Here is a 144,179-nt window from a genome sequence, read left to right as displayed (position 1 = left end):
TCTTTCCTCTAAGGTCTTTGCCCTTTATCCATCCCTTATATATGAGCATTGATGATTTGGCCTCTTCTCTCCACACTCCTTTTCTTAAGGGTCATATATATATTTGTGGCTTTAACTATGACCTTCAGGTATGTAATTCCCAAGTCTGTTTCCCTAGTCCTAATTTTTCTCCTAAACTTCAGCTTATTTCCAGATCCCTACTAGGACCACAAACTCGACTTGTCTAAAACTTAGCATCTGCTCCCACTAAACCAGTTTCCCTGTCTTAGTATTTTATTACTGGTCTATTAATGGTATCATCTTTCCCCCAGTCCCTCATGCTGGAAACATGAGGGCTAGTTTGGACTCTCCCCTTTCCTCAAGCCCTAAATTCAATCATTTCACAAATCCAGCTGATTCATTGCAAATTTTCCTGCATGTGTTCCTTTCCATTCCCACTGCCATCACCCTAGGCCAGGCCCTTTATTAATTTGAACAAGACAGTCTCAGGAGCTTCCTGAGGCCCAGTGATTAGGACCTGGCCTTGTCACTGCTGTGGTTCAGGTCACTGCTATGGCTCAGGTTTGATCCCTGGCCTGGTAACTTCCACACACTCAAAGTACGGACAGAAGAAAAAAAAAATCTCTGGAGTTCCTGTTATGGCTCAGTGGTAACAAACCCAACTAGTATCCATGAGGACAAGGGTTCGATCCCTGGCCTTACTCAGTGGGTTAAGTATCCAGAGTTGCTGTGAGCTGTGGTGTAGGTCGAAGACGGGGCTCGGATCCCACATTGCTGTAGCTGTGGTGTAGGCTGGCAGCAGCTGCAGCTCCAATTCAACCCCCAGCCTGGGAACTTTTACGTGCTACAGGTGCTGCCCTAAAAAGCAAAAAAAAAAAAAAAAAAAAAAAACAAGCAAAAAATTCTGTCTCATTGCTGATCCTCTGCTCTACTCTCTACTTTTTTGTTATCTCCACCTTAATCTTCCAATCCACTTTGGTGGCATTTCCTCTGTTCACAGTCTTACTGCTCGTCTTCTTGATCATTTATCAGGTTCCTCTCCAAGCAACACAATCTAATTTTCCAGTATCACCTTCCACTACTCCCAGTCATTCACTTCAACAGTCCTGGGTGCTGCAGCAAACAGGGGGAGCACACAGCACAAGGAGGTGCAGGGAATGCTCTGCCTTTGAAAGAAGCAAAAAACAGATACATGAACAAATACTTAATGGCAATATAACAAATGCTGTAAGAGACATATAAGCTTTCTTGTAATTCAAGATTGTTTTAGGAAATAAAATTTTATCAGTCAGTTCTCAGATAACCACTGGAAACTGACATGTCTAATTTAAACAGGAGGAATGCTATCCTCTGCAAGGTAGCTCACAGGGTCTCAGGAGGGCAGGTGATCCAGGTTGAGGTTAGGCAGTCAGAGCCCCTATATCCAAAACCATGACTCTGAGATGGACCAGTGGGGTCACCATTGCTGTCATGGTGTTCTAGTCACTGCAGCTAGAAACTAACACAGCAGGTACTGGGACTTTTGCCAGGTTGCCCCTTGATACTGCTGCCACAAATGCCATCACCTGCCACTAGAATGGATTCTCCTATCCCTGATTCTTTGCATTGCTAGTTTCTGAACATTCAGGGGTAGGTTCATCAGACTGGCCAAGCCTATGTCATGGGCCTTCTCCCTAGCTGCAAGAGAGGTTGGGAAATAATACACCTAGAATCTTCAGGTTCTATATGGGGAGCTGGGCTTTGTCTTCAAAGCTTGTAAGACTGGGATTCCCCAAACTTAGTGGAGTCTGGAAGTTGAACAGACAAAAAAAGCAAATTACAGAGAAAGAACGTAAAAGGGGAATTGTTTCCATAAAAATTTTATGTAAAATCTAGATTTAACCTCAGCCCTACTATCCAGCACTTTTTGTCTTCTGACACTGCTCCCCAACACACTAAATAGCACTTTTTTTTTTTTTTTTTTTTTTTTTTTTTTTTTTTTTGCCTTTTTAGGGCCGCACATGCAGCATATGGAGGGTCCTAGGCTAGGGGTTGAATCAGAGCTGTAGCTACTGGCTTATGCCACAGCCACAGCAGCACCAGATCCAAGCCATGCCTGTGAACTTCACCACAGCTCATGGTAAGGTGATCCTTAACCCACTGATCGAGGCCAGGGATTGAACCTGTGTCCTCATGGATGCTAGTCAGATTCGTTTCTGCTGAGCCAGGAGGGGAACTCCTAAATAGCACTTAAAATAGACTACGTAAAACCCAGAAATGACTGTATATAATCATTCTTACCTTTAAAAGGTTGACTGTGATCTTTGTGGAAGAAGCAACATGCTAAATCATTGTATCAATAGTAATAGTAATAAAAGAGTATTTCTCAGAACAGAGCACAATGGAAGTGATCTTCTATATCCATGTTTCAGCTTTTCATCTATATTCAGGAGGTCAGATGCAAGGAAAGCTTGTTCAAGACCTGAAAATCCTGCCAACCCCTTTTTTTTAAAAAGGATTAAGAAGTTGGCTCTTTTCTACTATAGATCTCAATGTCAAAAATCACACAGTAGGAGTTCCCTAGTGACAATCCAGCACTATTACTCCTATGGCTTGGGTCGCAGCTGTGGCATGGGTTTAATCCCTGGGCCTGGAACGTCCACGTGCCTCAGGGGGCTTGGTCAAAAAAATAAAATAAAATAAAAATCACACAGGAGTTCCTGTCGTGGTGCAGCGGAAACGAATTTTACTATGAGATTGAGGGTTCAATCCCTGGCTTTGCTTAGTGGGTTAAAGATCCGGTTTTGGTGTAGGTCACAGACGAGGCTCTGATATGATGTTGCTGTGGCTGTGTTGTAGGCTGGCAGCTGTAGCTCTGACTCAACTCCTAGCCTGGGAAGTTCCATGTGCTATCGGTGCTGCCAAAAAAAAAAAAAAAGAAAAAAAAAAAATCACGCAGTAACACAATTTTGTCTTCTTGCAGCCGAAGCTGTTGTATGATACACCAGGAGTGAAATTATGAAACTGAAATATAGAAATGACTGACACTAAGAATAAAGTAACATATACAAGTAAACACATAGTATGGACCTCCTATGTGTCAAGATGTTATGGGAACACTTAATACATGCATAAGACTATGAAAGAACAGAAGTCTTCACCAAGGTGGTTTTAGTCAAGCCCTATAAAGGGGCAGACTGCCATGGATTAAAGATGGCCATAAATTCTTTACCACTCCTTCACTGCTTCTTAAATCCTTCATAACTTGCTTAACTGAATAACACATAGCATTAGTGACATTCTAGAACTTCGGAGAATAGGTCATAAAGCTTGCAGCAGCTGTCTGAGAATCTAGAACAATCTCCAGGAGCCCTGGGCTTCCTTCTATGTAAGTTGGTGAACTTGGAGACCACCATGCTGGAGAGGCCACATGTGTGCACTCTGGCGGGAGTCCCAGCTGAGGCCAGCCTTCAGTCGGTCATCCTTGTCCAAGTGCCCAACTTATGGATGACTGTTTTAGATTCTCTAGACCAGCCCATCTTCTCCTTGAATACCACCAAATGATTTTTATCAATATCAACAGGAGAGTCATTCTTGCAAGCTCAGTTTTCCTCCAACTCCTGACCCACAAAATTGTGAGACATAGTAAAATGTCTGCTATTTTAAGTCACTAAGTTTTCAGATGGTCTATCAGGAAGTAATATATAACCAGATTAGAGTTCCTATTGTGGCTCAGTGGGTTAAGAACATGACATAGGGTCTGTGAGGATGCGGGTTCAGTTCCTGGCCTCGCTCAGTGGGCTAAGGATCCAGTGTTGCCCCAAGCTGTGGTGTATGTCACAGATGTGGCTGGGATCTGGCATTGCTGTGGCTGTATTGCTACAGCTCCAGTTCGACCCCCAACCTGGGAACTTTCGTATGCTTCACATGTGGCTGTAAAAAGGAAAAAAAAAAAAAAAGAAAATGAATAGTCACTAATAAACTCGTAACAAATTTTACAAGAAGACTGTAATTTTATTTTCAGATTTTTAGAAATTTTTTCAAAAAATAAAATGACAAGAACAGATACAAAAGTTGAAATCATTCCTTGAACTATGAACTCTTAGCAGAGATGGGGACTTTTGAAGTATCTGAATCCCCCCCTTCTGAAAGCAAGAATCACTCCTAAAATGTCCCTCACTCCTTAAATCTTTCCCGAATTTGATGTACTTCATCTCATAAAAGTAGCACAAACCATTTTTAATCATTTAGAACAAAAGAAAGTATAAAATATGGGAGGCGGGCCTTTCAAGTTATATGCTTTTAGTGAAAGGTCGCATCCCTGAAGCAGCTTTGCAGTCTTTGCAATCTGCAAAGCACAGTACTGGCTTCAAAGAAATATAACAACTCTGTACTTGGATTATTTAAGTATGAAGAGCTGCTGTCATCTTTGTCTATAAAAATCAGCAAGTGCTATTTGTTCAAGTGCATTCATTTAACTGTACTTCATGTAGTTTTATACTTGGGATGAGTCTAAAACAAAACAAAACGATCATGGAGATATTAATAAGAAAAAATAGTAATTAGTGAGACATGTGAAAATCAATCCTGGATGACAAATTTTCTAACTACATAAATAAATTTACTGAAAATTTCCACTATTGGAAGATCCTGATTACAATAATGAAATACATAAAATGGGAACGGTAAGTAAACGTGACGATCTGGTTCCTTTTTGAAGGTTTACTGGTCCAGCTGCCAGCCATAGGAACTTCTCAACGAAGTGTGACCAGTTCTTCTGAAGAGGTAGGATGAATGGCAACAGTGTTATCAAAGTCAGATTTTGTTGCTCCCATTTTTACTGCGACTGCAAAACCCTGCAGCATTTCATCACACCCAATTCCTTGCATATGGATCCCAACCACCTGCCAAAGGAAAAAGAAAAATTCTTTAAGTAAAAATTTTTACTTCGCAGGAAGGAGTTCCCACGGTGGTGTAGCAGGTTAAGGATCTGCCGTTGTTACTGTGGCAGCTTGAGTCTGATCTCTGGCCTGGGGCAGTGGTTTGAGGATCTGGCATTACTGCAACTGTGGCTTAGATTCAATCCCTGGCCTGGGAACTTCCACGTGCTGTGGGTGCAGGCAAAAAATAAATAAATAAAATAAAAACAGTAAGGAAAAAAAACCCAAAAAACAAACATATTCCAAGGAGTTCCCATTGTGGCTCAGGGTACCAAACCCAACTAGTACCCATGAGGATGTGGGTTCAATCCCTGGCCCTGTTCAGTGTGTTAAGGATCTGGCATTGCCATGAGCTGTGGTGTAAGTAGCAGACTTGGCTCGGCTCTGGCGTTGCTGTGACTGTGGCGTAGGCAGGCAACTGCAGCCCTGATTAGACCCCTAGCCTGGAGCTTCCATGTGCCACAGGTGCGGCTCTAAAAAAGCAAAGCAAACAAACAAAACCTATTCCAAACCAAAATCACAATGAGATACCACTCTGTATCCACTTGGATGGCACAATAAAAAAAGGCAGTAACAAGTGTTGGTGAAAGTGTGGAGGAACTAGAACATATGTTGTTAAAGGGAACATAAGATAGTGCAGCAACTTTATTTATTTGCTTTTTAGGGCCGCATCCACAGCATATGGAAGTTCCCAGTCTAGGGGTCAAATCCGAGCTGCAACTGCCAGCCTACACCACAGCCACAGCAATGCGGGATCCAAGCCATGTCTGGAACCTACACCACAGCTCACAGCAACACTGGATCTCCGACCCATTGAAGGAGGCCAGGGATCAAACCCGTGTTCTCATGGATACTAGTTGGATTTGTTTCTGCTGCACCACAACGGGAACCCCCCAGGTGCAGCCACTTTAGAAAGTAACTTTGCGGTCCTCAAAAAGTTAAACCAAAAATAGATAATTATTTCAGAACATTTTATTAAATAAACCTCCTCTTCCTTGCTGATTGGTTATATTAAATCTAAATGTATCATACATTAAATTCTTTTGTGTGTGTGTGTGTTTTGTCTTTTTAGGGCCATGCCTGCAGCACATGGAGGTTCCCAGGCTAGGAGGTCTAATTGGAGCTGTTGCTGCTGGCCTACGCCAGAGCCACAGCAATGCCAGATCTGAGGTGCATCCAAGACCTACTCCTCAGTTCATGGCAATACCAGATCCTTAACCCACTCAACAAGGCCAGGGATCGAACCTACAACCTCACGGCTCCTAGTGGAATTCATTTCCGCTGTGCCACGACAGGAACTCCATTATCGTACATTAAATTCTTAAATATTCCTGAGTTGCCTATCTATTTCGGCCTATTAGGTCCATGACAATCTTTCCCTTTTAAAAGCAGTTGGAATCTTCTTTCTACGTGAAGTACTATGAAGAGCCCCAATGTACAGAGACAGATAAAAGTGAGACTGTGCCAGTTGCATCAAAGAAAGCTTAACTACTTGGTCTCTTCCCTTCCCACTTTACCGAAATATCCCCATCCCTGCCAACTTTGAAGACACTCTTAAGCTTGATGGATTTTTCCCATACCTTTTCCTCTTTGTTGGCACACACCATTTTCATCACACATTTTGTTTTCCTTTTGGTAACAGCATGATACATTGGAGTAAAGGTGGTGGAATAAATCTTCACATTTTCTTTTCCATATTTACAAATGGCCTCATCTATAATGCACAGGGGGAAAAAGCATCTATCAAAAACTTAAACAATTCCACTGAGCTGTTAGAGAGCTGACCAGAAATACATAACCTGAGTCAAATCATGAGGAAACATTAAGCAAAAGCACAGTGAGCGGCATTCTACAACACAAATGTCAATGTCATGAAAGACAAAAGACAGGCTGAGGAATTCTGTCTCTTGACTAAAGGAGACCAAAGAAGTATGAAAACTAAATATAATGTGATATCCTGAAATAAATCCTGGAGTTAGAGGGGAGGAATGTTAATAATGAAATTATTTTAGATAACTGGCAAAATTTGAATGAGGTCTAAAGTTTAGATAATATTGTATCAACTTAAGTAGTCTCATTTGAAAATCATATCATGCTTCACTAAGGGGATGTCCTTATTCTTAGGAAATTGATACTGAAGGGTGTGTATGTATAAAGAGAAAATGACAAAGCAAAAATGTTATCAGTAGACAGAAGTCCTCTGTAGTATTTTTGCAACTCTTCTTTAAATTTGAAATTAGTTTAAATAAGGAATTACCATCTCAAAGTATTAGCAGTTGGGGAGGAAACTGGAGCTGTGATAAGAGGCTACTAACTAAAAAGAAATATAACTCAGGGGGCTGAGATAAATTTAGTCAGCTGACAAACATCTAGTTTAAAATTAGCAGAGGAGGGGAGTTCCTGCTGTGGCTCAGTGGTTAACGAATCCGACTAGGAACCATGAGGTTGCGGGTTCGATCCCTGGCCTTGCTCAGTGGATTAAAGATCTGGTATTGCTGTGAGCTGTGGTGTAGGTTGCAGATGCGGCTCAGATCCCACGTTACTGTGGCCCTGGTGTAGGCCAGTGGCTACAGTTTGATTCAACCCCTAGTCCGGAAACCTCCATGTGCCTCGGGTACGGCCCTAGAAAAAGACCAAAAAAAAAAAAAAAGAAAAAAAATTAGCAGAGGAGGGAAAGAAACCATAAACGACCTTCGTTTTTAAACACCTACCTTCTGTGAGTCCCACTGTCCCAATAGGGGGGTGACTAAATACCACTGTGGGGATGTTGTCATAGTCTAATTTGGAATCTTCTTTGCACTCAAAAAGTCTATGGGCAAGTTTCCGGCCAGCAGCAATCGCAACTACAAAGATATTTTAAAATCAGCGTTTAGCTTAGTGTTCATCATAACACAGCAGAATTGTTTGACTAACCATTTACCCATCCAACTTAACATACATGTTCTGACAATTTTCTGTCCAGGCTCATTACAATAACTTCAATATAATGAAGACCTATCAATGACTTAGTTAATAATACAAAACTACTGGCTTAGGCGACTTCTGTATATTTTATAACGACCACCCCCCCAAAAGACACATTTACAAGTTCCCAACCATCGTGCAGTTACTTCTTAATGAAGATACTAGCTTTTTGGTACAATGTTTATGGAGTAAACAATATTAGTTTTGAGCATCTTCAGTTCTACTTTTTTTTTTTTTTTTTTGGTATTTTAGGGCCCACACTCTCAGCATATGGAGGTTCACAGGCCAGGGGCTGAATCGGAGCCGTAGCTGCCAGCCTACATCTCAGCCACAGCAACATCAGCTCCGAGCCATATCTGCGATCTACACCACAGCTCACAGCAATACTGGATCCTTAACCCACTGAGAGAGGCCAGGGATCAAACCTGAGTCCTCATGGATACTAGTCAGCTTCTCTTCTGCTCAACCACAACAGGAACTTCCAGTTCTACTTTATAACCACAGCCATTTCACAGAAATATTTTAAAAATTATTTTTCTTGGTAATGTCTTAAAGACTTTATCCTCCTTAGCCTGTTTTTATTCCTAACAGTCTTTTAAGAAAAATGCCTGAGTTCAGCAAATACATGAGTTATTTTGTTGACTTCAAAGGGACAAAGTTTTTTTTCCAACATAAGCTATCAGTAGGCATAAGAAATTTTCCTTAGATGACAAACTTTTCTTCAATTATGTTATGTTTTGTTGTTGTCCGTTTTTTGTCTTTTTTAGAGCTGCATCCAAAGACCTGTGGAATTTCCCAGACTAGGAGTTGAATCCGAGCTACAGCTGCCAGCCTACACCACAGCCACAGCAACATGGGATCTGAGCTGTGTCTGCAACCTACACTACAGCTCACAGTAATGTCAGATCCTTAACCCACTGAGTGGGACCAGGGATCAAACTCACATCCTCATGGTTACTAGTTGGGTTCGTTTCTGCTGAGCCACAACGGGAACTCCAATTATGTTATGTTTTTGAAACTTTGCTTGTTATTTTGCTTTTGTTGAGAGGGCTCCCTAAAGGAACTAAAAGGCTTTGGGTGTATGACTTGATTGGGAGAGTGAGTTTCCATTCTGAGCAAGACCCAGGGCCATTTTGGAAAGGCTGGTAAGGCCCCAGCGAGATACAGAGTAAAAGCAGATAGAGGGGTGTCACTAACAGAAGAGAGACAAAGAGTTTGAAGATGATGCCAGTTAACAAAGGAAGGAGGCGGAAGTATGGGATTCAGAGGTTGGGATTCAATCTGGATTGCATCAGGACTAAACAGGCTTATAAGAATGCCATTCTAGGGAGTTCCCATGGTGCAGCAGAAATAAATCTGACTAGGAACCATGAGGTTGAGGGTTCCATCCCTGGCCTTACTCAGTGGGTTAAGGATCTGGCATTGCTGTGGCTGTGGTGTAGGCTGGCAGCTATAGCTCTGATTAGACCCGTAGCCTGGGAACCTCCACATGCTGCAGGTATGACCCTAAAAAGCAAAAAAAAAAAAAAAAAAAAGAATGCCGTTATAAAAAACTTCTTCCAAAGCCACTTCTCTCCACTGTCACCAACATAACAGGGATTCAAATTTAGAGCATTTTTCAGAGGGAGACCATATCATCTATATAAAAATCCCAGAAGGGAGTTCCCGCTGTGGCTCAGCAGGTCAAGAATCCAGCATAGTTTCTGTGAGGATGCGAGTTCCATCATGGGCTTCATGCAGTGGGTTAAGGATCCAGCACTGCCATAAGCTGTGCTGTAGGTTGCAGATGCCACTCAGATCTGGAGTTACTGTGGCTGTGTCATAGGCCTCCACTGAAGTTCCACTGTGACCCCTGGTGCAGGAACTTCCATATGCTGCAGGTGTAGCCATTTAAAGAAAAAAAAAAAAAAATTCAGGAGTTCCCTGGTGGCTCAGCAGATTAAGGATATGGTTGTCCCTGCTGCGTGTCAGGTTTGATCCCTGGCCCAGGAACTTCCCCATGCCATGGGTACAGCCAAAGGGAAAAAAAGAATCCAGGCTTCACTAAGCATTTTAAAAATCCTTTAAAGGAAAATGAATACAATTCAATGCATTTTCAAAGCAAAAATGATGATTATTTAGAAAATGTCAGGTACCCAACTAACATGTATTTCAACCCATTTTTATCACTTTGATAACATAAAGACACTCATCCTTTTTTTTTTTTCTTTGTCTTTTGTTTTTTTAGGGCCACACCTGCAGCATATGGAGGTTCCCAGGCTAGGGGTCTAATCCGAGCTGTAGCTGCTGGCCTATGCCACAGCCACAGCCACAGCAACAGCAGATCCAGGCTGAGTCTGTGACCTACACTACAGCTCACGGCAACGCCGGATCCCCAACCCACTAGGCAAGGCTAGGGATCGAACCTGCAACCTCATGGTTCCTAGTCGCATTCGTTTCCACTGTGTCATAGGAACTCCAAGACACACATCCTTTTAACTTTGCTTAAGCTGATTTGACTGTTAGGAGCTGACCGGTTTTATGGTTTTACACAACACAAAGAGCCTCCCTTCTCCTCCCTAAAGAAGAAACCTTAGGAGTTCCGTTGTGGCTCAGCGGAAACAAATCTGTCCAGGAACCATGAGGTTGCGGGTTCCATCCCTGGCCTCACTCAGTGGGTTAAAGATCCGGCATTGCCATGAGCTGTGGTGTAGGTCGCAGATGCGGCTCAGATCCTGTGTTGCTGTGGCTGTGGCATAGGTCAGCAGCTGTAGCTCCGATTAGACCCCTAGCCTGGGAACCTCCATATGCCTCGGTACGGCCCTAGAAAAGACAAAAAAAAAAAAAGAAGAAGAAGAAACCTTACCTGGAGTAAGAAGCGCTCTTCCACACACGTCCCCAACTGCGTAAATGCCTTTTACATTAGTATTCTGGAATTCATCTACTATGATATGACCTTTGTCATCAGTTTGAATCCCCTAAAATTGTGAAAGGGCATCATATAAGTACTTGGCAAAAATGGCAAAATTTCTACAAATAAGGGCAGCACAAGCGTTTGGATCTACCTCACTTCAGGTACCTCTTCAGCCTCAATCTCCAAGAAACCACAAGACTCAATCACAAAATGAAAAACATCTTAGCAAACTGGCAAGTTTCAAGTCTTTTGCTTAATTTACAAGGTAAGTATTTAATCCAATTTTGAGAAGTTTTAACAGGATTTGAGTTTGCATTGTATGATTCAGCTGGTCAGGTAAGCCTGAAAAGGAATCACTTAACTATTAGACATGGTACTTGCCATCCCTGTGGAGTCCATATAAGACAGTGATTTTCAATTTTTCCCTTGGAAGCACTTCTCCTGAAGCATACAAACTCGCACATTAGAGGGGCGCAGCCAGAAGCAGTTATCAGAAGCAGATTTCTTTGAGGTTTACAGTTTTATCTTTAAAAATCCAAGGAACCCATTCATGGGCATATATCTAGACAAAACTTTCATTCAAAATGACAGATGCACCTCTATGTTCATGGCAGCACTATTCACAATAGCCAAGACATGGAAACAACCTAAATGTTCATCGACAGATAACTGGATTAAGAAGACAGAAGATGTGGTACATGCACACAATGGAATATTACTCAGCCATAAAAAAGAAAAAATAATGCCATTTGCAGCAACATGGATGGAACCAGAACTTCTCATACTAAGTGAAGTCAAAGAGGAAGACAAATACCATATGATATCACTTATATGTGGAATCTAATACACGGCACAAATGAACCTATTTACAGAAAAGAAACTTACGGACATGGAGAACAGATTTGTTGTTGCCAAGGGGAAAGGGTGGGAGTTTGGGGTTAGTAGATGCAAACTATTGTATCTGGAGTGGATAAGCAATGAGATCCTGCTGTACAGCACAGGGAACTATATGCAATCACTTGTGATGGAATATGATGGAAGATAATATGAGAAAAAGAATGTTTATTGTATCTATATAAGACGGATGCTAGGTGAACCTACTATGGCAATCACTGCACAATATATATCAATCAAACCATCATGCTGTACACCTTAAACTCACACAGTGATGTATGTCAATTATTTCTCAATAAAACTGGGAGGGGTGGGGGGAGAAGAAATATCTTAGGCAGACTAGGGGTCAGCTTACCAGTTGGCTTAAATTCAGGCCCCTGGAGTTTGGGTCCCGCCCAATGGCCCAGAGCAAGCAGTCAACACCTGAAATGGTGCTAAAGGTGGGTTTCCTACCAGGAACTGAAGTAACCATGCAGAGTTCCAGGCCGGAAGAAGTTTTTTTGACTTCCTTGACCTGTTATCAAATAAAATTTGTTATTTGGGGTATGGGCATGGAAAGAGAGCAAATAAAGAGGAAACTAAAATTCTTAACAATAAAAAAAATAAAAAAATCTCCACTGAATCCCATATGAGTCCTACACACTAGCACCTTTACTTCTGCCCAAAGGCCATCAACACTAGAACTCCTTGGAGCCAAGGCGGTACCCTAGGTGGCCCCGAATCAGCCAGCCACGTCAACTCATGTTAAGAACCTAAAGCTTCAGCTTAAAAAACAAAGAGAATATTTTACAGTGTCCTTTTTAAAAACTGATAAAATTTTAAATCACAATTTAAGCACGGTGATTTGTAACTGGGGTACGGAGAAGAGATAGGCTGTAGCAGCATCAAGTGAGGGGTTTTTTTTGTTTTTGTCTTTTGTCTTTTTAGGGCTGCACCTGCAGTACATGGAGGTTCCCAGGCTAGGGCTCGAATCGGAGCTATTGCTGCCAGCCTACACAAGAGCCGCATCGATGCGGGATCCAAGCCGCATCTGCAACCTATACCACAGCTCATGGCAACGCCAGATCCTTAACCCACTGAGCTAGGCCAGGGATCCCAGGGATCAAACCTGCAACCTCATGGTTCATAGTAGGATTCGTTTCCACTGCGCCACAACAGGAACTCAAGTGAGTTTTTTAAACTACATGATCCTTGCTTCTTCCTGAACATTATTAATCAGGGTGGGGATGGGGCTGAGATCAGTGCAGGAGAGTGAAGTTACCCATAGTTTACTAAAGATTCTCAGGTGATTCTGATATTGACCTCCACCATCAGTCCAGCTCTTTGGCATTCACAAAGCAGGTTGACACTTCTTTCACTTATGATATAGCCTATGTAGGAAAGACAAAGCTCTGGGGGGAAAAAAAATCTTTTTTTTTTTTTTGGTCTTTTTAGGGTCACATCTGTGGCATACGGAAGTTCCCAGGCTAGGGGCTGAATTGGAGCTACAGCTGCCAGCCTATACCACAGCCATAGCAATGCCATATCTGAGCTGCATCTGCGATCTACACCACGGTCACAGCAATGCCAGATCCTTAACCCACTGAGGAAGGCAAGAGATAGAACCTACATCATCATGGATACTAGTTGGGTTCTTAACCCACTAAGCCACAATGGGAACGCCAAAAAAAATCATTTTTGTAAGACTAATGCTCCAGGAAGAATCTGACATGTAGGTGATTCTTTGAGAATAAAAAGAATACAAAGTAAAGTGCTTTGTCATTCTTTCCATCTACAAAACCTGAAATGGTATAATTTCAGTATAGATTCCGTAATAATATTTCCTGAAAATAAATATAAACCTGAAAAAATAGGATGTTCAATGAGGCCTTTGTGCACAAAAGTTACAGTGTTAGTTTTAATTAAACTAAATTCAGCTAACAGATTTCTAATCTTTTATATCTTGACAACATTCAACCATTAATGTGAAACACAGCTTCTTTGAATAAAGAAAAGAATTGATATACTCGAGAAAGGAAATAAATAAGTTGACCAGGGGAGATGTAAGGTCTGTGTTTGTTAAACTAGTGGGGTTCACGACAGATGGATGACCGTGGGCGGTAAGCTCGCCTGGGCTGGCTCTTACCTGTGAGTACTTCAGCACCTCTATGCCAGCATTCTCCAGCTCTTCAGTACAGTTGGAGCTGATGATTGAATCAAAACTCCTAAGCACCTGTATACAAGCAGCCGAGGGAAAGAATAAGAATTAATTAAATACATGCTATAGGAGTTCCCACTGTGGCGCAGCAGAAACGAATCCGACTAGGAACCATGAGGTTGTGGTTTGATCACTGGCCCTGGTCAGTGGCTTAAGGATCTGGCATTGCCGTGAGCTGTGGTGTAGGTTGCAGACTCGGCTTGGATCCCAAATTGCCATGGCTGTGGTGTCCAGTTAGACCCCTTGACTGGGAACCTTCATATGCCACAAGTGCGGTCCTAAAAAGCAAAACAAATAAATGTTACAAACCTGGGAGGGAAATTTCAGTATCAGGCCCCTCTCTGACCTCCTTCTTTATTCATGGCCTCTCTTTAAGTGGAGGGTTTTTTGGGTTTCTTTTTTTGGCTTTTTGTATTTTTAGGGCCGCACCCACAGCATATGGAGGTTTCCAGGCAAGGGCTCGAGTTGGAGCTACAGCTGCTGGCCTACGCCGGAGCCACAGCAACGCCAGATCCGAGCCGAGTCTGTGACCTTCACCACAAGTAATGGCAACACAGGATCCTTAACCCACTAAGCGAGGCAGGGATGGAACTCACAACCTCATGGTTCCTAGCCAGATTCGTTTCTGCCGTGCTACAATGGGAACTCCTGTGAGTGGAGTTTTAAATCTATTTTATTACTACACTGCCACACTATACCCAACATCACCAACTTCTGTTCTCAAGTTAAATCCCCAGGCAACCAAGGCCTTGACTATCTCTGCCATGCTCCTCTCCTCTAAAGCTCTTCTCTTTTCCATAAGTCAAGGGACCAGATATTCTTTCCCCTTTTAATATTTCAGGGCCAGCTTTCCTGCTGATATGATTTAAGGGAAGATGCTCTAAGAAAACAAACAAACAAAAAAACCTCTTTATCTAGGCTGAAAAGTCAACAGCCTGGCATTGGAGATTTTTTCTTTCTTTTTTGCTTTTTAAGGCCGCACCTGTGGCATATGGAAGTTCCCAGGCTAGGGGTCAAATTGGAGCTACAGCTGCCAGCCTACGTCACAGCCACAGCAATGTCAGATCCGAGCCACATCTGTGACCTACAACACAACTCACAGCAACACCGGATCCTTAATTCACTGAGCAAGGCCAGGAATTGAACCCACATCCTCATGGCTCCTAGTTGGGTTCACTGACTGCCGAGCCATGAAGGGACTCTGAGATTTCTCTCTTTTGTTCCTTCTTTCTTTCCTTCTTTTTTTTTTTTTTTTTTGTCTTTTTGCTATTTCTTGGGCCGCTCCCGCGGCATATGGAGGTTCCCAGGTTAGGGGTCCAATCGGAGCCGTAGCCACCAGCCTACGCCAGAGCCACAGCAATGCAGGATCTGAGCCGCATCTGCAGCCTACACCACAGCTCATGGCAACGCCAGATCGTTAACCCACTGAGCAAGGGCAGGGACCGAACCTGCAACCTCATGGTTCCTAGTCAGATTTGTTAACTACTGCGCCACGACGGGAACTCCCTTTCTTTCTTTTTTGCTACGTTTTGCCATACCCATAGCAAATAAAAGTTCCTGGAATAGGGATCAAACCCACACCACAGCAGTGACAATGCTACATCCTTAACCCACTGAGCCACCAGGGAATTCCCCCTTCTTCTTCTACTTTTTTTTTTTAATACTAGTCTTACTATTTAAGATTTCAGGAGTTCCCGTCATGGCGCAGTTGTTAACGAATCCGACTAGGAACCATGAGGTTGCGGGTTCGGTCCCTGCCCTTGCTCAGTGGGTTAACGATCCAGCGTTGCCGTGAGCTGTGGTGTAGGTCGCAGATGCGGCTGGGATCCCGCGTTGCTGTGGCTCTAGCGTAGGCCGGTGGCTACAGCTCCGATTAGACCCCTAGCCTGGGAACCTCCATGTGCCGTGGAAGTGGCCCAAGAGATAGCAACGATAGCAACAACAACAACAACAACAAAAAGAGACAAAAAAAAAAAAAAAGATTTCAAACTACATACTTTCGGGTTCTATTGGGTATATATGGGATCCATTCTAATTATGGTTCCTGATAAGGCTGAAAACACTATGTATTTTTTTTTTCCTGGAATGATAGATGTTCTAAAGACTGTCTGTCTATCCATCTACTTATCTTTAAATCCTCCTAATGGTCTTATGGGGTAGAGAGTGTTATCCCCATTTTTTTTTTTTTTTTTTTTCAGATGAGGAAGCTGAGACTCAAAGAAGTAGAGTGACTTTTAGAAAGTTCTAGAGCCCAGGACTCAAACTGACATTGGTCCAATTCATCTAATCAGGTTCTCTCCAGGACACTGTGAACTTCTTCCCACCTCCTGATCGTAGACACCACCAAAAGGCACCACTGGGGCCATTAAGAAGTGACCAGTGAGAGTCTACCAGGGCAGACAACTATAGACTCCAGAAGGCAGAGAGGACACAAGAGGACAAGGTGGAGAAAGCCATTCTCCTCCCACACCTCTCAGATCAGTTTATACTCGTCACTAAATGGGAAACAAAGAGCTATGTCCTCTTCCTACTCTCAGAACCAAGGCTCATTAGTGCCCCTTCCATACATATGGGGGTACTGTATTTTTTCTTCCTTGAGTTTAGGAGGCCAAGTTGAGGTGGGAAGTTCAGGGCAATTGATGGGTTAAGGTTAAAAGTCATTTATAACAAGAACAATAATAAAAAAGTCAGTTACATTTTTTGGGACATTTCTGCTATAAAAATATTCTTATATTTCACCTTTTTCACAGCAATCATTCATTTAGTCCATGTCAGAATACTATATTGTAAATTAGCCGCTATGCAGTGAGTGTCTGTTTTGTGGGATTTACCCTAAAGGGTACCAAGAGGATATAAATACACCTAGTGACACTTTTCTCTTTCCAGTGGGGAAGAAAGACAAGTAACTTCTGAAAGCTGAATGGAGAGCAACACTATAAATGTGCTTATTCATTTACTCCAAATATTTATGAAGCTCTACTCTGTGGAAGACCAAAAATATTAGCATAGGGAGTTCCCACCATGGCACAGTGGATTAAGAATCCAACTGCAGCAGCTCAGGTCACTTGGAGATGCAGGTTCAATCCCTGGCCTGGGAGAGTGGGTTAAAGGATGCGGTGTTGCCACAGATGCAGTGTAGTTTGCACCTGCAGGTGGGATTCAATTCTTGGCCCAGGAATTTCTATATGCTGTGCATGCAGCCATTTAAAAAAAATTAGTATAAAGAGCATATTGATAATTAACTTGAAGGATGTGCCAATAAAATGGTTTGGAAGGGACAGAAATTACAAAGAGAGCAGAGAAAATCTCAAGCAAAATTCAACATTTGCAATGGATCTTGGTAACTTGGGAAGAAAAAGCAACTTAGGTAGAGGAAATCTGCACAAATACACAGATATGGGACCAAGTCACAGAAGGGGAACAGCAAACAGGTAAGTCTGAATGGAAAAATTCTGAAGAAAAGAAATGGAGGAGTTCCTGATGTGGCCCACTGGGTTAAGGATCCTACTTGCGGTGGCCTCAGTGGTCATGGAGGCGCACATTCAATCACTGACCCTGTGCAGTGGGTTAAGTATTCAGCATTGCTGCGGCTGTAGCATAGGTTGCAGCTGCAGTTTGTATTTGATCCATGGTCTGTAGCTTCCATATGCCATAGGTGCAACAAAAAAATGTAGGTGATAAAGCTAGGGATGGTTAAATTCCTTCTGAAAGACAGGGACCATGTCTGACAAGATTGCTTTATGAGATCGCTTTATGAAGCCCTCATAAACCTCACAAATCACAAGAGTAGACGAAGAGGCCAGAAAATATATTTGTGGAGGACCTGGTGGTGATGACAGAGGGGATGATGACTATGGTGATGTGGTATGACAAGGGTGATGGAGCAGGAAGACGATACCTAGTAAAAAGGCAGATTGTTAAGAGTTCCCGTCGTGGCGCAGTGGTTAACGAATCTGACTAGGAAACATGAGGCTGCAGGTTCGATCCCTGGCCCCACTCAGTGGGTTAAGGATCTGGCATTACCGTGAGCTGTGGTGTAGGTTGCAGATGTGGCTCTGGCCCTAGCCTGGGAACCTCCATATGCCACAGAAGTGGCCCTAGAAAAGACAAAAAGACCAAAACAAAAAACAAACAAACAAAAGGCAGATTGTTAGAAAAGGAATAAAAACCACACATTTTTCCTATTCCATGTTATTGACAAAAGTTAACCCTAATTCTACTTAAGGAATACAGGGTCAAAGATAGTATTAGGTATAAGGGACATGATGGAATTTATAACAGATTTAAGAGTCAGCTTAACTAAAGAAAGAAATGAATCTAATGAGTGATCAGGCCTCTTTCAAACAGAAAACCCAATTAAAGACAAGTAAAACTGGTAAGAAATAATCTAAGATATATAATAAACCTGTAAAACTTAGTGTCACAAGGTAAAATTAATGGATAGCATTAATTTAAATAGGACTCTAAGATTTAAAAAGCATTTGGGGAGTAGCAGTTCTGGCTCAGTGGGTTAAGAAACTGACTAGTATCCATGAGGATGCAGGTTCAATCCCTGGCCTCACTCAGTAGGTTAAAGGTCCAGTGTTGCCACAAGCTATGGTGGAGACTGCAGATGCAGCTAGGATCCAATATGGCTGTGGCTGTTGCACAGGCTGGCAGCTGTAGCTCCAACCTGACCCCTAGCCTGGGAACTCCCACATGCCGTCAGTACAGCTATTTTTTTAAAAAACAAAAAACAATGGAGTTACATCAGGACAGGGAGAAGATGGTGAATGAGCCTGATGCACTGGAGTTTGGGGAGGGCAGGAAGCCCAGATACATGTGGTTCTCTGCAACCAAGCATTTTCCAAATGCAGGAATTATCCACTCTATTGAGAAACTGATGTGGTTTACTTATTTGTTAGATTCAGTAGATTAAGAAGATGTGGTACATATATACAATGGAATACTACTCAGCCATAAAAAGAGCAAAATAGCATGTGCAACAACATGGATGCAACTAAAGATTATCATTCTAAAGTGAAGTAAGGCAAAAAGACAAAATAAAATAAAATTAAGTGAAGTAAGTCAGAAAGAGAAAGACTGATACCTTATGTGTTGAATCTGAAACATGGCACAAATAAACCTATCTACAGAACAGAAAGAGACTTACAAAACACGGGAAACAGACTTGTGGTTGCCAAGCGGGAGTGGGAAGGAGAAGGATGGACTGGGGGTTTGGAGTTAATAGATGCAAACTATTACATTTAGAATGGATAGACAATGAGATTCTACTGTATAGCACAGGGAACTATATCCAACTCCTGGGTCAAACCATAATGAAAAGGAATATTAAAAAGAAGAATGTATATATGTATATAACTAAGTCACTTTGCTATTCAGCAGAAATTAGCAAGCACAACACTGTAAATGAAATATAGTTTAATTAAAAAAATATATATATACATACATTTCTTTTTATATGGAGGTTCTCAGGCTAGGGGTCCAATCGGAGCTGTAGCTGCCGGCTGTGCCAGAGCCACAGCAACAAGGATCCAAGCCGCTTCTGTGACCTATACCACAGCTCACAGCAACGCCAGATCCTTAACCCACTGAGAGAGGCCAGGGATTGAACCCATGTCCTCATGGTTGCTAGTTGGGTTTGTTAACCACTAAGCCACAATGGGAACTCCTACATATATTTTTATATATGTGTTAGATTCAGACTACCTATCCCTCTGCTTTTCTCCTGCCATCCAATTTGATGGACATATTCTAGCAATGCAGAATAACACTAATGTATGAAAAACATTCTTTTTTTTTTGGTCTTTTTGCTATTTCTTGGGCCGCTCCCGTGGCATATGGAGTTCCCAGGCTAGGGGTCCAATTGGAGCTGTAGCCTCCGGCCTACGCCAGAGCCACAGCAACTCGGGATCTGAGCCGAGTCTGCAACTTACACCACAGCTCACGGCAACGCTGGATAGTTAACCCACTGAGCAAGGGCAGGGACCGAACCTGCAACCTCATGGTTCCTAGTCGGATTCGTTAAGCACTGCGCCACGATGGGAACTCCTGAAAAACATTCTTTAGGACATAAATCTCCTGAGGGTTAATTACAGAACAGGTTTCAAAGCTGAAGAGAAAGTTCTCTGGAGTACACACTGACCAGGATTATCAGTTTCCCCCTTCTCTCTCCATTTGCTCAAATAATCAAGAATTCAAGTCATAGCTTATGAGTGGTCAGGCATCTGATAAATGTCCCTAGTAATGCCTAGTCCCAAAGGCATTAATGACTTGCCCAAGTCATACACTTGTTGGGGACAGCCAGATTCACAGGGACCAGATTCTTAGGCCAACACTCTTATTACTGCCCCATACCCTATCTCTGAAAGTCCCAATCCTGTGCCACAACCTAGGGGTGCTCAGTCACAATTAATCAATGAAAAATATAAAGCAATACTTCATCAACTAATAGGAAACATGGAGGCTAAGGTGTTTTTGGGGTTTTTTTTTTTTTTTTTTTTTCTTTTTAGGGCCATACCTGTGGCATGTGGAAGTTCCCTGGCTAGGGGTCAAATCCGAGCTATAGCTGCTGGCCTATGCCACAGCCACAACAATGCCAGATCAGAGCCGCCTCTGTGACCTATACCACAGCTCACGGCAATGCCAGATCCTTAACCCACTGAGCAAGGCCAGGGATCGAACCTGTGTCCTCATGGATACTAGTCAGATTCATTTCAGATTCATGACAGGAACTCCTCATCTTTAACTCTTACATATGTCTTATTAAGACATCTGATACAGGGAGTACCCGTCGTAGCTCAGTGGTAACAAATCCAACTAGCATCCATAAGGATAAGGGTTCCATCCCCAGCCTCGCTCAGTGGGTTAAGGATCCAGCATTGCCATGAGTTGTGGTGTAGGTCACAGACACAGCTCAGATCCCACATTGCTATGGCTGTGGTGTAGGCCAGTAGGTGCAGCTCCAATTGGACCCCTAACCTGCGGACTTCCATATGCCACAAGCTCAGCCCTAAAAAACAAACAAAAAAAAGATATCTGATACTATCTACCACTTCATGATGGAAATGCCAACCAGTCTGATCAAATGAAAATCATTTTTATCCACTAGCAGCTAACTCAGACAGCTTCTCTGCAGCTCCAGGTGGAACAGACCAACCAACGCCACATGCCCTGCACCCTGGTATTTAATGACAACGTAAGAGAAAATTCTCCCTGTGGATTTTTCAAAAGATTAATATCAAGGAAAGGGAAGGGAAAAGGACAGAATTTACCTTATCATGTCGTATCATCAGTGACGTCTTAGAGCCCAGGGCAGAAAGGATTCCAGCTATCTCCACAGCAATGTAACCGGCCCCAACAATGACACTGCGGCTACATGAGAGCAGAGGGTTACAACTGTTAAATACACTTACTTTAGAATAATTTTAGACTTACAGAAAAGTTACAAAGATAGTACTGATAGTACACCCATGACCAGTTTTTCCTGAGGTTAATGTCTTATGAACCAGGGCACCGTGGTCCAAACTAAGAAACTGACATTGGTACATGACTGCTGCCTAAGCTCCCAACTTTACTCAGATTTCACCTGCTTTCCATTCATCCCCTTTTGCTGTGCCAAGATCCAGTCCAGAATAACCTAGCAATTTTAAACAGAAATAATATCTTTTTGTAGAAGGGAAATATATAAGTTAGCTGTTTTAAAAAGTCTTTGGTTTCATTTCTTCAGAAGGGAAATAAAAAGCCTTTGAAACCAGGGATAATTCTTTTGTTTTGGCTGCCCTAAGGCATATAGAGGTCCTGGACCAGGGATTAGATCCAAGCCGCAGTTGAGACCTAAACTGCAACTGTGGCAACGCTGGATCCTTAACCCACTGTGCTGGGCCAGGGATTGAACCCGAGTCCCAGCATTTCCAAGATGCCACCAATCCCACTGCACCACACTGTGAACTCAAGGGAGATTTTTTTTTTTTGCTTTTTAGGGCCACACCTGTAGCATATAGAAGTTCCCAGGTTAGGGGTCGAATCGGAGCTACAGCTGCTGGCCTAAACCACAGCCTCATCAATGCTGGATCTGAGCTAAGTCTGTGACCTACACCACAGCTTGTGGCAACACCAGATCCCTAATCCACTGAGAAAGGACAGGCATCAAACCAACCCACTGAGCCACAGTAGGAACTTCCTAGAATAAAGCTTCATTGAGGGCGAGTCTAGATTGAATTCTATCATTTAAACATGATGATTCATGACCACATTTCTGGATATTATCTCACACGTCTCGAATCCTTCACCCCTAAAAAAAACAGATCATGAAGAAAGAAAGGCTGTCTCTAACAAGCTGCCATGGCTTCCAGACAACAAATCTAAAAAGGCTGTTTGCAGAAGTTCCCTCGTGGTGCAATGGTTTAAGTGGCATCATCACTGCAGTGGCCTGAGTCTCTGCTGTGGCACAGATTCAATCCCTGGCCTGGGGACTTCCACGTGCTGCAGGCACAGCTAAAAAAAAAACAAAAAACAAAAAAACAAAACCAGTTTGCTTTTCTCAGAGTCATAAGATTACCTGGTCTGAATATTACAAGACATTTTCACAGCAGCCACAGAAATGCAAAGACACCCTCCTGTCCCTGATTAACTGTCTGCAGGGCCAGGTGAATTAAGGTAAAGGTAGGAGCAGGGATTATTAGTCACCCTTCCGTAAAGCCTTTATGTAAAAGCACCGGATTAAGACCTCACAGTGGATTGGCAGTGCCTGCTGAGGGAGCAGCGAAATTGAGCAAGGATGACTCTACAGTGAGCTAAACTCCCAAGGAAATAAAGGCCAGTCTCCAGTAAACAGCCCCTCCCCCACTTCCCAGGTGCCATCTCTTATGAGTGAAGGGAAGGGCCCTCTAATCCAGGAAGCCTGCAATTGGCAGCTTCTTTAAATTAGAGACAATCCTCATCATCCCTTTTCCTCTGTGTGTATCTAAATCCAGGGCAGAAGTTTAGTGTTATTTGAACACACACCTACAAAAGACAATTTCAGACATTCCTGTCGGGGTGCAGCAGAAACGAATTCAACTAGGAACCATGAGGTTGCGGGTTCGATCCCTGGCCTCGCTCAGTGGGTTAAGAATCTGGTGTTGCTCTGCGATGTGGTGTAGGTCGCAGACACGGCTCGGATCTGGCATGGCTGTGGCTGTGGCGTAGGCCGGCAGCTACAGCTCTGATCAGACCCTTAGCCTGGGAACCTCCACATGCTGCAAGTGCAGCCATAAAAAGACCAAAAAAAGAGACAAAACAAACAAAAAACAACAAAGGGCAATTTCAGAAAACCTATTTCTGTAAAACTGACACAGTGTTCATTTATTCAGTTGCCTCTGCACTAGGTGCTTGGAAAACCAAAATCCCAGTTGCTTCAGACACATTATCAGTGGATGCTCTAGCAAGCTGTGGAAATAAGGTAATTATAGGTCTCTAGTGTTTATTCTCAAAACTACCCAGCATTTGACTCTGTTTCTAAAAATTTTACAATGGCCTTTGACCACAAGCATGAAAGATCTGAGTCATGTACTGCGGGCTACTCGTGGCTGAGAGACCTAAGGTCATCAAAAGAGAAGAGGTGAGAAAACATAATTCAAGAAATGCCTATATTTAGTGGGAAGGAGAGGTGGAAGAAATGTTTGCATGGGGCAAACATGAGGGTAAGGAAGGAAAGCAGCTTACCTGGGCAATTCTTCCAGCTGAAAAAACCCATCACTGGTAATTCCTAGGCTGGCACCTACGTAGGAAAATGCAACATAGGTCACACAGATGGAGCTTTCTCTTGTAATCACATTTTAGGCACAAACCAAACACTTTCTTAGCTTTTCGTGTGTGTGTGTGTGTGTGTGTGTGTGTGTGTTTAGGGCCGCACATGTAGCACATGGAAGTTCCCAGGCTAGGGATCGAATCACAGCTGTGGCTCCTGGCCTGCACCGAAGCTCATGGCAATGCCGGATCCTTAACCCACTGAGAGAGGCCAGGGATCGAACCCAAATCCTCATGGATACTATTTGGATTTGATATCACTGAGCCACAACAGGAACTCTCTCAGCTCTCATTTCTGACAAGTTTTAGAAAAGTCTCCACTTGGGAAGCTGACAATCAAATCTTCCCTGAGTCAATATTTTTATTTCCTCCCTAGAAATAAGAGCAGTGACAACTAAATAACAGTTAAATTTCTCTGAGTAACTAAGATCTCAGCTCTCATAGTGAGACTCCTTGCTGGCTCTGCTTCACGCTCCCACCCTCAAAAGGAGGTGGGAACCTCTGCCCTCACCATTGATTCTCTTTGCTATTTTCCTTCAAAGGTTTCATCCAACTCTCCCTTCATCATGGGAGGCTTCCAAACACACAGTTCCAGTTCTGACCTCCCCAGGTTCTAGTTTCATATTTCTAACTGTCCTGCTACACAATCCTACTCTGCTTCAAACTCAGGATATTTAGAGTTGAACCTTAATGTATTTTTTTGGCTCACAGCATATGGAAGTTCCCCCGGCCAGGGACCAAACCGTTGCCACAGCAGCAACCCGAGCCACTGCAGGGACAATTTCAAATCCTTAACCCGCTGTGCCACCAGAGAACTCTGAATTGAACCTTTTCTCCCAAACCACATCCCTCTCTCAGGTTTACCGCTTCAGCTGAAAAGACTACCTTCTACCAAGAATTCTAAGTCTTTGAGTTGTCAGTCCATGGTTCCTTCTATCAACAACCCCATCTCATCAGTTACAAAAACCATTGCATTTCATCAAACTGAACGCACCGTTACGGACACATCCTGACTTCAGAAATGTTGAATATCTTTTTAAAAAAGGTGTCTTGGAATCAGTGAAATACAGTAACTGACTCTCCCTTCTGTGTCTCTTATGTCTGTTCTCTTCTCCTAGCACCCAGCACATAGCAATGGCTCAGTTCCTGTCTGTAGAGCTGAACTGAGTTTTTCCAACACATTTCAGATGCTTACACTGCACTTAAGAACTTATCATCATCTCCTATACATTCTACTGTAACAACTTCCTTTTTTTTCTTTCTTTTTTTCTTTTTTTAGGGCCACAAAATGGAAGTTGCAAGGCTAGGGGTCAAATCTAAGTTGCAGCTACACACCTACACCATAGCCACAGCAACGCCAGATCTGAGCCACATCTTCCACCTCTGCCACACCTTCTGGCAACACCAGATCCTTAACCCACTGAGTGAGGCCAGGGATAGAACCTGAATCCTTATGGATACTATGGATTTCTAACACACTGAGCCACAATGGAACTCCTGCAACAACTTTCTAACTGGACTTTCTCCTCTGTAAGTCACTGTCAGATGTCTCTCAGCAGTTTACAGGTGTTCTCTTACAGGAGTTCCTGTGGTGGCGCAGCAAAAACAAATCCGACTAGGAACCATGACGCTGTAGGTTCCATCCCTGGCCTTGCTCAGTGGATTAAGGATCTGGCATTGCCGTGAACTGTGGTGTGGGTCACAGACATGGCTCAGATCCAGCGTTGCTGTGGCTATGGTGTAGGCCAGCAGCTACAGCTCTGATTGGACCCCTAGCCTGGGAACCTCCATACACCCCGGACGCAGCCCTAAAAAGACAAAAATATAAATAAATACATAAATAAATAAAAGCTGGTGAAATTTTAAGGCTCTTCTCTTCTAGAAAGAAAAAAATTCATAAATAAATACACATATTTTTCCGTATAAATTCAGGTTTGTCGTGGATTTAAGAAACCAATCCATCGAGAAAATAAAAGATATATAAAATGTGATTGCCATCCACAAAGATCTTAAAAGCCAGTTGAGGAAAAAGATATGGACAATATTTCCTGCCTGAGAACAAGGTGGTAGATTGTGATTCATCCCCACATATGCAATACAAAGGCAGACATGACTGTTTCAGACTCATTACTGCTTTATGATCAGCCACAGAAACACCAGATCCAAGCTGCGTCTGTGTCTACACCCCAGCTCATGGCAACACCAGATCCTTAACCCACTGAGTGGGGCTGGGGATCAAACCTGTGTCCCCACGGATACTAGTTGGGTTTGTTACCGCTGAGCCACGACGAGAACTCTGCTTTAATGTTCTAATTCTTTATATGAGAGAAAATTATGCATATAAAGAAGGTTTAATTAGCTGATGAAGTTATATCTACAAGATGTCTCTGATTTATTATTTTTAAAAGTACTTTATTTTTCATTTTATTTTATTTACTTTATGATGGCACCCTCAGCATAAGACTGAATCCGACCCACAGCTGTGGCAATGCCAGATCCTTTAACCCACTGCATCTGGCCAGGGATTGAATCTGTGCCTCTGTAGTGATCTGAGCTGCTGCAGTCAGATTCTTATACCACTGTGCTATGCTGGGAACTCCAAGAAGTGTCTCCTTTAAACAAACAGTAAATAGATGCCTCACATATCTTATACATAATGACCCACCTGATGAAGTGACACTGGAAGTAATCTCCACTGTGCTGAGAAGGGAATGGTGTGGCTTCTGCTCATTCTTTTTTTTTTTTTTTTTTTTGTCTTTTCTAAGGCCACACTTGCGGCATATGGAGGTTCCCAGGCTAGGGGTCTAATCGGAGCTGTAGCCACCGGCCTACACCAGAGCCACAGCAACACGGGATCCGAGCCACGTCTGCGACCTACACCACAGCTCACAGCAACACTGGATCCTTAACCCATTGAGCAAGGCCAGGGATCAAACCCGCAACCTCATGGTTCCTAGTCAGATTCGTTAACCACTGAGCCATGACGGGAACTCCTTTATTCTTTATTCTTATTTTTTGTCTTTGCTGATTTTCTCCTTGTGTCACCTGCAGTTATGTCTGCACCTGGAACTGGACAATATACTTTCCTCTGCCCCATCAGCAGGCACTGCTTAAGCAAAATACCTTTAGGTCTGCAGAGACCTTCAACTAAGTGTCCAAGACAAAGAACTGGTAGAGGGCAAATCCCCTGGCAAGGCTTGTAAAGCTGGAAACAATGGTGGATTCCTTCTGTTCCTAACAAGGGTCTGCCTTTGCAAGACTCACCAGGGATCTGGCTCTCCGGGGGGACCGAGGGTACGCCGCCTGTGGCAATCAGGATGTGAGGAGCTGTGTACTTCTTCCCGTTGACCTCTACTGTAGGCTGGGGGTCGCTCGTGAATGCTGCATGGCCGTGGATGATTTCTATGTGGGACTGGAGGAGGGAGCATGGCAACGTTAGCTTGTTTTTTGTTTTTAATTAATAATTTAAATTTTGGGAGTTCCCATCATGGCTCAGTGGAAACAAATCTGACTAGCCTCCATGAGGACACAGGTTCAATCCCTGGCCTCGATTAGTGGGTTAAGGATTTGGAATTGCCATGAGCTGTGGTGTAGGTCACAGACATGGCTTAGATCCAGTGTTGCTGGGGCTATGGTGTAGGCCAGCAGCGGCAGCTCCAATACGACCCCTAGCCTGGGAACCTCCATGTGCTATGGGTGCAGCCCTAAAAAGACAAAAAATTAAAAATTTAAATTTTTATTCATTTATTTTTTTGCTTGCAGTTCTGGGAGAGGAAGTTAGGGGCATACCAAAGAAGAGGAGGGAAGAGTTAGAATCAGGATCAGGAGGAAATCCCCTTAAAATGGGAAAATTTACAAAATAATCAAATTGTCTTTTTTCTTTTTTTTGTCTTTTTAGGGCCACACCAGCAGCATATGGAGGTTTCCAGGCTAGGGGTCAAATCGGTGCTGCAGCCACTGGCCTATGCCACAGCCACAGAAATGCAGGATCCGAGCCACGTCTGCAACCTACACCACAGCTCACGGCAAAGCCAGATCCTTAACCCACTAAGTGAGGCCAGGGAACGAACCTGCAACCTCATGGTCCCTAGTTGGATTCATTAACCACTGAGCCACAACGGGAACTCCCAAATTAAGTCTTTTAAGATGAAATCCATGTTGTTCATATCAATAGTGAGTATGGCATGGTATAACTGTTACATTTTTGGAAATTAACCTCTTTGTATAATTAATATCCATATATTTCAGTAAATATAACAGTTAAATAATATTAGATTTCAAAATGTCTTCTGTTTTCTTTCCATATTAGAGTTTTTTTTTATTTTTATTGTTTTGCTTTTTTTTAGGGCCATACCTGAGGCATATGGAGGTTCCCAGGAGAGTGGTCAAATCAGAGCTTCAGCTGCCTGCCTATGCCCCAGCCCCAGCAGATCCGAGCCGCATCTGTGACCTACACCACAGCTCACGGCAAGGCTAGATCCATAACCCACTGAGTGAGACCAGGGATCGAAACCATAACCTCATGGTTCCTAGTTGGATTCATTTCCACTGTGCCACAATGAGAACTCCAGATGAGAGATGATTTTAAATGCTTGGGTGTAAATCGTTAATTTTTTTTTTCTTTTTTGGAGTTCCTGGGCCAGGGATCAGGTCCAAGACCCAGTTTCAGCTTATGACACAGCTACAGCAGTGCTAAATCCTTAACCCACTCTGCTGGGCCAGGGACTGAACCTGTGTTCCAGTGCTGCAGAGACGCTGCCTATCCTTTGAGTCAGAGCCAGACGTCCAAATTTTTATTGTAGTTGATTAATGTGTTAATTTCTGTACAGCTAAGTGATTCAGTTATATATATGCAAGAGCTATGCAATAGGCTTTTGCTGTTTATCCCCTCCATGTGTAATAGCTTACATCTGCTAACTCCAACCTCCCACTCCATCCCTCTCCCAACACCCTCCCCCTAAACATAAGCCTGTTCTTGGGTTTTTTTTTTTTTGCCTTTTTAGAGCTGCACCCAAAGCACATGGAAGTTGCCAGGCTAGGGGTGGAATCAGAACTGTAGCTGCCAGCCTATGCCACAGCCACAGCCACAGCAAGGCCGGATCTTTAACCCACTGAGCAAGGCCAGGGATTGAACCTGTGTCCTCATGGATACCAGTCAGGTTTGTTACTGCTGAGCCAGGATGGGAACTCCAACATAAGCCTGATCTTAAGATCAAAAACAAAACAAAGGAGCTCCCGTCGTGGTGCAGCAGAAATGAATCCAATTAGAAACTATAAGATTGTGGGTTCGATCCCTGGCCTCACTCAGTGGGTTAAGGATCCGGCGTTGCCATGAGCTGTGGTGTAGATCACAGACGCAGTTCAGATCCCGAGTTGCTGTGGCTGCAATGTAGGCTGGAAGCTGTAGCTCCATTTAGACCCCTAGCCTGAAAATGTCCATATGCCTCCAGTGTGGCCCTAAAAAGCAAAACAAACAAACAAAATAAAACTTGCTGTGACTTCTCAGATCTTTCCATGTCTCTATCGAGGACTATGATTTTTGGTTTGCTGATGCCAGGACAACTTTCTGAGGTTCCAGTCTCTGCAGAACTTGTGATTGTTAACTGATACTTAGGTAAGGAGGTTGTCCTTTGATGCTGGAAGCGTAGAGTAAGAAGAAATAAAGGTGCTCTTTGGGGCCCAAACCCAGAGGTTAAAGAGATATAGATGCAAGTCACTCTCACAAGGAAGAAGATTCCATCTTTATCCCCATGAGTTGAAGGAGAAAGCCTCCCTCATTTAAAAGGAAACACACTGAAGAATGATGTATCTGGCAGAAAGAAGTCTGAGAAAAACAAAAGGATGAAGATGTCGGGAGTGGAGGCAAAAGAGAAAAACTCTGACCAAGGGAAGAAAATGCAATGCTTCTGTTTTCTTAACCAAAAGGGGAAGAATACTAGAAAATTACCTACTATGAAGTTCTCAGCTAGAGGTGTGAGAACTCAGATGTGATCTGCTCTTACTGGCAGCCTCTGTGCCTGGGCTTCAGTGTCAGGATCGCTGGAAAGCTCCTGTCAGCTACCAGACCTGCACCAGCACACAAATGCAGGTGTCTCAAAGACTGTGGAACCCTGTAGGCACCATTACAGAATGGAATGTTTTAACATTTTGGGACACGCCTGGTTCTGAATTGAGCCATTTCTTCCTTTTTAATCAGCCCTCCAGGCCTGTTCTGCAGATGCCCTGATTAATCATGTTGACTTGAGATTGATGCCAAGGAGTTCCCTGGTGGCCTAGGGGTTAAGGATCTGGTGTTGCAACTGCTGTGGCTCAGGTCACTGCTGTGGCATGGGTTCGATCCCTGGCCAGGGAATGTTTGCATGCCATGAGCACGGCCAAAAAAAAAAAAAAAAAATCCATGCCAAAAGCCATGAGGCTTCTGAAAAACCTTTTTCAGGAGGTAATGATTTCCTACGGGTTTCCAGATAAAAAAGGAAATGAGTCAAGTGGCAATAACATAGGTAATCATCTGGGGAAAGAACTGATGAAATTTTTATTTTCATTTCCTAGGATTTTGACAGAAAGTTTCCTATTCTGAATTTCTGGATCAAGTATAAGTGACTCTTCCCATAAGGTCAGAGTAAATTCTACAATACACCAAGGTTTGTCAGTATTTTTTTTTAAAAATGCTATTTCCTTAGTAATTTTCCTATCTCTTTGGCAAAAAGTATTTTAAGCCAGCGCTACTAAAAAAATTTTTTTGACTTAGGTGTTTTAGCACAGCAAATGGCATCTCGTGTTCATGCCTAGCAGCTTTAAAATCTTTTTTTTTTTTTTTCTTTTTATGGCCATACCTACTGCATATGCAAGTTCCCAGGCTAGGGGCCAAATGGGAGCTATAGCTACTAGCCTATGCCACAGCCACAGCAATTCAGGATTCAGGCCATATCTGCGACTACACCACAGCTTGTGGCAAAACCAGATCCTTAACCCACTGAGCGAAGCCAGGGATTGAACCCGCATCCTCACAGGGACTATGTCCAGTTCTTAACCTGCTGAGCCACAACAGGAACCCCAGCTTTAAAATCTCTTGAACTCAGTACATAGGGGTCCTAAGAACCCAAAATATTTTCCCTTTGAATTGGAGGTTAAAATAAAAAAATAAAATAAACCTAATGAATGACAGAAATCAATATAAAAATACATGAGGTTCAGAGTTCTTTGTGATGCAGCAAGTTAAAGATCCAGCGTTGTCACTGCAGCAGCTTGGGTTGCTGCTGTGGTGTGGTTTTGATCCCTGGCCCAGGAAGTTCTGTATGTCCATATACATATTAGCCATCTGCAGAAGTAACTTACCCTAAAAAGTGTTTTTTGTTTTTGTTTTGCTTTTTAGGGCCGAATGTGCAGCATATGGAAGTTCCCAGGCTAGGGGTTGAATCAGAGCTGCAGCTGCTGACCTATTCCACAGCCACAGCAATGCCTGATACTTAACCCACTGATCAAGGCCAGGGATCAAACCCTCATCCTCATGGATCCTAGCTGGGTTCATTAACCACTTAGCCAGGAAGGGAACTCCTAAAAAGTGGTTTTAAACATGCTGCTAATGAGATTATAGTATCCCCAATATCACCCCAAATATACAGATCTAACATAACCTAGGCTATGCTGAAATCTTAGAAACAACCACGTGAGACCACAATGACAAATGAAGAGTCAGGGGAGGCAAGCTGGCAAGAAAAGGGATAGTCGGATGGCACACAATTTGTCAGTGTCCCCAGCACAGTCCCGTTGGAAGGGGAAAAAGTCTCAGATAGCAAAGAACAACATGTTTGCTAAAGGCAAACACACCTTTGCCCAATTTTCTTAATCAAACTTTATCCACAAAAACAGCCTTCTGAACCATGACATGGTGTCCTGAGCAATCTAGCCAAGCATCAGATGAGCAATGGTAGGTTTCCAGCCAGATTATGGTCTGGTTTAAATCCATCAACTGACACATTGTGATTTCTGGAACTAAGTGGAGGACCATACAGGTGCAGGCTGGCATCAGGTGAGACCTGGTACACCGACTTTGGCACATAGTGCCCACTCTCTGTGGAACTAGAAACTAGATTGGCCTATGGAATTAAATTTGGGCTCTGCCACATCAATATCAAAACCACTAATCACAAAAGAAGTAAAAGAAACAAGAAAGAAATAAAGGCTGTGTTTCAGTCCACCAGACTTGGCTCTCCAGCAGAGAACAGCTCCTTCTCCAAATTCGAAACCCTGCACACTCACCTTGGTCAGATTATTTTGATAGATGGTGTTCAGTCGGCTCACGTAGGCATCGCGCTTTTCCTTTATAACCCTGCAAGGAAACCAGAGTCACGGCTGAGGGCCAGGGGTCTCCTCTTTCAGATGTAACTAGGGCCTCTGTCCCTGAACATCATTCAGTGGAGAATCAGACTGTCACTGAGAGCCCCAGGAGTGAATGTCTGTAAAGCAGGCACCCCTTCCCCTGGGTTCGTCTGCTTTCCCGTATGTAGAAAATCCTTATTCTATTGCATGGAGAATGTTCAGTTGGCATGTACGGGACATAACTTTCTTTCTGCAGAGAACACAAGGAGAGGTGTTTTGCCACAGTGCCAAGTATGTGATGGACACTTATTAGCTGCTGAATAAATGAATAAACTTGCTGAGTTTTTTTTTTTTAATTTGATGGCTTCAGAAAGTTTATGGCAATTCCTTAAAAAGTTCAAACATAGGCTGGAGCTCCCTAGTGGCTCAGTGCATTAAGAATCTGATGTTGTCTGCTGTAGAGAAGGTTTGATCCCTGGCCCAGGAACCTTCCCATGCTATGGGCACAGACAAAAAAGAAAAAGTTAAGGGATCCCCATTGTGGTGCAGTGGTGACAAACCCAACTAGTATCCATGAAGATCCCTGGCCTCGCTCAGTGGGTTAAGTATTTAATGCTGCCATGAGTCACGGTGTAGGTCACAGATGAGACTCGGATTCAGTGTTGCTGTGGTGTATGCCGACACTGCAGCTCCAATTCGACCCCTAGCCTGGGAACTTCCACAGGCCACAGGTGCTGCCCTAAAAAGCAAAAAAAAAAAAAAAAAAAGTTAAATATAGGAGATTAAAAGGTACAAACTATTATACATAAAACAGATAAGCTGCAAGGACATATTGTGCAGCACAGGGAATATAGCCAATGTTTTATAATGGCTATAAATGAAGTACAACCTTTAAAGAGTATGAATCACTAGGCTGTACATCTGAAACATATAATATTGTACATCAACTATTCCTCATTAAAAAAATTAAAGGTAGGAGTTCCCATTGTGGTGCAGTGAAATGAATCCAACTAGAAACCATGAGGTTGTGGGTTTGATCCCTGGCCTCGTTCAGTGGATTAAGGATCCGGTGTTGCCGTGAGCTGTGGTGTAGGTTGCAGACGTGGCTCGGATCCTGCATTGTGGCTGTGGCTTACGCCAGAGGCTACAGCTCCAATTAGACCCCTAGCCTGGGAACCTCCATATGCCGTGGGTACAGCCCTGAAAAGACAAAAAAAAAAAAAAAATTAAAGTTATAAAAGCTTCCAAAAAAGGGTTAAACATAAATTGCCAGAGTTTCCACTGTGGCACAATGAGATTGGGTCTTGGAAGTGCTGGGACACAGGTTCCACCCCCGGCCCGGCACAGTGGGTTAAGGATCCAGCATTGCCACAGCTGTGGCTTAGGTCTTGACTGTGACTCAGATCTGATCCCTTGCCTGAGAACTCTATATGCTGTGGATTGGCCAAAAAAAGAAAAAAATAATCAAAACATAAACTGCCATATGAACCAGCAATTCCACTTCTAGGTATAGATTCAAAAGAATTGTAAATAGCACTTTAGACCAATATTCATAACATCATTATTCACAACAGACAAAAGATGCAAAAAACCCAGAGGTCCACTGAAGGATGAACAAATGAAATGTGATATATAAATATTAGGAAATACTACTCCACCTTAAAAAGGAATGAAATTCTGACTTATGTCACAGCATGGATGAATTCTGAAAATGTTATACAAAGTTAAATAAGCCAGGCATAAAAGAACAAATGTTGTATAAAGTAGCTAGAATAGGAAAATTCAGAGACAGAAAGTCAAATAGAGATATTAGGAGTTGAGGGAGGAAAGACTTTAACAGGTACATCAATTCTGTTCAGGAAGGTGGAAAAATTCTGGAAATGGACACAGTGATGGTTGCACAATGCTATGAATATTCTTAATGCCATTGAATTGGCAGCTTCAAAATATACAGATGCAGCTCAGATCTGGCATTGCTGCAGTTGTGGCGTAGGCTGGCAGTTGTAGCCCAATTCAACCACTAGCCTGGGAACTTTTATATACCACAGGTGCAGCCCGGGAAAAAAAAAAAAAAGGCTAAAATGGACCTTTTTGGTGGGTGTGTGTGCATTTTTTTTTTCTGTGATCTACACCATAGCTCACAGCAATGCCAGATCCTTTAACCTACTCAGCAAGGCCAGGGATCGAACCCCCATTGTCATGGATACTAGTTGGGCTTGTTACCACTGAGCCACAATGGGCACCTGCATATGTGCGTGTGTATTTTGTTTTTGTTTTTGTTTTTTGTCTTTTTGCCTTCTCTTGAGCCGCTCCCACGGCATATGGAGATTCCCAGGCTAGGGGTCGAATTGGAGCTGTAGCCGCCGGCCGACACCAGAGCCACAACAACATGGGATCCGAGCTGCGTCTGTGACCTGCACCACAGCTCATGGCAACGCCGGATCCTTAACCCCCTGAGCAAGGCCAGGGACCGAACCCACAACCTCATGGTTCCTAGTCGGATTCATTAACTACTGAGCCACGACGGGAACTCCTGCGTGTGTATTTTAAAACTACTTTATTGAGGTATGATTAATACACAAAAAGATATACAGGAGTTCCCAATGTGTCTAGAGAGTTAAAGATCAGCATTGCCACAGCTGCGATACGGTTCACAGCTATTACTCAGATTCAATACCTGGCCCAGGAACTTCCATACGCCTCAGGTGTGGCCAAAAAAGAAAAAAAAAAAAGGTGTACATATTTAATGTATACAATCTAATGAGTTTAGAGGTAAGTATACACCTGTGAAACCATCACTAAAATCAGTGCCATAAACATCCATTACCTCCAAAAGTTTATGTTGTATATATTTTACCATTAATAATACATCCTCTAAAAGTTTACAGTTCATTTCATTAAGAAAACTATTTACATGGTAAATAGAACCCTCTCAAGATTAACACTTACCGCCAATTGAATTTACTCTCACAACTCTGAAAGCCATAGTCAACATGATCATGCATAAACTCAGAGTGGACAGCTGTGTTCCACATCACCTATTAAAAAAAAAAAAAGTACCCCAAAAAGTAGTGCATGAGTCCCATGAGAAAATAATTTTTTTTCTACAAAATGGTAAGTATACAATAGCAGATAAAAACACTGACCTTTAAATTACAAACAAAACTTTTTTTTTTTTTTTTTTTGGCTTTTTAGGGCTGTAGCCACAGCATGTGGAGGTTCCCAGGCCAGGGGTTGAATCAGAGCAGTAGCTGCTGGCCACAGCCACAGCAACACAGGATCCGAGCCATGGCAATGCCGGATCCTTAACCCAGTGAGCAAGGCCAGGGATCAAACCTGCATCCTCATGGATACTAGTCAGATTCGTTAACCGCTGAGCCACAACAGGAACTCCAAAAACTAAACATTTTAGAAGAGAAAATTCAGAAATATGATCAAATAGATTTTATGGTGAGGCTTCTGAAATGTTGGAGGAAATTATTTCTACTTTTGAATTCCCTAGTTTACAAGCTCCATAAAAGCAGAGTATCATATGCCTCACAGTTCTTCCATTAAAATGTAGTATTGCTTCAGATTCCTTTAAATCTTGCCTTTTGTGCTTAGTTCAGGGAAAAGGAATTACATTTGTAACTTTAGCTATTTATTTTTCCTGTTTGGGTTGCCTGCAGCATACGGAGTTCCCAGGCCAGGGATCAGATCCAAGCTGTAGTTGTGACCTACATCTCCTCTATGGCAATACTGGATCTTAACCCACTGTGCCATGGATGAACATGCATCCTGGTGCTGCAGAGATGCCATTGATCCTATTGCGCCACAGCAGGAAGTCCTGCATCTGCAACTTTAAAGTGATTTAGAAAGAAGCTATTAGATCAAGTTGAGGACTGGAAACTTTAAGAGAATGGATTACTTGCGTTCCTGTTTGCTTCAGCAGTAATGAACCCAACTAGTATCCATGAGGATGCAGGTTCAATCTCTGGCCTTGACCAGTGGGTTAAGACCTGGCGTTGCTATGGCTGTGGCGTAGGCTAGCAGCTGCAGCTCCAACTCGACCCCTAGCCTGGGAACTTCGAAATGCCATGGATGCCGCCTTAAAAAGAAAAAAAAAAGAATAGATTCCTCTTATTGTATTCAGTAACTACAAACAAGTCCCTCTAAAGATACATGTAATCAGATATCTGAGAACTTTTTTTTTTCTTTTTAGGCCTGCACCCACAGCATATGGAGGTTCCCAGGCTAGGGGTCCAGTCAGCTGCTGGCCTATACCACAGCTCATGGCAACGCCAAATCCTTAACACACTGAACAAGATCAGGGATCGAATCCGCCATCTCATGGTTCCTAGTCGGATTCATTTCCACTGCACCACAATGGGAACTCCTGTAATCAGATATCTGGAACTCAAAGGCTGGATGCATCTCCTGTGGAATGTAATCTACACTGTGTAAAGGCTTTTTATGCCAACAGATCATCATGATAACTGAAACTGGCATCCAGAACTCTAGATGACAGACAAATTACTATTTTTTTTCTCAGATGTGCCCAAGACTCCTTTTTTTTTTTTTCTTTTTTCATTTTGACCACGCCCAAGGCATGTAGAAATTCCCAAGCCAGAAATTCCCTTGCCACAGCACTGATAATGCTGGATCCTTAACCGCTCCCAGAGCAGGAACTCCTGAGACTCCATTTCTGACAAGCTTTTGATTCCTTCTTTGCACTTTTCACCCTTTATGCCTAAGGATGACTAAACTGATGACTGATTCTGCTGGATTCTTTTTTTCTTTTTGTCAAGGTAACTTTCTTATAGAATTAGCCTTTTTTTATCTGCTAGATTCTTTATTTTAAATAACACAAATGAAAGATTTATCAATAGCACAAATAAATTATGTTATTTAAGAAACAACTTGGAGTTCCCATGATGGTGCAGCAGTAACGAACCCAACCAGTATCCACGAGGATTCGGGTTCAATCCCTGGCCTTGCTCAGTGGGTTAAGGATCTAGCTTTGCCGTGAACTGTGGTGTAAGTTACAGATGCAGCTCAGAGCCCATCTTGCTGTGGTGTAGGCTGGCAGCTACAGCTACAATTTGACCCCTAGCCTGGGAACTTCCATATGCCAAGGGGGCAGCCCTAAAAAGAGAAACACTATACCTCATATCATCCTGAGGTACCCTACTTATTTACTTCCAATTCGTATGGTGTACGATGCTATGGCATCAAACATCCCCTGGGGAGGGTGTCTCTATGTGAACTGCATTAGGCTTTAGGCTCAGACCTAATAAGCGTGGCATCAGACTCAGCCATCTAGTTCCTTCCCTACGGCTGCTCCACTCTACCCCTGTTGAGAGGGCTCCACTCTAGGCTTCGGGATTGTTCTACAAAACAAGAGGCAAGGAGTTCTCTTGTGGCTCAACGGGTTAAGGATCTGGTACTGTTACTGCAGCTGCTGGGTCACTAATGTGTAGGTTCAATTCCCAGCCTGTGAACTTCCACAAGCTTCGGGCAAGGACAATTTAAAAAAAAAACAAAAAACAAAAAAACCCACAAGACACAATTACTAACTGATTTTCAAGAATGCAAAAGCATTCTGAAATCATTAGAACCATATAAAAATATCAGGTAAATATCTATCACAAGTGATCAAAACAGAAGAAGTAAATGAAACAAGATATATAGGAACAAAACATTACAAAGTCAGGGAACTATGCAGTATTAGCTCAAAAGGTAGTTTAAAATAATGAGGCAGCTCTGATCAATACCAGATTGACTACCATGATTGGTTTAAGCAACTTAAAACCACGTTCTAATTTATATATTTCATAAATTCATAATTGTATGATTACGAGTAGAAGAGATTCCAAAATCCAGAACTAAAAGGAAAGAAAATAATTGAAGAAAAATGTCTCACAGGAAAAAAGTTTCCTAAGACCAAAAAAAAACATACACACACACTAGAGAATTTTTTTTGACTCAAAAAAAAAAAATAAAAGTTCTTAAACTCAGGTGTGTCACTGATGCGATTAGGATATTTGCTTACATCACACCAAAGAGCTGCCAATTTAAAATGTAATCTCAATAACAAAAGGTTGTAAATTTGGGATTATAACATGTTTTGAAAGTACATTCATATTAGGAGTAAAATTACTTGCAAGTATAAGCAAGAGGTAGCTGTGGAAACAAATGCTGCCCACATTTGTAAAAAGATGAGCTCATTCAATGTGACCTACACCATAGATATTAGGGCCGAAAATTAATTACTACGGTAACCAAGAGAATCCATGAGGCTACAAAACTGAATGGAAATACCTGGGAAGATTCTATTCAATGATTTGGATTTCCAGCTGGGATCTCTCTACTGAAAACAAGCTACCCTATGCAGATGACCAGTCCTAATTACTAGGCCCAGATAAAACTTCACTCTAATAAATTAATGTATCGCTTTGTAACACAATCCCTTGTGATACCAGGTAATCAATTTAATAGTCTGATCACTCCTGAGTGATGCAACAGATCCTGGCTGGATCTCCCAGTAGAGAAAAAGTTATCCTGTGCAGATGGAAAGTGCTTTTCTTTTATGCCATGACTATAGATACTTTGTTGGTCTTGGGTCCTTCTAGACCATCAGAAGTTTGAGGCCAGACACTACATTCCATTCCTGGTTGCCTCCCCACTATGTCCTTGCAGGAATTCTGTCACTAGGAGAACTTAACCCTAAGGCCAATGGCCAAGATGAATGTCCCTTGTATGTATGATGCAATTAATATCCAGGAGCTAATATTTCTGTGGTTCTCTCTCCAGCAGCCCCTCCCTCCCCCTCTTGCTAGCTGAAAATGCCACTCACTTGCTCAGTGTCCCCTGCAAGGGCAGCTGACTCCTGGCCAGGAGAATCTGAATCAATCTGCAGGGACAGTGCTAAGTGAGAACATCCTGCCTGGGGCTCCACAAGCCATCTTGTGGCCCATAAGGCAGGGTGCGGGTTGGGGGTGGGGGTGGGGTTATTGTCCAGGATACCCGAAGGAGAGAAGCCAGGGTTCTTTCAGATACCCTTAGGTTCTAAGCCCATCTCAGAAGCTGCCTATCTCTAGGCATTTTGTTTGTTTCCTCTGAGCCTCTTATTTAAAAACACAAATAGGGAGTTCCTGTTGTGGCACAGGGAAAATCAATCTGACTAGTATCCATGAGGATACAGGTTTGATCCCTGGCCTCGATTAGTGGGCTGGGGATCTGGCTGTGCCGTGAGCAGCTGTAGCTCCAATCTGACCCTTAGCCTCAGCCTGGGAACTTCCATATGCCACGGGTTTAGCCCTAAAAAGCAAAAAATAAATAAAAAATAAAATAAAAACACAAATAATGGAGTTCCTGCTGTGGTTCAGTGGGTTAAGAACCTGACTAGTATCCATGAGGATGCGGGTTCAATCCCTGGCCTTGCTCAGTGGGTTATGGATCTGGTGTTGTTGTGAGCTGCAATGCAGGTCGCAGATGTGGCTCAGCTCTGGAGTTGCTATGGCTGTGGCGTAGGCCAGCAGCTACAGCTCCGATTCAACCCCTAGCCCAGGAACCTCATATGCTACAGGGTACGGCCCTAAAAATGAAGGAAAAAAAGGAAAAATAAAAACACAAAAACTATCTTATTGTTTAAACCACTTTTAGTAGGTTTCTCAGTTATTTTTTGCAGCTAGATTTTAACTGGCATCTTTTTCTGATATACATCCTACTGATCATGATTTATCAAATATGTCAGAGGAATGTGGAAGGAAGGAAAAATAAAAATTCTACCTTTTTGGGTACACATCCGACATTCACCTAGAGAAAAAATAAAAAAGGACAGATTTTAACAATATTTAACTCAAACCAGCAAACAAACTTGCAAGAAATGAACCTCAAGCATCAACCCAGGAGACTTACTTGAGTTCTAGATCACAATTTGCAGCTATTTCATTTTTTTCTATTAGAGTTGGAAAAGATACGAACATGATTTTTCCTGTGTGACGAGGCAGAGAATTTTACTCATCAGCATCTTCTCAAGAAAAGCAGTTGAGAGAGAGAGAGACTAATTCCATTTCCAGAGCGGGAGGGGTGGGGGGGGTGGGCAGGCGCTGCCAGAATGGTACAGGTCAGGAGGCAGCCGAAGCCTGAGCTCACAGAGAGCCCAGAGGGACAAAGCAGAAGAGAAATAGCACGAGGTGAGAAGACACACTAGCTGAATAAAGGCAACTGAACAATTTGAGCAGCTATCTTGGAGGATTTCTGGGAAACTTAACTACACCCAGAATGTCTCCTCTGAGAAAATCGCTAGTGGAAAACTACATTATTTTTCAAGATCAAAGGACAGTGATGAATCAAGCAATCAAGATCATCCACACTATTATCTCTCTCTCCATGCTTATAGATACTTGTTAAAGAGCACAAACTTGACTCTTAGCCTTCCAGCAGCCAACACACAAAGGAAAACATTTACGAGATTTCAGAGCTCCCATCGTGGCGCAGCAGAAACGAATCTGACTGGGAACCATGAGGTTTGGGGTTCGATCCCTGGCCTCGCTCAATGGGTTATGGATCTGGCGTTGCCGTGGGCTGTGGTGTAGATCACAGATGCAGCTTGGACCTGGCGTTGCTGTGGCTGTGGCCTAGGCTGGCGGCTGTAGCTCTGATTAGACCCCTAGCCCGAGAACCTCCATATGCCACCGCTGTGGCCCTAAAAAGGACACACACACACACACCCAAAAAAGATTTCATATGAAAACTAGTTGTTTAAGAAGGTAACTACTCATACCCCACAGACTAGAGCGAAATCCCTCCCAACAGCCCTTGTAAACTCTGATGTTTATGTTTACACACACATTTTGTTGACATGTATTGATTTCCTTTCAATCACATCCTAAAATATAAGAAACACTGGCGTTAAGAATAAAATTAATTAATTAGAATTTAGACAATAATATTGTACTATATATATGCAACTTGATAAACATCTCTACATGGGCAATCATTATTAACATTTGCGTCACTTAAAAATGTATCAGGGAGTTCCCATCCTGGCTCAGTGGTTAACAAACCCAACTAGTATCAATGAGGACTCAGGTTCAATTCCTGCCCTCACTCAGTGGGTTAAAGATCCAGCATTGGGGAGTTCCCGTTGTGGCTCAGTGGTTAACGAATCCAACTAGGAACCATGAGGTTGCGGGTTCGGTCCCTGCCCTTGCTCAGTGGGTTAACAATCCGGCGTTGCTGTGAGCTGTGGTGTAGGTGGCAGACGCGGCTCAGATCCCGCATTGCTGTGGCTCTGGTGTAGGCCGGTGGCTGCAGCTCCGATTCGACCCCTAGCCTGGTAACCTCCATATGCCTCGGGAGCGGCCCAAGAAATAGCAAAAAGAAAAAAAAAAAAAAAAAGATCCAGCATTGCCCATTAGCTGTGGTGGCAGACACGGCTCAGATCCCAAGTTGCTGTGGCTATGGCGTAGGCCAGCGGCTACATCTTGGATTCAAACCCTAGTCTGGAAACCTCCATAATGCCATGGGTGTGGCCCTCAAAAAAAAATTTTTTTTTAAAGAGTAAGACTATTAAAATTGTACATACCATTTAAACTTAGCAATTATAAATTTAGGAATGTATTGCACAGAAATAATCACATATTATGTTCAAGTGTCCAAAGATGTGCATTCACTGTCTCAGTAACTGGAAACATCAGTAGGGAAACATTCCCATGAGTAGGGAAACATTATTTTTCTTTCTTTTTTTTGTCGTTTTAGGGCCACACCACATCATTATGGAGGTTCCCAGGCAAGGGGTTGAATTGGAGCTGTAGCCGCTGGCCCACGCCACAGCCACAGCCACACCAGATCCAAGCCATGTCTGTGACCTACACCACAGCTCACGGCAATGCCAGATCCTTAACCCACTGAGTGAGGCCAGGGGTCAAACCTACTCCTCATGGATACTAGTTGAATTCATTTCCACTGAGCCATGACAGGAACTCCCTGGAAACATTGCTATAGGGAAATTATTGTACATCGAGCCTATGGAATACTCTGCAGCTGTTAAAAGGGATACAGTAGATTTCTATACACTGTTACAGAAAGAGTTCTATGACAATATTAAGTGACAAAAAAGAAAGTTACAGAACATTCAAATTTGCATTTGCATATATTTGCAAATGCAAACATACTTTTAAAACAGTTTTGAGCAAATACTCCATATTATTAATGGTAGTCATCTCTGGAAAGGGAGAAAACTTTCATATTTTACTCTATGTACTTTTTATGTCATTTATTACTTACGTACTTCATTTACACAATGAAATAAACCAAAATAATTTTTTTTCTGGGTAATGGAATTTTCTGGGGAGTGGTAGATGAGTGATTCTTTGATCTCTTGTCTATTTTCAGTTATCTTCTTTAATATAGTTATTTTTCTTGCTAGACATAAGTTAAATGTTTATAAGCTCTGCTGATCATGACCATAAGGAACTAGGCTGGCTCTCTTGGTCTCAGAGAACAGAAGTCTGGTGCCAAGGAATGACTGACTGATTTATTTTTTAGAAGTTTCTGCCTTTTTGGTTGCTAAATTTTTAAATTTGTAATCATTCATTCATTCAGAAGCAGGAACTGAGGGCTCACTCACTAGTGCCAAGGATTCTGCAAAGCAAAACACTTAAAGGACTCAGTTCCTGCTCTCATGGAGTCTGTGGTCTTGACCAGAAAGAGGCACTCAGCTTATCCAAGATGCTGACTCAAGTGGAGGCAACAGAATCACTACATTCCTTAAAACTGCAGTCTTGGGCTGGAAACCAAAGGAGGTGGTAGAAAACCACAAGCTTAGGGGTCCAGAGAATCTGTATTCCAACACAGCACACTTTGGGCCCTGGGGCTATCTATGGCTGAATGGAAGCCCAAGACCTTGAAATACTCCTCCTATTTCGGCAGCTCCCAGTGATATGCCTCCAAGGGCTTCACAGGCTTCTGCTGGTTTTAGAAACACTTGAGTGCCAACACTAGTAATGATCAGATGCTGCTCTGACTTGGAAGGGAAGAAAAGAATTCGCTACCTGCAAAGCTGAGGGAGTCAGGGTTGAAAAGCTCTGTGCAGCGGAGCCTGCATCAGGTTGTCAGAGAGATAGAGCACAGGCCTAGCATCAGACAGACATAAGTTTGAATCCCAACTCTTCCACTTCCTGGCAGTTGGTGGGTATAAGTGTCTAAATCCCTCTGAGCTCAGTTTCCTATAGCATGGGAAGGGTAATACTCATAGGACAGAGGTTTTGAGATTGGTCTTAGGGGGAAACTCTGGACAACAAAGCAGCCATAAAAGTGTCACCATGAGCTACAGATCTGCTCCAGCCCGGACTTGTCACCACCTCAGAACACTGTCAGACATTTCTGTTTAATCTTTGGCCGGCTAAAGATTAAACCTAACACCTGGAAGTGACTCCAACCACCATCCCATGACTATGTGACCCCTGCCCTATAAAACTGAACTCTCCCTAAACGGGGGCGTGGGGGGGGCAGCTGAGTTCTCCTTTCTCAGTGCTCTTGGCCATCTTTTCTGATCAGTAAAACCTGCTTGGGACTTCACTGCTCCAGCTGACTGCCTTTACTTCTCTCCTGCGTGCTAACATTTGGACAAAATGTATACAAAGCACCTATTTTCCAATTCATAATGGGTCTGACAGTGCCACTGACCCCTCTGAAATATTGCTGCAGTCCACTGGATCCCTGGGAGTTCCTGTCGTGGCTCAGTAGAAACAAATCTGACTAGGATCCATGAGGACACAGGTTCGATCCCTGGCCTTCCTCAGTGAGTTAAGGATCTGGCGTTGCCATGAGCTGTGGTGTACGTCGCAGACATGGCTCGGATCCTGAGTTGCTGTGGCTGTGGTGTAGGCTGGAGCTGCAACTCCAATTCGACCCCTACCTGGGAACTTCCATATGCCACGGGTGCGGCCATAAAAAGCAAGAGAAAAAAAATTGTTGCTCTAGGGCATCCAGGGAACTCAGCCATGTGAGACAAGCTCTTCTAGAATGTCAGTTTCCTCTAGCACCTGACAGCCACTGAATGATACTCGGCTCTCTGTCTCTTGCTCCCCATCCTTTAAAGAAAATGGATCTGGGATCCCACACCCTTTTTAATAGCTTCATGTTGTAATATCCAGTGAATAAATTATTAATTATGGGAGTAAATGATTATTAATTGCTGTCTCCACTTACAAATGTGAATGGTCAATAGCATTTCTATAAAATTTCTTCAATTGCACACTACCAGAAAAATTCTCTGATACTACTTGTTCAAGAGACCTTTTACAGGAGTTCCCTTAGTGGCTTAGGGGTTAATGAACCAAACTAGGATCCATGAGAATGCAGGTTCGATCCCTGGCCTCGCTCAGTGGGTTAAGGATCTGGCATTGCCATGAGCTGTGGTGTAGGTTATATACGTGGCTCGGGTCCTGTGTTGCTGTGGCTGTGGTGTAGGTTGGTAGTTGTAACTCCAATTCAACCCCTAGCCTGGGAACTTCCATATGCCTCAGGTACGACCCTAAAAAGCAAAAAAAAAAAGACACCTTTTACAAAGAAACAGGAACTCTGAGTGATTAAGAGGCAGCCTTTCTTCTTCTGGCCCTGCAGATTTAGTGGGTTCTGAAGCAGATGGCAAAGTAATATTATTACTAAGGCTGGTGCAAAGGATTAAACAACCAACAAGGTAAATCAAAACACAAATTTCAACAACAGGATATGCCTGCCTCAACTAACCCCACCTGTTCTGATCACTCCTTTCTTGGCACTTATGAACATAGGCGTGCCACATTTTATGAAACTCTCAACCCACAAAACTATTAAGATAATTTTGTTTGGGGGAGATTCTTGTCAAGCTGAAAGAACTGAGGGCAGGGCTCCGCAAAGTGCAATCTCCTTTTAGCAGATGTAAATTTTAAAAATGCACTGTTGGGACTTTCAGTAGTGGCTCAGCAGTAACAAACCCAACTAATATCCATGAGGCGGCAGATTTAATCCGTGGCCTAGTTCAGTGGGTTAAGGATCTGTCACTGCCATGAGCTGAGGTGTAGGTTGCAGATGCAGCTTAGATCCCAAATTGCTGTGGCTGTGGTGTATGCTGGCAGCTACAGCTCGGATTCGACCCCTGGGAACTTCCACATGCCATGGGTATGGCCCTAAAAAGACAAAAATAAATAATTTTTTAAAAAATGCATCATTCAATCCTGCTGTATATCACGGGGAACTATATCTAATCACTTGTGAGAGAACATGATGGAGGATAATGTGAAAAAAAGAATGTACATATATGTGTAACTGGGTCACTCTGCTGTACAGCAGAAATTGACAGAACATTGTAAATCAAGTATAATAAAAAAATTAAAATGAATAAGTAAGACATGTTCAACCTTCAGACATACTCAAATAAGTGACTAAAAAGGCAAAAAAAATAATAATAATGAGTGAAATAAACCAGTTACAGATAAATACTGCATGATTCCACTTACATAAGGTATCTCAAATAGTCAAATTCATAGAGTCAGAGAGTGGAATGGTGGTTGCCTGGGAGGGAGGGTGCAATGGACAACTCCTAATCAGGAGGCTCAAAATCTCAGGTAAGTGGATAAATTAGACAAAGCTGTTGTACAATGCTGTACCTACAGTCAATAATACCATACTGTGTGCTTAAAAATTTAAGTGGGTAGGTTTCATGTTATGTGTTCTTACCACTGGGAGGGCGGGGGGAATGTTCAGCCTACTGGGGACATAGACATCGTAATATCGGGGTACACGCTATCACCGCCATGATTTACACTTTGCTGAGTAACTGTTTTCAGCCTAGATGAATACAAACAACTCTCTACCAAGTGGCCTTTCTCTTAGGCCTCTTTTAAAACTCCCAGTTCTGGAGTTCACATTGTGGCTCAACGGTAACAAACCCTGCTAGTATCCATGAGGATGCAGGTTTGATCCCTGGACTCAATCAGTGGGTTAAGGATCCGGCGCTACCATGAGCTGTGGTGTAGGTTGCAGATGCAGACTGGATCCAGTGTTGCTGTTGCTATGGCTGTGGTGTAGGCCAACAGCTGCTGCTCTGATTTGACCCTTAGCCTGGTAACCTCTATATGCTGCAGGTGCAGCCTTAAAAATTAATAAATAAATAAGACCCCTGGTTCTCCTACAGGCCTCTCCAACTGTGTAGGGCACCGTTCCCAGTGACATTCATGGTCAAGAAGACTTTTGCTAGGTACAAACTCACAGTTACACTATAAATAAGTCATGCGGATGTGATGCACAACATGGTGACTCATTACCTGCAGGAGTTCCTGTTGTGGCTCAGTGGTTAACAAATCCGACTAGGAACCATGAAGTTGCAGGTTCGATCCCCGGACTTGCTCAGTGGGTTGGGGATCCGGCATTGCCGTGAGCTGTGGTGTAGGTCACAGACGTGGCTCGGATCTGGCGTGGCTGTGGCGTAGGCCGGTGGCTACAGCTCCAATTCGACCCCTAGCCTGGGAACCTCCATATGCCCCGGGAGCGGCTCAAGAAATGGCAAAAGGACAAAAATAAATAAATAAATAACACTACTGCATACTTGAAAACTGCTAAGAGGGTAGATCTTAAAAAGTTCTCATCACAAGAAAAATTTGTAACTATGTATGGGGAGAGATGTTGACCACATTTATGGTGGGGCTCATTTTGTAACATATACAAACATCAAATCATTATGCTGCACACCCAAAAGTAACACAATGTTATATGTCACATAAACCTCAATTTGAATTAAAAAAAAAAAAAAGTTCTGGAGTTCTGGTCGTAGCTCAGTGGTTAACGAATCTGACTAGGAACCAGGAGGTTGCAGGCTTGATCCCTGGCTATGCTCAGTGGGTTAAGGATCTGGCGTTGCTGTGAGCTGTGGTGTGGGTCACGGGTGCGGCTTGGATCTGGCATGGTTGTGGCTGTTGCATAGGCTGGCGGCTACAGCTCCGATTAGACCCCTAGCCTGGGAACCTCCACATGCCGCAGGTGTGGCCCTAGAAAAGACAAAAAAGTTTTGTCCTGTGATCAACCCTTACTAACCAATCCTCACTGGCAAGAACCTCACGCCTACACCACAAGAACCAGGTTAGTCTTTATCATGGAATCAGTACACTCAGCAAGAATGGGAGCCCATGCTCCCACAGGCCCTGGGGCAAAGTGAACAGTAAGCCAGAAAGAAATTTTTCCTCAAGCTGACTCTTTCCACATCTGTGTGGGCAGAGAACTGAACCGCAGAGACAAAGCTCCCAGGAGACTCTAATTCACCTTGGCTTTGGGCATCGGTGCATTTCCCTCTCATTATCCTTGATCATGAGAGAAGCATATACAGGCAGACCTTGAAGACAGGGCATTTTGGGCTCCAGACCACTAAAATAAAGTGAATATCGAAAAAGAGTCACACAATTTTTTTTTTGGGGGGGGTCTTTTGAGGACCAAACCCAAGGCATATGGAGATTCCCAGGCTAGGGATCTAATCAGAGCTGTAGCCGCTGGCCTACGCCACAGCCACAGCAACGCAGGATCCGAGCCACGTCTGCGACCTACACCACAGCTCATGGCAATGCTGGATCCTTAACCCAATGAGCAAGGCCAGGGATCAAACCCAAAATCTCATGGTTCCTAGTCAGATTTGTTTCTGCTGAGCCACGACGGGAACTCCATTTTTTTTTTTTTTTTTTTTTTTGTCTTTTTAGGGCTGAACCCAAGGCATATGGAAGGTCCTTCCTGGGCTAGGGGTCAAACTGGAGCTGCAAGTGCCTGGCTATGCCACAGCCACAGCCACATCAGTCCCGAGTCACATCTGCAAACTACACCATAGCTCACGGCAATGCCGGATCCTTAACTCACTGAGTGGGGCCAGGGATCGAACCCGCATCCTCATGGATACAAGTTGGGTTTGTTTCTACTGAGTCAAAACGGGAACTCCACAAGAGTCACACAATTTTTTTCGTTTCCTAGTGCATATAAAAGTTTTATTTACACTATGCTGTAATCTATTAAGTGTGTAATAGCATTATGTCCAAGAAAATGCACATGCCTTTTAAGAAACACTTTTTTTTTTGGTCTTTTTGCCTTTTCTAGGGCTGCTCCCGTGGCATATGGAGGTTCCCATACTAGGGGTCTAATTGGAGCTATAGTTGCTGGCATACACCACAGCCACAGCAACACGGGATCCAAGCCGTGTCTGTGACCTACACCACAGCTTACGGCAACACCAGATCCTTAATCCACTCAGCGAGGCTAGGGATCGAACCCGCAACCTCATGGTTCCAAGTTGGATTCATTAACCACTGAACCATAATGGGAACTCCAGGTAACACTTTATTGCTAAAAAATGCTAACACCTTCAGCAAGTCGTAGAAGTAACATCAAAGGTCACTGATGAAGACCACCATAACATAGTAATAATGAAAAAGTTTGCGATATTGTGAGAACTACAAAAATGGGACACAGAGACATGAAGTGAGCAAATGTTATTGGAAAAATGGAGCCAAAAGAGTTACTCAATGCCACGTTGCCACAGACCTTCAATTTATAAAACATGCAGTATCTGCAAAGTGCTTTATAAAACGAGTTATGCCTGTATTTACCTTTTGGAGACTGCAAAAACTCATCTCAAAAATTATTTCATGTGCAGCTCCCATTGTGGCTCATTGGAAATGAACCTGACTAGTAACCATAAGGACACAGGTTTAATCCCTGGCCCCACTCAGTGGGTTAAGGATCTGGCACTGCCGTGAGCTGTGGTGTAGGTCACAGACGCAGCTCGGATTCCTGCATTGCTAAGGCTGTGGCGTAGGCCTGCAGCTACAGCTCTGATTAGACCCTTTGGAACATCCATATGCCTTGGTTCACCCCTAAAAAGACAAAAAAAAAAATTATCTCATGTATTTTTCTGCCCTCAGAAATGACTTAATCATAGCAGGCAATCAAAGATTACTTTTTTTTTGTCTTTTTAGGGCCACACCCGTGGCATATGGAGGTTCCCAGGCTAGGGGTCCAATCAGGGCTGTAGCCGCTGGCCTACACCAGAGCGACAGCAACGCCAGATCCAAGCCGCATCTGTGACCTACACCACAGCTCATAGCAATGCTGGATCCTTAACCCACTGACCAGGACCAGGGATTGAACCCGAGTCCTCATGGATGCTAGTTGGGTTTGTTAACCACTGAGCCAGTGACCTACACCACAGCTCACAGCAATGCTGGATCCTTAACCCACTGACCAGGACCAGGGATTGAACCCAAGTCCTCATGGATGCTAGTTGGGTTTGTTAACCACTGAGCCAGTGACCTACACCACAGCTCACAGCAACGCTGGATCCTTAACCCCCTGAGGAAGGCCAGGGATTGAACCTGCAACCTCATGGTTCCTAGTCAGATTCATTTCCACTGCACCACGATGGGAACTCCAGTTTCCCAGTTTTTTTGTTTGTTTTTAGCTTTTAGGGCCACACCCGTGGCATATGGAGTTTCCCAGGCCAGGGATTGAACCTGCATCTTCATGAATGCTAGTCAGATTCATTAACCTCTGATCCATAATGGGAACTCCCAGTTTCCCAGTTTTAAGGTCTAACGTAATACTACTATTTCAGTTTTTTGCCCAATGCAGAAAAATAAAGACTAATTTAAGAGTAAAATCATGTTATTAGAGCTATAGATGACTCCTTTTTTTTTTTTTTTTTTTTTTTTTGGCTTTTTAGGGCACATGGAAGTGTCCAGGCTAAGGTTCGAACCAGAGCTGCAGATGCTGGTCTACACCACAGCCACAGCAACACCAGATCTGAGCCGTGTCTGCAACCTACACCACAGCTCATGACAACGCTGGATCCTTGACCCACTGAGCAAGGCGATGGATTGAACCTGTGTCCTCATGAATAATATTTGGGTTCATTACTACCGAGTCAAAACTACTGAGCCACTACGTGAACTCCCTAGAGCTACAAATGACTCTTGACCTAGTTATCCATAGAAATTCAATAGGAGTACTGGCTCCCATTGCTTTTTTCACTTTGAACTTGAGAGGATCAGAATACATTACCCCGAAATATGCTACTTTGGCATAAGGATTATTTTGAGGTTAAGACAATGAAGAAACAGCAGACACAAGAGGAACGCTGCTCCACCTCTTTCTGCCTAAAAGCAAAACTGACCTGTATAACTGTAGGTTCACCAGATTTACCCTAATGTTTCCAGAAGGTTAAAGTCTTTGCATAGTTCCCACTTCCCATGAAGCTGCCACTGCTATGTTTGGCTCATGTAAACCAGAATAAGAATGGGGCTCTTTAAAAATACACAGGCTGGAAGTTCCCTTCATGGCTCAGGAACCCGACTAGGATCCATGAGGATGCAGGTTCTATCCCAGGCATCACTCAGTGGGTTAAGGATCCTATGTTGCTGTGAACTGTGGTGTAGGTCACAGACGCAGCTAGGATCCTGTGTTTCTGTGGCCGTGGCATAGGCCAGCAGCTGTAGCTCTGATCCCACCGCTAGCCTAGGAACCTCCATATGCCACAGATGCAGCCCTAAAGAGCAAAAAATAAAAAAAATTAAAATACACCTGTTGGGGCTTCCCTCCAGATCTGCTAAACACGTGGCAAATTCTAAACCAAGTGTTTTTACTTTTTTTGGCCACACCCACAGCATGTGGAAATCCTGAGCCAGAGATCAAACCCACACCACAGCAGCAACTCAAGCTGCTGGAGTGACAACACCAGATGTTGAACCCGCTGTGCCACAAGAGAACTCCCTAAACAGAGTGTTTTTAAAGTAAATGATGTCTTGTTCCTAAGAGGCAGGAGTAAGAAGGTTCCTACACTGCAGTTGAGAATAATGCTTAACAATGTTCATTAAGTTATAAATTATCCCACACAACTACACCAAGCTATGGTTTCTGATGGCTGGGTGGCTAATTCCATAGGTTATTCTACTCCTGGTTTGTTTTCAACCACATTTTTTTTCCTTTGTCTTTTTTAGGGCCGAATCCTCAGCTTATGGGGGTTCCCAAGCTAGGGGTCAAATCGGAGCTGCAGCCACCGGCCTACACCACAGCCACACCAACTCAGGATCCAAGCCGTGTCTGTGACCTATACCACAGCTCACAGCAATGCAAGATCCTAACCCACTGAGCAAGGCCAGGGATCAAACCCTCGAATTCATGGATAACAGTCAGGTTTGTTAACCACTGAGCCACGATGGAACTCCTGTTTTCAACCACATTTTAGTTGCCACTCAATTTGTTCCTTGGTAAAAATGAGGGTCCTGGGTTAGAACAAACACTGCCTAAATTTCTGTAAGGATCTGAATCCGATCCTTAATGAAATGAAAGCAATGGGGCCCATGCAGTGTTTCATAATGCTAAGTATTTGATTTAAGGAATTGTCCTTTACTTCAAATTATAAGCTTCCTACTTTTTAGTCAAAGAAAAATTCTTGATAAAAATGATAGTGACAGAAGAATTTTTCAACAGTCATAACTCTAGAGACGTTAATTCAGCAAGCTTACGTTAGTGCACCCTATTAAAAAGAAACAAAACAAAACTATAATCAGATTGGATTAGTAGATCTCCAAAAATCACTTCCAACCCTATCACTGCTTGAGTCTAAACTTGCATGGAGAAAGGCTAAAAACAAAAACTTGTAATTTTCTTATTCGTTAAAAACACCGCATGGAAAATTGAGAAACTACAGATAACAAGTACAATGTAAGCTCCATGAAGATGGGGGTTTTTATCTGCTTTGTTTGCTGCAGTGACCCCATCATCTACGAATATACCTATATAGGAATTCCCATTGTGGCTGAGTAGGTTAAGAACCCAACACAGTCTCAGTGAGGATTCAGGTTCAAGCCCTGGCCTGGCTCAGCAGATTAAGGATTTGGTGTTGCCATAAGCTGGCATAGGTCACAGATGCAGCTTGGATCTGGTGTTGCCATGGTTGTGGTGTAGGCTGGAAGCTGCAGCTCTGATTCAGCCCCTAGCCTGGGAACTTACGTATGCCATAGGTGCAGCTGTAAAAAGGAAAAAACAGAAAAATTTTGAAAATAAATTAAAATGTACCTATATACCTGGCATATTAATGAGTGAGCAAATAATAGTAAAACAATTAAAAACAAAACATAACCCCACTCCCTGGAAATAACCACTGCTACCAGAAGGCTTTAATTTGAAACTTCCATGTAAATTCATTCACGACAACTTAAAAAACTTATCAAGATTTACAATCAACATATTTTATCTAGGGAAAAAAAATTGATTGGAGTCAATAGTAAAGAAACTTCTGTTTGACTTTCCCAAGGACTCTCTCAAGACTATCATGATGATAAAACCACTTTTACTGTGTCACTCACCTGTCCCAAACAATTCCGCAGTTCACTGTGCTTCCAGAAACTCTCCATTTTGACTACTACCTGGCTATTGGCTTCCATCCCTCATAGGAGACTCCCTCTGTGCCAATCAAATTGAATTACACGATATGCCCTGTCTCTGTGCCTCTGCCCCTGATGTTCCCTGTCAAAAAAGTGATATTCATCCAGCTCAAGTTCATAAAGATACCATCTCCTTCATCAGCCATCTAATATGGCCAGACAGAAGTGATAGTTATAATTCTTCTCTCAATGACAGTAATTCGTTATTATCCACAGCAATTAATACAGACTGCCCCACTCTGGGGTTGACTGTCTACATTCTGTTCTCCCATCATGTTATAAATTTCCTGAGGGAAGGGATCTTAGTCTTACAAATGTTGATATCTACCCTCTCCTCTCTGCCAGCCCCAATCCAAACACTTAGCATTTAGAGAATTAAGGACACAAACTAATGAAGTGCTTTGTTCAGAATGCCTCAAGTGTCCCCATACCTGCTTAGAAATCTCTGCACATAAGAAGTTTATTATCACACCAGTGGACAGCCCAGATAACTAGAAACCTGGAACAAATCTCAACTCAGGTCTTATCAATTAGTTATATCTTCTGATATTCAACGCATACCACGCCCTTCCTCGCAGTTCAAAACCAAAATGGAGTTGAAGAGCCCAAATGGAATGTCATAAAAATGTTAGAGGATTTTCCCCAAGAGATCAATGTTTACTAAAAAATAAAAGTTGCTGCAGCAGAATGAGATAAGCAAGACCATGCACTATAAGGAAGCAGGAAATGGCTGATTCTCCTGAGCTTTTCTTTGCCCGCACTCTCCTCTGGGAAGCAGTTTATCTCATAATGTTAACGTATTCACATTTCTAGCAGGAACCTAAGAACAGGGTGAACCCCTTCTTGACTAGTATCAGTGGAACTAGGCAATGACCATGGATGCCACAAACTGATTATGACATACATGGGGAAGGAGGAAAACAGAGGAAAGTAGAGAGGGACAAAGACAAGAGGTTGTCAAGTGATCTCACCAGTTGTGGGGGGTGGGGCACACTTAGTGGTATCCCTCCACCTGCCTTCTGCAGAGACAGACTTCTAAGAGTCTGTCTAAAGTGTCAAGGTGTTAAGTTGATAATTAACAGTCTTTTCTTTCCTCGTTCCTACTTTCATTTTGAACTTAAAAACCGAGCACTGGACACTAGAGTCAGCCCTTTCACAGCTGTTAATTGTGAGCTTAATTCACATACGGTTACAGAGTAAGGTCTTTGTTAAGTGGTAAGAGATTGCAAACATATGAACATGTCTGCCCTTAAGGGGACATGTAGTGTAATTTAAGCATCCACCCCCACAGGAACGCATCCCCAGTGCCAGGTTACTTTTGTATACAATATTTTAATATTAACAGAGCAAGTACCTCACCCAACTCTTATGATATAAAAGGCCACACCAATAACTTGGGAACGAAACCTGTTCTTTAAATGAAAAGTTTATCAACTGCAGGATTTACAACCCTCTTTTTTGGGGGGTGGGGGATAATTTTAAAATCTCCCCTCCAACGAGACAGGACAAACAAAAGATCTGAGAACTCCTTTAATAGTATATCCTAAATCAATGCAGCCTGTAATCAGTGGTTCTCAACCTTAATTGCAATTCAGAATCACCCTAGGCCGAGGCTACCCACAGGCAGAACTTTTTCAACTCCTCAGGTGATCCGAATGTGCAGCCGAAAGTGTGAACCGCTGCTGTAAATCATTCTGCCCTTGAAAATGAAAGGAGAGGACCGCAAGTCAATGACATAGGCTCCATCCTCCCTTTCCCCCCTTCCCAGAGACGCAGGCAAGCTGCAGTTATCCAGGTGCAGTTTTGGGTTCATAGATTTGGTAATGAGATAGAGCATGGACTACAATACCCTTCCGCCTTGAGGACTGAGGATGCAGGAAAGTTACGTTAGATTTAACCACCTCCTGCCAGCGTTATTATTGCACCTGCGCTGGAACAGGCGCAGGCTTAGCTTCGGGGGCCGCGGAAAAAAAACTGTACACTTCTCTCATCTAAACTTGCTGGGATCCCGCCTCTGACTCGGGTGGGAAAGCGGAAAGGGCAGCGCCAGAGCTCACTAGGAAGGAGCACAGAACGTTTCTGCAGAGAGAGGAGGAAAGAAAGCGGGGCCTCGGGCGCGGTGCTGCAGGGGCCGAGGCGCAAGGAGCAGCACCAGGAGCAGCACCGGGAGAGCGCGGGTACTCACGCAAGTGCCGCCCAGCTTGTGGCTCTCCACCACCGCGGCCCGAGCGCCCAGCTCCGCCGCCCGGCGCGCGCTGGCCAGCCCGCCGGAGCCGCCCCCGATCACCAGGTAGTCGAAGGAGGTCGCGACGCTGCGGGCTGGGGGCCAGCACTGTGGCTGCGACTCCTGCCTGCTCGCCATGGCTCGGGGGAAGACGCTGGCGGGTCGGGTTGGAGGCGGCGCGAAGCGGGAGAAGGCGCGCGCCGCCTGCCGCCAGCTGGGGCCCGCGCTAGCGCTCAGGGTCCAGACCAGCAGGGCCATGCACGCGGAAGTGTGCGCCGCGGGGGTGCGGCCCGGGGGCGGGCCCCGGGGAAGAAGGGGGGCCGCGCGGGCACCCGGCCGGCGCAGCCTCACGGTGACTAAGCACCCGACCCGAGCGAAGGGGGAGGGGGAACGGGGTGGGGGCGGGGCTCGCTGACCGAGGCTTGGCGGGACTGGGGTGGGCAGGCGCGGAGGGGCGGTGTTGCCCGCCCCCCGTGCCCCTGGGTGCAAACCAGCCCGCTCTGCCCCAAATGGGGGTCACCTTTCCTGGATCTCTCCGCCTGGGTCTTCACCCCAGCACGAGTCCGCGAGCCCGAGTGGCATCAGCCGGATGTTGGTTTCTGAAGTCCCAAGGGGCCAAGGAGGATGAACACCTTCTTTTGTTCCCCCAGCCTTTTCTGAGCGGGCCCCTTGGGAGATGCCAGGGGCGACGAATTCTCAGGGAAGGGAGATTTGTCCACCATCGTTTTTGAGGGCGCTGTTTCTCACGGTTTGAGCAACAGACCACCTGAACCCTGGGTCTTAACCCGGATCTACTAAATCGGAAGCTCTAGGTCAGGACCTCAGCAATCTACATTTTAAACACCCCTTCTTTCCAGCTCTCAGGTGAGTTCTAAACATACTCTGTGAGACATTGGGACAGAAGTTTTTGTGATCCATGGATGAAGCATAAAGATAACAAACGTAGAGATAGAGACACAAAGAGTTCCCCCTATAGCGCAACCGGATGGGCGGCGTCTTGCGAGCCCAGGGACGAAGGTTTGATCTCTGGCCCAGAGCAGTGGGTTAAGGATCCCATGTTTCCCTGCAGCGTAAGTCACCAATGCGACTCAGATCTGATCCCTGGCCCCGGGAACCCCATTATGCCACTGGGCAGACAAAAAAGAAAAAAACACCCAGCACTTTGCTCCCAAACTGTCGAGACTGGGATGTCATTTTACAGTGTTTGGACTACCAGTTGGTAGTTGTAAATGAAGTTGGAGCCGTCAATGAAGTAGTAAGTAAATAAATCTGTGTGGCCTGAGCCTATCACCCACAAGGCTGAGAGCACTGCAGTCAGAGGACTGAAAGTTCAGGTTGAATCACAGAGAAGCTAGGCCCAGCACCCTGAAGAGGAGTGGGAACTAAGTACTCTCCAGTTAGAATGGTATCCAGTTATTTTAAGGTGTTTTGTTTTGTTTTTTTCCTGATTAAAATGTAATGGAGGGAGTTCCCGTTGTGGCTCAGCAAGTTATGGATCTTTCCTTCTCTCTGTGAGGATGTGGGTTTGATCCCTGACCTGGCTCAATGGATTAAGCAGCCAGTGTTGCTGCAGTAAGTCAGAGATGCCACTCCAGTATTGCAGGGGCTGTGGCATAGGCGTCGGCTGCAGTGACAGTTCAAACCCTAACCTCAGGTGCAGCCCTAAAAAGAAAAAAAAATGTAATAGAGGGAAAGGAAGGAAAGTTCCTCCTTCCACCAGGCTGCCACATAATAAATGTACACAAAACAACAGAGTTAGAAAAATCCCATTTTAGGAGTTCCCATTGTGGCTCCAAGGGTTAAGACCCTACATAGTGTCCATGAGGTTCAGTCCCTGGCCTTACTCAGTGGGTTAAAGATTGGCATTGCTGCAAGCTGCAGCATAGGTTGCAGATTCTGCTCAGATCTGGCATGGCTGTGGCGTAGGCTAGCAGCTGCAGCTCCAATTTGACCCCTAGCCCGGGAACTTCCATATGCTGCAGGTGCAGCCCTAAAAAGAAAAGGAAAGAAGAAAAAAAATCACCATTTTACAGCTGTCATAGTTATCATTGTGTCATTAGATATCAGTGAATATTAAAACCACTGGATGCAAGTTTGACGAGGGAAGGTGTATTTACACAATCAGAATATGTCCCCACAGATTGCTTATTAATCACGAAAGGGAAAATGGTGACTTTACAGTGGGCCAGATACCACCTTATACAAGTGATCAAAATTGAGCATTGCCAGTCATGAGACAGCCGTCATTGTGTGCCTGGTGATGTGTGACAGAGTTAGCAGTACACAATTTATGTGATATTCCTGCTAGAAATCCATAACCTGAATCTTATCTTGAGTTAGCACTCAGAAAAGGACACATTGAGGGAAATTTTACAAATAACTAGCTTATACTCTTCAAAAGCTGTCAATGTCTTAAAAACAAAGGTTATGGAATTTTTCCAGGCTAAAAATGTTGAAGAATTATGAGGACTAAGGGCAAGGTTTGATCCTGGATGGGATTCTAGATTGGGGAAATTTTCATATAAAGGATGATTGGTGACATTTGAATATGACTTGTATAATATGTCATGATACTACAACAGTGTTAAGTTTCTGGGCTTGAGAACTGTACTGTGGTTAAAAGAAATTACACACATGTATTTAGGAGTAAAGAGTCTGAGTCAGAGTAGCTTGGTTTCATATCCCCCCACAGGCACTGTCATAGTCACATAATCCCTCTGAGAGTTAGTTTCTTCTTGCAGGAAGTAGGAAGGCTGACAAAAAGGAGATGGTCATATCAAAATAGGGGAGGAATGAGCTAGCAGTAACTGGAAGTAGTAAGTAGTAAGCAGAGTGGTGCCGATTGGCTGGATGGTAGGCAGCTCGAAGAGGGTAGTGGGAGATGGGTGGAGTCCTGGAAAGCCTTGCTAGTAACCAGGCTAAGGCATTTAGACCTTACTCCATGGGCAATAAGGAGTCTCTGGAGATTTTTCAGAGATGTCTTTCTCTGGAATTAGATGAAATGGATTGAAAATAGTGAAACAGGCAGTGTAGGAGGCAAAGGTAATAGATGGCAGTATTGAGAACAGACTGAAAGAAACAGATTGGACACATTTAAGGAAGTGAAATTGACAGATTGGGGGAAGGGTACAAGAGTCAAAGATGCCAAGTCTTTTTCTTTCTCTTCTTTTTTTTTTTTTTTTAGGGCCACCTGCAGCATATGGAAGTTCCCAGGCCATGGGTGGAATCAGAGCTGTAGCTACCAGCCTATGCCACAGCCACAGCAACACAGGATCCTAGCTGTGTCTGCGACTTACACCACAGCTCACGGCAGCGGGGATCCATCCTTAAACCAATGAGAGAGGCCAGGGCCTGAACCTGTGTCCTCATGGATCCTAGTTGGGTTTGTTAACTGCTGAGCCAAGAGGGACCTCCCAAAGATGACAAGTCTTGAACCAGGAAATATGGGAGGAAAGTGATGCCTTAAAGCAAACATAAAAACGATAAAAGGAGATAAAGGTCGACATCCTGCTAGTTTTATGCAGGAAAGAATTTTTATTGCATAAGTGCATAATCCCATGCAATATGTTGAAACTAAAGATAAGGTGTTATTTGGGACTATAATATTTTATGGTTATGTAAATGCTTTTCCTTTTTACTTCTGACTTGGGTGGGAAGAGGAACAGGTAGCCATATCCTCAAGCCTTGAAGATTTCAAAATGTATTTAAGTTCTCTTTTTTGAGCAAAGAAGTATGAGCTAAAGTAAAATTTTAGTCAATGTCGTTAATAAGAGGTTATTTTCAGGATGACATTAAATGCTGAGAATGAAAATCAGCTTAGTTACCATTCAAGTGTGGCAGTCTTATGACATCATTATAAACTAACATAATTTGTGGGGAACAGCAGAGCCCCAAGCAGACATTTCACATTTTAATAATTTCATCATTAAAATCTTCTTTTGAACACTAGACAAACTTAAGTGATTTCCGCAAAGACACTGGATTATTTGCCAAAATAATAAGCCAGTGATTAATATGTGTTGGACTAAGCACTGTGCTTAAGAGCTTTATTAGGCACAATGCTAAGGGCTTTCTGTTGTGCCCTCCTAAACTCAATAAATAAATACCATTTTTATCTCCATTTTATAAATGAAGATACTGAGACTCAGAGAGTAAATAACTTACATAAGATTGGAGTTCCCATCGTGGCTCAGTGGTTAACGAATCCGACTAGGAACCATGAGGTTGCGGGTTCGATTCCTGGCCTTGCTCAGTGGGTTAAGGATCCGGCATTGCCGTGAGCTGTGGTGTAGGTTGCAGACGCGGTTCGGATCCTGAATTGCTGTGGCTCTGGCGTAGGCCAGTGGCTACAGCTCCGATTCGACCCCTAGCCTAGGAACCTCCATATGCCACAGGAGCGGCCCAAGAAATGGCAAGAAGACAAAAAAAAAAAGGATTACATAGCTAGTGAATGGCAGAGCTGGGACTCAAATCCGAGGCCTGACTCTGAAGCCTCTTCTTTTAACCCTTAACTGGAATGAAACTATCATATATACTGTCCTATGGTGAAAATACAAGATTCAAGTGTTTTTGCTTGCTTGTTTGTTTTATGGCTGCACCAGAAGCATTTGTAAGTTCCTGGGCCAGGGATTGATTGAATCTGAGCTGCAGTTGCAACCTACACCACAGCTGTGGGAACACTGGATCCTTTAACCCACTGACCTGGTGGGGGATTGAACCTGCATCTCTGCAGCGACTGGAGTCTAATTGGACGTAAAAGATTTTGTGCAGCGAAGGAAACCACTGACAAAACAAAAAGACAACCTACTGAATGGGAGAAGATATTTGCTAATGATATGACAGATAACAGGTTAATATCCAAAAATACAAAGAAAGAGCTCTGACAATTCAATATCAAAAATACAAACAAACAAAAAGATTACGAAATGAGAGTTCCTGTCGTGACTCAGCAGAAATGAATCTGACTAGCACCCATGAGAATGCAGCTTCAATCCCTGGCCTCGCTCAGTGGGTTAAGGATCCCGCGTTGTTGTGAGCTGTGGTGTAGGTCGCAGACATGGCTCAGGTCTGGCATTGTGATGTAGGCCAGCAGCTACAGCTCCGATTTGACCCCTAACCTGGCTACCTCCATATGCCGCAGAAGCGGCCTTAAAAAAAAAAAAAAAAAAAAGTTTGGCAGAATAGAGTTCTCTTGTGACACAGTGGGTTAAGGACCCAGTGCTGCACTGCAGCAGTGTGGGTTTGATCCCTGGCCTGGGAACTTCCATATGCCAAGGGCAAAAGACCTGAATAGATATTTTTCCAAAGAAGTCAGACAGAAGGCCAACAGGCACAAGATGCTGAGAAATGCAAATTAAAATCACAATGAGATATCACCTCACACACCTGTCAGAATGGCTATTATCAAGAAGACCACAAATAACAAATGCTGACAATGATGTGGAAAAATAAGGGAACTGTATTAAACTGTTGGTGTGAATGTAAATTGGTGCAGCCACTGTGGAAAAAAGTATGGCGATTTCTCACAATACTAGAAATAGAATTACTGTATGACCCAGCAGTTCCACTCCTGGGTGTATAGATGGAAAAAAAAATGAAAACAGTAATTCAAAAAGATACCTGCACCCCAAAGTTCAGAGCAGTGTATTTCGCAGTTGCCACAGTATGGAAGCAACCTAAGTGTCTATCAACAGATGAATAAAGGAGATGTGGTAGGAATTCCCACTGTGATGCAGTGGGATTGTTGGCATCTTGGAAGCTCTAGGACACAGGTTTAAGTCCCTGGCCCAGCACAGTGGATTAAGGATCCAGCATTGCCGCAGCTGCAACTTAGGTCACAACTGTGGCTCAGATATGATCCCTGGCCCTGGGGACTCCATATGCAATAGAGCAGCCAAAAAAGAAAAGAAAAAAAGATGTATATATCATATATATATAAATATTTATCATATGTATATATCATATGTATATATAACGGAATAACTACTCAGCCATGAAAAAGAGTGAACTTCTGCCATTGCCACAATATGGATGTACTTGGAGAGTATTGTTCTAAGTGAAATAAATTAGATAAAGACAAATACTATATGAGGGCACTTATATATGGAATCTAAAAAAATAAACTAGTGAATATAACAAAAAGGAATCAGACTCACAGATATAGAGAACAAACTAGTGGTTACCAGTGGGAAGAGGGAAGTGGAGAGGGGCAAGATAAGAGCAGGGATTAAGAAGTACAAACTGTTGTGTATACACAATAAGTAAGCTATGAGTTCCTGTGGTGTAGGCAGCTGCAGCTCTGATTCAACCCCTAGTCTGGGAACTTCCATTTGTCACAGGTAGGGGCCTAAAAAGAGAAGAAAAAGGAAGAAAAAAAAAAGCTACAAGGGTCCATTGAACAACACAGAGAAAGTAGCCAATATTTTATAATACTATAAATGGAGTATAACTTTTAAAAATTGTGACTAGGAGCTCCAGTCTTACCTCAGTGGAAATGAATCCAACTAGTATCCAAAAGGATTCGGGTTCGATCCCTGGCCTCACTCAGTGGGTCAAGGATTCAGCGTTGCCATGAGCTGTGGTATAGGTTGCAGATGTGGCTTGGATCTGGCAAAAAAAAAAAAGTGAACATGTGTTGTACATCTGTAACATAATATTTATTGTACATCAGCTATATCTCAATTTTTCTTAAAGGAGGAAAAGAATAATACAGTGGGAGTTCCTGTTGTGGCGCAGTGGAAACAAATCCAGCTAGGAACCGTGAGGTTGTGGATTTGATACCTGGCCTCACTCAGTGGGTTAAGGATCCGGTGTTGCTGTGAGCTGCGGTGTAGGTCACAGAGGTGGCTCACATCTAGCGTTGCTGTGGCGTAGGCCGGCAGCTATAGCTCCAATTAGACCCCTAGCCTGGGAACCTCCATATGCCAAGGGTGTGGCCCTAGAAAAGGCATAAAGACGAAAAAAAAAAAAAAAAAGACACACACAAAAAGACTAATACAGTGAACATCCACATCTTTCAGCTTAAGAAATGAAGTCTTATCACACTGTATAGCTCCAGTTATCATCCTTTCTCCTTCCTCTCCTAAGAGGTAATCAGTATCCTAAATTTGTTCTTTATCATTTCTCTTTTCTTGGAAATAAATGTCCATCATCAGAAAAAAGAGATATTCTCGTTTTTATAATAGAATATTATGCAGAAATGAAAATAAACTAGAGCTAAACAAATTAACTTGGAATAATAGTGTTAACTGAGAAAAGAATATGATATTTATGTGACATTTTAAAATATGCTAAAAATATTACATTACACAGATACATAATATGTTAACATTTAAAACTTTATACATTCATAAATTTTAAAAAAAAATCCTAATTTAACCCCTCTGATGTATCCACTTTTCCTTGTTTGCCTATTTTATTTCTTCACAGCATATGGAATATCCCAGACCAGGGATTGAATCCAAGCTGCATCTGCAATGTCGGCACGGGGATCAACTGGCAATACAGTTAAAGAGCCATATCATTAACCCACTGCACCACTGTGGCAACAACCCTTGGCCTATTTTATTTTTTAATTTTATTTATTTATTTATTTACTTATTTATTTTGCTTTTTAGGGCTGCACCTTTGTCATATGGAAGTTCCCAGGCTAGGGGTTGAATCAGAGCTATGGCCATTAGCCTACACCACAGCCACAGCAACACCAGATCTTTAACCCACTGAGTGAGGCCAGGGTTAGAACCTGCATCCTCATGGATTCTATTAGGGTCTTAACCCCCTGAGCCACAAGGGGAACTCCCTGTTGGCCTATTTCAAAGTCACATCTGCTAATTCAGTCTAATTCAGTCATTTCTGAGCCTGTTTTCATTGATTCTGTTTCTTCTACTTATGTGTCATACTTTCTGCTTCTTCACATGCCTAGTAATTTTTTAATTTAATAGTGGGCATTGTAATATTGCATGTCTGAAGTTTTTTTTTTTTTTGTCTTTTTGCTATTTCTTGGGCTGCTCCTGCGGCACATGGAGGTTCCCAGACTAGGGGTCGAATCGGAGCTGTAGCCACCGGCCTACGCCAGAGCCATAGCAACGCGGGATCCGAGCCGCGTCTGCAACCTACACCACAGCTCACGGCAAGGGCAACGCGGGATCGTTAACCCACTGAGCAAGGGCGGGGACCGAAGCCGCAACCTCATGGTTTCTAGTCAGATTCCTTAACTACTGCGCCACGACGGGAACTCCCTGAGCTTTTATTTTAAGTGTTTTTGCAGGAAGTTGTTACTTATGTATCAGCTTGAGCCTTTTGTGACTTGTTTTCTAAAATTTGTTAGAGCAGGTCTAAAGAAGTTTTCGGGGATAGTTTAGCACCTAAAGTATGACTTTTTTTTTTTTTTTTTTTTTTTGCCTTTTCTAGGGCCCCTCCCAGGCATATGGTGGTTCCCAGGCTAGGGGTCTAATCAGAGCTATAGCCTCTGGCCTACGCCAGAGCCACAGCAACTTGGGATCTGAGCTGTGTCTTTGACCTCCACCATAGCTCTTGGCAACGGTGGAGGGATTGAGCAAGGCCAGGGATCGAACCCGCAACCTCACGGTTCCTAGCTGTATTCATTAACCACTGCCCACGGCGGGAACTCCTAAAGTATGACTCTTTTGTGGGTCTCTTAAATGCCTCAGATAAAGGGTCAGAAAACTATGGTCTATAGGCCATATCCAGCTCATGGACTATTTTTGTAAATAAAGTTTTATTGGAACACAGCCATAACCATTTGTTTATTTATTGTGTAAGACTGCAAGCAATTGTGTCCTTGGGCATTCAACCCAAAGAAATGAAAACTTAAGGTCCTACAAGAACTTATAAACAAATGTTTACAGCATCTTTATTCATAATAGCGAAATCTGGAAGCAACCTAGATGTCCTTCAAAGAGAGTGGTTAATCAAACTATGGTGCATTCATACCGAGGGATCCTATCTAGCAATAAAAAGAATACATAACGATACACATAACTCGTTTGGATCTCAAGGGGATTGTATGGAGTAAAAAAAAGTCTCAAAAGCCAGTCTTAATAATTTTAATACACCCCAGGAGTTCCCCTTATGGCTCAGTGGTAATGAACCAGACTAGTAGCCATGAGGATTCGGGTTTGATCCCTTGCCCTGTTCAGTGGGTTAAGGATCCGGCATTGCTGTGATCCGTGGTGTAGGTCACAGACGTGGCTCAGATCCTGAGTTGCTGTGGTGTAGGCTGGCAGTTGCAGCTCTGATTCAACCTTAGCCTGGGAACTTCCATATGCAGAGGATGTGGCCCTAAAAAGACACACACACACACACAAAATGTTTAGTAAATCTCAGATTATCTTTTAACAGTGCTTATATTGGAACTCAAGGAATGGTACAGTTACAATGCATGCATTTCACTGTAGGTAATGAATGCTGTATGATTCCTCTTACGTAACATTCTTGAAATGACAAACTTAGATGGAGAACAGATTAGTGGTTACCTAGGGTTTGGTGGTGGTGAAGGATAGAAAATGAGGTGACTATGGATGTAAAAGGGTAGCATGGGCGATTCTTGTGATGGAATGATTCTGTACCTTGATTGGGGTGGTCACATGAATCAACACAGGTGATAATATTGAGTACAACTAAATACACACACACACACTGTGAGTATATGTAAAACTGGTAAAATCCAGTCTGTTTCAATATAAATTTCTTATTTATGATAACATACTATAGTTATGCATGAATTTGCCACTGGGGGAAACTGAGGATGCACATGATCTCTCTGTATTATTTCCCGTAACTCTATATGAACCTATAATTACCTCAAAATAAAAAGTTTAAAAAATTACAATGTGGACTTCCCACTGTGGATCAGCAGGTTAAAAGCACAACATGGTGTCCGTGAGGATGCAGGCTTGATACCTGGCCTCACTCAGTAGGTTATGGGTATGGCATCACCTCAAGCTTCAGTGTAGTTCGCAGATGTGACTTGGATCTGATGTTGCCATGGCTGTGATGTGGGCCTCAGCTACAGCCCTGGTTTAACCCCCAGCCTCGAATTTCCATGTGCCTCAGGTATGGCTGTGAAAAAAAAAAACAATTATGATGTGTATACAAAGCCTAATCCAAGAGTATTTTTTTTTTTTTTTTTTTTTTTTTGGCACTGCCTAAGGTATGCAGAAGTTCCTGGGCCAGGGATCAAACCCATACCACAGCAGTAAACTGAGCTACAGCGGTGACAGCACCAGATCCAGGGAACTCCCAAACAGTACATTTGGCATAATTCTATTTATAGAAGTCCTAGAGGAGGCAAAATAATCTATTATGGGGGAAAAAATCAGAACAGTGGTTACTTTCTGGGCAAAATTTTGTATCTTGTTAGGGTTGCATTGGTAAATGCTGTAAGGAGACAAGAGGTTCAAAATGGAGTTGCTTATGGTAAGCCACATCACCAAATGGAGAATTTGGCTCTCCCAGAAATTGAGTCACCTGACCAGCACTAGTTAGCTAATCTGCTTGTTGGATCCCTGCCATCACTACAGGAAAGTAACCTTGTAATTACCAACCCACTTTTTTGCCTAGAATAACTTCCTTGTTTCTGTTCCCTTCTGGGTAGAAAAGTCTTTCTTTATGTACAGATCCTCAGAGCTCCTTTTTTTCCTTTGTCTTTTTTTTTTAGGGCCATACCTGAGGCACTTGGAGGTGCCCAGGCTAGGGGCTCAATTGAAGCTGCAGCCGCTGGCCTACACCAGAGCCACAGCAACACAGGATCCAAGCTGTGTCTACGACCCACACCACAGCTCACAGCAATGCGGGATCCTCAACCAACTGAGCGAGGCCAGGGATCAAACCTCGTCCTCATAGATGCTATTTGGGTTTGTTAATTGCTGAGCCATGACAGGAATTCCTCAGAGCTCCTTTTTATCCACTACATTGGATGCTGCCTGATTTGAATCACTTTTTGCTCAAATAAACTCCAAATTTTTTAGCATTCCTCAGTTGATATTTTAAAAGTGCTAGTATTAGGAGTTCTCGTAGTGGCTCAGCAGTAACGAACCCAACTATTAGCCATGGGGAATCGGGTTCAATCCCTGGCCTTGCTCAGTGGGTTAAGGACCAGCATTGCCCTGAGCTGTGTATGGTCACAGGTGTGGCTCAGATCCCAAATTGCTGTGGCTGTGGTGTAGGCTGGCATCTACAGCTCCAATTCAACTTCTAGCCTGGGAACTTCCATAGGCCTTGGGTGCGGTCCTAAAAAGACAAAAAAAAAAAAGTGCTTGTATTGGAACTTAAGGGATGGTAGAGTTAAGATGTGTGCATTTCAGGGAGCCCTGGTGGCTCAGGGGTTAAGGATCTGATGTTGTTACTGCTGTGGCATGGGTTCAATCCCTAGCCCAGGAATTTCCACATGCTGCATGCACAGCCAAAAAAAAAAAAAAAAAGATATGTGTATTTCATTGTAGTTAATGATATGCATGCTGAAGTATATATATCATATAAAGTATGCATATGCATATGATATCATTAATGATATGCACATTGAAGTATTTTGGGGGAAGTATACTAAAGTCTCTAACTTTGAAATTCATCAAGGAGCTCCCATTGTGACTCAGTGGATTAAGGATGTGACGTAGTCTCCTTAAGAATGTGGGTTCAAGCCCTGGCCTTACTCAGTGGATTAAGGATCTGGCGTTGCCACAAACTGCAGAGTAAGTCATAGATTTGGTGTGGATCTGTTGTTGCTGTGGCTGTGGCATAGGTCTCAGTTGCAGCTCTGAATTGACCCCTAGCCTGGAACTTCCATATGCTGCAACTGTGGCCATAAAAAGAAAAAAAAAAGTTACATGCATCAAAATAAGAAAAGAGTAGAGTTCCTGCTGCGTAACAGTGGGTTGAGGATCTGACTTGTCTCTGAGGAGGTGCTGGTTCTATCCCTGGTCTGGCACAGTGGAGCAAGAATCTGGCCTTGCGGCAGCTGCAGTATAAATCAAAGCTGTGGCTTGAAGTTGAGCCCTGACCCAGGAACTTCCATATGCTGCAGGAGCAGAGAAAAAAGAAAAAAAATGTGGTGCTGAGTATATGGATAATTATTGTGAAGTTTTTTCATGTTTTTACCTTAAAATTTTCATAATTTGATATCAAAAAACTTAACTAAAAAAAATTTTTTTTTTTGGCTTCTCCTGTGGTATGTGGAAGTTCCTGGGCCAGGAATTGAACCTGAACCACAGGAGTGAACCAAGCCACAGCAATGATGCTAGACACTTAACCCAGTAGGCCACCAGGGAACTCCACTAGTTGATTTTTTTTTTAATGCAAAAATTCCAAATGGTAGGTTACAAAAGCACTTTGGATACACTTAATCAATTTCAGGCTACATTTTAATAAACATTTGTCACCTCCTAACCAAATATAAGTATATATAATTTTAAAATGTGTTGACAGTCCTACTTTTCCTATACATAAAGAAAACAGGAGTTCCCGTTGTGGCCCAGAGGAAATGAATCCGACTAGGAACAATGAGGTTGTGGGTTCAATCCCTGGCCTCGATCAGCGAGTTAAGGATCTGGCATTGCCGTGAGCTGTGGTGTAGGCCAGCAGCTGCAGCTCTCATTTGACCTTGACCTGGGAACCTCCATATGCCTCTGCTGTGGCCCTAAAAAGACAAAAAAAAAAAGAAAGGAGGAAAGAAAGAAAGAAAACAAGTAGCTCTACTTGTTAAATAAGAAAAATGTGAAATTTATGTCTTAAGAATGTTAATAAAGGAGTTCTCTTGTGGCACAGTGGGTTAAGGATCCAATTCTGTCATCGCAGCGGCTGGGCTCGGGGCTGTGGAGGCAGGTTCAATCCCGAGGCCAGGAAATTCCACATGCCATGGGCACAACCAAAAAAAAAGAAAGAAAGAAAAAAAACCAATATTTATAATAGAGTATGGCTTAATATAAACTATCAAGATTTAAAAATCCCTTCTTATTTAATACCTAAGGGTATTCCAAAAGACTTTATTGTGAGAACTGAGATGTATAGCCATAGCTTAATTATCATTAAAAACTATGACATGATGGAGTTCCCTTTTGGCATAGCAGGTTGAGGATCTGCAGCAGCTGGGGGTTGCTGCTATGGCATGTGGAAGTCCCTGGCCTGGGAACTTCCACATGCCACAGGTGCAGCCAAAAAAACAAAAACAAACAAAACTGCTTGATCTTACCTCAATCAACATGACTTTATTATTTGTTTTAGGGTATTCTTACCAACGAGGATAGGCTATAAATCAGTATGTTTCTTCATTGTTAGCTTTAGAAACTTCCTGAAAATCCATTTATCTGAACAACAGGTTGCTCATCCTCTCCAGGCACTGAGAAGTTGGATTGATCACACAACTGGGCAAATCACCTTATCAAAAAGGGACCACACCTGCCTTCAAGTCCCACCTCTTGCTGCATCCACCATCCCTAAACTATTATACCACACACTATGTCTAATCCCAACCAATGACATCCCCACATCGAAAAGGCCACCTAAAACTATTCCAGTGGAGACTCCAAAAAGCCTATAAAAATCACTCTTGACTTCCCCTCTGAGACACTACAAAGATTTTGTCACAAAAGTGTTCTCCTTTAATGCAGTAAGTGGAAATTTGATTTTGCTTTAATAGGTTATTCTAATGGTCTTGGGTGTCGGGTGGAGGTTAAAAGTAGACAATTACAGTGAAGAGACTTCATAATCAATAAAGTTTTGGGAAATGTTTATGGCCCTAAGCAAATCTAGAGTATGTGGGAGCCTCTACTTTACTGTCCTGATAGAGATTTATTGGTGCCATCAACAGATTCAATTAGGAATATAAAAAGAGGAAGAAAAATACCTAAAGGAGGAAATCATACCAAAATGAAGATGGTAACCGCTGTAGAACTCTTTCCTGTCTTCATGTGGACAGCAAATGAAAACGTTTTAATGAGTCAATGTAATTAATTGTTTAATTGGTATGTCACATAATTTATAGTACTTTACCCAGATCGATTTTGAGATTGTGCACTCATAGTCTGCACCTTGAATTCTAGGATAACGTTCTTAGCCTATATACCAAGCCAAGCTCCCTTGGTCCTGGCTCCAACCTACTTCTACACTCTTCCATTCAAAGTTGAAATTGCAATATTTTAACTGTTGGTAGTTCCTCTACATTCATAGTTTGTCAAACTTCAAATCTCTTGCCCTTTTCCCCAATTCCTAACCTTTACAAAATAATTTAGACACGATTTCCTTTGGGAAAGCCTTTCCCCAAGCCCTCACTTGGGTACATAGCTCCCTGTGTACCTCTCACAGCACACAAGCGCTGTATTTTTCTCTTTACAGGGCTGTCTTTCCCACGAACTGAGTTTCTCAAGGACAAAACTTACACATACTTGAGTCTCTATGAGTTCTACAGTGCCAGGCAAATTGTGGAGCTAAATAAATGTTAGCTGAACTAAACTGAAGGGTGAGGCAGAACTGATGGAAGGGTCACAAAACCAACTTTCAAAGCACGAAAACTTTTATTTTATTTTAGGGCTGCGTCCCAGGCATATGGAAGTTCCCACGCTAGGGGTCCAATTGGAGCTACAGCTGCTGGCCTACACCACAGCCACAGCAACGCAGGATCCCAGCCAGGTCTGCGACCTACACCAAAGCTCAAGGGAAGGCTGGATTCCTGACCCACTGAGTGAGGCCAGGGATCAGAACCAGATACTAGTCGGATTATGATGGCAACTCCCACGAAATCTTTTTTTTTTTGTCTTTTTGCTATTTCTTTGGGCCGCTTCTGCAGCATATGGAGGTTCCCAGGCTAGGGGTCTAATCGGAGCGGATCCGAGCCGCGTCTGCAACCTACACCACAGCTCAAGGCAACGCGGGATCGTTAACCCACTGAGCAAGGGCAGGGACCGAACCCGCAACTTCATGGTTCCTAGTCGGATTCGTTAACCACTGCGAAATCTCCCTCACGAAATCTTTTAAGAGATCTCTGTAGCTTACACGCATCGGGGTTGGCAGAAACGCCAAAGAGATGAGTCATAGGATGGCAATGAGGTCACAGAACTGGGAGGCCGTGTTAAGTCATTAACAGTAACACCTGCTAGCAAAACTGATAAGGAGCGGAGCAAGGGGTAGCGGGTCTCCATAATTAGGTGCCAGGCCTCACTTTTGAGTCATCTTCCCGTCGGAACCAGAGACCGAGGAAGGTGCCGGGGACCGTTTGGAAGATAAGGAAGGTTCTTCGGCAGAAAGTGGTGCTCAACAGCTCTGACTCAAAAGTCCACAATCACCCACTACAGACATAGGCCAAGGGCACAGGCTGCCTCCTTGTAGTATCAGCTGCCCCTATCCTTTCTCCTCTGTTTCATTTTACTCTTTAGAGTTCTTTCTTACAATCTCTACAGTCTGACAGCCGAAGGGGCAGGGGCTGCCCGCCTCGAAGGAGCCCAAGTTTTGCTTTCACAGGACTTGGCTGGGCGGGTGCCAGCGAGGCCGTCTCCCCTGGACCTCACGTGACGTCGGGAGGTGACCTACACTTGTTTTCAGGTTACAGATTATGAGTTCAAAAGCCTGGGTTTATCTCAGTCTCACCAACGAAACAGCTTTAGGGTCCAGCGCTTTCCTGGAATTCCTCCCTTAGAAAGGATCCACTCCACCTTCCAAGGGAGGCGTAATCAGAAGGGGCGGAGCTTCCGCCAGGAAGCAGCGCTTCCGCCGCTATGGTTTCTCTTGGGGTGGTTGGCATTTTCCTCCTCTCTGCTCTCCCCCTCTTGTGTCTGGAGCTCCGGCGTGGGGTCCCAGATCTAGGTAAGTGCTGGCTTTTGCCTCCTGGCGTTCACACCTGGTAACAGTCTCACGAACACTACGTGCAATTTCCCGGCCGCGTCTCCTCTGGGCGGCTTTGACTACGATGCCCAGGCTGCACCGCGCCTGCCTTCCTCTTCCCCCGCGGGGTTCCTGGTGGAGCGAGACTTTTGCCGTCCTGGGGAGGCAAACTCTTGGCGGAAAAGTGCCCCTCCAGATCTGGTGAAGTTTTGCGGGTAATGGGACAGAGGCCGAAAGCACAGGAGCAAGCATATACTTGACTTTCACATTGTGTTGAGTGCTCAAAAGGAAATAAACAAGCTGATGTAGGCCTTCTGAAGAATTTAAGAGACTTAAATGATAAGGAGCCACACGTTTGAAAAGCGAGGGCGGGAGGTGGAGGGAGCGGGATGACATTCCAGACAAAAGGAATTGTGACTTGAAGGAAAAGGATGAAGACCTTTGAGGCTGGATTAAAGAGACTAGTAGAGAGAGTGGCGCATGATAATAGCATTCATTGAACGCTTATTGTAAACTAGACTCTTAAGTCGTGGTTATTATCTCCTCTAAATTGGTTTACAAACTTTGAGGATGCGCACTGCTCTAACCTATTTTACAGTGGAAACAGATATAGGGAGGTTAAGGGACTTCCCTAAGGTTTTAAAAAGTCTGGATTCTTTGTGGACAAGTGTTTTGCAAGGAAGGTATAGCGGAAGCAGTGAGGCAAATTAGGTTTCTGTTGTTCTTGGCAGATTTGACTATAGGGTGTCTCTCTTCTCTCTCCCCTTTTTTTTTTCTTTTTTTCCTTTCTGGGGCTACACCTGTGGCTTTAGTAAGTTCTTGGGCTAGGGGTCAAATCGAAGGTACAGCAACTGTTGGCATACCTCTACCTGGTGTCTTTTGAGAATTATAAAATAAAACTAAAAATTCCTAGAGGATAGAAACCATTTTTATTCCAACTTCTTATCCAGGATCCCTCATCATTAACAAATTGTATTACACACAGTAGGTACTTGTTACATTTTTTGCTGATTAATTTTCATCTTGGCTCTCAAAATCATACAAAACCAAGTACTGAATTTTCCCTTTTTTGGGCAGATATGTATATAGTAATTTTATTTACAAATGACAGAATAAACATTGAGAACTAGAGAAGTACACAGTTGCATAACTTAACTGTGAGAAATAAGAATTTGTGTTCAGTGGGAGTGACTGATTTTAAATAGAATTTGATAAGATGATACATACCATCATGATTTAGTTCCCAATTAATGTGGATAATTTTCTTTCCTTCTTGGGGCAGAAGGAAAACCAAGATTTCTGCATTATTGATAGTCATATATTTATAATGTAGCCATTCACTTATATTCCTGAAAGATGTTCTAGAATCATTTTTTGAAAACTTGTTCTGGTAATGACAGTCGTGATGAATTTTGGCACCACAGGAAAATTATATGAAATATTATAAGACAGTTGCATACCTTAACTTTTATTATTATATTGTTCTGGTACAAATAATCTGCTAATATATTAGTACTTATTATTAGTTCCAAGAAAAATTGTTTTAAATTTTAATTGTAATTTTTTTAACCTTGTTAAGGAATCAAAGATCTTATTTTGCTATGTGGCCGGATTTTCTTACTGCTTGCTCTTCTTACATTAATTATTTCGGTGGCTACCTCATGGATTAACTCGTTTAAATCTACCCAAGTTTATCTGAAAGGTAAGTTTATAGTTTATGCTACTCTTTTAGAGTTTTCTACTGAAATTTCTTTCCTTTATTTATTCTAGAACTTGGCAAAATGAGAACTATTTTACCATTACTTTTTGCTGTGTAATTTCAAGGATAGTAGTCATTACTTTAGTTACGATTTCAAATGGGCTATAAATTGCAATATTATGAGAAATTGTACATTTTTATTATATATACATTTGAAACTATCATTTCTAACTGATATTCTGCAAATTCTCTTGTTTGTTTTTGTTTTTGTTTTCTTTTTTTGGCCACCCCGAGGCACATGGAGTTCCTGGGCCAGGGATCAGGTCTAGGCCACAGTTGCAATCTATACTGCAGATGAGGCAATGCCAGATCCTTGAACCCACTATGCCGGCCAGGGATCAAACCCGAGACTTGGTGCTGCAGAGACACTGCTGACCCCATTGCACCACAGCAGGAACTCCAAATTCTCTAATTTTAAATTGCCTCTGTGTTAATGGAGCACTAACTGCTATTTGGTACTTAGAGCTTATAAACTATTCGACAGATGGTAAATGTATCTACTGTTAAGAGTTAAAGAAAATTTGGAGTACTTTTGTAGTGTAGTGGGTTAAGGATCAGGCCACTGCTGTGGTGCAGGTTTGATCCCTGGTCCAGGATCTTCCATATGCTGCTGGCACACCAGGAAAAAAAAAAGAGTTAAAGATAATTTATTTTTTATTACATTCTGGTAGTTTTTATTTTCACACTTAATATATAGTTAAGCATTCTTAATTTTAGGAAATCATGCTTGTTCTTATTTTCATTTTGTTTTTTGTAAGTAAAAGTTTGTGTTACAGACCTTTTAGAACAATATTGTAATTCACCTCAGGACAGATAAATCTTAAAAGTAATGACTACATTCTTATATCCTATTAGAAAGAAGGGAGTTCCTGTCGTGGCTCAGCGATTCACAAACCTGACTAGCATATGTGAGAACGCAGGTTTGACTCCTGGCCTCGCTCAGTGGGTTAAGGATCCAGCATTGCCATGAGCTGTGGTGTAGGTTGCAGATGTGGCTTGGATCCCCCCTTGCTGTGGCTGTGGCATAGGTCAGAGCTGTAGCTCTGATTCGACCCCTAGCCTGGGAACCTCCATATGCTGCAGGTGTGGCCCTAAAAAGACAAAAGACAAAAGACAAAAAAAAAAAAAAAGTTTGTCAGTAGTGAATTTGGTGCATTATGTTTTGTTTTACTGTTTATTTAAATGTAAATAAATGAAAGGAAAATCAGCAGTGTTTAATTTATAGCCCTTTCAAACTAACTGTGAATGAAAACATAATCCTAAAAGGTTACACTATTCAACCCAAACATAAATGACAGTGTGGATGTTTCAGGGTCTCCCAATCATAGATTTTTGGAAATTTTTTTCTTCTTTTAGTATATTATTTGATCTTTTATACTTCAAAGTACTCAGTTGGAAGATTTAAATGACTCGTTGTAACTTCTCTTAAAAACTTTGTATTAAGTGTATTTTGGTATGGGGAAGATATTTGCTGCATAGATTAGACTATGGGCAAATATTCTGTGTTTTATTTTGTTTTGTTTTTCTTTTTATGCCTGCATATGGAAGATCCCAGGCCAGGGGTTGAATTGGAGCTGCAACTGTGGCCACAGCCATGGCAACAGAGGAACTGAGCCATGTTTGCAACCTGTGCTGCTGTTTATGGCAATGCCAGATCCTTAACCAATTGAGCCAGGCCAGGGATCGAACCTGCATCCTTACAAAGATAATGTCGGGTCCTTGATTTGCTAACCACAACAAGAACTCCATTCTGTGTTTTACAAATAAGGGAAATATGCACTTGCCATAGTTTTCATACTTTAAGTTGTACCTTTATATTGAAGTGCAAGTCATTTCGGAAACATTTATGGTTTGATAATTTTGAGATGTAATCATCACTGAAGACAAAAACTGTCTAATAAGTAATTAAGACTGTACATAATGCCTAATTATTGTCAGATTTTCCACCGTCTCTGCGGCGTTGCCAGTTTGACCCCTGGCCCAACACAGTGGGTTAAAGATCCCGTGTTGCCACAGCTGTGGCGTGGGTCACAGCTGTGGCGCGGATGTGATCCCTGGCCTGGGAGGTTCCTTATGCCTTGAATGTGGCTGAAAAGGGGGGGGGGAGGAAGAAACAAACTCATAGAAAAAGATAAGATTTTTGATTACCAAAGGCAAGTGATGAGGGGAGGGGGGAATTGGATGAAAGTAGTCAAAAGATGCAAACTTAGGAAGTTCCCTTATGGTGCAGTGGGTTAAGGATCCGGTGTTGTCATTGCAGCGGCTTTGAGTAGTTGCTGTGGTGTGGGTTTGATCTCTGGCCTGGAAACTTCCACATGCCATGGGTGCAACCCCCCCAAAAACAAACTAAATTAGTAGTACTAATTTAGTACTTAATCCCTAGTGCTAATTAATTTAGTAATCAGTCCATAGTAGGGATATAAGGTACAATATGATAAATATTAGTGACACTGCTGTACATTATATATGAAAGTTGTTAAGAGAATAAATCCTAAGAATTTTCATCACAAGGAAAAAAATTGTTTTTATTTCTTTAATGTTGTGTCTATATGAGATCTTGGATCTTCACTAAACCTACTGTGGTAAACATTTCATGATGTATGTAAATCACATCGTTATGCTGTACACCTTCAACTTACACAGTGATGACTGTCAATTATATCATTAAAACTGAAAGAAAAAAATATGTATATATTCTTTGATTCAGATCACTAAGTTTGATCACCTAGCAAGTTAGAGGCCAGACTGGACCTTCTGATTTTCTTTGTGCTTTACTGCCCTAACTTTTCCTTAATAATCTTGTCTCTTTTTTTTTTTTTTTTTTTGCTATTTCTTTGGCGCTCCTGCGCATATGGAGGTTCCAGGCTAGGGTCAATCGGAGCTGTAGCTGCAGCCTACGCAGAGCCACAGCAACATGGATCGAGCCGCGTCTGCACCTACACCACAGCTCACGGCACCCGGATTATCACCCACTGAGCAAGGCAGGGACGAACCGCAACCTCATGGTTCCTAGTCGGATTCGTTAACCACTGCGCCACGACGGGAACTCCTTCCTTAATAATCTTGAGGAAATATCTGCTGCCAAGAAACAAGTAAAGCTGTTGACAGAAAGGAATGCTCCTATTCAAGGATTGAATTGATTGACTGATTTTTTTTTTTTTTTTGGTCTTTTGTCTTTTTAGGGCCGCACCCGCAGCATATGGAGGGTGCTAGGCTAGGGGTCTATTTAGAGCTGTTGTTGCTGGCCTACTCCAGAGCCACAGCAACGCCAGTTCTGAGCTGCGTCTTCGACCTATACCACAGCTCACAGCCATGCCCGATCCTTAACCTACTGAGCGAGGCCAGGGATCCAACCCCCAACCTCATGGTTCCTAGTCAGATTCATTTCTGCTGCACCAAGACAAGAACTCTTTAGGGATATATTTAAAAGATTCATAATTCTTTGGGAGAATACAATTAAATGAAATTAACTTAAATGAAATTTATTCTACCCCCGCCCTCCAAAAAGGTCTATACAATAGCAGAAATCCCTTCTCTTGACATTCAGTAGATTATAAACTAATATTGGTTCAGTTACTATAGGAGTTGCCAGCCACACCCTGTCTTTGGGATCTAGGCATGTTGCTTTTACTGTCATTTCCAGGGGTGACCAGTGGCTGCAGCATAGCATACCGCACCTCGTGTGAGAATGGGCTTCCATGCTTTATCTTGGAGCTGCTGAAATGCTGTAGGTGGCTGCAGGAAAAAAATCCACATCATTATTCTTGAAGCCTCCTCACCAAAGCTGTAACACAATATTACTACATGTCAGAGAATTTTCATCTCAGAACAGACCTTTTCTTTACAGATCTTGCTTGTGGATTTCTTTGTTTCAACTGTCTGTGTGTATTTCATTTTCATTATTTGAAAAATGCAGCATATTTTTTTTAAGGCTTGTTTCCCCCAAAATGTTAAGATCTACAGAGTACTTTCAGAGAAGATAGCATTCAACTTTACCAATACTGAGGAATTAAAAAAAAAAGCACTTTTATGTTTTGGTGTCTTAGAAGAAGAAGAAGAGAAGAATGAGAAAAAGCAAAAACTTGTGAGGAAAAAACAACAAGAGGCACAAGGTGAAAAGGTAAAGCTACTTTTGGGGGAATAGAGAATACAGACATTTCAAATTTAGGTCTGTTGGTTTATGTGTTTGTGTTCAGATTTTTATTGTTATTATTTTAATTTTTAAATTTTTGCATTGTAGAACTACACCTGTGGCATATGAAAGTTCCCAGGCTTGGGGTCCAGTTGGAGCTATAGCTGCTGGCCTATCCCACAGCCACAGCAACTTGAGATCCAAACTACATCTGCGACTTACACCACAGCTCACGGCAACACCGGATCCTTTCACCCACTGAGCAAGGCCAGGGATCGAACCTGCCTCCTCATGGATGCTAGTCAGATTCATTAACGACTGAGCCACAACGGGAACTCCCAGCTTTTTTATATCAACGAGGTCAAATTCACATGACATAAAATTAACCATCTTAAATTGTATGATTCAGAATATTCACAATCTTGTACAATCATTACCTCTGTCTAGTTCCAAAACATTTTCTTCACCCCAGAAGAAAACCCTGTACCCATTAAACAATTACTTCTCCTTTCCCCATTTCTTCCATCTCATCCTCTGCTTTCTGTTTGGATGGATCTATTCTGGATAATTCATATAAATGGAATCATACAACATGTGACATATTGTGTCTGGCTTCTTTCACTTGCATGATGTTTTCCAGGGTTCATTCATGTAGCATGTATCACTACTTCATTCCTTTTCATGGATGAATGATATTTCACTGTATCCATGGGTCATAATTTGTTTATCCTTTATTGATGGACATTTAGGTTATTTCCACCTTTTGGCTATTAATAGTGCTGCTCTGAATATTTGTGTGCAGATACTTGAGTACTGTTTTCAGTTCTTTTGGGTGTATACATAGAATGGAATTGCAAGGTAACATGTTAATTCTATGTATTAATTTTCTGAGGAATTGCCAAACTATTTTGCACATAAGCTATACCATTTTATATTCCCACCAGTAGTTTCTGAGGGTCTGAGTTTCTACTTCCTCAACAGCATTTATTTCCACGCTCCTCACCCCCCGCATACGCGTCGTAAAGCATATGAAATGGTATTACGTGGTTTTGACTTGCATTTCCCTAATGACTAATAATGTTGAACAAATTTTCATGTGCATGTTGGACATTTGTATATCTTCTCTGGAAAAATATCTAAGGTCTTTGCCCATTTTTAAATTGGGTTGTCTTCTTTTTGTTGAACTATAGGAGTTTTTTTATGTATTCTGGGTATTGAATTCTTATCAGATACCTGATTTGCAAGTATTTTCTCCTAGTCTTTGGATTGCTTTGTAGTCTTTTTATAATGGCCTTTGATGCACAGAAATTTTTAATTTTGATGGAAGTCTAGTTTTCATATCTTTTGTTACTCATGCTTTTGGTGTCATAATCTCAGAATCCATTGCCAAATCTAAATTCATGAAAATTTACCTCTATATTCCAATTGTTGTATAGTTTTAGCTTTTTTTTTTTTTTTTAAATCTTTTTCTGGGGCCACACCCGCGGCACATGGAGGTTCCCAGGCTAGGGGTCAAATTGGAGCTGTTGCTGCCGGCCTATGCCAGAGCCACAGCAACTCCAGATCCAAGCCTCCTCTGCAATCTACACAACAGCTCACGGCAACGCCGGATCCTTAACCTCCTGAGCGAGGCCAGGATCAAACCGGAAACCACATGGTTTGTAGTTGGATTCATTTCTGCTTCCGCCCTGATGGGAACTCCTTTAGTAAGTTTTGAAATCAGGAAGTATGCGTCCTCCTACTTTGTTCTTCTTTTTCAGTAGTTTTGTCTATGGGGACCCTTTCCAATTCTGTTTGAGTTTACGGATTGGCCTTTCATTTCTGCAAAAAAGGGCTTAGGGATTTTGTGAAGGATTGCACTGAAATCTGTAGATTGCTTTGAGTAGTATTTTTTTTTTTTTTTGTCTTTTTGTCCTTTTTTGTTGTTGTTGTTGTTATTGTTGCTATTTCTTGGGCCGCTCCCGCGGCATATGGAGGTTCCCAGGCTAGGGGTTGAATCGGAGCTGTAGCCACCGGCCTACGCCAGAGCCACAGCAACGCTGGATCCGAGCCGCGTCTGCAACCTACACCACAGCTCACGGCAACGCCGGATCGTTAACCCACTGAGCAAGGGCAGGGATCGAACCCGCAACCTCATGGTTCCTAGTCGGATTCGCCACTGCGCCACGACGGGAACTCCAGCTTTGAGTAGTATTGATATCTTATTTAGTAATTCTTCCAGTCTGTAAACACGCAGTGTCTTTCCATTTATTTATGTCTTTAATTTCTTTCAGCAGTGTTTTGTAGTTTTCAGTGTATATAACTTTCACTTTCTTGGCTAAATTTATTCCCAAGTATTTTATTCTTTTAGATGCTATTATAAATGGATTATTTTCTTAATTTTCTTTTTTGATTTTTTCATTACTAGAATATAGAAACACAAATGTTTTGGGTTTTTTTTTTTTTTTTTTTTTTTTTTTTTTGCTTTTTAGGGCCATACCCATGGCATATGGAACTTCCCAGGTGAGGGGTTGAATCAGAGCTACAGCTGCCAGCCACAGCCACAGCAATGCCAGATTCAAGCCACTTCTGTGATCTACACCACAGCTCAGGGTAATGCTGAATCCTTGACTCACTGAGTGAGGCCAGGGATTGAACCTACATCCTCATGTATCCTAGTCAGGTCCATTAACCACTGAGCCATTTGTGGGAACTCCAAAACACAAATAATTTTTGTATTGATCTTGTATACAGCAGCTTTGCTTATTGTTTATTAGCTCTAGTTGTTTTTGTGTGTGGATTCCTTGGATTTTCTATGTATAAAATTGTATCATTTGAGAGTAGGTATAGTTTTACTTCCTCCTTTCCAAATGGATATCATTTATCTCTTTTTCTTGCCCTGTTGCTCTAAAACTTCTAAACAATGTTAAATAGCAGTGGTGAAAGCAGAAATCCTTGTCTTGTTTCTGCTGTTAGAAAACTTTTAATGTTTAATCATTAAGTATGATGTTAGGTATAGATTTTTTTTGTAGGTTCCTTTTATTATATTTTTTTTTGTCTTTTTACCCACACCATATGGAGTTTCCCAGGCTAGGATTCGAATCGGAGCTGTAGCCGCTGGCCTACACCACAGCCACAGCAACTCAAGACCCAACCCGAATCTGCAACCTACACATAGCTCACGGCAACACTGGGTCCCCATCCCACTGAGTGAGATGAGGTTTTGAACCTGTGTCCTCTTTGGATACTAATCAGATTTGTTTCTGCTGAGCCACGATGGTAATGCTGGTGCTTGTTATGTTTATCAAGTTCTCTTACTCATTTCTGAATAGTTTTATCATGAAAGTGGGTTGAATTTTGTCACATGCTTTTTATCCATCAATTGAGATGATCATGTGCTTTTTTCTCCTTTGTTTATTAATGTGTTTACATTGACTGATTTTCTTATGTTGAACTATTTTGTATTCTTGGCCTAAACCACACTTGGCATTGACATATAATCCTTTCAATATGCTCTTCAACTCAGTTTGCTAGTATTTTGTTGAGGATTTTTGCATCTATATTCATAAGGATTATTGGTCATAGTTTTCTTTTTTTTGGGCACACCTGCAGCATATGGAAATTCCCCGGGGTGAAATCAGCGCTGCAGCTGCCAGCGTGCACCACAGCTCATAGCTACACCAGATCCATAATCCACTGAGCGAGGCAGGAATTGAACCTAGAATCCTTATGGATACTAACTAGTAGGATTTGTTTCTGCTGCACCACAATGGGAACTGCTCTTACGTAGTTCTTATTTGCAACCTTATAGAAAATGTAAAATCATAATGTTGTTAATGGATGGTAACAACACCTAATTTATTTTTTTGAAACAGGCCAGCAGATACATAGAGAATGTTCTAAAACCTTACCAGGAAATGAAATTGAAAAGGCTGGAAGAACGCTTTTATCAGATGACGGGTGAAACCTGGAAGTTAAGCAACGGACATAAACTTGGGGTTAGAAAATACTCTCATTTTATATTTTGGATTCTGCTATTATTTGCATTTCCTTTAACATATATTGATTTTTTTTAATTGCAAATGATTAGTCCACTCTTTTTTAGGGGTCTTTATTAATAATGATTGTACATCAGTTTTTGTTTAGCATATTTGCATGTTGAATGGTTAGGGTGGCTTTTGGTGCCTAAAAAGCATATATAACTTAGATCCTAAAAAACCTCTAACATAGGGCAGTTTTTGAGAAAACTGTTGACTAAATCACATCTTTTGTATGAGAGAATTCAGATCTCTAAGGTATTAAGAGCTGCCATTATATTCATTCTGTTTGGCTCTTTTTTTGTAAAGCCAAATTGACCTTTGACTCTTTTTTCCTTTGGCATTGAGTATAATTTTGTCATTTGCTGGCAGAAGTTTGCAACATTAAGTTTTCTTCTTTCTTTTTCTTTTTTTGCTTTTCAGGGCCTCACCTGCAGCATATGGAGGTTCCTAGGCTAGGGGTCCAATCGGAGCTACAGCTGTTGGCCACAGCCACAGCAATGCCAAATCCGAGCTGCGTCTGTGACCTACGCCAAAGCTCACGGTGACACTGGATCCTTAACCCACTGAGTGAGGCCAAGGATCAAACCTGAAACCTCATGGTTCCTAGTCGGATTCACTTCTACTGCGCCCATGACGGGAACTCCTTTTTTTGTCTTTTTTTAGGGCCGTACCTGCAGCATATGGAAGTTCCCAGGCTCCAATTGGAGCTGTCCAATTGGAGCTGTAGCCGCTGGCCTACAACCACAGCCACAGCAACACCAGATCTGAGCCGTACCTGCGACCTACACCACAGCTCACAGCAGCACTGGATCCTTAGCCCCCTGAGCGAGGCCAGGGATCGAACCTGCCTCATGGACACTAGTCAGATTCGTTTCCACTGAGCCATGACAGGAACTCTGCAACATTAAGTTTTCTTACAGAGAAAAAAGGATATTCATAAAGGAACTCAGTTTCACAGAGAAACTGGCCATACATTTTTTTGTGTAAGATCCTTTCTGTCTCAGATGGTTTTTTGTTTTTATGTGTTTGTTTTTGCTTTTTAGGGCCACACCCACAATGTATGGAAGTTCCCAGGCTAAGGATCAAATCAGAGCTGCAGCTTCTGGCCTACCCCTGACACAGAAATGCAGGATGTGAGTCACATCTGTGACCTACACCACAGCTCTTGGAAACACTGGCTCCTTAACCCACTGAGGGAGGCCAGGGATCGAACTTACATCCTTATGGATACTAGTTGGATTTGTTTCCACTGCACCACAATGAGAACTCCCCAAAGACTTGTTTATTTATTTATTTATTTATTTTTCCTGTTTATATTGCATCTTTCATTTTCTTGTAAAGAAAATGATCCGGTAGTGGTAAACAGGATTCTGACAGTGAAGCAGAATTCGTTTATATTCATTTCATAATGGTAAATATGTTGTAAAACAACAAGGGTGGGCAAGAAAATTATCATGAAAGTTGGCCCCATAAAGTGCAACTACTCTGTGTAGTGACTTCACTACTGAGTTGTATGTCTTTTGTTAGTTTTGTATGTTAGATGTTGATAGTCTGATCTCAGCTGGCCACATCTCTTTCTTTCTTTCTTTCTGTTTTTTTTTTTTTTGTCTTTTTGCTATTTCTTGGGCTGCTCCTGCGGCATATGGAGGTTCCCAGGCTAGGGGTCCAATCGGAGCTGTAGCCATCGGCCTACGCCAGAGACACAGCAACGCGGGATCCAAGCCGCATCTGCAACCTACACCGCAGCTCACGGCAACGCCGGATCGTTAACCCACTGAGCAAGGGCAGGGATCGAACCCGCAACCTCATGGTTCCTAGTCAGATTCGTTAACCACTGCGCCACGACGGGAACTCCGACATCTCCTTCTGAAGTGATCACGGCGTGAATCATTCTGCACCTTGCTTTTAGGCTATGTCTCCATGGTACAACTGGTGTATATTTTAACCTAATTAGTGGGGACAACAGAGTCAGGGAGAAGGTAGACTATTGGTGCTACAAATTGAGACTCTTAGGACTGTGGAAGAACATGAGAACTGGAATGTTAGAGTGGAAGGAGAAGTGGTCCAACCCGTTGTTTGCAGTGAGGCAGCCCCAGTTTGGCCAGTAATGTTCAGCATCACTATCTTTTGACTCCATTCCCCATGCTCCTTCCACCAAATTCTCAGGTAGAGTAAAAGAATGGGGAAAACAACTCCAAAATAGTGGCTGTGTTTAGTCTGATAAAAAGAACTTTTTGGAGTTTGTGCTATGGCACAATGGGATCGTTGGCATCTCTGCAGCAGCAGGATGCAGGTTCAATTCCCAACCTGGCACAGTGGGTTAAGCATCTGGCATTGCTGCAGTTGTGGTTTAGGTCACAACTGCGACTCGGATCTAATCCCTGGCCAGGGGACTTGCATATGCCACAGGGTGGCCAAAAAAGAAAGGAAAAGAGAGAGAGAACTTTTCTAAGGTCAGTAGAAATGTAGAAGAAGGGCATTATTGAGCTAATTAGTATGTATTTGAGAATATATTTAAGTGAATTATCTTGCTAAGGAAAAGGTTTTAATAGATAATATTAATAAAAAGTAGTCTTTGTGATTTCTGGAATGAAATCTTTTCCCTCCTAAAGTGATTAATTCAAGTGAAAGATCAACATTTGAATTTGAGAACTGTAGTATGTATAATGTATGACAGGATACTAGGGCCACAGTCAAGTGTAGAAGTATTGTCTGGTAACACATATTGCCCTGTGTTTTACAGACATGTTCTATTTTCACAGCCTTTTAAGGCATAATCCCTTGCACTGCTTTGCCTCCTTTACTGAAGGGGGGAAAGCATATCATTCAGGTTTTCTTCTCTCTTCTACTGAGAATCTTAGGGGTCAGTTAAAATGGAATGTTCGCTCTTAGCCTTATACTTTCAGAGGGAGCTCCAGAGCTGGATAAGGGTAGTTTCTAAAAGACATTAGTCAAGGAGTTCCCTTGTGGCACGGCAAGTTAAGGATTTGGCATTGTCAGTGTAGCGGTTCAGGTTCCTGCTATGGCACATGTTCAGTCCCTGGCCTGAGAACTTTGGCATGCCGAAGAAGTGGCCACAAAATAAATAAATAAAAGATGTTAGTTAAGCTCCATGGGTTGTTTGTTTATTTTATTTTATTTTATTTATTTTTGTCTTTTTGCCATTTCTTGGGCCGCTCCCGTGGCATATGGAGGTTCCCAGGCTAAGGGTCTAATCGGAGCTATAGCTGCCAGTCTACGCCAGAGCCACAGCAACGTGGGATCCGAGCCGAGTCTGCGACCTACACCACAGCTCACGGAAACTCCGGATCATTAACCCACTGAGCAAGGGCAGGGATCGAACCCGCAACCTCATGGTTCCTAGTCAGATTCGTTAACCACTGCACCACGAGGGGAACTCCTGTTTTGTTTTTTTGACCACCTTACAGCACATAGAGTTCCCTGGGCCAGGGAATGAATCTGAGTTGGAGCTGTGGCCCATGTCGCAGCTGTGGCAATATCAAATCCTTAACCTGCTGGGCAGGGCTGGGGATCAAACTCAGGTCCTGCTGCTGCAGAGACACTGCTGATCCTGTTGTGCCACAGCAGGAACTCCTGGGTTTGTTTTGTTTTTTGTCTAAGGAGATAATGCTTTACATTTCTGAGTCTAATAATGACTTTATTGTATTTTCTACTGAAATGCCACCAGGGTAAAAGAAATAACCATTGTAAATAGAATTAGGTAAAAAAAGAGCATCTCTTTAGAAATTGTCTGTTGTTTTTCACCAGGGCGATGAAGATTTGGTGCTTGAAAGTGAGAGTCATACATCTTCTGAAACATCAAACAGAGAAGCAGCAAAGAGACGAAACTTGCCTAAGCTTTTAACCAGAGTTTCACCACCTGCTGCACAGCCCACGCAGAAGAAGGTTCACTGCTTAATGCCTACTCACTGAGCTATATCTGTGTGCAGTAAGAATATTGTTCTGTGGGTGAAATGATATGTGGAGGGAAGATTAGGACTGTCTATTAATCCAAATAGTGTCTTCCCACTTCCTTACAAAGTTATCAACTTCATTAAGAATCACCTTGCCTGTTTAATATTCATATTAATGTTCTGAACCAAACTTAGAAGGTATCTAGGAAGATAAATGATGATGAATTTAGAAAATACTCTTTTGCTTTTTTAGGGCATCACCCACAGCATATGGAGGTTCCCAGGCGAGGGGTCGAATTGGAGCTATATAGCTGCCGGCCTACACCACAGCTCATGGCAATGCCAGATCCTTAACCCACTGAGTGAGGCCAGGGATTGAACCTGTGTCTTCATGGATCCTAGTCAGATTTGTTTATGCTGGGCCACAATGGGAACTCCGAATATACTCAGTTCTTTCTGAGGAAGTAATTTAATTATGTAGAAACAGAAAATGAAATGTTTACAAGGGAAACATCCCATGGGTACCTAAGGCATGATGAAGCCATATTGAGTGAGTGGCTAATATTATTAACATGAGTGGATCATTGTTCTCAGTGGCCCTTCCAGGGGATGGGTTAGCAACTATTCACTTTGGAACAATGCCCAGGTTTGTTATTCCTTCTTTACATCTTTAATCCCTGAGTTGACTATGATTTGGAGCTGGTTAAAGTTGAAATCAGTCTTTTTACTGACTCTTGGGGAAATCTGGTAAGCTATCAATTTCTTGAAAGTGTTTTCTAATGTACTGCCTTTCAGTCTACAATTTCCTGATCACTTCATGGAGCTTGAGTATAGGAAACAGGTCATTGATCTATTTCTAATCTTTCAAAAAGATCTAGTGAACTCTATGGAATAATTAAAAATTCAAGATTCTTATCTTTTGGTTAATAGTATAAATTATCTTATGCTAATGGTAAATTTTAGTTGACTGTCACAGATGCTTTTGATACCAAAGAAAAACAACTAATTTGTTTTTTTTTAATTTTGTTATTATCATTGAGTTACAATGTTATGTCAATTTTTACTGTACAGTGAAGTGACCCAGTTATACATATATTCTTTTTCTCACATTGTCCTCCATCATGTTCCATCACAAGTGATTAGATATAGTTCCCTGTGCTATACAGCAGGATCTCATTGCTTATCCACTCCAAATGCTATTGTTTATATCTACTAACCCCAAACTCCCAGTCCTCCCACTCCCTCCTCTGCTCCCTTGGCAACCACAAGTCTATTCTCCATGTCCATGAGTTTGTTTCTTTTCTGTAGGTAGGTAGGTTCATTTGTGCCATATATTACATTCTAGATATAAGTGATATCATGTGGTATTTGTCTTTCTCTTTCTGACTTCCTTCTCTTAGTATGAGAGTCTTGGTTCCATCCATGTTGCTGTAGATGGCATTTTGTTCTTTTTTATGGCTGACTAGTATTCCATTGTGAACAACTGATTTGTTTGATAAATGCAATTTATTTATTTACTTATTTTTTGGTCTTTTTTTTTAGGGCTGCACCCACAGCACGTGGAGGTTCCCAGGCTAGGGGTTGAATTGGAGCTGTACCCGCCAACCTAGCTGCATCTGCGACCTGCACCACAGCTCCCGGCAAAGCTGGATCCTTAATCCACTGAGCAAGGCCAGGGATCAAACCCGCATCCTCATGGATCCTAATCGGGTTTGTTAACCGCTGAGCCATGAAGGGAACTCCAATAAATGCAATTTAATGTTTGTTAGATGAAATGTTATAAAACATGGAATCTCTGGTAGTGAAAAAATAAGCCTTCCTGGCGGTGAAATTGTTGATAACAAGTGCTTTTTTTTTTTGTCTTTTTAGGGCTGCACCTGCAGCACATGGAGTTCCCAGGCTAGGGGTCGAATCAGAGCTGTAGCTGCCGGCTACACCATAGCTACGGCAATGCCAGATCCGAGCTGCATCTGCAACCTACACCACAGCTCACGGGAATGCCAGATCCTTAACCCACGGAGTAAGGCCAAGGATTGAACCTGCAACCTCAGATAACAAGTGCTTTAATGAGAGAAAATGGTCTGAACATTTGTTTCTTTAATAGATTAACAGGAACAGGGAAACGTGAGTAAATCATGAAAGCAACCAAAGTGGATGGTTGTTATCCTGTCCTCTAGAAGATGCTGATGAAGGAAAATATTTATGTGCTCATCTCTAATTTTTCTACATATGACCCTAAATTATTTGGAGGTCTTATTGAACTTAAATATTCTCTGCTTCCTTAAAAAAAAGAAAAAAAGTTCCCGCTGTGGCACAATGGGATTGGCGGTGTCTTGGGAGCACTGTGATGCAGGTTCAGTCCCTGGCCTTGTTCAGTTGGTTAAGGATCTGGTGTTGCTGCAGCTGCGGCTTAGGTCTCCACTGTGGCATGGATCTGATCCCTGGCCCAGGAACTCCATATGCCACAGGGCAGCCAAAAATGGAAAAAAAAATGTAGTTTATCCATTTTTGTATACTGTCTTGTAACATCATAAACCCACAGTTCTTTAAATGTGTGCTGATTGGTAGCTGTCATCTCAAATCCCACTTTTATGTCCTATTGTTAGCATAAAGTTGCTTACCCAGAAATGTTTATTGACTCTTATTCTCATTGTAAACTTTTAATACATTTATATTAAAAGAATTCATTCAGGGAGTTCCCATCGTGGCTCAGTGGTTAACGAATCCGACGAGGAACCATGGGTTGCAGGTTTGATCCCTGGCCTTGCTCAGTGGGTTAAGGATCCGGCATTGCCGTAAGCTGTTGCGTAGGTTGCAGATGTGGCTCGGATCCTATGTTGCTGTGGCTGTGGTACAGGCTGGCAGCTACAGCTCTGATTCAACCCCTAGCCTGGGAACCTCCATATGCTGTGGGAGCAGCCCAAGAAATGGCAGAAAAGACAAAAAAATAAAAAAAATAAAAATAAATAAAAATAAAAGAATTCATTCATTAAGCTTAGATATGTCCAAACTCCATATTGAAAGAAACTTTCTTAGTGAGATTATATTTTTCTCCTTCAAACTGTTCACATACTTATTACTAAATACTTACTTTTCTTTAGGTTCTCGATTTACCTGAAGAACCTCCTGAAACAGCTGAAGAAGTAAGCTTTTTCTTTTTCTTTGAAAAGTATATTTTCTGTTTTCATTAACATTACATAAATATGTCTTACCTGAATTTGGTTTCAGGAAGAAGATAGTATAGTGTTTATGTGATTGTACTGTGATTTGGTCTTGCTTTGAATTTGGCTCCTCAGCTTGAGTCCTGTTTTGAAAGCCTGCTGTCTGCTGAGCTTGTATTTTAAAGCCCCTCCCACTTCATCAAGACAGAGATAGGATATGTGGGCTTTCTAAAACTTTGGTCAGGGAGTTCCCCATCCTGGCTCAGCCTTAATGAACCCAACTAGTATCCATGAGGACACAGGTTCAATCCCTGGCCCTGCTCAGTGGGTTAAGGATCTGGCATTGCCACAAGCTGTGGTATAGATTGAAGCTGTGGCCTGGATCCCATTGAAGCCTTCTTGGATTTAGAGCAGACTAATATAGATGAGTGAACTAATGGCTGGCATGGACTTTTGTGTGTGTGTGTGTGTGTGTCTTTTAGGGCTGCACCTGTGCAATATGGAGGTTCCCAGGCTAAGGGTTGAATTAGAGCCGTAGCTGCTGGTATGCCACAGCCACAGCAATGCTGGATCTGGCCTGAGTCTGTGACCTACACCACAGCTCACAGCAACACTGGATCCTTAACCCACTGGGTGAGCCCAGGGCTTGAACCTGTGTCCTTGTGGATGCTAGTCAGATTTTTTTCCGCTGAGCCACAACAGGAATTCCTAGGATGGACTTCTGATAGAGGAGGGAGGATCTGAGACATAATCAGTACAATTCTTAAGCATTATACCTTGAATTTTTTTTCTTTTTTGGCTGTCCCACAGCATATGGAAGTTCCTGGGCCAGGGATTAGATCCAAACTGTAATTGCAGCCTATACCACAACTGTGGAAACATCTGGTCCTTTAACCCACTTTGTTGGGCTAGGGATCGAACCTGCCTCCTGGTGCTGCAGAGATGCTGCTGATCTTTTTGCTCCATAGTGGGAACTCCTTAACATAGGACTCTTTATGAAAATAACTGTGGAAGAAAACAGTGCTTTCTATTATTTAAAAAAATCTGGAGCCTCGAGCAAAATGAAAGTAGAAGCTTTTTAAACATATCCTTCAACTCATTACTGCTGGGTCTACTGAGGTTTTCATGTCCTCAGGAGAAGCACTCACTGGGATTGTTGGCAGTCTTTCTTTTTTGTCTTCTAAGGGGCTGGCTTGTGATTTTGATCCCATTACACCAAAGTGGGAACTCCTATACCTTGATTTTTTTTAAGTGCCTGTTAGGTATTTTGTATTATAACCAGCCACAGAGTAAGATTTTTTAATTGAGAGAAGGAACTAACTCATGGTACTCTAGAATTCACGATAGCATAGTCATCATATGTTACTGTCCTACTTTTAAATTGAAAAGACTGTAGAATTTAAGATAATTTGAAAACAATTTTGTACATCATCACAGCATCTCTTTTCATTATCGTACGCTGTCTTATTTCATTCTAAGGAGTACCTGGGAACCAAAATTTAATTATTGCTGCTACTTTTCATTTAGATTTCATTTAACAATCTGTTAGGGATAGTGATTTATTTTTTAGTTTGCATTGTGTCCCAAGCCTTTTACCCATTCATATGGCATTCTGCTAGACTGTCAGCAATATTAGGAGAATTTGCATACCCACCTTTCACACTGATTGTAATAACAGAACAATAGCTAGCATACAAGCAATGATAATGTATTTCTCTCAAGTATTTATCTAATCATAATAGACATTAATTCACTGTATTTAACCCTAGTTTCTCTTAACATATTTGGCTTTAATTCCCCTATTAGGTTGAACATAACCTTTCTGTAAAAGTTGTTTTATTGTTTCTAAAAATAAGCAAAATTGGCTTTTCATCTGTGATTGTTGTTTTGTGATTTCTTTATTATAAAACTTTTCTTTAGTAGAAATAATGACAGCTCAACATTTCACTGATTTGGATATGAGTCAAATACCTTACCTACCCAAATGAAAATATTTTCTAGGGAGTTCCTGTTGTGGCGCAGCAGCATATGAATCCAACTGGTATCCCTGAGGATGTGGATTCAATCCCTGGCCTTACTCAGTGGATTGGGGATCTGGAGTTGCCATGAGCTGTGGTGTAGGTCGCAGACTCTCAGCTCAGGTCCTGAGTTGCTGTGGGTAGGCAACTACAGCTCCGATTTGACCCCTAGCCTGGGAACTTCTGTATTTCACATGTGCGGCACTAAAAAGCCAGAAGAAAAAAAAGGGAAAAATTTTCTAGCATGGCTTTCCTGAAGGGGGTAGGTAGTGCCATAAAACCCCATTTCTGCAAACTGCAAGGTCAATAGGAACAAAGGTCCCAGGACAGTTAGGATAATGTTGACCATTGCAAAGGGTTTTCTGACAGTAAATAATGAACATCAGAATAAATTACTAACTCCTCTTCTTTATATTTTTGAATTTATTTATTTTTTTTGGCTGCCCCTGTGTCATATGGAGTTGCTGGGCCATGAATCAGATCCGAGCCACGGTTGTGACCTACACCACAGCTGGGGCAGCTCCAGATTCTTTAACCCACTGGCCAGGCCCAGGATTAAACCTGCGTCCTGGTGCTGCAGAGACATCACAGATCCCATTGCGCCATAGGGGAACTCCTCACCATTTTTTCTTTTTAGAATGATGTTTCATATGCTAATAGGTTGCAAGGTCTTTTTAGCTGTTTAACTGTTTTATCAGAGGAATGATTGTGGGGAAACACAATACGTAAAGCAGACAAAGCAAGAGCCACTTGCAAGAGAGGATCCCCTAGAGCCTCAGCATCCAGCGCCAAGTCCAGGCTAATCTCTCATTTGTGAGCATGATGCAGGCATGGCACCCAGCCTGCAGTGATGGAGTGGGCTGGGTAACTTGTGTTTCCTTTCAGTCTGGTGTCGGTCTTGTCTGCAGACTTGGAGGTAGCCCTGGATTGTCTTGGTTTGGTGGGTCACTTCCAACGCCCAGCCACAGTCTTGATACTGTCTTGGCAGACAGACACCTTCCGTCTCTGGTGTCTTCTCTGGAAGGCTCTGCCACGGGTCTCCTTAGTCAGAAGATGTTTTTCAGGTTCAGCAGAATTATTTCTGTGGTCAGGGTGAATTTTATATGGACCTTAGCGGTGGCTTACACCTTTCATAGCTATATTCCTAAAAACCCAGTGCAAGCGCTTAGAATTATGAACAGGTGGAAATTCTCTTGTGACACAGCGGTAGCAAACCCAACTAATATCCATGAGGATTCAGGTTTGATCCTTGGCCTTGCTCAGTGGATTATGGATCTGGTGTTGCCATGAGCTGCAGTGTAGGTCACAGAAGCAGCTGGGATCTGGCATTGCTGTGGTTGTGGTGTAGGTTGGCCGCTGTAGCTCCAATTTGACCCCTAGCCTGGGAACTTCCATATGCCACAAGTATGACCCTAAAAAACAAACAAACAAACAAAAAAGAATTATGAACAGGTGTCTCCTAGCAGTTGTGGTTTAGAATTGCAAAGATCAATGGGTTGGAATTCTCATCTGCACACTTGTATTCCTCAGGTCGTGACTGTCGCTCTCCGATGTCCCAGTGGGCGTGTCCTGAGGAGAAGGTTTTTTAAGTCTTGCAGTTCACAGGTGAGGGAAATTATATTTGGAGAAATATTTTTGTTGAATTTGGTTACAGTTTATCCCCATGCAGGGAGGGGGTGCTGTCTGTTTTCTGTCTCCCATCAGGGGAGGGTAAATGGTATTTATAGGTATCCTGCGTGGCAGAAATTTGGATAATTAGTCATGCTGAGCCTTTGAAAACTGTGATGTCTGCTTTCAATTTTTTTTCAGTTCTTCCTTTGTTTCTTTTCTTTTTTCTTTTTTTTAAATTATACTTTCATAGCTTGTGGGTAAGATGCTTTCAAATCTTTAGAAAGCAACTGGTATTAACTTTGTTCTTATTATCCCTGATGGAGTATTAAGCTAAGCCCTATAGTTTATGTGTAGTTTTCAGATTATTCTTTAGAGCTTGATTCTTTTTGTCCTAATAGACTTTTTTTTTTTTTTTTTTTTTTTTTGTCTTTTTGTCTTTTTAGAGCTGTACCCCTGACACATGGAAGTTCCCAGGCTAGGGTCCAATCGGAGCTGTAGCTGCCAGCCTACTCCAGAGCCAGAGTAACTCATGATCCGAGTCGAGTCTATGACCTACACCACAGCTTACAGCAATGCCCCATCCTTAACCTGCTGAGCCAGGCCAGGGATTGAACCCTTGTCCTCATGGATGCTAGTTGGATTCGCTAACTGCTGTGCCACAACGGGAACTCCTAGACTCTTTTTTTCTTTTTGAAAACAAAACTGCGTTTATTAACAATAATTTGGAAAATGTGTAAATGTAAGAAAACAATTTCAACCTGCAGTCTGACACCAAAACCAATTACTAATATTTTGGCATATTTCTACTTTTTTTTTTTTTTTTTTTTTTTTTTTGCCTTTTTAGGGCTGCACGAGTGGCATATGGAGGTTTCCAGGTTAGGGGTCGAATTGGAGCTGCATATTCCGGCCTATGCTACAGCCACAGCCACACAAGATGTGTGGCTGTGTCTGTGACCTACACCACAACTCACAGCATTGCTGGATCCTTAACCCACTGAGGAAGGCCAAGGATCGGACCCACATTGTCATGGATACTAGTAGGGTTTGTTAACTGCTGAACCACGACAGGAACTCTGTGCATTTCTACTATTAAGTTTGACTCCTAGCCTGGAAACTTCCATGTGCCACGGATGCAGCATTAAAATATATATATATATTATATATTTAAAATATTTAAAATATATATCTAAATGGGAGATCCCCTGGTGGCATAGCAGCTTAGGGATCCAGCATTGTAACTGCTGTGGTTCTGGTGCAGCTGTGGCATGGGTTCAGTTCCTGGCCCAGGAACTCCTGCATTGCCATGGGCATATCCAAAAAGAAACAAAAAATGTATATCTAAGTAATTTTCTATCCTGATTGTTGTATATAGCCCTCTATGTCAAGAATGCTATAAACCAGGGAGTTCCCTTGTGGTCTAGTGGTTAGGATTCACTGCTTTCACTGCTGTGGCCTGGGTTCAATCCCTGGTCTGTGAACTGAGATCAGTCCCACATCAAGTTGCAGCATACTGCAGCCACCCCCCCAAAAGAATGCTATAAACCATAATAGAGAATACTGGTAGATTTGACTGCATAAAATTTTTAAATTCTGTAAAGGAAATTTTCATCAAGTTAAAAATTCAGAAAAATTATTTTTTATAAGGAGCTTATTACAAATCAAAGAAAAATACCTCAGTGGAATGGCAGATAAAAACAAAACATGAAGGATCTCCTATAGAAGAAAAACTAAGTTAGGAAAAAATGTTTGGCCTTACTTAGAATCAAGGAAGTGCAGATTAAAATGGATACCATTTTCTACCTATTAGATTATCAAATATTAAAAAGACTAGTACCCAGTTTGGGGCAGTGTGTGGGATAATAGGGATTCTTTTTTTTTGGGGGGTGCACCCACAGCCTATGGAAGTTCCTGGGCCAGAAATCGATCCAAACCCCAGCTGCAGCCTACACCACAGTTGTGGCAATGCCAGATCCTTAACCCACTGTGCTGGGCTGTAGGTTGAACCCGTGCCTCAGCAGCAACCTGAGCCATCACAGAAACAGTTTCAGATCCTAAACCCACTGTGCCACAGCAGAAACTCAACAGGGATTCTTATTAATTGTTCATGTGAATATAATTTGAATCACAGTTCCTGTGGAACAATTAACCAGGAATCAAACCCACACCACAGCAGTGACAACACCAGATTCTTACTTCTAGGCCATCTGGAAACTCTTACCGGTATATATTTAAATATCTTTTGACTAAATAATTTCATTTATATGAGAATTTATTCTTTGGAAACAAGACAGATGATTAACGGCCCAAGTGTTTAGGGATTGGTTAAATTAAGGCATATACATATATTGGAAGATTACGGTTGCTATATGACATAATGTATGTTTATTACAAGGAATAACAGTAGGTTTAGGGATGATGGTAGAAGTCAGGAATTACCTATCACTGATACACCAGCATCTTCGGAGAACATTCTTTCGTTCAGCTTTCTTCCTAAAGCCAAGAACCATCCTTTGGCTGGCATTATTTTTAGGAAATAATAGGTAGAAATCTGGACAATTACTATAAGAATCTTCATGACAGGAAATGCTGTACATTTATAGGGAAGGCTCATTGAAAATTGGGTTGTCGGAGTTCCCGTCGTGGCGCAGTGGTTAAAGAATCCGACTAGGAACCATGAGGTTGTGGGTTCGGTCCCTGCCCTTGCTCAGTGGGTTAACGATCCGGCGTTGCCGTGAGCTGCGGTGTAGGTTGCAGACGCGGCTCGGATCCCATGTTGCTGTGGCTCTGGCGTAGGCTGGTGGCTACAGCTCCGATTCAACCCCTAGCCTGGGAACCTCCATATGCCGCGGAAGCGGCCCAAGAAATAGCAACAACAACAACAAAAAAGACAAAAAGACAAAAAAAAAGAAAATTGGGTTGTTGTAAGGCAGAGTCTCTGGGAGCTGGACAGGTCTGTTGTGACAGTTCCTGGGTGATTTTGATGTGGACTTTGGCTTAGATTCTATTCTAAGTAACTTTTTTCCTGGAGTTTCCGTTGTGGTGCAGTGAAAGCGAATCCAACTAGTATCCATGAGGATGTGGGTTCAATCCCTGGGCTTGCTCAGTGGGTGGGAAATTTGGTGCAGCTGTAGCTGTGGCATAGGCCAGCAACTGCAGCTCTAATTTGACCCCTAGCCTGGGAACTCCATATGCTGCAGGTGGGGCCCTAAAAATCAAATAAATAAGTAACTTCTTTCCCAAATACTAATGTTTTGTTCTTAACTTATTTATTTGTTTATTTATTTTTTTGCCTGTGGTGTGTGGAAATTCCTAGCCAGGTATCTCACCCTAGCCACAGCAGTGATAACACCAGATCTTGAACCACTAGGCCACCATCCTTGTTATTGAATAATCTTTCCATTCCCTGTGGTTGGAGCTTTCATAATTGTTAAATATTCCGCTGTCTGTAGGAGCTGATAGGCCCTAGACCTTCTCTGAAATAAAAGGTATTAAAGGTCATTCACATCTTAAAATTCATGGTATGCTATTTCCCTCTAAACCCTGGAAGTTTCCTTTGAAAGGTCTGAAAGTTCTGTTTCATGACTCTGAGAGGTGTAATTTAACAATGAAACAGTCATGAAGTAGCATCGTCATCTAGAGATGACACACCGTTGTGCACAGTTTTTGATAACTAAGCTTTTTGTCTTTTAGGTCTTGTTTGACTGGATGATGAAAATTGGGTACCACCCATCCCTATACAGCCTTGCCACCTCCTTTCCCAGAAGGCTTCTGGAAGTGGAGGAAGGCTGGTCCCTGCAGGACCTAGGAATAACCGTGGATACCATACTCAACGTGGAAGAGAAGGAGCAGAGCAGCTAGTTAAGAAATGCAGACCATCAGTTCTGCATGAAATCAGTTGTGCTGTGGCCTTACAGGACAATAAAGGATTCACATTAAAATTGTGCCATACCTTGACTTAGCTCAAGGCAGTAAACACTTTTTTTTTTTCATTCTTTTTTTGGCCATCCTTGAAGCATACGGAGTTACCAGGCTAGGGGTCAGATCTGAGCCGCAGTTGTGACCTACATACAGTAGCTGTGGCAACGAGATCCTTTAACGCACCACGCCAGGCCGGGGATCAAAACTGCATCCTGGCACTGCAGAGATGCTGCCTCTCCTGTTGCGCCCCAGTGGGAATTCCCTTAAACACTTTAGTGTTGATCTCCATGGGAACATAAATGGACATAAAGAATTAGAAGAGGATTGCTCTCTTGATATGATCATTTTGTGCCATCTTATAATAAACCAAATGAGAACTTGGTAGAAATGTATACAGTGTCATTAATTTATATTTTTCTTAGCTGATGCCATTTATCAGTTTGTTGAAAAAGTCATAAGACTGTTTCCTGCCTCATCAGTCTGTCTTGCCACGCTGAACATTTGACAATTCAGTCAAACTCTTTTCAGTCTTATAAGCAGGAATGCTTATTCTGCTGTATTTCTAGAAATTTAAAGACTTTTCAAAGCTCTTTTAAGGCTTTAAAGTCTTTTTTTTTTTTTGTATTTTTTAGGGCCGCTCCTGTGGCATATGGAAGTTCCCAGGCCAGGGGTGGACTTGAAGTTGGTAGCTGCAGGCCACAGCCACAGCAGTGCGGGATCCAAGCTGTGTCTTCGACCTACACCATAGCTCACAGTAATGCCAGATCCTTAACCCACTGAGAGGCCAGGGATCAAATCCACGTCCTCATGGATACTAGTTGGCTTGTTGCTGCTGAGCTGCAGTGGGAACTCCTGAAGTCATTTTCAATAGTAAACATTGTATTAAAGTTTACTTAACTAATATTTAAGATTTATTTCATTTGCCTTGCATTGAATTGTAACATTTACATTCCAGATGGGTCAATATTTTAAAAAATAAGATAAGGAAAACGCTAAAGTGTAGGTGAATATTTTAAACATGTCTGTCATTTCATTTTCCAGTTTATACTCCTATAATGGTGCATTCATGCAATATTATGCCAAGTCCAAACTCCAGGTTTGATATAAAAGGCTCTTTGTTCTAGCCACTCCCTTTCTCTTTCTTAAGGAATTGGTTTAACTTGGCTCCTCTGTGTATTGCCCTTTACTTAATGTTCCTTTATTTCTATTCTGTAGAATTTATTACACTCTATTACAGCTATGTCTGGAGTTCCCATAGTGGCTCAGCAGGTTAAGAACCCGAGGGTTAAGGATCCAGCATTGCCATGAACTGTGGTAGTTCACACAGACGAGGCTCAGATCTGGCATTGCTGTGGCTGTGGCGTAGGCCGGCAGCTGCACCTCTGATTCAACCCCTAGCCTGGGAACTTCCATATGCTGCAGGTGTGACCCTAAAAATGAATAAAGCTATGTTTTTGTTTTCTCAAATAAATATTTCCTTAAAAACAAGGTTGTATCTCTTTTTTTGTCCCCCTAGAAGTTCCTAATATCTAGTAGCGCTTAATACAAAATGTTTGAGAATAAATTATCTCAATCTTTAACTTTTTTATCTCAGGAATACTTCACATTGAAAAAAACTTTTCTTATTGTAAATCATAAAAAAAAAAATTTATTTATTTATTTTTTTGGTCTTTTTTAGGGCTGTACCTGTTGCATACCAAAGTTCCCAGGCTGGGGGTTGAATGAGATGGATCGCCGCCAGCCTTGGCCATAACAGTATCCGAGATCTGAGCTGAATCTGCTGCAGGTTGTGGCAACGCCAGATCCTTAACCCACTGAACAAGGCCAGGGATTCACCCCGTATTCTCCTGGATACTAGTCAGGTTCTTAACCTGCTGAGGCACAACAGTAACTCTTGAAAAAGTACTTTGAAACAGTTACAAAAACAAAAATCACCCATGATCTCAGTATCAAGAAATGAATATGACTAACATCATGGCAGACTTTTCTGTGCGTATATGCTATAGATTAAAAAAACAAAAGACCTCATTTTTAGATGCTTTAAAAAAACTGATTATTGTGAAAGTTACAAAGTAACTATGCTACTTAGGAAATGTGGTGGCAGCCCCCAGGTGGTCCCCAGTGACCCCTATGCCCTGGCTGTCACACCTCAGCATGGTCTTCTCCTACATGTACCAGAATTGGTCTGTGTGGCTGTAAAATTCAACACAAGTGATGTGTTCTGAGATGGGTTACGTAGACTGTGGCTTCTGTCTTGTCTCTTCAACTGCTCACATGGAGGAAGAAGCCCTGGTCTGGGCAGCCTCATGGAGAGGCCTACGTGGCAAGGAACTATAGTCTGACAGCAGTGACAGGAGCAAGCTTGGAGCTGGACCTCCAGCCCCACTTAAGTCTTCAGAGACTGCAGCTCTGGCCAACAGCTTGATTGATTGCAACTTCACGAGAGCCCTGAGCCAGAACCACCTTCCAGGTTCTTGACCGTCACGATTTGGGGTTTTTTTGTTTTTTGTTTCCTTTTTCTATTTTGGCTGTCCCAGGGCATATAGAGTTCCCGCCAGGGATCAGACCTGAGCTGCAGTTTCAACTTATGCTGCAGCTGCAGCAACACTGGATCTGTAACCCACCGTGCCGGGCAGGGGTTCTAACCTGTGCCCCTGTGCTTCAGAGAGGCCACTGATCCCGTGGGCCACACAGATTTTGGAAACTGGAAGTGAGGTGCTGCCATAGCTAGCCTGAAACTTGGGGTGACTTTGGAACCCAGCAGTAGGCTTTGAGGAGAGTGTTGGTGAATAGCTTAAAGTGCCTTGAAATTGTTGATAAAAAGCTTGTAGTCTTTTGTTTAAAATTTTTTTTTTTGTCTTTTTTTTGTCTTTTTTTTTGTTGTTGTTGCTATTTTTGGCCTCCTGCGCATATGGAGTTCCAGGCTAGGGTCTAATCAGAGCTGTAGCTGCCAGCCTACGCCAGAGCCACAGCAACGCAAGATCCGAGCCGCGTCTGCAACCTACACCACAGCTCACGCAACGCCGGATCGTTAACCCACTGAGCAAGGGCAGGGACCGAACCCGCAACCTCCTGGTTCCTAGTCGGATTCGTTAACCACTGCGCCACGACGGGAACTCCTTTTGTTTAAAATTTTTTTTCATTGAAGTATAGTTAATTTACAATATTTCAGGTGTATAGCAAAGTGATTTCAGTTATGAATATATATATATTCTTTTCCATTATATTTAGATTCTTTTCCATTATACATTATTACAAGATACTGAATTTAGTTCCCTGTGCTATACAGTAGTTGCTTGTTTATCACATATATAGTAGTGTGTATCTGTTAATCCCATGTCTCCAATTTATCACTCCCCTTCTTCCCTTTTGGTAACCATAAATTTGTTTTCTATGTATGTGAGTCTATTTCTGTTTTGTAAATAAGTTCGTGTGTATCAATTATTTATTTATTTATTTGTCTATTGGCTTTTTCCAGGGCCACTCCTGCAGCATATAGAGGTTCCCAGGCTAGGGGTCTAATCGGAGCTGTAGCCTCTGGCATACGCCAGAGCCACAGCAACTCGGGATCCGAGCCATGTCTGCGACCTACACCACAGCTCACAGCAACACTGGATCCTTAACCCACTGAGTGAGGCCAGGGATCAAACCCTCGAATTCATGGATAATAGGTTTGTTAACCACTGAGCCACGATGGGAACTCCTGTATCAATTTTTTGGATTCTACATATGTTATATACAGTATTTGTCTTTCTCTTACTTAGTATGATCATCTCTAGGTCCAACCATATTGTTGCAAATGACATTATTTTGTTCTTTTTATGGCTGAGTAGTAGTCTACTGTATGTATGTACCATATATTCTTTATCCATTCTTCTGTTGATGGACATTTAGGTTGTTTCCAAGTCCTGGCTATTGTGAATAGTGCTACAGTGAGCATAGGGGTGTATCTATCTTTTTGAATTAGAGTTTTCATCATTTCCAAATATATGCCCAGGAATGGGATTGCTGGATCATATGGTAACTCTATTTTCGTTTTTTGGCTTTTGTTTCAGGGCTGTGCCTGTGGCATATGGAAGTTCCCAGAGGGGTTAACTCAGAGCTACAGCTGCTGGCCTACACCACAGCTCACAGCAACACCGAATCCTTAACCACTGAGCGGGGCCAAAGATTGAACACACATCCTCACGGATACCAATGAGCCACAAAAGGAATGCCTATTTTTATTTTTTTTAATCTTTTTTTGGGGTCTTTTTTGTCTGTTTAGGGCCTCACCTTCAGCATATGGAGGTTTCCAGGCTAGAGGTCTAATTAGAGCTATGGCCACTGGCCTACTCCATAGCCATAGCGACGTCTGATCAGAGCTGTATCTGTGACCTACACCACAGCTCACAGCAATGCCAGATCCTTGACCCGCTGAGCAAGGCCAGGGATCGAACCTGCAACTTCATACTGTTCTCCATAATGGTTGCACCAATTCACATCCCGCCAACAGATTAGGAGGATTCCCTTTTCTCCACACCCTTTCCAACATTTGCCATTTGTAGACTTTTGATGATGGCCATTCTGACTGGTGTGAGTTGGTACCTCATTGTAGTTTTGATTTGCATTTCTCTAATAATTGACGATGTTGATCTTTTCATGTGCCTGTTGGCTATCTGTAGCCTTCTTTGGAGAAATGTCTGTTTAGGGCTTCTGTGTAGTCTTTGATAGAACCGCAGCTGAAGGAGTCCCGTTGTGGCTCAGCAGAAATGAATCTGACTAGTATCCATGAGGACACATGTTCAACCCCTGACCTTGCTCAGTGGGTTGGGGATCCCGGGTTGCTGTGAGCTGTGGTATAGGTCACAGTCACAGCTCAAATCTGGTGTTTCTGTGGCTGTGGCATAGGCTGGCAGCTGCAGCTCTGATTCCACCCCTGAATTTCATATGCCACTGGTGTGGCCATAAAAAAAATAATAGTAAAATCCGGAGTTCCTATTGTGGCACAGTGGAAACAAATCCGTCTTGGAACCATGAGGTTGCAGGTTCAATCCCTGGCCTGGCCCAGTGGGTTGGGGATCTGGCATTGCCGTGAGCTGTGGTGTAGCTTTTGGATAAGTCTCGGATCCTGCGTTGCTGTGGTTGTGGTGTAGGGCAGCAGTTATAGCTCCAATTGGACCTCTAGCCTGAGAACCTCCATATGCCGTGGGTGCAGCCCTGAAAAGACAAAAAAGAATAAAATCCTTTGTTAAGGGCTGAGAAAGATCAAAGGCAATGCTTCAGAGTAAGACTCACAGAAGACTGAAAGTTTTAAAAACAATCATATCAGCAGTAACCTCATCAGCTTGGACCGAAAGAGGCAGAGAAGTGAACATTAAAAGAGGACTTTGGGAGTTCTCTTTGTGGCTCAGGAGTTAATGAACCCGACTAGGATCCATGAGGTTGCGGGCTCGATCCCTGACCTTGCTTGGTGGGTTGGGGATCTGGTGTTGCCATGAGCTGTGGTGTAGGTCGAAGACGCGGCTCGGATCCCGAGTTGCTGTGGCTGTGGCATAGGCCAGCGGGTGTAGCTCTGATTTGACCCCTAGCCTGGGAACTTCCATATGCCGTGGGTGTGGCCCTAAAAAGCAAAAAAATAAAAGAGTTCTTTGGACCCCACAAATTCTATAGGCGGGAAGCAAGCTGAGAAAAAGCACTAAAGTCAACATGAGCCACCTTTTTTTTCCTGAGCCACCTTTCTTATAAAAGAGTGACTCAGAAGGTGAGGCAAGGCCTCCGAGGGTCAAGTCAAGAGTCATTGGAAAGTCATTTCCTGGTAGGAGCACAGAGCTCTAGTCAAGGATTTTCGAACACTGGCCCAGCTGGATTTCAGAACTGCACACGGACCAGTAACTTCTGTGTGCCGTTCACTTTCAGTCCTGCTGAGCAGGACTCCTCCTGATCATCATTTATGTTGGGTATGGGCAGGAGCAATAATATTTCTGTCCCCAGGCCACCAGACCAGAAAGAACTGTGCTTGGGAGCTGTGCTAAGAATTACACACACCCTAATCGTCTCACCTGCACCTAGACCTGATTTAGCTAAGATGCTGGATTTGGAGCTGATGCCTTCGTGGGAGGGAATGGATTTTGGGGGGCTAGAGGGTAGGCTATGGGAGCCAGCCGCCCAAATGGCCCTAGTGGTCCTTCTGCCCTAGTATTCACACTTTCGTGCTGTTCCCACCCACAGTGTACCAGCGTCGATCAGCAGGATCAGTAGAATTAACCGGAAGTAATCCTGTGTCCCTTCTTAGACATTATGAAGAACAGCTGCTTCTCTCTTGGTTCTCTCTCTGGCTCCCATCAGTGTCCTCTGATGGAAACACTACAATCCATACCCTGGTAGAGATGACTACGTGTCCAGGAATTGGAGCCTCCAGCCAACAGCTGTGTAAGGGAGCTTGAAGGGAATCCTCCAGCCCCAGTTGTATCCAAAGACCACAGGCCTGGCCAACACCTCAGCTGAAAGTCAACCAGAGACCGTGAGTCAGACCACCAGCTAAGCTGCTGCCAGCTTCCTGACCCAGAGAAATGGTGGGATGTAACATATGTTTTAGGCTATAACGTTTTGAGGGATTTTTTTTTTTTTTGTGGCACTAAATAACCAGTACAAGAAATATTCAGATTTCCCCCAACAATATAAAGACGTCCTTAGGAATGACTTTTACTTTTCTGGATTCTTTGGTTCTTCTAGCTGCTGATAGCGCTTCATCCAGGTTCCTTTCAAAGACTTAGTAAGCATCCATTATTCTTTGAAATAGACTCAAACACAAATAGAAATGCAAAAGGAAAAACCCAAACATGTCTATATGTTTTTTATTTTTATTTATTTTTTTCTTTTTTGGCTACCTCGTGGCATATGGAGTTCCAGGGACAGGGGTCAGATCCGAGCTGCAGCAACACGGGATCCTTAACCCACTGAGCGAGGCCAGGGATCAAACCCACATCCTCACCGAGCTTCTGTCAGGTCCCTAACCCCCTGAGCCACAACCAGAACTCCCATATTTACCTGTTTTTATCATAGACTTTTATAGCCTTTATCTTCAGTTTTCTACCCACACACATTTCCAAGGATATCGACTACAGAAAAGAATTACTACCCTTTAAAAAAGATCTTTGTTGGAGTTCCCTTCGTGGCTCAGTGGTTAACGAATCTGACTAGGAATCATGAGGTTGCAGGTTTGATCCCTGGCCTTGCTCAGTGGGTTAAGGATCTGGCATTGCTGTGAGCTGTGGTGTAGGTCGCAGAAGCAGCTCGGATCCCGAGTTGCTGTGGCTCTGGCATAGGCTGGCGGCTACATCTCCAATTAGACCCCTAGCCTGGGAACCTCCATATGCCGCAGACACAGCCCTAGGAAAAGGACAAAAAGACCCCCCCCCCCAAAAAAAAAAAGTTCTTTGTAAGATTTAAGCCAAAATTTCTGTCATTAACAAATAGATCCTAAAATTTGTGGACTAAACATTCCTTCAGTCCCCCACCACTCAATTTCTAACACAGAAACATTAGGGCTATTTCTTTGTGTGGTGGTATTTTTTTCACACAAAGAAAAAACACTATCAGTTGCATGTAAAGCTAAAGGGCTAAAAATAGTTAATTGTTTCCTTGGTTACAAAAGCTAATTCTTCCTCTGAATTTAGGGAAACTACAGATGCCTTAAATCTTTAGATGCTTGGTTAATAATACTATTTTATACTGTAGTCCTCTTGTAGTGAGTTGGTAAAATTAATAATATAGATTAAGGAATTATTTTTCCAGGTGTGGTCATGCTGTTGTGGTTAGAGGGGACGAAGACTGCTTATCTCTAAGTCACATACTACAAGAGTTCTCCTGTTGCTGGCATGGGTTTGATCCCTGTCTGGGAACTTCCACATGCCGCAGGTGCAAAAAAAAAAATCTTTAGGTTTTTAAAAAGAGTATCCCCAGGGCAAACTAACTTGAATCCTATTTCAACTTAGTCTGTTTATTGTTGTTTTTAATAATATCCTTCAGGAGTTCCTGCTGTGGTGCATTGGGTTAAGAATCTGACTGCAGCAGCTTGGGTTGCTGCAAAGGCACAGGTTCAATCCCTACCCTAGCTCAGTGGGTTAAAGAGTCCAGCATTGCCAAGGCTGCAGCAAAGGTTGCACCTGGGTCTCGGATTCAATTCCTGACTTGGGAACTTCCATATGCCATGGGTGCAGCCACTAAAAAATAAAATAATAAGCTTGGAGTGCCCATTGTGGCTCAATGGGTTAATAACCCGACTAGTCTCTGTGAGGATGGGGGTTTGATCCCTGGCCTCACTCACTGGGTTAAGGATCTGTCATTGCCACAAGCTGTGGCATAAGTTGCAGATGTGGCTCAGATCCAGCGCAGCTGTGGCTGTGGTATAGGCTGGCAGCTACAGCTCTGATTCAACCCCTAGCCTGGGAACTTCCATATGCTGCAGGAGCAGCCATAAAAAAGAAAAAAGAAAAAAAAAATCCTTCAGAGAAGGAGTGATACTGAAAAATTTGGGAGACTGACATCTTAGGTATACTAAAGAATATTCCAAATATTAAAATATATCCATATGTATATATACATATATATATTATACATATATATGTATAATATATATATAATGCAGTCAGCATAATTAGGAGTACATTATATAGCTTATTTATCTCCAGCACACAAGCCACAGATCCGTATAAATTTCTCCTAATTTTATTACTCTCTCTAGTCACTTTGTAACTTTCTCCCTTACTGTAATGGACTGATGTAGGGAGACCAGTTGAGAAATTGAGTTTAATAATGTAGTAGCTGTCTTGTATCAAAACCCATACATATATGTGTCTTTTTAGGTTGTTGTACTATTATGACATAGACACTCTGGGATATTTTGTTGTGGGGAGAAAAGAAAATTAAAAACATGAGGCCACCTTTTTTCTGAAGGAAATTTTAAAAGAAATGTGACATTCCCCTTCAAAAGGGGGTGGGAGGAGGAAAAAATAAACTTGATCAGTTAATTGTGATCCTAAAAATACCAAAATTTAAACCGTACCGCAGTTTTGGACTTCCATTTAGGATGTAGAAAGTTTCAGAAAAATGTTTCCCCCACCCTAACAGGGGATAGTTGGATGATATCCAAAATTGTAACATTTTTGAGCCCTCAGACCACTGAGGCTCTGAGGGATTCACAGCAACCGAATTTGAGAGTCAGGACACACCAACTGTCTTCCTTTTGGGTTTGATAGGAGAAAAGGCGGCAGCTATGTAAGCAGACAAGAACAATTCAGCCAAGATATTAAATTTCTAAAGGCCAAGTGTGGGCTACTACATCACTTTGAAATGGGATTGACTACTTAATTTGTGTGTCTTAGTGCAAAATGAAAATATGAGAGCCCTCACTCAAAAATGAAGAATTCAAGGAATTCCCATTGTGGCTTAGCAGGTTAAGCATCTGACTAGTGTCCATGAGACTGTGGGTTTTTATCCCTGGCCTCGCTCAGTGGGCTAACAATCTGGCTTGCAGCAAGCTGCAGTGTAGGTTGCAGATCCAGCGTTGCTGTAGCTGTGGTGTAGGCTGGCAGCTGCAGCTCCAATTCGACCCCTACCCTGGAAACTTCCATATGCTGCAGGATCAACCCTAAAAAAAGAAAGAAAGAAAAAAAAAAAAAAAAAAAAAAAACCCAAAGGATTCAAGATGGTGCCAGCAGAGCAGGAAACCAGGCACAGAACTTTCTAAGTATGGGCTGTTGCGCATTCAACCCAGTTCTCAGATATAAAGGGAGGTGCCCCTCACCTGAAAGTCCTTTGCCATTCACCTTCACCAGGTGTCCATGAGGAGAGAGGGAGTGCTGACCTCCATGCAAATGAGGAGGTGATCGGTGGTTGTGGAGGAACAAGCTCAAAACCTCACTAGCTTCACAGCTCCTTCTCTGCAGAGCTGAAGTCTTAGCCCACTGTGGGCAGCACAGCAGCTACTATGGCCACAGGACACTGGCAAAGATTGACTGTTTCTGGAGAAGCAGTGGAAGACAAATCTATCTGCTTCTCTCAGGACTCAGGTAAAGATTTATTGGTGTGGGGGGAAGGGGAGAAGCAACAAGTCTCTGCTCCTGATGGAGGGACCAATACAGATACCAGATGTTTGCTACACTGCTGAGGGGTGGTGCAGAAAACAACCACCCCAGATCAGCTGTTTACAAGGCCGAATTTGGGGCCGCAGGTAGGAAGAACAAGAATGCCAAGGAATCCTCACCTCTGGAGCCAAAGCTGCCTGAGATTGAGGCTGAACTGGGATAAGGGATCTCACCTGCTCCTACCACAAGTTCAGCACCAAGTCACAAGGAATACCAGTCTTCAGCTGGGGAAGAGGAAGAGCATGGAGAAAGACCCTCTCTCTAACACAGGTATGTGGGGACAATGGAAAGCAGGGGCACAAGAAAACCTAACATTCAACCCTACCCTAAGCACAAGGTAACAGCAGCCAGCCCACAGTTAGTGAAATTTGAGGCCTGTAGGTCCTGAGACCATGATTAATAGAATTTGATATCTGGTGAGAATAACTTTCAAAAAATGAAACATGAACTATTTTTTAAGTCATACAAAAGCTGAAGGAATTCATCACCAGCAGACTTGCACTATAAGAAATATTTAACTAAGTCTTGGATTTCCCATCGTGGCTCAGTGGAAACGAATCTGACTAGCATTCATGAGGATACAGGTTTGATCCCTGGCCTTGCTCAGTGGGTTAAGTATCTGTTGCTGTGGCTGTGGTGTAGGCCGGCAGCTACAGCTCTGTTTTGACCCCCTAGCCTGGAACCTTCATATGCCGCAGGTGCGGCCCTGAAATAAAAGACACACACACACACAGACACACAAAAAACAAGAAATATTCAAGTAAGTTTTTAAGGCAGAAAAACAGTTATACCAGATGGAAATATGAATCTAGGGGAAGGCATGAAGAGCACTGGGAATAGTATATACTTATGCAAGTAAATATATAAAAGTTTTTATTTAGATCCCTTTAATAATCTACTGCTTAAACACAAGTAATAGTGTTATATGGGATTTTTAATATATGTAAAAACAACAGGTATAATAATAGCACAATGTTGGGGTAGTTATAAATGGAAGTACATTATAAAGTCCTTGTACTATATGTGGAGTGGTGTAATATCTTATTTATTTAGTCTTTTTAGGGCTGCACTTATGGCATATGGAGGTTCCTAGGCTAGGGATTGAATCAGAGCTACAGCTGCCACTCTACACCACAGCCGCAGCAATGCAGGATCTAAGCCACGTCTGCGACCTACAACACAGCTCACAGCAACGCTGGATCCTTAACCCACTGAGTAAAGCCAGGAATTGAACCCACGTCCTCCTGGATACTAGTTGGGCTTGTTAACTGCTGCTGAGCCATGATGGAAACTTCTGGAGTGGTGTAATATTAACTGAAGATAGACTGGGTTAAATGTATACCACAGATCCTAAAGCAACCACTTAGAGTAACAAAATAAGCTAACAAGCCACTAAAAAGATAAATGGAATTAAAAGTATTGAATTAATTCAGAAGAATCAAGGAAAAAAAGAATGTATGGAACAAATAGAAAATAAATAGCAAGATGATAAACTGAAATCTAATTATACTGATAATCACATTAAATGTAAATGGTCTAAATAGACCCACTTAAAGATAAGGGTATTAAAATAGATTTTAAAAATAGTGCCCAATTGTATGCTGCCTAAAAGAAATGGTGGTAGATAAACACCCTCCGAAAAATGTTCAGCTAATAGGAAATACTGGTTGCCTTAGCTAAGATGATATGGAAGGTGTAAGAAAAATCATGAAGATTAGAAAGAAAAAAAGCTTTGTAATCACAGACAACATGATTTATAAAAAAAATCCAAAGTAATTTCAGCGAAGTGTAGGAACTGTGCCTTTAGAATGCATACTGGATACAAGCATGATACTTGAAACATCACTTTTGTTTTATCATCAGTCAACAATTAGAAATTAAAGTAGAAATGTGTGTTTTACAACAGCAAAGTCAGATATGATTAGATGGAAAGATTTATATACTGCATATTATTATACACCAAATAATAAAATACGATGTTGAGAGAAATTAAGGCAGACTTAAAGGAGGTATATGCCATCTCCATGGACTGGAAGACTCAGTGCGAAAACATCTATCCTCCCCATAGTGATAGTTACAATCCTGGTCAAAATCCTAACAGGCTTTTCCCGCACTGTGTGTGTGACTCTACAAGCTGATTCTAAGATTTTTTCTTATTGTGGTAAAATAGATATAATAAAATTTGCCGTTTTAACTATTGTAAAGTGTGCAATTCAGTGGCATTCAGTACATTCACAATGGTGTGCAACCATCATCACTGTCTATTTCCAGAACTTTTTCGTCATCCCAAACAACAGTACCCATTTAATAGTAACTGCTCATTCCCTCCTTCCCCAAACCCCTGGTAATCTCTATTCGACTTTCTGTATCTATGAATTTGTCTATTCTAAGTACCTCATATAAGTGGAATCAAAGAATATTTTCCTTTTTGTGTCTGGTTTGTGGCACTTAGCATGTTTTTAAGAGTCATCCATGTATCAGAATTTCTGTCCTTTTTAAGGTTGTATAATATTCCATTGTATGTATATAGCATATTTTATTTATCCATTTGTGGGTTGATGGACATTTGGGTTGTGTTCACCTTTTGGCTACTGTGAATAATAACACTAGTGTGAACATTTGGTACCTTATAAAGATTTAAATGAGTGATTGTTTCTTTAATGGTAACAGTAGTATTTAGATTGCATGAGTCTGTTTGATAAGGTCAAAATACTCCAGCAATTTGCTCATTATTTCTGTTTTTGATTTTTTTTTTCTTTTTTTAGGGCTGCACCCACAACATATGGAGGTTCCCAGGCTAGGGGTAAAATTGGATCTGTACCTGCCAGCCTATGCCATAGCCACAGCAACGCTAGATCCTTAACCCACTGAGTGAGGTCAGAGATTGATCCTGCATGCTCATGGATCCTAGATGGGATCGTTAACCGCTGAGCCACAAAGGGAACTCCCGTTTTCAAATTTATTGACAAATAATCATGCATAGTACCCTCTAAACTTTTTGATCACTTCATTTTGCAAATTCATGTTTTTGTTTGTGCCTCTTGAATGTTTTTGTTCATTTTATTAATCTTTTCAAGTACTGACTTTGGTTCTGTTGATCTTTTCTTTTGAATCATTTCTTTTGATATTTGCTCTTTTAACTTTTATGGACAGTGAAGACTTAACTCATTAATTTTCAGCTTTTCCTCTATTACAGTAAAAACATTTAGTTATAAACTTCCCTGTAGGAGTTCTCATTGTGGATCAGTGGTTAATGAATCCGACTAGGAACCATGAGGTTGCGGGTTCTATCCCTGGCCTTGCTCAGTGGGTTAAGGATCCGGCGTTGCCATGAGCTGCGGTGTAGGTTGCAGACGAGGCTCGGATCCCGTGTTGCTGTGGCTCTGGCGTAGGCTGGTGGCTACAGCTCTGATTAGACCCCTAGCCTGGGAACTTCCATATGCCACGGGTGCGGCCCTAGAAAAGGCAAAAAGACAAAAAAATAAAATAAAAAAATAAACCTCCCTGTAAATCCTGGTTTGGTTGCATTGTGCAAGTTTTGTTTCTGTAAACAGCTTCATTAAGTATACTTTACTTATGAAACTTCCCCATTTCAAGGGTACAATTAAAAGCTATTTGGTAAATTTACCAAAAAAAAGGAGCAGTCATGACCATAAACCAGTTTTAGAACATTTTCATTATTCTAACCAGAACCTTCATGCCTGTTTACAGTTAATTCCCATCCTACTTGCCAGTCCCTGGCAACCACTCATCTACTTCTTTCTCCATATATTTGCCTTATTCTGGACATCTCATAGAAGTGGAATCATATGTGTACTTTTTCATGTCTGGCTTCTTTTACTACTATGTTTTTAAAAATCTTTTTAGGGCCAAACCTGTGGCATATGGACATTCCCAGGCTCGGGGTTGAATCAGAGCTGCAGCTGCCAGCCTACGCCACAGCCACAGCAATGCCAGATCCAAGCCCCATCTGCAACCTACACCACAGCTCACAGCCATGCCGGATCCTTAACCCACTGACCAAGGCCAGGGATCGAACCTCCAACCTCATGGTTCCTAGTCATATTCATTTCCACTGCGCCACAACAGGAACTCCTGAGTTCACTCTTTTTTATTAGTGGTAGTTTACCATTGTGTAACATTTTCGCCTATCTATTCAACAGTTAATGGACATTTAGGATGTTTCCAGCTTTTGGCTATTATAATTGATGTTGCTATGAACATCTGCATGAATGTCTTTGTGTGAACATGTGTTTTAATTTTTTTTGGGTAGATACGTAGGAGTGCAATTGCTGGGTCATGACTTAATTTACTTTTTTTTTTTTTTTTTTTTTTTTTTTTTGCTTTTTAGGGCTGCACTCATGGCATATGGGAGTTCCCAGGCTAGGGGTCAAGTCAGAGATGCAGCTGCCAGCCTATACCACAGCCACAGCAATGCCAGATCCAAGCCGTGTCTGTGACCTACACAAACAGCTCATGGCAACGCCAGATCCTTAACTCACTGAGCGAGGCCAGGATTCAAACCTGAATCCTCCTGAATCCTAGTCGGGTTTGTTAACCGCTGAGCCATGAAGGGAACTCCATAAGTTAATTTACATTTAAAAAGCTGCCTTTCCCAAAGTGGCTGCACTATTTTACATTTATCAGTAGCAATGTGTGAGGTCTCCAGATTCTCTACTCTGACCAACATTTGTTCATAAGTAAGGAGAGCTTACTTATTATACCTTTTTTGATGGGTGTGAAATGATCTCAATTGTGGTTTTAATTTACATTTTCCTAATGACTAATGTTGATCTTTTCATGTACTCTTAGCTATTTGCTTGTCTTTGATGAAATGTCTGTTCACATCTTCTGCCCAGGTTCTGACTGGGTTGTCTTATTGAGTGGTAAAAGAGTTCTTGTTAAAGTTTGTTTGATCCACTTTCTAGAGAAATGTGTATGATGAGAGGTAAGCATCTAAGCTGATCCTTTTGCATGTGGATATACAATTTTCCTAATACCATACGCTGAACATAACAATTCTTCCTTTCCTAAGTGAATTGCCTTGCTAATTTTTTTTTGAAAAATATTTGACTACAAATGCAAAGATTTCTGGACTCTCAATTTTGTTGATCTCTATGTCTATCCTCAATTCCCATACCACACCGTTTTTTTTGTCTTTTTAGGGTCACATCTGTGTCACATGGAAGTTCCCAGGCTAGGGGTCAAATTGGGTCTACAGCTGCCAGCCACAGCAATGCCAGATCTGAGCCACGTCTGCAACCTACAGCACAGCTGACGGCAACGCCTGATCCTTAACTCACCGAGTGAGGCCAGGGATCGAACTTGTGTCCTCATGGATACTAGTCAGGTTCGTTACCCCTGAGCCACGTAGGGAATTCTACACTGTCTTGAAAACTGTACTTTTATAGTTAAAGTTTTGACATAGGGACATGAAGGTACTTTTCATTATTTTTTAGAATTGTTTTGGCTATTTCTGGATAGTTTGTCCACATATTATATGTATTTTCATAACCAGTTTCTCCAAGTTTTTAGATTTCCTTTCCTTCATTTTTGACCCTTGAGTTATTATTTAAGCTTTAAAATATATTTTTCTTCTTTTTGGACGCCCCACAGCATTTGGAGTTCTCAGGCCAGGAATTAGATCTGAGCCACAATTGGCAATTTAAGCCACAGCTTTGGCAATGCCACATCTTTTAACCCCACCCCCCCCCCCCCGCCGTGTCAGGCCAGGATCGAACCTGCATTCTGGCACTGCAGAGATGCTGCTGATCCCATTGTGCCACATTGGGAACTCCTATATATTTTAATAAATTTTGGTGATTATCCTCTAAGTTAATTGTATCATAATCAGAGAAATTGGTGTTATGTACCAATTTTTTTGTAAGTTTTGGAGACATGCCATATTGCCTAATAGCCAATTTTTATAAATGTCTCATATAAAATTGACATGACTATGTATTCTTTGTTGGGACACAGAGGTGTATATGTTTATTATATCAATTTTATTCAAATATACTGTGCTGTTTAAATCTTCTATATATTTTTCTGTTTTACTTTATAACAAGAGAAGTTGTAATCTGCCACTGTGTCAACTTGTCTGCATTTCTAAGGATTTTTGTTTTTAACTTACTGAGGCTATTTTGGTATATGCATGACAGGTTTAGAATTGTGAGTTAATTCTATTTATACTTAACCTATGTTCTTAAACTTTGTCTCAATGTCCATGTAATATTTATATATCTATTCCAGATTTCCCTTGTTTAGTATATTTTTTTGGTCTATCCTATCCTTTTATTTCCACTCTATCCAAGTCGCTTTGCTTTTTGTTGTGTCTTGTAATGTTATGTAGCTGGATTTTTTTCTTTAAATCAAATTTGAGATCTTTTAACTAGAGAATACAGTTCATTTACACTGATTATAATTTTTTTGGGGGCGGCTTTTTAGGGCTACATGAACAGCACTTGTGGAGGTTCCCAGGTTAGGGTCGAATTGGAGTTGTAGCTGCCGGCCTACACTACAGCCACAGCCACAGGCGATCCAAGCTGAGTCTGCAACCTACATCACAGCTCACGGTAACGCCAGATCCTCAACCCACTGAGTGAGGCCAGGGATCGAACCCACAACTTCATGGTTCCTAGTCAGATGCATTTCCACTGTGCCATGATGGGAACTCCACACTGATTATAATTTTGAGATATTTATATCTATTCTTACCACCTCATTTTCTTACAGATTTAAAAATTTAGTTTTTCTCTGTGTCTTCCATCCCCATTCCCCACAATGACTCTGTATTTTCCCTTCTACTAATTGGAATTTATGTTATACATTTGAATAGTACTACTTTAAAAAAATTGTATTGGGGTATAGGTGACTTACAATGTTGTATTAGTTTCAGGTTTACACAAAATGATTCAGTTACACATTTATCTATTCCTTTTCCCCCATATAGGTTATTACAGACTACTGAGTAGATTTCCTTGCACTGTCCAGTAGGTTCTTGTTAATTATCTATTTTATATACACTGTGTGTCTATGTTATACCCATTCTCCCAATTTATCTCCACCCCCGCCCCCATGGTTTCCCCTATGGTAACCGAGAGTTTGATTTTTATTTTGAAATCTGAGTTTTTTTGTTTTATAAATAAGTTTTTAAAAATCATTTAAAAAATCAGATTCCACATATAAGTGATATCATATTTGTCTGACTTCACTTAGCATGATAATTTAATAGTAGTACTTTTATTAAACCTTCCTCTGGAGATTAATTATTCTCATTTTTAGATCAAAAGTTAGAGAGAAAACAACATTTTGGTTTCTAAGAGTCTACTCAGCTATAGGATGTCTTGCATTTCAGCATATAATCCATAGTTTAAAATGTGACTACATTAATACAAATTACCTAATGAAACGATGTTTAGAAATTAAAATGTCTTTTATAGCCTAAAAGTTATTATAGGTACTATTAAAATTTTTCTTCTTCTGAAATTAAGTCCTTTAAAAGAACACTATATTTAAAATACCTCAACACAACTATTTATTACAGATAAAGAGGTTTTTATATGAAATTTCAAAACTTAGTAAAACTTAGTGCACCACAGTAAATCAATGTATTTTTGTTTAAAGTGGAAAGTTTATTTGCTCAATACACCAAATAGAATGCAAGCACTGTCATGACAAATATACAGAAATATGCAGATCAACATAAAACAGTAATTTAGTTTAAATGAAGGGAAATCTCTATATGTTATGACAACGTACTCCCAAGAAGAATCCTTTTTTCAGTTAATTACACATTTCGATAAAATAAAGGGTAATGAATTAAGTGGAAGATAGCTTGTGAATTTTTCTTAAAAATAAAAACCCAACTCTATTAATCCATGCCAGTTAAACGCTCTAACTAAAATTTCCAAGTAAGTGCAAAAGGAGATGGAATTAGTTACCTTTTTTGTTTGAGCAGTCCCAAGAAAAATGGTTACTACATATACAGCAGGCAAACTGTTAAGACCGACGAATCTAGAACATAGTGTTGTACTAAAAATTTAGTCTCATATTGTGCTAAATGCTCATCATTAGATTAGTATGGCACATTTTGGTCCATGATATGGTTTAATGCCAAGACAGATCCCAATGTGCTACAGAAACACATAGATTACTGTTGCTTTTTGTTTTGTTTTGAAATATATATATTTTAAAAAGCCAGGTATACTTCCACATATAAAGGTAGGTTTTCCCAGGAAGAATTTACAGGAAGTAGTCTGGGGTGCGCCGGGTCACATGAGGCTCTCCACGACGAGGTGCTGGGTCAAATTGAAGGCTATAAATGGCAAAAAAAAAGAAAGCAGATAATGAAAAGATTTGACTTTGCACGCAAACAAATCAACAGAGAACAGGCCACTGAAGTAGAAAGAGCAGTCCTGTCTTCTACCTCTTCAGCGTTATGACTACAGTGGAGACCAGGTCAGATAACACGTCTGGTTCATGGACTAAATGGTCTGTAGTATTACTACCAGGTGAATAGAAGTAATGGGAACAGATGCGCTTGTTCTAGATTTTAGGGGAGAGTATTGAGTCCTTCACTATTAAGAAAGACGTAATTAGCTGTGAGGATTTGTAGATGATCTTTATTAGGATGAGCGAGTTCCTTTTGATCAGCTGACTACAGTTAACCCTTGAACAATGCTGGGGTCCTGACCTTCTGCAGTTGAAAATCTGAGTACAACTTATAGCCAGACCTCTGTATACAGTTCCTCCCTACTTGTGGTTTCAAGGATCCTGTGGTGCTGCAGTATTTAAAGTACTTAAAAAAAAAAAAAAAAAATCCATGTATGAGTGAGCCCACTCAATTCAAAGCTGTGTTGTTGAAGGTTCAATTGTATTTTTATTGTGAAGGGTGCTGGATTTTGACAAATGCCTCTTCTGGCTGTACTGAGATGATCAGATGGTTTTTGTCCTTCATTACCATAGTTTATTAGAGTAATTTTCATATTTTGAACCAACTCTTCATTCCTAGGATATATCCCCCTTGGTCATAGTGCATAATCCTTTTTAGTACTGCTAGGTTCAGTTTATTAATATTTTACTGCAGATTTTTGCATCTATATGGATAGAGTATTAGTTTGTAGTTTTCTTTTTTGTAGGGCCACACCCGCAGCATATGGAGGTTCCCAGGCTAGAGGTCTAATCGGAGCTGTAGTTGCTGGCCTATAGCGATGCTGGATACGAGCTGAGTCTGTGACCTGCACCATAGTTCATGGCAACGCCGGATCCCTAACCCACTGAGTGAGGCCTGGGATCGAACCTCATAGTGGTTGACAACCTAGTCGGATTTGTTAACCACTGAGCCATGATGGGAACTCCAGTCTCTCACAGTTCTGAAGCTGGAAGTCAGACATGAAGGTGCCAACATGGATGGGTGAGTGATGGTGCGAACCCTCTTCTGGGTTGCAGACTGTCAATTTCTAATTCTATTTTTTCAATACAGTTATAAATTTCCCTGCAAACATTGCTTTCCTGTATCCCATAAGTTTTAATACACTGTGTTTCATTTCCACTCAAATATTTTCTTGCTTCCCTTGTGATTTCTTGACACCTCCCCCACTGCCCTGCAGATTATTTAGGAGCATGTTAATTTCCAAATATTTATACATGTCTCAGTTTTTCTTGTTATTGATTTCTAATTTCATCTCACTGTGTCTGAAGAACATACTCTGTATGACTCTAATCTGAAGCTTGGTTGGTAAACTGGCATACAGTCTCTTGGATGTTCCGTGTGTGTCTGAGTAGCCATGTTCCGCTGCTGCTGGGTAGAGTGTTCTGCAGACATCAGAGTGTTTCTCAAGTCTTCTATCTCCTTGCTGATCTTCTGCCTAGTTCTATTACTGCAAATGGCTTAATGAAGTCTCACAAATATTATTGCTGAATTCTCTATTACTCCCTTCACTTCTGTTCACTCTTGCTCCATACATTCTAGGGCTCCACTGTTAAGTGTATGTATTTGTGATATCTGCCTAGCTGTCCATTTTTTGGGGGGTGTGTGTCAAGGAGTAAAAGATAGCTTTCACTGCTTTGCCAGGCAAAGGAGGCCACAGCAGGGTAATGCCTTAAACACTGTACTCCCTAGTCTGACTTTTTATCACTCTGAAATGTCCTTTTTTATGTCTAATGATAATTTTTGTTTTGAAATCTACTTGGTCTGATATTAATATATACAGTGCAGCACTTCTATGGTTACTGTTTATTTGCGTGGTATATCTTTTTTCACCATTTCAATTTATTTTTAATTTATTTTTTAGGGCTGCACCAGCAGCATATGGAGGTTCCCAGGCTAGGGGTCAAATCGAGCTGTAGCTGCTAGCCTACGCCACACTCACAGCAATGCCAGATCTGAGCCATGTCTGCAACCTACACCACAGCTCGTGGATCCTTACCCCACTGAGCAAGGCCAGGGATCAAACCTTCATCCTCATGAATGCTATTCAGATTCGTTTCCTCTGAGCCACAAAAGGAACTCCAATCTATTTGTGTTTTTGAATCTAAATTATGTTCCCTATAGACATTATATAGATCTTTAAAAAAAAATCAACTTGATAAACTCTGCCTCTTAATTGCATTGCTTAGATGACTCTTTAGTGTTATTGATATGAATGGGTTTATTCCTGCCATTTTCTTTTCCTTTTTAAAAAACATGCCTTTGTTTCTTGGTTCCTGCTTTAACTGCTTTTTAAGTAAAATGTTACTTTCTCTTTCTTAAAAATTTTTATACTTGATTTACAATGTTCTATTAATTTCTGCTGTACAGCAAAGTGACCTGATTATACAAAAATATACATTCCTTTTGTCATATTATCATCTATCACGTTCTGTCACAGGTGATTGGACATAGTTCCCTGTGCTGTACAGGAGGATCTCATTGCTTAACCATTCTAAATGCTCCCCCCTGGCAACCACAAGTCTATTCTCTATATCTTGAGTCTGTTTCTGTTCTGTAGAAAGGTTCATTTGTGCCATATTTTAGATTCCACATCTAAGTGATATCATATGGTATTTGTCTCTTTCTGACTTACTTCACTTAGTATGAGAATCTTGAACTGCATCCATGTTGCTGCAAATAGCATTATTTTGTTCTTTTCTTTGGCTGAGTAGTATTCCATTGCGTATATGCATGTCTTAATCCATTCATCTGTCAAGGGACATTTAGATTGTTTCCATGTCTTCCCTATTGTGAACAGTGCTGCAATGAATGTAAGGGTGCGTGTATCTTTTTGAATGAAAGTTTTGCCCAGATATATGCCCAGGAGTGGGACTGCTGGGTCATGTGGAAGTTCTTTCTATATTTAGCTTTCTGAAGAACCTCCATACTGTTTTCCATAATGGTTACACCAATTTACATTTCCGCCAACAGTGTAGGAGGGTTCCCTTTTCTCCACACCCTCTCCAGCATTCGTTATTTGTGGACTTTTTTTTCACGTGCCTATTGGCTGTCCATCTATCTTCTTTGGAGAAATGTCTATTTGGATTTTCTGCCCATTTTTCAATTGGCTTGTTTTGTCTTTTCATGTATTTTTTTTTTTTTTTTGTCTTTTGTCTTTTTGTTGTTGTTGTTGTTGCTATTTCTTGGGCCGCTCCCGCGGCATATGGAGGTTCCCAGGCTAGGGGTTGAATCGGAGCTGTAGCCACCAGCCTACGCCAGAGCCACAGCAACGCGGGATCCGAGCCGCGTCTGCAACCTACACCACAGCTCACGGCAACGCCAGATCGTTAACCCACTGAGCAAGGGCAGGGACCGAACCCGCAACCTCATGGTTCCTAGTCGGATTCGTTAACCACTGCGCCACAACGGGAACTCCATTTTTTTTTTTTTTTTTTTTTTTTAATGATTTCCTTTGCTGTGCAAAAGCTTATGAGTTTGATTAGGTCCCATTGGTTTATTTTTGTTTTCATTTCTATTGCCTTGGGCGACTGACCTAAGAAAACATTTGGAGGGTTGATGTCAGAGAACATTTCGCCTGTGTTCTCTTCTAAGTTGTTTTATGGTATCTTATGTCCAAGTCTTTAAGTCATTTTGAGTTTACTTTTGCACATGGTGAGGGGGTGTGTTCTAGTTTCACTGATTTACATGCAGCTGTCCAGTTTTCCCAACACCACTCGCTGAAGAGACTTTTTCCCATTTTTATTCTTGCCTCATTTGTTGAAGATCAATTGACCATAGGTGTCTGGGTTTATTACTGGGTTTTCTATTCTGTTCCATTGGGTTTTCTATTCTGTTCCATTGTTCTGTATGTCTGTTTTGGTACCAGTACCACACTGTCTCGATTACTGTAGCTTTGTAATATTGTATGAAGTTCAGAGAGTTATGCCTCCTGCTTGCTTTTTTTTCCCCCCTCAGCATTGCTTTGGCAATTCTGGGTCATTAATGGCTCCATATACATTTTTGGACTGTTTGTTCTAGTTCTGTGAAAAATGTCATGGGTTGCACTGAACCTGTAGATTGCTTTGGGTAGTACAGCCATTTTAACATTATTAATTCTCCCAACCTGGGAGCATGGTATATGTTTCCATTTCTTTGAATCCTCTTTAATTTTCTTGATTAATGTTTTATAGTTCTCAGCACATAAGTCTTTCACCTCCTTGGTGATGTTTATTCCTAGGTATTTAACTTTTTTGGGTACAATTTAAAAAAAATATTTTTCAATAGTCCTTTTCTAGTATTTCCTTGTTAGTATATAGAAATGCAACTGATTTCTGAATAAAATGTTGTTTTCTAACATGCTATTTAAATTCGTTCAGTAGGTTTAAAGTTACTTTATTAGTGGTTGCTCTAGAATGTACGATACACAGCTTTTGAGATTCTACTTTAGGTTTATAAATTCTAGTGAATTAAAAGATTATTTACTCCTAGATAATTTATAGCTCCTTTCCATTTCCATTCCCTTTTTGCTATTGATTTTATACATATACATAAGTTACAAACTCAAAAATACATTATAATTACTATTTTATATACTCTTCTGACCTTAAAGCTGAGAAAAGAAAGAAATGAGGGCTTACCTATAGGTTTTGTTATGCTAACCTTCTTACTTTTGTTTTCTTCATATTCTTCCTTTAATTCAAATTACCATCTGGTGTCACTTCCTTACTTTAGTACAGCTTTATTGCCACCCACCTTCTTTGTGCTGTTACTGTCAAATCTATGACTACATTTTTATAGACTACATTTCTTACAAGACCAATTATACTACAAATAGATCCATAATGTGTCAAGCAACTGGTTTTTAAATCAGTTAAGAAGGTGCAATTCCACTGTCTTTTACAATTACTATCTTATGTGCATAAACGATTTACTTTCTGGTGTCACTGGCTTTCAGTCTGTAGTACTCCCTCTAGTATTTCTTGTATGGCAGGTCTGCTAGCACTGAATTCTTTCAATTTTTGTTTAGCTGGGTATGTCTTTCTTTTGAATTCATTTTTGAAGTTGTGCTGGATATGACTTTGGTTGAGTTTTTTATTTTTATTTTTTTTTAGGGCCGCACTAGCAGCATATGGAGGTTCCCAGGCTAGGGGTCCAATTGGAGCTGTAGCCATAGGCCTACACCACAGTCACAAAAATGCATCTGAGCCATGTCTGCGACCTAAACCATAGCTCATAGCAACACTGGATCCTTAACTCACTGAGCGAGGTCAGGGATTGAACCCATGTCCTCATGGATGCTAGTCCAGTTCGTTAACTGCTGAGCCACAATGGGAACTCCAAGTTTTTTATTTTCAGCAGTATGTTTTAGTGCCTTTCTGAGATGTCAGCTGATTATGCTAAGATTCCCTTTTGTAAGTTATTTTTCTTATTGTTTTCAAGATTTTTTCTTTCGGATCATTGGCATTTTGTGTTTCTTCTAAGGAAACCATTAGATTGAATCTAGGGCTCACCCTAATCCTGGATGACCTTATCTTAGCTAATAATACCTGCAAAGACTCTACTTCCAAATAATATCACATTATGAGGTCCTGGCTGGACATGGATTTGGGGGGTAAACCAGCCAACCCAGTACAATTTATGTGTGGCTTGAAATGTTTTCAAGAATGCCCTAAACACTATTCTGATTGCTCCTATGTGGCTACAGCCTAATATATGTGCTTGTCTCCCAGTGCTGACTGTGATGATCCCAGGAAAGCTCTTCTCAGTTATCTCTTTCTCTGGTTTTATCTGTTAAATGTTTCCTTGCTCTGCTCTTTAGCTTGTTACTACTAGTATTTTGGTAGCTATGAGAGCTTTCTTCATTGGTCTCTACCATAATACCCACTGTCTTAAACAAAATACTTAGGTTTGCAATTCCTGACCCTCTATTCTGAGTAAGGTCAGTTCCCTCAAGCAGGGGTAAGGAACTTTTTGTTCTGTGTTCCCCTCTGAATAGAACTTCCAGGTCAGCGTTCCAGAGTTGCAGGCAGGTATGGGGGCCCCCTTATAAGTGACAACCCCTATTCTAGAGCAAGTGCTGGGGCAAGAGCTGGGGGTACCACATTCTGTGTCTGCCATGCATGCCTGGAAGAGGGGCTCCACCCTAGGAGCCAGGCAGGGGAAAGGAGTCTTAGTCTGACTGCCCACACCCACTGGGAGTAGAGCTTCTGTACCTAGGACTAGGGTAGGTGAGATATGCTTGCACCTGCCTGCTGAGGGAGAAACCACAGCCTCAGACTGAGAGCTGGGGAGGAGGGAAACCCCATCTTCTTGACCACACCCACCCAGGGTAGAATGACTATGCAGAACAGTTTCTGTACAAGGAATCTAGAAATGGGAGGGAACACATTATGGCTTAAATTCCACAAGCTCTGGTGTTATACTGAGAGTTAGTAGATTTTCTAGCATAAGCGTTTCTATATTTGCTGTGTGCCTTTAGGACAATTTCCAAAAACTGGAAATAACTGTTTCAAATAACCTTCTCCAATCCAATGGCTGTTCCTGTTTGCCATGTACTTCACTTCATCACTCCACAAGCAGAAATTCCCTACCTCTAATTTTAACAAATACATTAAAATGTTCCTTCTAAAAATGATTAACTACAATTAAAATTTCAAGTTACTTACAAGGAATATTTCAAAGTGTCATCTAATTCCATGATAGCAGCCTGGTTCCCACAACGATAACAGTAATTGGGTGCACTGAAAATGGTAACAACGTTCCGGTCATGACACCAGTTGTATCCCTGCAGCATTTAAAAATGTGTATTGTCAGTATTTCACCATAAACTGTGTCGACAAAGGTTAAGCTTAGAAAACTATACTCAAAACTGTTTACAAGTTTTCTCTGGAAATATAGTCTCCTGTCTTACCTTATATGGTGTTCATCTGCACTGAACACTCAACTTTGGGCAGAGGGTTCTGTTACATGGAGCTCAGTAACTGTTTTTATGCTTAGTCTATGCTTGAGATCTGGGCTAGGATGTGTATTCAAATTTCTCCCACAATGATGTTTTTTCCTCATAAATTGTGTCAGTTTTTGTTTTATATATTTTGACTCTGTTACTATGTAAATAGAAATTTAGAATTATCTCCTCCTAGGAAACTGGACCAATTTTAATCAGCAAAGCTCTCTTTTTATTTCTAAACATACTTTTGCCTTATATAGCCTTTACTGATTCATATTATTAGCTATATTTTGGATATTTTAATCTAATTGATATACTGATATACCATTTTCCATCTAATTCTAGTCTGTAGCATATTTAAAAAAAATTCCAAATAACAGGTGAATTCTGATTATTTACCCAATTTGAGAACCCTAGGAAGCAGGGTAGTAAAATTTTTCATCCAAATTTCTTATGATTATTTGATATAATTATATTTGTCTTTAACATACAAAGATACAGCTTTTTTCTTTTTTTTTGCTTTTTAGGGCTGCACCCACGGCACATGGAGGTTCCCAGGTTAGGGGTCAAATCAGAACTGCAGCTGCCAGCCTACACCACAGCCACAGCAATGCAGGATCCAAGCCAAGTCTGCAACCTACACCACATCTCATGGAAACGCTGGGTTGGTGACCCACTGAGTGAGGCCAGGGATCAAACTGGCATCCTCATGGATACCAGCCAGATTCGTTTCAGCTGCGCCACAATGGGAACTCCAATGAAGATATATTCTTGATTTACCATGCTGCCACCCCCTCCTGCCTCAATTGGCTTAGTGACGTGTTCTCTAACATCTTGAAGGCACTCCCTGCTGGTTTGGAAGGATCATATTCTATTTAAATTCTTTTCCTGTTTAAAAAATAGTAACATCGAAGTAGAGAAGTCTAGTACGCATCACCTTAACTAAGTGATCCAAGTTAACACCACGAGCAGTGGGATAGCCCTCACGACCTGATATGATACAACGAGAAGGACACAACATTGAGCTGTGGCATGCCGCTCAAAATGCACACCCTGATCAGAAGGATACATCAGCCAAGGCACAAATTAAGACATTTCTACAAAGTAAAATGGCTTGTAGTCTTCAAAAAGTCAAGATTATGCAAAACTAAGATCTGCGGAATTATTTCCACATCAAAAGGGACTGAATACAACATGATCCTGGATTAAACACCCACATATACAATTAAATTTTTCTATAAAGGACATCAGTGAGATAATAAAAATGTGAATAAGGTATTTAGATAATAGTAGCATAGCAATGAAATTTTCCTGTGACAACTATATAGAGTGGTTGTGCAAGAGGATGTCCTTAGTTTACAAAATACACATGGAAATTTGAATATAAAGGGGCATCTCCCTTGCAACTGACATTCAAACAGTTCAAAAAAAGTAATGTGGGGTAGGAGGAACAGGAAGGGAGAGACAGAATGATAAAGCAAATATTAAAATATCTATCTTTGTGGAATCTGAGTGTAGGATACAAGGAAATGTTTTGTTACTATTTTTTCAATTTTCCTCTAATTCTAAATTAACTTCAAAAGTGAATTATAATTTTACTTTGGCCAACTAGTCCTTTCATATTTGCTTAAACCAGCAAAATTTTTTCTCCTTTCATTTAGGTAATGAGGAGGAATGTTTCTGACATTTTAATTCACTTTTTTTTAAAGCATTGGTTTTATTTTATTTGCATTTTAGGGCTGCACTCACGTCACGTGGAGGTTTTCAGGCTAGGGGTCAAATCAGAGCTACAGCTGCTGGCCTATGCCACAGCAACAGCAGCGTGGGATCCAAGCTGTGTCTGCGACCTACACCACAGCTCACAGCAATGCCAGATCCTTAACCCACTGAGCAAAGCCAGGGATTGAACCCACAACCTCATGGTTCCCAGTTGGATTTGTTCCCGCTGCGCCACGACAGAACTACCGACATTTTAATTCATGAACCCTTACTATGGATACGTTTACTTGAAATAGAGATCATCTTATAGGAAAAGGACATACCTCCATTACCAGTTGGTGAGCACGAGAAACCAGTGTGAGGCCATTGGCATGGTTAAATGTTTCAGAAATATCTTGTCCAAATGTGTAGCCAGCACCACGTGGTGAGATGCCCCACCCACCACGATCATCCGGATCCGACCATAAGAGATCACACATTGGGCCCTAACCAAGAAAATGAAGTACGTGGTACAAATTATTAGTAGTCATGTTTAACTAATCTAGCTGTACCACAATGTGGTTGTATTTCTCTCTTATTAAAACTAAGTTTACCTCATGTGGCACTTCTTGTAAACGATCCAGGGCTCTTATATGATCCAGTGTATCTATGGATGGAGAGAGGCCACCATGGAGGCAGAATATCTGTTTATGAATTTAAAATGAACTTATTTTATTAAATGCTAAAAGACAATAGAGTAAAAATAATGGCTACATGTCAATACCAGTGGCTTTTCTTTACAAAATAATGTTTAATAAACTTATAAAATACAATACAAAAACACATTATTAGAGAGAGCTATTAACATTTAAATATACTTCTTTTTTCTTTATAATCCTAGGTATTTTCTATAGTGTATTTCCCCCTTTCCTGTTACTGGTTCCAACAGTTCAATTTTCTAGAATTTTCTAAGTACATAATCATGTTGCTTGCAAAGAATATTTTCTTCTCAATGTTTATACCTTTTAGTTCTTTTTATTGCTTAGTGCACTGGCTAGGACTTCCCAAAACAAAACTGAATAATACTTTTTTCTTCTAGGGTGGGGGGAATATATATATTCCTCCATGGATTCTATGTTAAGAGATAATACAAGTTTTAGAAGGCAATTTTCTCTTGATTTTGATGAGTTTTTTTTCTCCCTCTTTTTATGGTTGTACCTGTGGCAAATGGAAGTTTCTGGGCCAAGGACTGAATTGGAGCCACAGCTGTGGCTCATGCCACAGTCACAGCAACATGAGTTCCAAACCACATCTGTGACCTACACTGAAGCTTGTGGCAATGCCAGATCCTTAACCCACTGAGCAAAGCCAGGGTTTGAACCTGTATCCTCAGGAGACTGTCAGGTTCTTAACCCTCTGAGCCACAATGGGAACTCCTAATAATTAATATAATTAATTTATAATTAATATAAATTAATAAATAATATTTATTATATTTTATTATAAAATAATTTCATCTATTCCCCCCAAATTTACTGGAATAAAGCTGTAACTGTTAACTGTGACATGTAAATGCCTCCAAACTTACAGCAATACCTTCTTAATCCTAGTGTTTTATGTGGCCTTTTTCTTTTTTTTTTTTCTTTTTTTTTTGTCTTTTGTTGTTGCTATTTCTTGGGCCGCTCCCGCGGCATATGGAGGTTCCCAGGCTAGGGGTCGAATCGGAGCTGTAGCCACCGGCCTACGCCAGAGCCACAGCAACGCGGGATCCGAGCCGCGTCTGCAACCTACACCACAGCTCACGGCAACACCGGATCGTTAACCCACTGAGCAAGCGCAGGGATCAAACCCGCAACCTCATGGTTCCTAGTCGGATTCGTTAACCACTGCGCCACGACGGGAACTCCTATGTGGCCTTTTTCTACATCAGTTTTGGGTATTGAATTTCTTTATTAGACTTTCAGAAACTGCTTCTGGCCATATTGTTCAACTGCATTTCTTGGTATCCATTTTTGTTTTTATCTTTTTTTAAGTTTATTTTACTGTTTCATTCCTTCCTTTTGCTTTCTAGGGCTGCACCCAAGGCATATGGAAGTTCCCAGGCTAGGAGTCAAATTGGAGCTACAGCTGCTGGCCTAAGTCACAGCCACAGGAATGGGATTCAAACCACATCTGTGACCTACACCACACCATAGCTCATGGCAAAATCAGATCCCCAAACCCTTGAGCGAGGTCAGGGATTGAACCTACATCCTCATGGATACTAATCGGATTTGTTTCCACTGTATCACAACAGGAACTCCAACTGTTTCATTCTTTAAATATTCATTTCACATTTCTATTTTTCTACAAAATAATCTATAAATAAATGCATTTCCTCGCATTTCATTCCTTATTTACATCCAAAAGTTTTGGTTTACATCATACTTTTTGGTCCAGTCATTTAGAAGTGATTTTTGTGTTAGTATCAGGTTGTGAAAGTTCCCAAGGAGGTCGATTTTTCATTTTCATTTATCCTTTTCTATTTAATTTCTCCTTCTCCCCCTGTCTTTTTAAGGGCCGCACCTTAGGCATATGGAAGTTCCCAGCCTACAGGTTGAATCAGAGCTGCAGCTGCCGGCCTACGACACAGCCACAGCAATGTGGGATCCAAACTGTGTCTGGGACCTACACTGTAGCTCACGGCAACTTAACCCACTGAGCAAGGCCTGGGATCGAACCCGCATCCTCAGGACAGCAGTCAGGTTTGTAAAGCCACAACAGGAAGTCCTCTCTTTAATTTCTAACTTAAGTTTTGTTCTACTACTTAGAGTCAGAGATCTTCATTTAACACATGATATATAAACAGATGGAAAGGAGAAAAGTGAAAGGAAAATGGGAAGGTGGAGAAGGAGGAAAGGAAGAACTTGCTGGTCTCAATGTACATAAAACTAACCCAATTCCTTGTTCTGAAACTTTAAGGGAAAGAGAGAGAAAAGTCCAAGGAGATGCAGAAAGAATGCCATGTAAACCCAGACTACAAATTACTAATCAAAATCCTTTCCTACTTTTATCCACCCTCACATACACACCTGTCCATCTACTAAAGCTGTAAGTGGAAGATAATCAAATAGATCTGTAAAATATTTCCAAACATTGGCATTTCCATACTTCCGCAGACATTCGTCATAAAAGCCATATACTTGGGTAATTTGTCGGCTCTCGTGGTTTCCTCTCAATATTGTAATGCGTTCTGGATACCGCACCTTGAGGAAAAGCAAAAGAAACCCATGGTACATATTTTTATTAGTGTTATGTTTTGCCCATTATCTTCAGACCCATTTCTGTCTTTTCTTTTGTTTTTTTAGGGCCACCCCATAGCATATGGAGGTTCCCAGGCTAGTGGTCAAATTGGAGCTACAGCTGCCGGCCCACACCACAGCAACCAGGGGTCTAAGCTGCGTCTGCAACCTACACCACAGCTCATGGCAACACCAGATCCTTAACCCACTGAGCGAGGCCAGGGATCGAACTTGTGTCCTCATGGATGCTAGTCGGACTCGCTACCACTGAGCCACAATGGGAACTCCTAACCTCAGACCCCATTTCTTTAAATGGCTCTTTCTTCTTCTTCTTTTTTTTAAAATGGCTTTCTTTAAATGCTATTTCATTAAATGTTAATTCTTTTTCAGAATAAAAAATTTTTTCATTCGCCACCAGGTCCTCTTTAATCTTTAAAATAATTTTTAATAGTCATTCTTCATCATGTACTCACACTCCCCTCACTGAAATCCTTATTAACTGATACCTATATTACTATAATAAAATTGTATCTGATTGTCTCTAACATCTTTTTCATCCTCAGACTACCACTAGTCAGTCTTTCCAGAACACTGACGTTTTAATGTTGAAGGGACACAGATCACAAATCTGGACCCAAGACAAACTCTCTACAGACCAACTTCTCCCTTCCTCTTATTTCCACAGGAAGAGTGTATTTGCCAACAAAACACAAAAACAGGCCCTGACAAATCTGGGCAAGATTATAAATGTATTTAGTCTCTTTTTCATAACAAAACATACAGACATACTTTATGGTATACTATTTAGTTAGGAATGTGTCTGATAAGAAGTATGGAAATGCATCAGATTTTGTAAACCAAAAAGCTGCAAATGCATACTTCATAAATATTTTACTAAGCATCCATCATGGGTCCAATACTAAACTCAGTGTTCAAAACTAGGTGCCAGGTCTGCACAAATACAATACATGAATTCTGCTGGTTAGAGACTAATTTCATTAGGAGGTACGAGAAGTAAATAATACGAGGCAATACACCACTATGTAACATAAATAAAGGATGGGAGAATGAGTTTCACAATCATTTAGAATAGAAGGAGTAAAACTAAAATGGCTTTATGGGAGAAGGAGGACTTGAGCTGAGTCCTGGCAGAAGTGGAAAGAAATCAGACAGAGTAATCTTTTGGAGAAGCCAGAGAAGGAAATATTTGGAGACAGGCAAGAGCACTGAAACTCTTTGATTTGAGGCAAGGGGTTTATGCTACCACCTATTAGCAGCAAATTCAGGCTAGATGGTAGAGGTCCAGCCAAAGAATGTGAGCTTGACTCTACAGGGAACATGGAATCATTGGGAACATTGAAATAACAAGATGCAAGTGTTTAATGAGAGAAATTTAATCCCGTAGTACATGCAAGGTAGATTTGGAGGGGTCAGATCTTGGAGACAGAAATATTAATTACCACACTATTGCACTAATTAAAGTATGAAGTGATAAAGATATGCATTGTATGACAGCAAAGAGAGACACAGGAATGACAAACTTTTCAAGGCAAGAATTAAAAAAAACCTTGTTAAATGACTCTATACAAGGGAATAAATGGCTAGATGTAAAATCAACTCTTAATTTAAAGGCTATAAAATAAGTGGATCATAAACTAGAACAGATAATACGCAATGCCACCACTCTTGCCTTTTGCCAGCTTAAAGATCAAATAAAGGAAAACTGAATTTCATTAATCATACCTTTAATGCCACAAGAAGAGTCACAGTCTCCACCGAATAATAACCTCTGTCTACATAGTCACCCATGAATAGATAGTTTGTGTCTGGTGATTTTCCACCGATTCTAAAGAGTTCCATAAGATCATGGAATTGACCATGCACATCTCCACAGACCGTAACTGGACAACGAACCTCTTGCACATTTGATTCTTTTGTTAGAATTTCCTTAGCCTGTTTAAAAAAAATGAACAATTAGAAAGTATCACAGATTTGAAGGCATCGTTTCTTGTCTATTAAAAGAAAATCTGGAGGGAAAAACCACCTGAAATGTACATTTTAAAATCATAAAACTAAAACCAAAAGAAGATATCACTTTATACCTACTAGGGTGGTTAAATAAAAAATTATAAGTTTCTTTTTTCTTTTTCTTTTTCGGGCTGCACCTGCAACATATGCAAGTTCCCTGGCTAGGGGTCAAATGAGAGCCACAGCTGCTGGCTTATGCCACAGCAATGTGGGATCCAAGCTCCATCTACAACCTACTGATCTACTAACCAGTGTCAGTACAGACTGATACAACGTGAATTTTAAGAGCTAACTTGTCAAATCCCTTGAAAATCTGCAGATTTTGACTTAAACTGCACTGAATTTACACACTTGGAGCAAAAAGCACTTTAATCAGCCTTTCCATTGATGTATATGATACTGATCACCATTTATGCAGGAGTTCCCTCTCTGGTGCATTGGATTAAAAATCAGACTGCAGCAGCTTGGGTCGCTGTAGAAGCTTGGGTTTGATCTCTGGCCTGGTGCAGTAGGTTAAAGGATCCAGCACTGCTGCACCTGTGGCTCAGATTCAGTCCCTGGCCCCCAGGGACTTCCATATGCCACAGATGCAGCTATTAAAAAAAAAAAAAAAACCCAAAAAACCCCACAAAGCTCTGTACCATTTATTCAGATTTCCTTTATTTGTTAATCAACTTGCATAACTAAGAATGTCTACTTGTTGTTGCTTATAGGGTGTAATTCAAGATAATTTATATCTGATATTATGCTGGGATTTTAAACAATTACTTGTTCACATAATACTCTTGCAACTTGAAAACTTTAATAATTCAGAATCTGAGTTCCCACTGTGGCTCAGTGGTAACGAACCTAACTAGTATCCATGAGGACTTGGGTTGGATCCCTAGTCCCATTCAGTAGGTTAAGGATCTGTCGTTGCCTCGAGCTGTGGTGTAGGCTGGCCAGCTGCAGCTCTGATTCAATCCCTAGCCTGGGAACTTCCACATGTTCATAGATTCTCCTGGATTTTCCATATATGAAAATATATTTTCCAAATATAAAATGACAATTTTTTTTCTTTTATGAATCTTATAGTCACTAGTATATTAAATCTATTCAGGCTGCTATAACAAAAATACCACAGCGGCCAAATTTCTAACAGTTCTTGAGGCCAGAAACCTAAGATCAAGATCTCCTAAAACCCAGTAAATTCTTCTGATCTATAAATGCCATAATTCCTTAAATTCTGGGGACTTCTGTCCAAAGATGGATTACTTTATTTGTTGAATTTCCTATTTCAGATACGATTACTTGTTTTTTAAAAATCGTGTTTGTCTGTTCTTTTTGGTTTCAATTGCATCCCTTCTGATTATAGTAAGTCCTTCCTTTCTAGAGACAGTTATATTTTGTCATGTCTAATTATTTCTCTCATCATTAATTTTCACTATGAATTTTGCCCTCAATTTGTTTCCTAAATCTCTATTCATCTCATTGTGCCATGCTATTGTTTTGAGCTTCTTTTATTTAAGTCACAGTGTGTTGTTCTATAACTTGAGCATATGTGAGTAATTTTCTCCTGTTCCTTGGATGAGGTTTGCTTTCTTATTTTGGGTTCTTGGTATCTTATTTCCAAGCTACGTTCCTTTTTTGCTTGCTGGAACCTGTCTGCCATGCTGTTCTGTGTTGCTGAGCTTTCAATGGAAAGCTTCTACCTACTCCAAGAGGGAGAGTGAACTCTAACGTGCTTACCAAGTGCATTCATTTCTGAGGTTTGCTGGGGCTTCTCCTGTTCTCAGAGGGGAATACTCTCAGGTTCTGACCATGTTCCCTAATCAATGAGCAGTCCTGATGCAGTCAGCTACCTCAATGGCAGGTCCGACTGCTCACTCTCCATTTCTATGATTTCTCTAACAAAAGAAGGAAGGAGACAAAGATCCCACTTAGCTTTCTTTCTCCAGAGATCTGAGGAAATGATGAAAACCCTCTGGGTTTTGTTGACTCAACCGCATGGCTTGGAGTGGTGGAGTACAGTGAGGAGGGGTGCCACTTTATGATCACCCTTTGTGTCAGCAATGCTACAGGCAGGAATGCACATTTTCTTCAGAAAACACTTGTCTACAGATAATGAAATGTAAACTGATCTGAGGAGTTCCCGTAGTGGCTCAGCAGTTAAAGAACCCAACTAGCATCCATGAAGATGCAGGTTCGATCCCTGGCCTTGAGCTCAGTGGGTTAAGGATCTGGCGTTGTTGTGAGCTGTGGTGTAGGTCGCAGACACAGCTCAGATCCAGCATTGCTGTGGCTCTGGAGTAAGCCGGCGGCTATAGCTGATTAAACCCCTAGCCTGGGAACGTTTGTATGCCGTGGCTGTGGCCCTAAAAGACAAATAGACCAAAAAAAAGATCACTATAAACTGATCTGAGGCAGAAACTGCCTAACCTCAATATCCACTCACCTCTTTTTCTCAATAATTTAAATATATTCAAGATAGCCATGTTCCCAGATAAAAGACTACATTTCCCAGCTATCTTAGTACAGGTTGCTAGAACAAATACCAGACTAAGGGAGTTCCCGTCGTGGGGCAGTGGTTAATGAATCCGACTAGGAACCATGAGGTTGAAGGTTTGGTCCCTGGCCTTGCTCAGTGGGTTAAGGATCCAGGGTTGCCGTGAGCTGCGGTGTAGGTTACAGACGTGGCTTGGATCCCGCATTGCTGTGGCTGTGGCGTAGGCCGGTGCCTACAGCTCCAATTCAACCCCTAGCTCGGGAATCTCCATATACCGCAGGAACGGAACGGCCCTGGAAAAGGCAAAAAGACAAAACAAACAAACAAAAAAACAAAAACCAACCAGACTAATAAGGTGGCTTAAACAGCAAATATTTATTCTTCACAGGTCTGAAGATAAGGAAGTACAAGATGCAGGAGCCGGGTGATCCAGTTCCTGGGGAGGACCCTCATCCTGGTTTGCCAAGGAACGCCTTCTTGCTTTATCTTCACAGGGTGTTGAGAAAAAGGTTCTCTCTATAGTGTCTCTTCTTATAAAGGGCAATAATCCCATTCCTGAGGGGGTCTACCCTCATGACCTAATTACCTACCAAAGGCCCCATCTCCAAATACCATCACACTGGCGACTAAGCATCACATAAGGATTTGGGGGAGGACACAAATATTCAGTCCACAGCACCAGCCCCTCATGCAGCTATGAATGGCGATAAAACTAAGTTCTGGTCAGTGAGATGTAAGGAGTGTTCTGTGGGAACAGGAAAGTTTCCTTAAGGAGGGTGTGTGCCCTTCATCACCCTCCCTCCTGTTTCCTGGAATGTATATGGACTCTAGGAGCCACCACTGACCGTAAAGACGAGGGCTGCTCCCTATAACCTCTGGACTGCTTGCCTCGGGATTTTCCTGTACACAGGAGAAATGCTGAGACCTTGGTCAAGCCTTTATTATATTGGATTTTCTGTTATATAAACCACACTGACCATTAACTGATACACAGTTACACTACTGTACCAAGCAGCTCCACTGCCAGACATCTACACTATGAATAAAATCAGATAAATATGTATGGATATAAGGAATGACTGGCTTTTCAGAAAAAAAAAAAAACCTGGAAATTATAAATGTACTGAATAATTAATAAAACAAATATGATACATATATAGAATGGGATACTAAGTAGACTTTCAGAATGTTATAGAAGTATATTTGACATATAAATAAAGGCAAGTCATAAAACCATAAGGTCACTTGTTTAGTAAGGAAAACTATACAGGAGTTCTACACCAAGAAGCCGCTCTAGTAATTTTTTTTCTTTTTAGGGCTGCACCTGCAGCATTTGCAAGTTCCCAGGCTAGGGGTTGAATTGCAGCTACAGCTGCCGGCCTAACACCACAGCCACAACACTGCCAGATGCGAGTATCATCTGTGACCTACTACACTGCAGCTCACAGCAATGCCTGATCTTTAACCCATAAGCAAGGCCAGGGATTGAACCTGCATCTTCATGGATACTAGTCAAGTTCTTAACCTGGTGAGGCACAAGGGGAACTCTGTTTTAGTAATTTTTAGATATAATCAATCATATTAGGTTCTTCAAATAGCTGGTTCAGATTGCAGGGCCAGAGTATTTACAGCCAAGGCAGTTGAGTCAAGCCAAAGAATTATGCATTGGGGCACAGAAAAGTCCTTAATATAAGAACCAATTTACAAAAGCCAAAACCCAAAGTGAAAAGGATCCTACATAAAAGCTGAAGACAGAGAGAACAATTAGCAGAGGTCTTTTTCTGCAATGGAACTAACAACTGGAAAAAAGTCATGGCGAAAAGCTTAAAAAAACTATGTCATCTGCCTAGCAAGCATCAAGTAATTTGTTTTTCAAGTCAAATGGGGGCAAATAACCAACACTTTGCAGAAATATTTAAAAGAGAATCTTCAAGTCAAGTAACGTTAAGAATTTAACAAGCTAATCCTACTAAAGAAAAATTACCAAAAACAGAACAAAGATTATTTAATATGTAATATCCTTACGGACAACAGTTAGCAGGCTGATAAACCCGTTCACCCTGATGTACAACATACACAATCACTTGATATATCCAAATATTCCTGAAGAGTAAGGTTCAGGTCTTCACATAAGAAATCTGTGCCATGTGTCCGTGATAAGCCAGACACCAGAGGTAGAAAGAGGATCAGGTTAACTCTCTCAAACATACTGGCTTTGACCAGCTCAACTAAACACAAACTTCTGTATATAGAAGGAGATAAAAGAAAAATCCAGGAAAATATTTACAGCCCACAAGATACAATTACTGACATCTTCAATACAAATATATTTGTAGAATAAATTATAATATGACTCAAAAAAATAACTGATTTGGTCAATCCTAATTTAGAAGTCAGAGTTTTGAGAAGACCAAGAAACTATTTATATAAAAGCATTTGAAAATATAAAGCTCTGAATTAGCCTTGTTTAAACGGTTAAATGACAGAAAGGTTTTAACTATTTTTTATACCAGTTGATTTAAATTGTAATTTAAAGTTCTATTTTTCTATATTTTAACACCAAAAAGTTAGTTTTTAAGTCTAGATAAGGAGATTGTCACATTGTAACAATAAGACTAAGTTTTGTTGAAAAACTTTTTTTTTTTTTAAAGCAAGGTCAGGGATTGAACCCACGACTTCATAGTTCCTAGTCAGATTAATTTCCACTGTGCCACGCCAGGAACTCCGAAAAACTGCTTTTATTCACTTACTGTGAATTAATGTAGCAGTTCTCAAGGTGTGATCCATGGGCATGTTCAAACATAATGGACTAGTTATTGCTGTTTTTAAGAAATAAATATGGTTTGGGACTGGCATATGCACACTGAGGTATAGAGAATGACTGGTCAATGGGGACTTGCTGTACAGCACAGGGAACTCTACCCAATAATCTACAAGGGAAAATAATCTAAGAAAGAATGGTATGTATATGTATAACTGAATCACTTTGTTGTACAACAAATTATCACAACATTGTAAATCAACTATACGTCAATAAAAATTAAAAAATATTAAAAAATAAATGTTTTAAATTGCAGTTTTAATTAAATGTCAATAATATAATCCACATAAATAAAAGCTCTTAGCAGTCCTTAAATTTTAAGAGTATCATAAAGGGGTTTTGAGACAAAAAAGCTTGAAAATCAGTTATACAAATGTATCTGTTCTGTTCACTTACATGTAACATGAAAGATAAGAGTAAGCTGGTTCGCATTACTGCAAAGATATGAATCCTATTCACTTCAACTTGTTTTCAGTGATTATTTTGTCCTATTACACCAATCCAAAATACTCATGTTAGAATATGTAAATCAAAATCACAATGAAAATCTCTATACACATTGTAGGAATCACAAAAAATGTTAGTTTATCTCCAGAGTCATCTATGCCAACTGGATGCACCTAGCTCATACCTTTAACCTGAAGTGACTCTAAGCAGTAAGGACAATGGCAAGTTCTATTTCCACACAGGTGTTCTAGAATTCCAGAATGCTTTTTTCTGGCCCCACCCATGGTATGTACAAGTTGCTGGGCTAGGGATCAAACCTGTGCCTCATCTGTCATCTGAGCTGCCAGAGACACACCGGTTCCTTAACCCACTCTGCTACAGTGGGAACTCTCCAGCTTGCCCCTTTTTTTTCTTTTTAGGGCCATACCCTCAACATATGGAGGTTCCTAGGGTAACAGTCGAGTTATAGCTGTAGCTGCTGGCCTACTCCACAGCCACAGCAATGTCAGATCCTTAACCCACTGAGCGAGGCCAGAGATCGGACCCAACTCTTCATGGATACTAGTCGGGTCCATTACCACTCAGCCACGACAGGAACTCCTCCCCAGCTTGCTTTTGATTCTCGGCTGCTAAATATTCTTCAAACAAATGACATTTCTGCTTAAATTAGCCTGGTAGACTTCCAAGAGCTATGAACAGTGTAGTCTATATATTTTCTCTTTGCCTATAATTAGAATGTCTTCCAAAAAAATGAGTTCTCCTCTCAATTTAAATCTAATTGTATAACCCTAAGACCTATCTTCCCTTCAATTTATTCATTCAGACTAGGTGTCTAAGAGTCTGTATTTCTCTAAAAATGTGAAATCTTTCACATATGTAATCTGAAAATAGCTGTTCTTTTCCAAATTCGAATTCTCTAAGGGTTGATTCTTAGTTGTGTAACAAAATATATTATTTTATTATCATTTTACTGAAATATTCTTTTTTTTGATAGTGGTGGGGAAAGGAGACAAACTGGATTTCTTTTTCTCACATAACAAAAAGCCTAGATGTAGGCAGTGCTGGGCTGGTGTAGCTTCTCAAGCACCATGGGACAGGCAGACTCTTTCCCCCTGCTTTCTCTCATCATTCATAAACAGAATTGCCGTCTCATGGTCACAAAATGGTTGTGTGTCTCTGGGCACTGCATCTGGTATCTTAGTGAGAAGGGAGAAGGGACAAAGAGCCAAAAGGGCACGTGCCAATCTAGTCCAGATGTCTCACTGGCCAGCTGAGACACATGCTCTCTGGTGCCCCAATCAGTCACTGGGATGAGGGCAGAGCTGCTCCAGGGTGAAATTCCAATCAGAACTGCGGGAATTTTAGAGATTATCAAGCATCTTCTATAGGGTCTGTCAAACAGCTCAGAAATGTCCAAGATCGCAATGAAACAACACTTTTACTAAGTTTATTCCATAAGATACTTTCCCAATTTTGTTCAGAAAACAAAAACAAAAACTGAGAAGCACACAAATCATTAGGGTTCAGCTGGACCTGATGTCTTCTATTTATTATTAAAGAAACCCCACAACACTCACCTGATGGTTTCAAACCTGCTTCATATAGGACCATTATTATCATTACTGTCTTACTTTAAATATAGAAATAAAAAGCACCAAAATGTAAATATTATCCAATTCAATTGTTCTTTTAAGGATATATGGTTATCTTCCCAACAGTGGTTTTACAAAACTATGAGGATGAGTTAAGACAGATGATATACAATGTACTTGTGTGTGTGTGTGTGTGTGTGTGTGTTTGCTTACAGGAATACTTGCTGAGCGCTTATCTACATAGCAGTGAAGAAAGTGCTTTGTCAGGCCAGAGCCACCCCCCTCACATTTTTATCTTTACTGTACAGATCCTGATGTTTTTAAACACGTGATTTATAGCCTACACTCTTTACTGTAATATGATCTTACTGTGAGATCACGTTCCCTCAAGGAAAAATGTGCTGGACTGGCATACCTAATGGAATTCTCAATGTAAAAGCCTTTGTGTGTCAGGGTCCCCAAGACCATCCACAGGTCTGGTGGTGATCCACAAAAGAAAACCAAAGAACTCAGTAGAGCTATATTCCTGGCTATGACTTATTCCAGCAAAGGATACAAAGCAAATTCAGCAAAAGGAAAAGGTGCATTGGGCATGGCACAGTCTTGTGTAAGTTGCTAGCCCTCGCCCAGAAGAGGTGCACAGAATGCACCTACCGCCTGCCTGCAGCAAGGAACTGTGATTACACGTGTGAAACCAGTCAGTTACAGGGAAGCTCATTAGAGACTCAGTGCCCAAGATTTGTAACTGGGAACTGCTCACATAGGTACCCTCTGCCTAGCATGTACCAAAATCCCAGACCCCAGAAGGCAGGAACGTGTTCAGCATAAATCTCATTGTTCACATCAACAATTTAAGCCCAGTTAGCCATTCTTGACAGGGAACGAGGGGAAGCCTCGTCAAATCCTAGTTTCCAGACAAAGGCAACCTTAAAACGAGGCCTTTCTGTGGACAGTGGTCTTAGGACCGCTATGCTCTACCCTCTGCAATTCTATTTCTATATGTAGTTCTCATTAGTGGGTTTTTTTTGGCCATGCTTTCTGGGCCAGGGATCGAACCCGATTCACAGCAGCAACCTGAGCCGCTGCAATGACAAAGCCAGATCCTTAACCTGCGGTGCCACAAGAGAACTCCTCATAAGTTTTTTTTTTTTTTTGCTTTTTGCTGAGGGCCACACTCTCAGTATATGGAGGTTCCCAGGCCAGGGGTCCAATCAGAGCTACAGCTGCCAGCCTATGCCACAGCCACAGCAATGCCAGATCCGAGCCACATCTGCAACTTATACCACAGCTCACGGCAATGCTGGATCCTTAATCCAGTGAGCAAGGCCAGGGATCAAACCTGCAACCTTATGGTTTCTAGTCATATTCGCTTCCACTGCGCCACAAAGGGAACTCCTCCTCCTAAGGGTTTTTTATCGTGACTTAGCCCCCAAAGTTTAATTATCTCTAAAGCTCTGGTAGACCAAGTTTAAACTATAAAGTGAAGGACTGTGGTGATGGCAAATGCCACGTGGCACAGATGCAACCAGGCAGAAAGCTGTTATTACTGCACGCACTGCTGTATGCCTATCCGTTCAAACTTAGTTCCTTCTCACCCATTTAAAACATATTCTTTCTTGGTGCTATCAAGTCAAATCTAGCTTAGGAAGAGAACTGAAAAAATGAAGCTTTGGGAATGACATTCACATAAAACATTTTCCCTCTACCCATGTTTTAAGAATCAGAATACATAAATGTCAAGTCTCCCCTGCCTCTCAACAGGTGACATTCTATTTCTATTTTTGTGTTGGTGCCCACTGCCAGAGCCATAATACCAAAGGCTACTTATTTGGTTCTGGCAGAGTCAGTATACAAACATTTTTCTTCCCCCCTCTATTTACCTATAAATAATCTGCTATAAAACATTACAGGTTGGTAGATGCAAACTATTACTTTTAGAATGAATAAGGATAATGCTATCCTACTGCACAGCTCTGGGAAATATATCCAATCACTTATGACAGAAGATAATATGAGAAAAAGAGTGTGTATATACATATGTATACTTGGAGACTCCGCTGTGTAGCAGAAACCGACAGAACACTGTAAATCAACTGTAATAAAAAAATGAACTTTTTTTTTATAAAAATAGGTTATTGATATTGACATAAAAAAAAAATCCTACAAGGAGAGGAAAATATAAGTAGCGTGGCCTGTCCTATAGTTATAAGGTTCTTCCATGAATGAAAATTGACATTTTTGGCTGCACCCACAGAACATGGACGTTCCTGGGCCAGGGACTGAATTTGAGCAGCAGCTGCAACAACACCAGATCCTTTAAACCACTGCACCTGGCTGGGGATGGAACCTGAGTCCCTGTTGCTTCAGAGACACCACTGATCCTGTGGGATTCCCACAGTGGGAAATTCTGAGGTGCCCACATATTAAAAAAACAAGTATGTATTACTTTTTCAATCTAAAAAATAACTTTTTAAACTTCAAAACAAATTCCAGATGGCAATAGCTTAGTTATAAAAACAACCACAATGGTATATTCATATAAGGGAATTTTACTCAGCCAGGTAAAGGAATGAATTACTGGTACATGCTATAACATAGATGAATCTTTAGTCAGACATAAAAGATTACGCAGTAATTCCATTTATATAAAATGTCTACTAGAAGAGGCAAATCCACAGAGACAGAAAATACATCAGTGACTGCCAGAGGATGGGGAGAATGAGGAGTGACTGCTGATGGGCACAGGGTGATGGAGATGTTCTGGAATTATATGGTGGCAATAGTTGCAAAACTTTATGAATATACCAAAACCACTGAATTGTACACTTTACAGGGTGACTTTTATGTATGTAAATTATATCTCAACTTAAAAATCTATATGAGGGAGTTCCTGTCGTGGCGCAGTGGTTAACGAATCCGACTAGGAACCATGAGGTTGCGGGTTCGATCCCTGCGCTCAAAATTTTTCTAATTAGGCACTTTTTAATCATCAGAATAAAGATCTGCTAGCACACAAATAGGCTCAATTTTCCTTTCTACATATCATAACCAATTCTTCAGTATAAAAGTTTATCACGTTGAGTCAAAAAACTTCTCTTCCTGAGACTCTACCAAGAATTAAATATAGTTCTGGTCACCAAATGTCCCGTTCGGTGCCAACCCGGCTCTCCGGGCACACCACCTTTCTAAATTACTGTGCACACTGCTGTTGCAGGAACAAATCGCAGATATAATCTCTCTACGCACAGAAGAGGTGTCAAGTGCACAATCAGCTTCAAAAGCTGGACTGCTAACTTAAATTCATTCAGAGCTAGTAGTCTTCTTGGAAGGCATGTCTTAACCATCTTATGCAAACATTTTTTCTCTAGACAGAAATTCACCTAGATGACCAAACATAAAATGCTACTCAAACCCATATTTTTGGTAGTTATTCTCCAACTGGCATTAGAATGGGTTTTACTTTTGCCACTACCTAAAAATAAGGCTTTTTTTTCCCCAGTACCATTCTGGTCTCAATTTCAGCTGACTTCTCTGAGTTAGCTTCTGAGATAACTTTTGTTCCGTTCACTGCTGTATCTCCAGAACATAATAAACACTCAGTAAAGAGCTGTTTGAAAAAATAAATGAAGGCATTCCTGCTGTGGTGCAAGGGGATTGGTGGTGTCTTGGGAGGGTTAGAACGTAGGTTCCATCCCTTGCCCAGCTCACTGAGTTTAGGATCAAGCGTTGCCACAGATGCCGTGTAGATCTCGACTAAGGCTCAGATCTGATCTCTGGCCCCGGAATTCCATATGCCAAGGGGTGGCCAAAAAAGAAAAAAAAAAAGAAAAAAGAAAAAAGATGAATTCTCCTGTGGTGCAGCTGATTAAGGATATGGTGTTGTCACTGCAGCAGCTTGGGTCACTGCTGTGGCTCAAGTTTGACCCCTGGAGTGGGAATTTCCACGTGCCAAGGGCATGGACAAAAGAAAAAAAAAAGGAATTTAATTTTGAGGGAGAAATCACCACCATACGATGTTAACTTTCTATACAATAATATTGCTAATAGATTCCACAAAATCATATTAAAAAACCCCTAAAATCTAGTCACAAAGAATTAAAAAGATATTTGTAATTAAGTATGACCTTTAATTTTTTCTTATATTCTTTCTACATGCCTATCATTCTTGACCTGGAAGGGTAGAGCAAATATTAAGTAGACCAAGTGAGAAAGACAGTTACTTCACAAAATTACTTTGTGCTTCTGTCTGTCTTACAGGTAGGAGTCAGAGGTGCCAAAAGACTGGCAGCTATTAAGTTGCAGAGCTAGGATTTGAACTTGGCTGGCTACTAGAGTTCATTATTAACAAACGCTGCACTTGGCAGGAAAAAGGAGGGCAGAAGTAGGGATATAAAATGGAACTCTAGACTAAGGGAGAAGACAGAATACATGTACCACAGAGATTCGCCACAGTTGCCAAGGGGCTGCCACCGTCACACTTCTCCAGTCCACTGGCAATCCATCAAGGTGGTGGAGGACCAAGACAAATGACTGGGAATTTTCACTTAAAAATTCATGCTTAGTGGGCAAGTACAAATATTCAAAGAAAAAAAGTAAGACATAAGGTTAGATATATCTCAAAGGTCCTAGGGATTGGTAGTTCAATTCAGGAGCTAAAGTTAAAATAATCTCTCTGGACAAACACAGAAAGCTTCCTCAAGTGATTAGGATTCAAGTGTGGTTGAGGGGTAGAATATTCTTCTCCAGAAGACATCTTAAATTTATTAGAGAATTAAAGGGAAAAACTGATTCAACTGCCAACTTTGTCCATAACTTCAAGTCTTTATCTACTGTTCACAGTGAGGTGAACTGACTCAGCTAATTTCAGAACTGAATGTTTCACCTGACACTGGAGCCTAAGAGAGCGTGAATTAAAATGTAAATTCTAAGACATGAAATTACAGGTTATCACACAAGAAAACTGAATGTGGAACTTGAAGTGGTAAGTAAACAGCCTGTTTCAGGGAAACAAAAATACCATTTGCTTGGCAGTTCTATTTACAGAAATACACTCCTGTGTTAACAAATAGTTATTTAACAGACTCACAGATACAGAAAACAAACTTATAGTTACTAAAGAGGATAGCGGGGGAAGGGGGTGAAGAGGTAAGTTAGGAGTTTGGGATGAGCACACAAACACACGACTATATATAAAACAGGTAAAAACAAAAATGTGCTGTACAGCTCAGGGAACTTTATTCAATATTTTTGTAATAGCCTATAATGGAAAAAAAATCTGAAAAAGAATACACATATATGTGTGTAACTGAGTGACTGCTGTATACCTGAAACTAACACAACATTGTAAATTAACTATACCTCAATTCTAAAAAGTTACATATGTATGTAGACCCTAAGCAACAATACATGTAACTAAAAACACTATTCTTGGGAGTTCCCACAATGGTGCAGTGGGTTAAGAATCTGACAGCAGCAGCTCAGGTCTTTGCAGAGGTCCAGGTTTGATCTCTGGCCCACTCAATGTGTTAAAGGATTTAACTCCACAGCTACAGTTTAGATTTAACCCCTGGCCCAGGGAACTTCTATATGCTTGGATGCGGCCATAAAAAGGAAAACAACAACAACAAAACAGCTATTACTCCTCCATTCCTAAGATGCTTAATTTTAAGGGTGTGCTATAAACAACATTGACAAAATCTTTCCTTCTTCAATGCTTTTCGGAGGCATCCCGGCTTACAAACACAATGATCAAGAAAGTCTTATGGGTCATGGCTTAAAAATACAAACCAATCAAAAGCATTAAAGAATAAATAACTTTGTTACTCCTTCATATGAACCTTTTTACATAAAAATGTATTAATATTATTTAGGCCAAAAAAAAGGTGGAATGAGAAAAATAAACTGTAAAATCTGAAATAATTCGAGGTTAAGAAAACAACGAATATAGGACTCAGAAAGTGGCCTAAAATCACACAATCAACAGCGACTGTAAACAGTTAATTGCCTGCATATTTTACTACTTTTTGGAAAAAAACAACTTAAATATGTAATAGAAATAACTTTCTGAAAAGTGTTACCCTGCACGTAAAACACGTACCCATTGATCATTTCATGCAAGCAGTGTTGCCAAACTTAAGACTAGCCGTCCTGTTTCTGAAAATCAACATTTTTGCTTCCAGAGAGCTTCTCAATTGAAGAAGACCAGTCACCATCTGTCTCAACCAAAGTCAACTTCTATTTTAAAAATCACAGTCCGCCATCACACCCACCTCTCTATAAACAAATGCTTGATACATTTCAACTCGATGATTTCTGAAGGACCGAGTCACCTGAGAAAACGGCTACGTTTATTATATCAAGGGCCTTGAGATTCACAACGTCCAGGTTCATTTTCAACTACGAGATTGCCTAGATTACCCTGCCAGCCAGCTAAAGCGCGGATTGCTAGTCCGCACGGAAATACTGGAGTGTCAGCAAAACCCAGAAAACAGTCGGCGCCCCAATCACTCCAGGAGTGGATTCCGGGTGCCACGTTGCCCCCGCCCACCTACCCCGGACCCCTTAGGCCAGGACTGGGAGCTTCCAACCCCAGCCGGGTGCTGGGTCTCCAGGGGGTCCAGGAACAGCCCGGCTCCTCCCGGGGGAGGCTGCCCGAGTGGGAGACGCAGCCCCGCAGGTCCCAGACGGACGCGCCGGACAAGGGACAAGCAGGCCAGGAGAAGAGGTGGGGGGGAGGGGGGGAGGAGAAAGGGGGAGGGGAAGGAGGGGGGAGGGGAGAGGAGGGAGAGGGGAGAGGATAGGTCCCAGCCCCCACCCAGCCTGTCGCACGCCGGCCGCATCTCGCCAATTTTCTCTCTTACCTTTTCGCATAGGGTCCGCACTTGGTTCTCATTAAGCTGTTTACACTCGTTCAGCTGCTCGACCCACTGGTCCAGCTCCTTGGTGAACGCCTTGTCGTCCATGGCGACCCGAGCCCCTCCCCCGCCGTCTCCCGCCCCCCTCCCCGCCCGCCCTCGCCCCTCGCGCCGCTCCCCTCGCCCGCCGCCGCCAGCTCCCAGTGGGAGAGGAAGGAGTGGGGGAGCGCGGCCCCGGACCCCGCGCCCCGCCCGAGCCCCGCGGGCGGCTCCTGGCGCGCGGCCTTCGGGAGACCCCCGCCCGCCCTGGCCCGCCGGGCCGCGCGCCCTGGGCGTCACTGGAGGGCGCGGGGAGGTGCGGGACTTCCGCGCAGCTCCCGCCGGATTATGGCCACTTGCCGCCGCCGCCGCCTCCCGCCCGCCCGCTGCTCTGGATTCCCTTGCCCCTTCTCTCTCGCTCTTTCTTTCCCCTCCCTCTGGGTTTCCGTCATCGCCCGGGCATTTCCGCCGGGAAAAGGTTAGCAGGCGGTGCCGCCGGAGCCCGGGACTCGAGGAGGGGTACAGCGCCCCCGTGTGGCTCGGCGGAGAAACGGTCCCTTTCCCTTCCATCTTGCACTTTATCGACCAAGCTCTCCCAGTTCTTTCTTTACATAATTTTACGCAAGTCTGTACCCACTATAGTTTCCTGCAGTGCTTTTTTCCCCCTTTTTTTCTTCTTTTTATTTTAGCGTTCTGTAGAGGGGATTGGAAAGCTTGTCCCCCTCCTTGACAACATTGTCTCCTCAGAATCTATCACTCTCCCATAGCAGGTGGTCAACATTTGTTGAGAAAAAAAATAAATTCTTTCTAGTCTTACCTCTGTTATGAACTAGCTGTGAGGCACTGACATCTCGAATCCCCCCTTTCAGCATCAGAAAGATGAGATGACAGCTCTGTGTTTTACCAATCAGTGTCCCAGCTCCCTCATCCTCCACGGAGTTGACTGCAGTGTTTACTGAATTCTCATGATTTGTTCATGCAACAGATACTTAATGAGCAACTGCTAACTGCCAGATCTCTTGAACAGCTAATGCTTACCAAGTTGACTTCCTATATTATAGTTGCAGATTATTGCCACTGAACCCAAATGGGAGGCAGCCTCTTGTATCTGAAGGCAAGAACTCCCTCCAGCTCCCTCTTGGCATTGCTAGCCTCCCAGCCAGGTCCTTGGACAATCACCAAAGCTCCCCCAGCCTCAAGTTCATCATCTGTTAAAAGGGGGCAATAAGCCCTTTTCAGGTTATCATGATTAAATTCTACAAGTGCTTATCCAACAGTAGAGTTTGGGAGCCATGTTCCTCTGTTTCTTGCCTTATCCCTCCTAGGCAATAGCTACAGAAAACTTTAGAAGGGTGGCATTTTTTTTCTTTTCCTTTTGCAGTGGTTTGCTGCGGGGTCTCAGTTCTCAGACCAGAGACTAAACCCCAGCAGCATCAGCGAAAGGGCCGAGTCTTAACCACTGGACCACTAGGGAAACCCTGAGAGAGGTGGCATTTCAACTGAATTTTGAACCTTCTCCCTAAGCAACACTTTGGAGTTCCCTGGAAAAGAGGAAAGGAGTTCTCAGGATTTTGGGTTTTTTTTTTGGAAAGTGGCGGAGAACAAATGTGTGCAAGACCATGGTCTCTTTGGAAAGCTACAAATACTCCTAATAACCGAAATAGGTCCTATGGTGGAAAATAAGGCTGGAAGAGCTCCTGTTCTCAAGTGTCTTGTAAACAGCAGCAAACCAACTGCAAGACAGAACATGAAAAGGTGGTAAAACAATACGTACAGAATAGGAGGGGTATCTGTAAGATTGCAATAGATTTGCAGTCTCTGAGGAGGCTAGTCTACAAAGGTTGAAAGGAGGCTGTTTCAGCTACACCTGGTAAGTTCAGAATGAAAATGAGAGTAAGAACATATTTTCAAAGTTCCCAGAGAAGATGGATTGAGAATAGAAAATATGTCTTGAGAAGAAATGGGAACTATGGATAGTGTTGGGGGTGGGTGTCCCTCGACATAGAAGCAGATGTATTTGGAATTAACATGAGAGAATGTTTTTAGACTTGAGAGTAGGGAGGTGTTTGTGAGAATAGTGGTTCTGAAAAGTTTAGTCAAGTTATGCTATAGAGCAAATAAGAGTGTTTTCTGAGTGCTTCCTGTCTAAGTGTTTTTTTTTTTTTTTTTTTTTTGTCGTTTGTTTTTTAATGGCCGCACCTGCGGCATATGGAAGTTCCCAGGTGAGGGGTCGAATCGGAGCCCTAGGCCACAGCCACAGCAACACCAGATCCTTAATCCACTGAGTGAGGCCAGGGATTGAACCCACATCCTCACAGAGGCTACATCAAGTTTGTAACCCTCTGAGCCACAATGGGAACTCCTAAGTGTTTTTTCTTAAATATTTCTTTTTTTTTATTAAATTATAGTTGATTTATAATGTTGTGTCATTTTCTGCTGTACAGC

At 41.9% G+C, this 144,179-nt stretch overlaps 3 protein-coding genes across 5 annotated transcripts; 1 reads left to right on the top strand and 2 right to left on the bottom strand.

Moving 5' to 3' along the window:
• On the bottom strand, window positions 3,973-55,398 carry GSR (glutathione-disulfide reductase). The gene is made up of 13 exons (XM_003483635.4): window positions 54,605-55,398; window positions 39,746-39,772; window positions 34,925-35,013; window positions 31,916-31,985; window positions 26,921-27,068; window positions 23,573-23,627; window positions 21,142-21,241; window positions 13,796-13,882; window positions 12,026-12,184; window positions 10,729-10,840; window positions 7,631-7,762; window positions 6,500-6,633; window positions 3,973-4,883 (listed from the first exon to the last, which is right to left on the bottom strand). Exons 1-13 carry the CDS (start codon window positions 54,899-54,901, stop codon window positions 4,734-4,736), a joined length of 1,560 nt encoding a protein of 519 aa, XP_003483683.2. The 5' UTR covers window positions 54,902-55,398; the 3' UTR covers window positions 3,973-4,733.
• UBXN8 (UBX domain protein 8) lies at window positions 70,352-95,387 on the top strand. Of its 2 annotated transcripts, none has more exon segments than NM_001244745.1 (8): window positions 70,352-70,453; window positions 72,051-72,173; window positions 76,277-76,350; window positions 80,217-80,339; window positions 84,150-84,287; window positions 87,397-87,438; window positions 91,005-91,079; window positions 94,776-95,387. In NM_001244745.1, coding segments are annotated over 8 exon segments (831 nt in total). In that variant the 5' UTR covers window positions 70,352-70,365; the 3' UTR covers window positions 94,944-95,387.
• Window positions 112,742-142,176, bottom strand: PPP2CB (protein phosphatase 2 catalytic subunit beta). 2 transcript variants are annotated; one of them, XM_021075810.1, is made up of 7 exons: window positions 141,702-142,176; window positions 127,212-127,421; window positions 125,259-125,432; window positions 122,802-122,891; window positions 122,532-122,693; window positions 120,209-120,327; window positions 112,742-113,447 (listed from the first exon to the last, which is right to left on the bottom strand). In XM_021075810.1, the coding sequence occupies exons 1-7, from the start codon at window positions 141,801-141,803 to the stop codon at window positions 113,375-113,377; spliced, it is 930 nt and encodes a 309-aa protein (XP_020931469.1). In that variant the 5' UTR covers window positions 141,804-142,176; the 3' UTR covers window positions 112,742-113,374. The 2 variants fall into 2 exon arrangements, with proteins under 2 accessions (XP_020931469.1, XP_020931470.1); XM_021075811.1 differs by lacking the exon at window positions 141,702-142,176 and adding an exon at window positions 129,225-129,249 and having other exon boundaries at window positions 112,953-113,447.

Source organism: Sus scrofa, chromosome 15 (genome assembly GCF_000003025.6).
Source record: "Sus scrofa isolate TJ Tabasco breed Duroc chromosome 15, Sscrofa11.1, whole genome shotgun sequence".
In the NCBI taxonomy this organism is placed as follows: domain Eukaryota; kingdom Metazoa; phylum Chordata; class Mammalia; order Artiodactyla; family Suidae; genus Sus; species Sus scrofa.
This window is presented reverse-complemented; position numbering and strand designations above follow the sequence as displayed.

Bases quoted from the DNA above. Each gene is read 5' to 3' on its own strand.
- GSR (XM_003483635.4), bottom strand. From the start codon at position 54,901: ATGGCCCTGCTGGTCTGGACCCTGAGCGCTAGCGCGGGCCCCAGCTGG. The intron at 23,628-26,920 runs GTGAGTCTTGCA...TTTCCTACGTAG, and splicing joins CCCGGAGAGCCAGATCCCTG to GTGCCAGCCTAGGAATTACC. The intron at 7,763-10,728 runs GTAAGGTTTCTT...ATATCTTTGTAG, and splicing joins AAGAGCGCTTCTTACTCCAG to TTGCGATTGCTGCTGGCCGG.
- UBXN8 (XM_021074602.1), top strand. From the start codon at position 76,141: ATGCAGCATATTTTTTTTAAGGCTTGTTTCCCCCAAAATGTTAAGATC. The intron at 76,351-80,216 runs GTAAAGCTACTT...TTTTTGAAACAG, and splicing joins AAGAGGCACAAGGTGAAAAG to GCCAGCAGATACATAGAGAA. The intron at 87,439-91,004 runs GTAAGCTTTTTC...TGTATTCCTCAG, and splicing joins CTCCTGAAACAGCTGAAGAA to GTCGTGACTGTCGCTCTCCG.
- PPP2CB (XM_021075810.1), bottom strand. From the start codon at position 141,803: ATGGACGACAAGGCGTTCACCAAGGAGCTGGACCAGTGGGTCGAGCAG. The intron at 120,328-122,531 runs GTATGTCCTTTT...TAAATGCTGCAG, and splicing joins CTCACCAACTGGTAATGGAG to GGATACAACTGGTGTCATGA. The intron at 113,448-120,208 runs GTAAGTAACTTG...TGCCATTTATAG, and splicing joins GACACTTTGAAATATTCCTT to CCTTCAATTTGACCCAGCAC.